Raw genomic sequence first — 144,179 nt, 5'->3', positions numbered from 1 at the left:
CCTTAAATTTGTCTCTACCGCAACACAAGGTCTTTACCGCAACACCTAAATTTGCTGCGGTAAAGACATGTTGCGGAAATGACATTTTTGCTAATATTTTAGCTAATTGGCAGCTAGCAAGGCCTACCACATTAGTTTTGACTCTTAGCATCTTAATATACATGAATTCAACAGTGATATACATTTATTTTTAAAATGTACTTCAAAATACACAATTATTAAGCTGAATGGTAAGGATGCACAATAAATACTAGAGCAGAAAATATGATGTTTACCTTATTTTTTTGGTATCTTGTGAGTGAGGTTGTGTGGTGGCCCAGTCTGTCAGCAATGTGCTCAAGTGATAATTTCTGTTTCCATAGAAACTAGACTTGTTTGGGTTCGATAAAACTTCATAATAAAAGCTTTTTTTCATTGTTGCGGTAAGGACTCAAAAGTGTGGGACAGGCACATTTAGTTAAAAAAATCATAAAAATTATCAGTAAATAATACAAAGAATTTTAAGGTGCTGTAAATGAATCTGTATATTAAACAATTCCATTTGAAATAATGTCAAATTTTAATTAAATTAGCTTATTTTATGTATCTCAACATTGAGACCACAGGCGTGGGACATTAACAAAAATGGTGTTTTGAGCTATAAATGCTTCATAATACTATATTTAATCACATTAATCAGTAATTATATATTTTGTCAAGGTGTGTAATGGCACTGTGGATATATTTATGAAACATCAAATTACAAATTTGAACATAAATCAAAAATTTCACTGCTGGGACTTAAAAGTGCCCGTAGTTGCAGAAACACCCATATATATATATATATATATATACACACACATAAACAAAAACTTTCATGTTAGATGCAATTAAACGCGATTAATCAATTTGACAGCACTAACTAATATATATTTAATTTATACATTATAGTATTTCGTACCTGAAAACTGCCTGAAATCTGTTTATTTGATTTGTATCTTTGTTCTATTGTTTTTATTAGTGCTATTGCTTGTAATTTGTTCATTAGTTGTAATGAACAAAAGTGAAACGTTTGGCTGGGCAAGTAACCAGTAAACTCTGTTTATATATAGAGTCCCTTTTAAGACCTGCCCCTTTTGTCATAAAATAAAGTTACAAAATATGCTTCGGAGAAAACATTTAAATAATGTTAAAGCTCCGGCCCACCAGGAATGTCACTTGGCCCACCTTACATCTCAAAGCCGGAGCCGGGCCTGAATAACTGTAAGTTATGGATCTCAGACAGAGAAAAATATGGCTTTAGATCAAAACAAGACCTGTGTAGCAAATACCAACAAGGACGACCTAAATAATGTTTAGAGGAATGCGATGTGGGGATTTTTCAGTGACGCTTTCTGTAGATTACGTCATTACACCAGTTGGTGGCGACAAGGGACTATCTTTATGAGTGAGTCAGAATCTGAATAAAATGAGTAATGATTCATTCATTCATTAAAATAATAACAATGACTGACTGAATTCGGAACAGCATACCAGTTTTTATATTTCTGCCATAGATCATGGCAACAAGTGACTATGGCTGTGTCCGAAATCTTGTCTGACTTGTTTCCACGCTGGCCTATCAGGCAATGACTTTGTAGGCAGCGTTTGTGGACGAAGGTTCCTCACGAAACTTATTTCAGACAGACTTTTGAGGCAACATTATGGTTCAATGATCTACAGCAAAATAGAGCAAGCTTTGGTGATAACTTTTGGAAATATTTAATTACGACAATAGTAATTTCTCGCCAGAAATGTCAGCAGAAGTGGAGAACATTGGTCAAAAATGCAACTTTCAGATCTTTATTTTTTAGCTCAACTGTCACAGAACGGAAAGCACGGGATTGTGGGATATCAAAATCAGATGAAGCAAGGTGTCTCAGGAGACAGGAAGTGAAGCGTTTTTTAGTTTTCGGATGAAGCCCACGAGTGAGTCATTGAATCATTCACTCAAAACACTTCAAAACGCTTAAGTGTACTTATTCATTCAGGAACGAAACACTTGCTCCGAGATGAACTGGAAAATATTTTCATTATTCACGGGGGAATAGACAGATGTACTGACAATATTGTGTCCAAAAATCAAGTTACTCAATATTAACTAAACTAAAGGGTATCAATATCACACTTTAAATGGTGAAGTTTATCTTCTTGCGGCCTCATCGCAGTCGTGCTGATATTCGGAAACTTTCTTTCCGAATACAAAGTATTTAAATGGCTTAAATAAGTAAATATATTAGGCTACTGTGGGTAGATGTCATAACTGAACCAAATGCATCAACGCCCTGGGTGGAGGCTTACGTGAACGTTTTTCTCTCTTTTTCTTTTCCACCTCCTTTGAGGAGTTGCCTTGCCCCTCCTACCTGCCCATAAAAGTGGAAACCACGCTGCCCGAAGCCTTTAACTACATTTCTCCTTCTGACTTCTGGATCTCCTTCGTCCTTCACTTCTCACTCAGAGAGAGATAAACAGAAGGCAGAGACAGAGAGAGGCCAGGAGAGAGTGAGGGAGAGAGAGAGAGAGAGAGAGAGAGAGGTGAGTGCAGCTGTACATATGTAATGTATGTTGTCAGGGAAAAAAAATCAAATAAAATGAGTGACTTGAAATATTACTTTAAGTATTGATATTGATCTGAATGGGATTGTACATGCAAAGGAAAGTAGAATCAGTTAGAGATGTTCCTTGATGATGCAGCTTGTTTATTTTTGGGGGGGTTATCCATATTTTTGTATTTGTGTAGATTGTGGAGAAGGGGTTTCCATTGTCTGGGAAACCCTGTAAATATTAATGGGGAAAAAAAGGCATGAAAGAAATTATGGTATTTAATAAAATATGAAAAATTATTGAAATATTATTATTTTTAGTCATCCCGGGTGTGAAATATTTCATTGGCAAGTGTTCTTTGTGAGTACACAAAAATGATTTTACAGTCACAAACGAGTAGAAAAGTCTTGGAAAAGTCATTGGTCACAAGGGTTGGGAACCCATATAATTGTTTATAGTTATTTTATTCAAGAAACTCTTTTTGTATTTTATATATAGCATTATAAACGGTCTTCAGATGTTGTTGTTCATTTTGTTGTACAAATATTTTTTTTTTATCTTGGCTAATCAGAAACCCAAGTGGCTGACCGATCCTTTTAAAATGTTTGATTTGTATTTTGGATTGAATATAATTGTGGATTCCTACACCCGATTCAATCTAACTCATATCCTTCTGCATACCACACCTGCTGTTGTGCAAGAGACTTTATCCAGCTCTGCTCAAGGGTTTGTATATTTATAGAGCCACATTCACTTTAGTTTCACTTTGATTTTCCTGGCACTGGGCATGGCTGTGAGCTGTGTGTGATTTTCCCAGCTTCCTACAGCGATCAGTGCTGGATGTTATGTCTCCAGGGTTCAGAAGATCCATTCCTGTGGGCACACGAACCGCTCTGGACACTGAGGCAAAGCTCTGGTGCTTGGCAATCTCTCTTCCTTCCCTTTCCCTCTTGATCCTTTTCTCTAGTCCAACAGGATTGCAAAAATGCAGTTTTTTCCACTCCGGGCTTGACATTGATCACTAAATAGATAGATCATAACTGTCAATGCAATTCGACCAGGGACGTTGTATGTCTTAATCCAGAATATGTTTCGGTAACTGCGGAGTTTGTGTTTGTAATAATGATTGTCTTATTTGTTTAGTTTGACGATCCTTAGTGATTAAGGTTTTTTTTTTTTTCACAGTACTTTCAAGGAAGCCATTTATTGATATGTCTCTATTTTGAAGATAATTTCTATATTAGATTCTATTTACTGTTTTTTTATTGCAAACTATATACTTAAAGAGATAGTTCACAATTTTTTTTTTTTTTATCATTTACTCCCCCTGAATTTGTTCTGTTGAACACAAAAGAAGAATGTCAACGGTAACCAAACAGTTTCTGGTCTCCTACGACTTCCATAGTATTTTTTCTTCTTCATATTATGGAATTCAATGGTGACCAGCAACTGTTTGATTACTCGCATTGTTCAAAATATCTTCTTTTGTGTTCAGCAGGAGAAAGAAACTCATACAGGTTTGAAACAACTTGAGGGTGAGTACGTGGTGACAGAATTTTCATTTTTGGGTGAACTATGTCTTTAATAATATCAAGAAATTTAATGATATATTGCAAATCCAGTTCCTGTTCCTTAATGATTCCAATACTAATTTTGTTAAACTTGAACAATAATTTGTCCAAACTATATACTTATAAATAAATAGTGCTGACAAATCTAACATAAAAGTTTGTATATATATACATGTGTATATATATATATATATATATATATATATATATATACACACACACACATATATTTACAAACTTTTATGTTAGATGCGATTAATCGCAATTAATCGTTTGACAGCACTATTAACAAATATACTAAACAAAAACAATACCATTTTTGTTAAATATTAGTAGCCTATATTTATTCAGAATTAAAGTACCATTTATTACAATAAAACTGTTCTGAATCTGTAGCTATATTTAACATATTGTCATGTAAACAACCAGTTTGTATAAGTCTAACAAGCCTTAACTCTTTCCCCGTCAGAGCTTTTTTTTGCCGTTGTCGGCCAGCACCAGCATTTTTAAAATATTTTGACAATTTATTTATTTTTTATATATTATGTATGAATATCTGAACATGTAATATATCAAAAGAAAGAACAAAGCCACTGCTTTTTAACAACAACAACAACAACAACTGCTTCATGCATTCTTTTGTAATCAACGGTTGAATGTGGGAACATTTAATAAAAAAAGCAACATTTTGAACAAAAAGCTAAGAAAATCGCATTTTTATCAAAGACGTGCATAAGCAATCCTTTAATCGCTTGTTTCTTCTCCATTTTTGCTTGTGTTTTGATCAGAAGATTCAGGACTCTTTCAGAAGATGTGTAAACGCATACCGTATAACAGTGAAAACACGGAAAATTCCATTAATGGCGGGGAAAGAGTTAAATACACATAGCACAGTACGTTTTTTTGATACATTTTGAGTTCAGTGATGAACCCTTCGAAACGATTCGGATTCAGTCAGTGAGCGAATCATTAGATCCAATCATTCGGTTCTGGTGTTTTTGGTTTGTTTTTGTTTTTTGGGAACCAAACGGAATCAGTTTGGAATAAGAACTAGTTGTCTGTCCTCAGAGTTGTTTAGCTGCGGCCCTGCGGTCTCTCTTTCTTGAGCTGGCCTGATTCATTAAACAGTCACAGACGCAGCCTGACCTGTGAATGTTCCTCCCTCACTTCCCTCCGGCTATTAACAGACTTTGTTTTTCATCTGAATGAAAGCCATGCAACTCTTACACAAATAGGAAACAAAGGAAATAGAAGGGAAGGCGAGTCTTGCTTGAGATTTTGTAGGGTTGTGGGTGGATTGGGCTCCATAGAATTATTTTGTGACGCGTATTATTTGGAAAAAATCAAACAACTGTTTTTACCACCACGTACTGTACTGTAGTTTGGATCATGAATGCTGCTATTGTGCTGACCTCTATCTGAAGGCCAAAAGCTGTGTACCGTACAAATCTTCTCCATCGTAGACTATAGAATTACAGGTCTTCCCTGGCAAAAGTTCCTCATGTCAAATCAGCTTTGTGCTGAAACTCGAACACCAAAGTGTGGCGGACCAACAGTTCTCTGTTTAAAGAGAGGTTTGGCTCTGTGCTTCGATTTGGTTTCTAAGACGCCAGATATTTGCAAGGCTGACAAGGCTTGGGTCAAATCAAACATTTATGCGTTTAATATGACTACTTTTCTTGGAATAATTGGAAAAGCCCAGAAATCTGTGTCACAAATATACAGGTATAATAGGAAGCAGTTTGATCTTGGTATAGAGATTTCTTAACAGTTACTGGCATCATGTCCACACCATAATACAAACATTACCATTAGGCTAATGAGAGGAATTAAACTGGTCAATACATTTTATATTTATACTTAATGAGCTACTGAAATAGTTTTTTTGTACAGAAACTAACTGATATTCATAAGCTTAGCATTTTTAAATGTTTTATGACATCACAACCAACGCACAATTTGCAGTAACACCTTATACGAGTGAGATTTTTGTGGGTTTTAGACTTTTAATTTCAGCCGGGTCTCTTTTTTTGTCGCTTCAGAGCGTGTGCAGGACTAGGGAACTCTTGGCCTGTGTTTGCACTGATATAAATCACCAGCATCAGTGTCTGTGTGAACAATGAGAGTCATCTGAGGCCATCTAACATTGCTGATAAAGTGTTCAGACAATAATTATAGAGATTAGGAAATTGATTGGACCTGAAGGTGGACCACCACAGGTGTCATTGGTGGATATTTAGCTTTTACTCTGCAGAAAGTGCAAACAAATATTTTATTTCAATTTTGGTAAAATGTTTAGTTTAGTTAGTTAATGTGTTTACCAAAAAAAAAAAAAAGCCACAAAATAGCAACTAATTACCATTATATTAAAATACTAATTTACGTAAAATCAAATTATATCTTATTTTTGCCTTTATATGCTTTCACTTACTTACATTTTTTCCCTAAACTCCTACATTACTTTTCATTAACTAAAACTAAAACCATACATTTTGTTACTTGAAATAAAAGAAATATTAAATGAGTTAAAAAAAGTTAAATATATTTGATTTCAGTAAGTTGCGGGGCAGCATTTGTAATTGTCGTTTAGTTTAAGTTGAAGTACTAAAATGAATTAATACAATTTAATGAAAACCTATAAAGGTGTGTTAAAAAATTATAAAAACGACAAAAACAGCACAATCATTGAAACTTTAACTGAATTTAAAATGAAAATTGAAAATATAAAAATAAAAGCTAATCCAAAATAGTAATAAAAACTAATATTAAAATAATTCCAATATAAAATATGTCTGTGTGTTTTACCCCCTTAAATCCATTGGCCTCATATTTGGATTGTTGATATATAATCAACTCCAAAACATTTTGAATGTAGCAGATCTGAATGCTCAGTCAACAAAACATGCTTTGAAAGAGAAATGGATTTTATATTATTTTACTACAGCGTTTAACTTGTCACAAGGCACACAAGAATCTAAGCGATACTACCAGAGTCTTGTCTGGTATGAAAATAAGTTTTGGTACCAAGTGTCTGAGATGAATTTAAAAAAAATAATAATTCTTGACAATTTCAGGCGCAAATTGCACTAATAATTCCATTTAGGAAACAGAGTGGCTTTCTGCTACCTTATAAGGGGTTATATACTGCCCAAAAGCTCCTATTCCCCATAGAATAAAACATATGGTTACATGAAAATCTTCCCTTCTACCTGAGAGAGAAGTGTGAGTTACTGAGTGAGCGAGAGAATGTGTTTTACAGCAGGCAGCAGTTCTGGCGGCCGGTGCGATCTGTCAGCTGATTCTGCATTCCGCCGTCCTGAGGAATAACTGCAACTCAACATCAGTGTGTCTGTGCAACATCACACGATGCCCAGTTAATACTGTCTAACTTATGAGCTACTTCATTAGAAAAATGCAAGGTTTCTTTTTGGTGTACATGAGTAGGGTTATATTTTGTGCCATTAAGAACCTTTCAGTGAACAGTTCTTAAAGAAACATTTCTTTCTTAATGTAAAGAACATTTTAATAATCTAAAGAACCCTTTTCTACTATAAAGAACATTGTGTGCATTTGAAAGGTTCCATGGATTCTATGGAAATGTTCTTCATGGAGCCACAAATGCCAGTAAATAACTTTTATTTTTAAGAGTAGGTAAATGTGTGTGTGTGAGAATTTTATGCGTGTTTCATGGGAGAAATGTCTTGAAACGCTCTCTCTCTCTCTCTCTCTCTCTCTCTCTCTCTCTCTCTCTCTCTCTCTCTCTCTCTCTCTCTCTCTCTCTCTCTCTCTCTCTCTCTCTCTCTCTCTCTCTCTCTCTCTCTCTCTTCCCCTTTCCAGAAAAAGCAAGACCTGTAGTAATTGGTAGGGTGGGAACACGGAGCGATGTGTGGGTGGGTGAGTGTGTCTTTTGGCATCTTCTGCTGTTTACTGTCGGCACCTCATTATCACGGTCATGCTGACTGTAAAGCATCATAAGGTTGTTCAAATTCAGTAGCCAGATCCGAAAGAAAATCTACAAAACACTGCATCATTAATTCATTTGACAGCGTGGAGAACAACACCCTACTAAACTGAACCTCTGTTAAAAAAAGAAAAGAAAAAAAAAGTATACATTTATGCATTTTGCGGACACTTTTATCTTACATTGCAATCAATGATTTGAACAGTTCATGCATTCCCTGGGAATTGAACTTATGACTTTTGTTTTGCTTTTGTTTTAAACTACAGGAATGCAACTGTACACAATTATAATCACTATTAAAAAACAGAGATCATTTGCATCTGTTCCATCTCATTTGGTTTAGTTGGCATGCTACGGATGCTTTTTATCCAAAGTGTCTTTTTGGTCATTTTATTACATTGACTATCACTCCTGAGCAATGGGGAAAAAGTGCAGGGTTCCCTTTTTTGGCTCATGAATTTCTATTACTTTTCCATTGCCTTTCCATTAATTTGTAATTAACTGAGCAGAGCATAAGTAGAAAAATGTATACTCGGTATGAAAATATACACGACATATAAGGTTTTATTAACTCCTTCCCCAACAGTGTTTTTTTTTTTTTAAAAGAAGTTACCAGCCATCACCATAATTTTTTCAAAGATTATAACGTGCATAAGCAATGCTTTTATCACTTCTTTTTTGCAGGTTTTGATCCAGAGATTCAGTACTCTTTCAGAAGTTGCGTAATAGCGCATAACTGTGAAAACATGGGAAATTACGTCAGTGGTGGGGAAAGAGTTAATTTCCATGAGTTTACCAGGCACTGACATGTTTTAATAGTCTGAAATTTACAGGTTTTACTTAAACATGGGAACCACGAAAGAGTCTCAATGCAAAAAGTACTGGGTTCAGATCCCGGACGAGCCCCCAGTTTATGTCCGTAGTAAGGGCACGTACAGAGGCCCGCAAAACACGTCGACTAACTTTTGGACACAAACTTTAAGTAGCACTTAAAAATTTCAGAATTTCACTGTTTATAAATGAATCAAACCATCATTTTAAAAATTTCAAACATGTTTTGCTGTAAATTGGACACTGTAGCCAGAAATCAAAAGCAAAGGCTTCAGAGCTGAATAGGCCAAAATAATGTAAGGCTGAGCATATAATCATATTATTATGTCAGCATCAACTATATGGTTGACACCCAGCATGCTCTTCTTTATTTGTTTATTGTGAATTGACGGCACATCTGGAAGCAGTCAGAAAAGGAGGAATGGAAATTTGACTATATTAGAATCGGGGCAGGGCGATAACAGAGCTGTGGCATGAAACCAAGCAGACAAATGCTGCGGTTATACATTCTGGCCAAAAAGAACATGGATTCCTGCTCTCTGCAGCGGATGTGTAGGGTTGCTGTTGTTCCGTCATGCTAGTCCTTGTGGTTTTGATCCTCGCTTGTCAACATTTTTCTCGTTTGACCTTTTGCTCCATCGCTGAAATCTGTACTACAGATTTTTTTCTGGAATCATTGAACATCGGATGTAGGCCAGAGGGAACAACGTGAGATGCTTGTTTTAGGCTTGCGAGTTTGATAAATAATCACGGATATTCGACTGGGCCTGGCTGTGAACAGAGTTGTTGAGTTCAGAATGAACAGAAGCTTTTATGAGCCAAGTTTTTCTCTGTCCATGACCTCTCCTGAAATGCTTCTCTCGAGATTGTTTCGGCATCTCATTTGTGATTAATGCTGGTGGGTGTCATGGATGCAAATGAGAGCTATTGATTATGATACTCTGTGTCACTTTTCAGACATGGCCAGCAGCAATTGAGAAATGTTCCGATGGAATGTGCTTTTATGTCCACAAATTTTTTTGGGGGGGATATAGAGAACATTGACCAGTTGTTCACTTTGACATGCCAGTCTTGTCGAATACAGAGAAAGAGTTGTTTTTCCAAAGTTACAGTTCTAGGCTGAACTTAGTCAGCCCTAAGAATGACACAAAATACTCTGAAAACATATCTCTGGAAAATCATTTCTGAGGAATGAAGTGTCTGGGTTGGGTGCCTAATGATTGAATGAGCGAACTAATGAATGACTGTCAAAGGTTGTAATAAATAGTAATGTCACTTAAAAATAAGATTAAGGGATCAATTATCTTTTGAATAAATAATTAGATAAATTATTTATTAATTTAAATCAACTGTGAAGTTAAACTGTCAAAGTCAAACTGTCAATTTGAAAAGTGATTGCTCTTGACTACTGTATATTCATAATTGATTCCTTCCGTTTATTTTTAAGTGTCACTCGACCACATTTTTTTTTTCAGCATTTGTAAAATATTTTAAATACTTTTGCATCTGGCTGTTCAGAATAGTGTATTTTCTATTCATTATTGTTGTTAATGCATATATTAATGAGTTTTTAACATGGTTAAATAAAGGTTACAAATCACGTGCCTCAAAAAGGTGTGCTCTCTCCCTGAGAGAAACTGAATATAGAGTAAGGTTTGAACAGATCAGACTGTAGATGGTTTATATATGTGGAAGAGGTGGAAAGTATCTTTGGAGTCGCAATCAACCTGGCTGGCAGCATCCCAAGAAAAATGGTTTATGTGTTACTTAGTCTTTTCATTCTATTCATGCTAGATCAATCAAGATCTCTGATTACAGTAGCTCACAAAAGAGAATCAAAGCTCTGGCATCCCACCCACACACGGATCCCAATACGTCTGTATGTATTAGAATCAAAAACTGATTCCGTAAAAAGCATTCCAGGTTTTTTTTTTTTCACTCTCAATCAAAGCAAGATGCCCCCTCCACTCTGGGGTCGGCTTCGGTTTAGGCTGCCGGCTGGGTGGCTGGGTTTCCCATTCAACAGAGTTTCAGGACAGACCTGAAAGGACATAGCTCTCAAGCAACAGACAGAATAAACAAAAAAGTAAGAAATAAATCAAGTTGTCTGTGCCATAGTGTTTTGAAAATGAGGCTTGACAATAGGTGGGCCTTTTTGTGCATTTGTGTAACTTGGCATCACATTGTGGCAGTCTACATCTTTTATGCTTTATTGGTATTTGTGTGATCGTTTTGAATTTTTGTAAGATTTATGGTGTTTCTAAACAACACTGAATAAAAAGCAGTGATTAGTGACAAGAAACAGGGTTTATATCTGTTTTGTGGGCAGTTACTGACCTCTAGTGGTCATGTTTAAGTATAGCAAATGTATTACCTCTGTTGTAGGTCTGTTACAGCACTTAAAATCACTTTTTAATGAATAATTCGTTTAAGAAACTTCTATATGTTTTTCGCATTGATTAATAATAAAGCCTATAGTTTGGCATAGATTATATAAGATATAATGTACAATCAGTTTTAATGTGGCTCACGTGAGGCTGATTTGAATTTGGAGGGTCATTCCTTCCATCAATATAAATAAACATTTGACAAGCCCTTTTAATTTAGGAAAACATGGTAATGGTGGTTATTGATATTGTTGATTTTACTTTTAAATATTATTTATGTATTGATATATTTTTTAAAAAAATTGTCTTTTCCTTGTTCTGCATGTGAATTAAATTGACTAAATACAGTTTTTGTATAGGCAAGTTTGTATAAAGGGCAGAAGGCATTGAATTAACTTGAAAAATATGTAATAAAAATAGGCTACTTAATAGTTGAAAGAGCTTTATAAATGAGATCATGTCATGAAGAATCACATTTTCTTTATTTTTGTTTAAAAAAAAGGATTATGAAACTTTATTAGCTATAAAAACAAATGGAATCTTTTAGATGTTATAAGGCAACCTCCCTAGATCATTTATTGAAACACAGCTGTGAAATAGCTTCCATAACTTGACATGAGAAAGATGAATACATCACTATCCAATTTTGCATGTTAAGAAAATCTAATAAATGTTTGGGAACTTCTGCTGCCCGTCAGTAGTGGCTAGAAGTAGGATAGATGCATGCGATTAATACTAAACAAAAGTATACGCAAGTTCACTAAACGTTGCACTGTTCCTTGCTGTGTGTAGCACCTGCCACTCTATATGATTTTGAAGATATAGCAACTGACAATATAAAAAAATTATCTGACATTCATAATTTGTGGTTGATTTTGTTTCAAACAATGAGCACGTTTACATGAACACCAATATGCTGATAACTACCAAAAATCAGTTTATTGAAATAACCCGATTTAAGTTTGCATGCAAATCAATAATCTGCCAATGCAAGTAGCCTACCGGTAAACTGCGTTTACAAGACCGTAAAAAAAGGAAGAAAAAAAAAAGGTTAGGCTATTCCCCGGTGGTGACATCAAACGTAAGCATCCATGTATTTCACTCAGAGTAGGCCTATTTTATTAATTATGCGAAATGTGATGTTAAATAAAGCATTAAAACCCCAGAATGTCATTTTGAATGCATTTCAAAATGTCGCTTTGCACAGACTCATTTCCCTCTCATATTTGAAGTTAACTACAACTGTGCCACTTGGCTGCACGAGATGAGAACACATTTTCTATATTTCTTGGGTCAAGGAAAAGTCGGAGGTTGCAACATATTTCTCCTGCCCTACAGTGAAACACTCGCTATACGCTGATTTCACGCAGCCACCATTTTGAATTAGAAAGCGAGGCTCCGGTGGGAAGAACCCCGGAAGTACAGATAGACAACAATGCCTTGCTTGGACTACCAACCTGAAGCTGCTGCAGCGATTTACACTATTGGATGTTAATATCCAATATAGGATATGTATATAGTTCGTTCCTGCTTCTTTTTTTACGTTCTGAATTATATATATAAAAATATTTTATTTATAAATGAATTTCACTGTATATAGTCTAAAGTATGAAAGAAATGTATGTACATTTTTAGAATAACTAATTTCTACATTAAACACAACAATACGCCATCGCATTTGCGACTCTCCTATGATTAAAGGCGACACTTCCGGTTATCTTCCCACTGGAGCCATTTCAAAATGGCGGCTGTGTGAAATCAGCGTATGGCTGGATGCACTTAAATCTGTCGAATAAAGGGCCGTTGACACAGAACATGATTCTCCACTCTACTGCCTTCGTTTCTATTGTTTTTCAATGTAAACACGTGCTCGGCAGACGTCTTTAACCGTTGCGCTCGCGTCTTGTACATGACACAGCATTCTGAAAATGCGGGGCTCAAGTTAAAATAAGTTCAACTTTAAAAAAAAAAGCGTATAGACCCCGCGCTTTTCCCGGTTCACTGACCTGCTATTTTAACAGCAAAATCGCATTCTGTGTGAACCAGCCCTAAGTAGGCTTTCCTGTCATGTCACACATGCGCACTTCCATATGCTGACAGAATGCAGGTTAACATGCTGGGCGAAATCAGGGTAATGGGCAAAAATTTTGCTCTACTTATTCTCAAGCTGTTTCTGACCTTTTGCTGATAAAGGAAAATAGTTTAACACGTTTATATGACCACACACGTGCTCGTCTTAAGAAGCATAATCAGCTTCAGAACGTGCATGTAAACGCATATGCATGGGCGACATTTAACTCTTGAGCTGGGAGGGCAAGAAAAAAAAAAAAGTGTTTTTGTACCTGCACTGGCAAACTATTTATTATTTATTTAATTTTGATGGTGCCTTTTGAACATTTTACTAACTAGAAGTAACATTTCAACTACCTGTCAACTAACTCTCATTAGAATATTATTAGACTGTCTGCTTAATACATTCTACTGTTAAAGTGACCATCAAAATAAAGTGAAACCGTTATGTTAATTTACCTACTTGTTTATTTACTGACTTATTTAATGATTTACTTAATTTTATCTCGGGAAATGACGCGCATGAAATTTGAATCATTGTCCATCATTTTTGCAAGCAACTGGTGATAAAGAAAAATGTCACATCACAATATTGAAAATATTGACATTTTAAACTATTAAGACGAGCCAGTGGTTCTCACACAGTAATTATCCAGCGTATTGGGACGCTTAGCCATTTTGTCCTATCATTTAGTTTTCCCTAATCATACCAACGATGATAAACTAATAAGTAACCTGTTGCTCTTATTTTGCTCTGCTGCCCCCTCTTCTTCTTCTTCGGCGGTCACTTGAGACGAGTATGACTTTTACTCTCCGTCGGGTCACCTTTATTTGTGGATCCTCAGGTGGCTGTAAAGGCCGATCTGTGATCCACAGATTCTGCTGCAATGTTGGCATTGGAAGGTTGAGGTGTTGTGTAGTGGTGGAGCCTTTCTCTGTTTGTCCTTGCGGTATTTCCGCTTTGCATCTGCGGCACGGCGGAGTTCTGTTTCGTGGTGTGCTGCACCTTCGAGCACTGCCTTTCTCCAGTAGCCCCTGTTTAACGCAAAATTTTCCCAGTCGCCGGACGTGATGTTAAACTTTTTCAGGCTGGTCTTAATATTGTCCTTAAAGCGTTTCTTTGGCCCACCAGGGGCTCGCTGTCCTTCCTTTAGCTGGGAGTACAGGATCTGCTTTGGGAGACGGTTGTTGTGCATGCGGATGAAATGTCCTGTCCATCGGAGTTGGTGCTGCATTATGGTAGTAGTGATGCTGGGCATATTCGTTTCTTCCAGAATACTGGAGTTTGTACGTTTGTCTTCCCAGTTGATCCTCAAGATTTTTATTAAGGCTCTTTGATGGAATATTTCTAGTGCTCTCAGATGTCTGCTGTAGGTTGTCCAGGATTCCGCTCCATACAGCAAAGTTGGGAGAATCACAGCTCTGTAAACCAGGACCTTGGTTTGAGCCCTCAGGTCTTGGTCATCAAAGACTCTTGTCCTAAGTTTGGCATAGGCTCCGCTGGCACAGCTCAGGCGATGTTTAACTTCACAGTCTATATCAGCTTTGGAGGAGAGAATGCTGCCAAGGTAGGTAAAGTGGTCCACGTTTTCCAGAGTGGTGTTATCCACTTTGATAATGTAGTGATGGTTGGTTAGGTGGTGGTTGATACAGAACATGAGTTTTATTGATGTTCAAGGCCAAACCCAGGGCTCTGTATGCCTTGGCAAAGGCATTTAGAATGCCCTGGAGGTCTTCAGGGGAGTGTGCTGCAATGGTGTTATCATCGGCGTATTGCAGCTCCATGATGGTGGTATTCCTGACTTTACTTTTGGCTTTAAACCTGTTGAGGTTGAAGAGCTTGCCGTCAGTCCTATAAAGGATTGGAATCCCCTGTGGCAACTCATGTCCAGAAAGGTGAAGGATGACTGTAATGAAGATGGCAAATAGGGTGGGTGCAATGATACATCCCTGTTTTACCCCAGTTTCTACAGTAAATGGCTCAGATTCAGAGCCACCATTGAGCACTGTGGCTGACATGCCGTCATGCAATAGCCTTAGCACACGGATGTATTTGGCATGACATCCATACTTTGATAGTATGCTCCACAGTGCCTGCCTATCGACGGAGTCAAAGGCCTTTGTCAAGTCTATAAAGGCCATGTACAGAGGCAGTCCTTGTTCCCGACACTTTTCTTGTAGTTGGCGAGCAGAAAAGATCATGTCAGTTGTTCCCCAAGATGAACGGAAACCGCACTGTGATTCAGGGAGTATCCCCTCAGATAGTGGTAGCAGGCGGTTGGCGAGGACACGAGCAAGAACTTTGCCTGTTGTTGACAAGAGCGAGATGCCCCTGTAGTTTCCACATTCAGCCTTGTCCCCTTTCTTGAATATGGTAACAATTTGGGCATCCCGGAGCTCTGAGGGGAGCTCTTCCCTTTCCCAGACCTTGATGAGTAGATGGTGGATACCAGAGCCTTGGTCCTCCTTCCTTTAGAATCTCTGCGGGAATTCCATCAGGACCAGTGGCCTTGTTATTCCTGAGACTTCTGATGGCATTGTGAACCTCAGTCAGGGTAGGAGGTTCCCCCATGTCTTCTCTGATGAGGCTCTGTGGGATATGGTCGGCGATGTCTGGTTCGGCTGAGCTGTCACTGTTCAAAAGTTCTTGAAAGTGCTCCTTCCAACGTGCGTTGATGGAGTCATTGTCTTTCAAAAGAGTCTGTCCATCCTTTGTGCGCAGGGGATTTAAACCACGATGGGTAGGGCCATAGACAGCCTTAGTGGCACTAAAAAAGTCTCTGGTGTTACCTGATTCTGCCAGTCTCTGGAGTTCTAGAGACTTTTCTGTCCACCAGTTGTTCTTGAGCTCCCTCACCAATCTCTGAACGTCAGCCTTAGCTCTGGAGTGTGCTGCCCTTTTGGCCTCAAATGTTATGTCATTTTGCCACGCTCGGAAGGCTTTTCGTTTTCTGGAGATAAGTTGTTCTATCTCTGTGTCATTTCCATCAAACCAGTCCTGATGTTTCCTGGACTGATACCCAAGGGTGGATTTACATGAGTCATGGATGGTGGATTTGAGAAGTCCCCAGTGATCTTCGATGTTATCAGGAAATTCTTGCTGAAGAGAGAGTCCTGAAGTAGTTGCTGGGTGGTAGTTTCATTCAGGCTGTCAAGGTTCAGTCTTCGCCGGGTCTGCTTCTTCTGAATCCTCCTCCTTTTTTTAAGTTTGATGGACATTGTGGATCGAATGAGGCGGTGGTCTGTCCAGCAGTTGTCAGAAACTATCATGGCCCTTGTGATGTTTAAATTACCGCGGTCCCTGGCCCTTACGATTACATAATCAATAAAGTGCCATTGCTTGGAGCGAGGGTGTCTCCAAGATGCCTTAAATTAGTTTTTCTGTCGATAGAGAGTATTGGTAATGACCAGGTTGTGCTGAGCGCACTTACTCAGAAGCAGCACTCCATTGGAGTTGATGTTACCGATGCTCTCCTTGCCAATAGTGCCCTTCCAGAGGTGTTGGTCCCGGCCTACCCTAGCATTAAAGTCTCCAAGAAGGATAATCTTGTCCTCCCTGGGGATTTTTGACAGGGTTTCTTCCAGGCAGGCGTAGAGTGCTTCTTTTTCTTCCACATTGGAGTCTAGGGTAGGGGCATAGGCGCTCACTACTGTCGCTGTCTGGTTGTTGGCCAACACCAGACGGATTGTCATGAGGCGCTCGCTGATCCCCACAGGAAGTTCGGAGAGGTGGTTGACAAGCTGGTTTTTGATGGCAAGTCCAACTCCATGGTTTCTAGCCTCATCGGCTGGCTTTCCTTTCCAGAAGAAAGTGTAGCCACCTTTCTCCTCCTTTAGCTGCCCTTCACCTGCCAGTCGGGTTTTGGAGAGAGCAGCTATATCAATCCGGCATCTCTGGAGTTCTCTGGCTATGATAGCGGTCCGTCTCTCAGGTCTGTCACTGGAGGTGCTGTCCATCAGAGTGCGCACATTCCATCCTCCAAAATTAAATTTCTTTTGTTTCTGACCGCAAATGAGGTGTTCCCTCTGGACGCGGTAATCCAGTCGGGAGATATGAGGCAGGCTATTTTTAGGGCACCTTTTCTAGCCCCTTCCCCATGTGGGGTAAGCAGAGCGGATCCTAAATAGGACTGCTTAGTCATGAGTGTAGCTGCCGAAGAGGTCTTCTGCCTCGTTCCAAGAGCCCAGCAACTGATTCTTACACCCATCGCCTAATGTGCCAGCTCATGACTAGGGGCTTTCAGACTACACAAACCTGCCCCCGTTGCCACTTGCTGGTCGCCATAGGACTTTATCCAGGTTGGTAAGGTGGATTCCCTTTGTGGAAGACGCCTGTGCGTGGCGTTGTTTAACGTGTGGAGGCTGGTGCACAGACAACCACCACACGGTCCTTGGCAGGTCTGGGTCAGAATCCAGTGGCATGAAGTCCAAGACGACTGGGGACCCATCACTGCTGCAGCCTTCATCCGCCTTCCCAGCCGTTGTGATGCTCCACTTAAGTCAGCCATCATCCTCCGCCTGTTCCGACGTTGAGGTCTTTTGATGCCTTTGCCTCTATAGGCTGCCCCACAAGGCAGTGGGACTATGTACCCATAGCTGGGGCTGTGGTTGGCGAGTGCCAGGGCATGTCCACTGCTTGGTGGGCCTGCACACTACGCCTCTGGGGCCCACTGCTGCTCCGAGATCCCCTACAGTTGCTGCCTCTGCCTCTTGCTATCCCTCTGCTGCCCCCTAACACAGAGATGTACATATAAATACATATCAAACACTCCATGACTACAACATGACTAACTTCATGACTACAATAAATTGATGATGATATTACAGAGTATATTGACACACTGTAACCACTGTAGAATCAATAACATCATTTAGCAATGAGCAATACAGTTAGTACCAATGGTTGTGTTAGAAAGGGTTAGTTGCTACTCAATCTGGTGGTAATATGTTGCATTCGCTACAGGATGTCAGTCACGACTCAGGAAGACAGAATCAGGTTGACATAGGTTTACTTCAATAGTTGGAATATAGAAACAGCAGACAGCACGGTATGGCATAAAGGTTTTCTTCCTTTGGTTGCAATATAAACAATATGCAATTCTGTAGTTCTCTGTGTATGTGTGTGTGTGGTTCTAAATAAACAGAGAAAAGGAATAATTACTAACTGCAATAGTATCATCACAAATTAACACAACAGTATGCTCATAAGCTAGGACATTAGAACAATATTAGCAGAATATATACAAACAATATTACCGAAAGAGAACAACAATTCTCATAATAAAGTAATCAATTGTAGCAATTACATTATTACAGTGATAATAATCAAATGGAATAGTCACTAACGCTAGTCAAAAATTATACTATTGACGTCTTTCACAAACAATCATAGTTAGCTTAGCATTAGGATGAATCAGCAATGAATCAGCACATATTACAATGTTAACTAGCTACTAGAAACTACTAGAAACTTCTTTAGAAACTAACATTAATAATAAACAGCGCACTTACATATTGTCATTGACGCACACCAACTAAAACCACTCGGGAATAATTAGAACAGGGTAAATTCTCAGTACTCCAGCACTAACAGTCCACACCTGACCGGAGTTTCTATCCATTTCCTCATAACGCAGTCTGAGTTACGGCTGATGCAATACTTGCAATGAACTTGAGTAAGGGCAGGCCGCCACCTACTGGACGTAGGTGTAATGTTCCCACATTAACTATATACATGTTTGACCCATAGCGGGCCTTTTGTACAGGTTGACTAAGGCAGAGAAGTGCTTTACTACACGTTGGTGTGGGCCCTTGCTGCTAGATTTTTTTGTGTTTTCCCAAGACTACTAACCTTCTCTCCTATTCTCCATTCCACAGGACATGGCTGGGCCTCTCCTCTCTGCCCGCTTGTTTGTACTGGTGGAGCACTTGTGTCTGCTACATCATATCCATGCAGGTGCATTTTATGGACACAAGCCACTGCCTCAACAGCACCAGCCTCTGCCTCAGTTACCTCTCCTGTCACATGGCAATGAAGGGATACCCCAACACCATTACCATGGAAAGGAAATGCCACACATGCCATATGGAAATGAGATGCCTTTGCTTCCTCAGTATGGAAAAGAGCGTCCACAGATACCCATGCACATGGGTAAACCCATTGTAGGAAAAGGTTGGTATTTTGGCAAATTCTTTAAAGACCCACTCCGATTAAAATAATGTTTTTCTAGGTGTTAACATGTTCTTGTGGCATTTTTCTGATGTTAGAGGACATATCTTGAGAAAAATCAGCTCAAAGTTGTATTTCTGAGTATTTCTACATTCAAATGGCTGTGAATCAGTAGCAGACGCTAAAATGCTGGCTAAAATCGACTGGAGTTGTGACGTAGTAACTCCACTGGGCGTCTCCACACGCGACGTCTTGGAGTGAAAAATCGGTGATCGGTGATAACTTTGATTAACTTCAGATAATAATAATTAACGTGTATATAATACTGTTGCCCCACCGGTATTGGGGGTGTAAGCTAGCGGGAGAGACAGAGCTCTCAGCAACGGGCAGGGGGAGGGTCGTCTCCGTGCCAACGGCTCCGCCCACAACGCAGAGGCGAATTGCTAATGAGCTACTGCCGCTCTGCTGAAGCGAAGTCCCAGAAAACGGCACAGGTTTTGTGATTTTGGCTAAAAATGGCATAATCATAATTTAAAGACCACTGGGAATGTTTAAAAATAGCTCAAAATATGATCGGAGTGGGACTTTAATAATAATTTTGTGTGCAGCTTTAATGATATATTAATTTATAGATTAGATGGAATATTGTTACTTTTAAAAATTAATTTTAATTAACTGTGAAGGTAATGTTGACAAATGTTAACTGACAGAAAGCAATTTTTCAATCTTTTTGATGGGTATACCTCTTGAAAACACCTTTCATCAGATTATTTTTCTGGGAAGATGGGGGTGTCTCTTTTGTGCAATTTATTCATAGTAAATTTCTGTTTAATCTCATTTTAGCTCTACTGTATTCATTCATTAGGTTGAATACACACAATTGATACTGAATATAATTTGATCCAAGAACACATAAATACATTCATTTACTTATTTACCCATTCCTTTTAACATCCAGAAATGCAAATAATCTGTGCGAGTGTTTCTGAAGTGCTGACTGGTTACTCTTTTCAGGTGAAACTATTCCAAGAGGAGAGAAAGGTCCACCTGGTGAGACTGGTCTAAAGGGGCCTCCAGGGCCCCAGGGACCTCCCGGACTTCCTGGTCATGTCATCCCAGGACCTTCAGGCAAACCTGGTCCACAAGGTCCACCAGGACTCCCTGGAATTGGAAAGCCAGGAATGCCAGGTTTGCCAGGAAAACCTGGAGGTATTGGTTTACCAGGACCAAAGGGTGAGTTGGGGCCATTTGGCGGTAAAGGGCCGATAGGAATGCCAGGACCTCCAGGTCTTCCAGGGCCACATGGTCTACCAGGTGTGGCGAAACCAGGTGGACAAGGACTTCCAGGACAACCTGGTCCTCGTGGAGAACCTGGACAAAAGGGATTCCCTGGGATCCCTGGTCTCCTAGGGCCAAAGGGTGAGAATGGGATTGGTCTCCCAGGACTGCCAGGTATAAAGGGACCTTTTGGACTTCCAGGACCACCAGGACAAGTAGGACTACCGGGAGTTGGCAAGCCAGGACTGAATGGACTACCTGGGGCTCCTGGAGGCCAAGGTAAACCTGGTGCACCTGGAGAACCAGGATTGGCTGGAGTCCCAGGGGAGAGAGGACAAATAGGACCACCGGGACTACCAGGCTTTGGCAAACCTGGTTTGGATGGCTTACCAGGGAAACCAGGTCTCCCAGGTGGAAGGGGCGAACCAGGTCTTTCTGGTTTACCTGGGGGCCCAGGCTTGCCTGGGTTTGGCAAGCCTGGATATCCTGGCCCTAAAGGTGATAAGGGGCATGGTGGTTTGCCTGGCCCTCAAGGCCCTAAAGGTGAAAAGGGTCATGGTGGCCTTAATGGAATGATTGGACCGCCAGGGCCAAGTGGCCTCCAAGGTCCTCCAGGTCTCATGGGACCCCCTGGAGGCATTGGTTTCCCTGGTCTAAAAGGAGAGGGCGGTGCAGTAGGACCTAAGGGACAACTGGGTCCAAAAGGTGAACCAGGGCCCCTAGGACATCCAGGCAAGCCAGGATTCCCAGGAGAATTAGGGCAACTAGGACCGAGAGGCTTACCTGGTTCCCTAGGACCTAAAGGTGAAAATGGACACAAAGGCCTACCTGGCCTACCTGGAGCCCCTGGAAAGCCTGGTGTAAAAGGAGAAGGTGGATTTCCAGGAGAGAAAGGTCATCCAGGGCCTATGGGAATCCCAGGATTAATGGGTCCAACAGGACCAATAGGCCCACCTGGTCTACCAGGCCCAAAAGGGCAATATGGACCACCAGGAAAACCTGGAATGCCAGGTGAGGGAAAACCAGGGCTTCCAGGCCCAATAGGTCCTGCTGGTATACCTGGAATGGGTGGGCCCCCAGGTCAACCTGGAAGACCTGGTCCTCCTGGTCCACCTGGCCTACCTGGACCTCCTGCTCAAGCTCCGTTTATCGGGCAAATCCTTCCTGAGAGTGGTCCTGGGCTAGATGGGGCAAAAGGTGGTTACAAGAAAGAAAAGCCTGGAGGAGCCATTATTGGTAGGAATGGCCTAGAGATGCCAGCATTTACAGCTCTGCTGACAACCCCATTTCCTCCAGTTGGGCAACCTGTTGTTTTCAACAAGATTCTGCATAATGGCAACCAGAATTACAACTCTCAAACTGGCATCTTCACTTGCAAAATACCTGGAATTTACTACTTTGTCTACCATGTTAATTGCAAAGGAAACAATGTATGGGTGGCCTTATACAGGAACAATGAGCCAGTAATGTATACATATGATGAATACAAAAAAAGTTACATGGATCAGGCATCAGGGAGTGCAGTGCTGCCCTTACAATTTGGAGACACTGTTCATGTTAAGTTACCATCAGACCAAGCTGCAGGACTTTATGCTGGTCCATATGTCCACTCATCATTCTCTGGGTATTTGTTATATCCCATGTGAATATGTGAGAAAAAAAAATCACCCATATAAAATCAATGCTACATTTTTCTTAAGTAAATTGTGCATGTGCCACCAGTACAAAGCCACTTTTTATATCTGAAAAAATGTAAGAAATTGATAATTAAGTCATAGAGATTCAGTCAGGTATGTTTTATAGCATATTGTGCTACAGTGGCAATGGAACTTCATTTATAATATACAAGAAAATGTTAAATACATGTTTTAAGCATACACATAATTACATAATATAAACAGTCTTTCAACATCTTAAGGTATTCATTCATCCATACGGTTAGCACTTTGTTAGAACTTTTGTCACATTATTTATTTGCATATTTCCTATTGTTTGACAGTATATTGATTGTATATAGATGGGGTCACATTGACTACACATCAGTGTAAAATGATATTGGGACTGTCATAATGAAGAATTTTCAGATTGTTGGATATGCACTATTTTTCTGCTGTCTTAGTAGTTTCTCATTGTGCCATCTCAATTAACTTCAAGAGAGTATGTGAGCACATAAGGGTTTAAGTTGTTAAGATTTTGCTTTTCAATGATCTCATTAACTAACACCATCAGTAAAATACATGAAATGTCATGAACCCTTACATTTAGGTTATTTTACACCCTATTGATTTGAGTATATCAGATCATTGTTTATCAAAATAAAACTCAAGGGTATTGCTTGTTAATGAGCACAGTATATCAATATTTAAAAGTCGATAAGGCCAGAGTTGGGTTAGTTACTCTAACAAAGTAATTAATTAGCCTGTTAATTATATCTTCAACAGTGTAATTAGATTACTATGCTAATTACTCTCTCTAAAAAATATTGCATTACTTGTTACTAAATACTTTCTAAATCCCATACAGTAACAACATTGACCAGTTGAACAATGCAAGGATAGACGAAGCTGCTCTTTTAATTCTTTAAAATAAATAACATAACATTGCATAAACGATTCTTGAACTGAACATAGTATTTAAAAGGAGAAGGTTACATAAAAAAACATACATTTTAACGTTAGATGTTAAATTTTGATGTTAAATCCACTATTGTTTTATAAAGAATTGTTCTATACTCTATACAGTATTACATCAGAAGTAACTCTAATTAAATTTTTTTTAAAGAGTAAATTAAAAAGTAATCCCTTACTGTACTTTTTCAAGGGAAAAGTAATTAAATTGCAGTAATGAATTACTTCGTAATGAATTACACCCAACACTGGATACGGCCACATAAACAGAAACAGTCTTAGGAACCTCTCTGTAATTTATTTTTAGTTTTACTACTGAATGACTCAATTTGTATATGTGCAAAGAGATGGTGTGCGGCACAAAAAAGAATTTATTATTTGTTTTTAATTTTTGACAACGGTGCTGAACGGTTAAACAAACATGGAGTAAAGATTTAATGTCATTGTCGTTGTTTTTTTTACAAAATGAATTAATGGAAATTTTGTGAATTTGTAATTAGGGAATTCCACAAAAAATAAAGAATCCCTGTTTCCAATCTTGATGCTGACCATCTTTTATGCAATTTTGTGTCAGAGGACACACTTAGCCAGACACTATGGTAATGTAGGCTACATACTGCACAAACAACCGCATTTATGTCCAAGAGTAAATCTCCTACTCCATTTCATGCTTGTTTGGAATGAAATTCAAACAAATTCATGTTAGTATACTTTTTATATATCAAAATTATACATAAAAAGTTAGAAAGTTAATTTATATATAAAAACGTTTGGCTGTATTGAACTTAGTTTAGAGAAATAGGTTTAATCAGTTACAAAAATCTATTCTACATATCAGGGAACATATAGTCATGATTAGTAAAAACGAATCATGTCAACAAACTATGGGGAGTGACCTCTTCAAATGAGACCTGAATTCCGAATTTCTGAATTTTGCCTATAGCTCTAATTCTCATTGAGCTACTGTGTTTGTTAGTTTCCGGGAACCTCAGAAATGTCAAATGATACAAAAAAATTTATAATAAAAAAATGATATATATTATAAATTATACTTTTTTTATCTACACAACAAATGTGCTTACTGGTCTCTTACACTCATCCTTCCCTTGGGTCATTTTAAACAATTGAGTGTTCATTGGAGGGGTCCAAGACCCTAGGACTGCTGTCGCACTTGAACCACGAATACACACAAAACAAATATAATGGATTCGAAGAGTTTTGAGGTTGAAATTAAAAAAAGTAACAAATCCTTCCCTCGCGAGTCAATTTGACCCCTTAGGAATGAATGGAATGCGAGGAATGCTTCAGTACACATAGCAAAACCTAGAAATGCTCAAAATTCTAACTAAAAATGCTAAAACTTTACCAAAAAATTATTTTATAATGTCTACATGTGTATCTGAATGAATACATACTAAAGGAAAATGACTTCAGGACTCAGCGGAACAGCTCATTTGCTCCAAATTAGAGGTCTGCTACCCGACCCGAGCCCGACGGGTCCCGAAAAATGTGCGGGTTTCGGGTCGGGTTCGGGTTAATGTTAATGAACAGCCTCGGGTTCGGGTCGGGTTCGGGTTTAACTAAGAAAAACGAAATAGGCTATATATAGTTTGCGTGCCGTGTGCTTTGCCTGCTTGCTGTGTTGTGGTGACCGGCACGCGCGAGAGAGAAAGTATAGGCTACGTCCGCAGATGTGCAATATGTGCATACAGGCTCTCTCTCTCAAATATAATGATATATGAATATAATATTTTTAATTATTTGTTTTATTTTATCATATCATTTATATCACAAAACTGTTTTGCGCATGTGCTACCGCTCTCGCGCGCTATTTCAGTCACAATACAAACAGCGGACGACAACAAGCAAACCATGAGTCTGATAAAGCAAAAAATTACTTGGTAAGTTTTTTCTCTTACTGCTGTGCTGCCTGCTGATAGGGCCGCTGCGCCTACATGTATTTGTTTAATATGTCAAGCAATCATTAAATACAACATAGCATATTGCAAAAATGGTATTGCTGTGAGAAACAGAATGGACCTCGGGTTCGGGTCGGGTTCGGGCTTAATATGTAAATGTAATTGTCGGGTCGGGTCGGGTCGGGTTAAATGATCGCGGGTACGGGCCGGGTTCGGGCTTCAGTTTAAAGCCCGTGCAGACCTCTACTCCAAATAGAGTTATAAGGCCATCTAGTGGCTAGAGTAATGAAATCTCATGTTTTATATTTTTCTTTCCACAAGAGGTCGGTAAAGACACCCAATGTAAGATATTTTGAGCTGAATTAAAAGGTTTAGCCTATATGGGGAGGCTGCAGACCTGGAGCCGGCAGATATACGCCCCTGACAGTTTTACGCCCCGGCAGTTTTAGGACCCTGTTGTTCCTGATGCGTCCAGTAGAGGGATATACTGCGAAATAACATAATTAAATCGACGCTTAATAACCCGTCCATAGACTTGACAATTTTGTGTTTTTTGTTAATTTAAATATAAACGTTATAGTGTAGATCTGCACGGATTAAATTTTCTGTTTAACAAAAAAACAAGGGGGGTAAACGGACATCAAAAGAGATTGAATTAGGGTACACAAATCAATGCAATATTACATTTTGTCAATATAAAAACATGTAAGGTTCTTTACAACAGACTCAATGATATTATTTGTTTTATAAACCTTTGAGTTTAAAGGTTCTGACATTTTCTTAAAGGAAGAAAAAAATGAACTTTATATCAGAGGAGAATATTCTAGAATCAGGATTACTTTGAATGGTTCTGTCTTTATGAAGATGAAACTTGCCCAGAAGACAAAGTAATAATACCGTATAATCAAGTTTAACATCGTTAGAATTAAAATCTGACAAAAATAGATTCTGTCATTTGTATGTTAAATAATCTGCTAAAGTTATTGTTTTTTTAGCAATGATGCAACATTTATTATTTATAAACGATTAGCTCGATAGAGCTAGGGTAGGTAGATATCAATTCATTTATATATCAATGGATGGGTCTATAATGTATTTTGACAGGTTTCTGTTCTATCTGGCTTAAACTTAGCTAACCACGTGTAGGTTTAGCTTCCCCTATCTTCTCTACTCAATTTAAAATTAATTTTAATTTTAATTTTCTTTTGTTGCCTGTCTTTAGCTTGGCCTCTTCTGGTAAGACTCTGTTTACTCCTTGCATTAAAACATACTCCACATGGTTTATAGAGCAATATTACAGTAGATAATGGAAATATGTGAATTTTTTTTACAGTCTATGGTGTGAACACACAAAAGACACATTTATAATAGGTATGTAAATCTCTCTCTCTCTCTCTCTAAGTAAAGAGTTAAACTGCACACTCACTCAAATACGTTAAAACACATTAAAACCTTTCCCCATATGGTTTGAATTCTGGTTTGAGTTGTTTCTTATAAATGAGATGATCTAATTATCTCATTTATATCTTAATATACATTTTTTTTCTTAAAATAGCTTACTGATCTGGACTCAAATGTAGGGTATGTGCACTTAATGTGGGTTTTATCATACTCTGTCTTTACCAAGTTCTCTTTAACTTGGATCTCATAAAGGTGTGTTTGCTTTAGCTACTTAAGGAAATACACACACACACACACACACACACACACACACACACACACACACACACACACACACACACACACACACACACACACACACACACACACACACACACACACACACACACACACACACACACACACACACACACAGGGACAAGGTCAAATTCACCATGGATGTCCTTTTTAACTTTTTTAATGTTTCATTTTTTAATGTTTCATCAGTGAGCGGGAGCAGTTAAAGAAAAAAAACAGTTAAAGAAGAGTGGCAAACCATAGGGGAGTCATCATAATTCATAAATGGTGTTAATAAATATTTTTTTGTGAACAACAATATTGTCTATATCTTCTATATGGCCCATGGAATTTTAGAAAAGGGATAAATTGTGTTTGTCTTCATAAAATGCTGTGTAGGACACTGTTTTGTAGCTGTATGATGACCAATAGAATAGTACAGCAGATATTTCATCGAGGATCCATATTATTACACGGTACTGTCTGCATGTCTAATGGGCTAAATATGGTTAATATCTAAATGTGACTTTATATAAATTCACAAAAACATATTTCACTCAGTCTCCTGTATATAAAAACCTACGGTGAATTGGCCTATAACTGCAGTAGGTCATAGCATCACCTGTCATAACAAATAGTTAATCCAAATATGTGTATTTTTAATTTTTCATTTCACAAAAACAAATAGTCTTCTGTAGGTTGAGTGAAGAGAGTGAAGCCCAACTGAATATCTACAGAAAATTTAATCCGTGGAGATCTACACTGTTACGTTTATATTTAAATTAACAAAAAACACAAAATTGTCAAGTCTATGGACGGGTTATTAATGTGTAAGCGTCGATTTAATTATGTTATTTCGCAGTATATCCCTCTACTGGACGCATCAGGAACAACAGGGTCCTAAAACTGCCGGGCGTAAAACTGCCAAGGGCGTATATCTGCCGGCTCCAGGTCTGCAGCCTCCCCCTACTCGGTTTAGCCACGAAATTGTGAGTTATTTTGAATGTAAGTTGAAAGAATGTGAGGAATGTGCTTAAATTACTAAATTACTATTTAATTATTATTTGTTGATTAAATCTAGTAATTTTAAAAATAAATAAAAATCTCCAAAAAAATATTGCATTAAAAAATAGAAAAAATATTATCAAAATGAAATAAAATAAGCTTTCTGGACAAAAAAAACACCCCCGCATGAGGGAAGGATTTGCTCCAGGACGTGAGGGAAGGATGAGGGTTAAATAGACCTCAAACAGACCAACAAAGAGCTTAGAATGACACAAAAGTTTAAATATTTTCCCAATTGATTTAACCAATGTAATGCATAATTTAATAACCAAGTGTGTGTATCCTTTGTATCAATCCTCTAGATGCAAATTTCGAAACTATTTTCATAATCATTAGTGGTTCCCACTCCGCACCAGTGAGGGCGATATTGAAGTATGTCCAAACGAAAGCACATGTAGAAGAAGAGCTACTTTGATCACGTTTCTACTGTGTCTGGGTATATGAAGTTGTTTTCTGGTTCAAAATAAGGTAGGCATTTTATACTATGTGTGTTCATAAATGTGATATATATTAGTGCGCGTCTTGGTTGTTTGTAAAGCCGATTATGACTGTGAATAAACGGTTTCTGTATGAAATCAAGTAACTTACTGTATCTGTAGGAAGCGTCATCAAAAGCAGTAGTAGAAGTTGGCTTGAGTGACAGAGAGTTGTGATCTTTGTTTTAGAATCAGAAATACCTTGACAATCAGTAATATATTCAATAATAAATCATACTATGCGGATCAACTTAAACTGTTTTACAGATCAGTACAAGGTCGTGAAGTCATGAATAAACTGTTACAGAGAAGTTTAAACTTTTAAAAGGCAATTAGTACTTCACTAAAGCAGGATTCTCAGTAACTTAGGATATCGCTTTCGGAAATAGAAAGAGCATTTGTAGCTTTTGCATTACAAGCTATAGCTTGGTTAAAGTCAATATATGAGACAAAAAGGTAAAGTGAAGTATTTACGGAAGCGTATATAGGCTACGTTACATTACTTGCATTGCATTCATAGTGCCATTCTTTGTGAAATAATTATTTAGTCAAAAGCGACAAAGTATACAGTTATCGCGGTACAGAATTTTAAGTTTATTCCATGGTGAAATTCTATTTTTATCATGTAAGTTACTTATTTTTCTTCTATAAATGTATACGTGAAACGCAAAATATATTTGGCAGAATGAGTCACGGTCACCATTTACGTTACTTGCATATTATAGAAAATATGGAAAAGTGTCACGAGTCTGTGAACCTCCAGCCTCTGTTCGTGTTTCTCGGGTAACTTTTCTGCCTTTTCGTGGTTTATAATGTAGCTGCTACACGTTAATTGTGTATACATGCAACGTGTGCGCTTGACAAACTGCAACGCGAGTGAGCTATTTGTGTTTGCCTCATGTAGACTTTCACACAGAAGAAGTGAGTGAGGTAAATTCCGAGTTTACCTTTACCTCAGGTTGTCGTCGACGGTGTTGGGTTGCCATGGCATCACGAGCAGGGCCTCGCGCCTCAGGAACAGACGGCAGCGACTTTCAGCACCGCGAGCGCGTGGCGGCACATTATCAGATGAGGTACGTACATTGTGTGAATTGGTGTTAAGTGTAAACAATATGATTCGTAGTAATATTTTAATCTTCCGCGTATGGTAATTCCTGTTGTACAGTACTTTTTTGAACTCTTAAAAACAAAAAGAGTCGAAGAAAATCCATTTGTAATATTTACAAAATCCATTTGTAGTGCTTATAGTACACCTTGGAACATTAGTTTTGCATTTTGAAATAAGTGTTTATTTTTCAGTTTTGCTATAAATTTCAGTTTAGTTTTAGTTAGTTTCATTAATAGTTTCATTAGTTTTAATTTAGTTTTTATTTTGTGAACGCCATTTCTATTTAGTTTCAGACATCTTAGTAATAAAAATAAAAAAATGGTTTGAGATTGAACAAAGAACCAAATAAAAACTTAAAAGTAAAAATTATGAAACATTCAGACAAACTCATTAATATTAAAGATGACATCTTTGTGAAACATACCTACTAGTTTACTTGTTTACAGCTGTAAATATAGCAGTGTGAACAGCAAAAACAACCTGCTGTGAAGCTAGTATGATTAAATAATGAAGTGTGTGTGTATATAATAATACAGTGTGTGTGTGTTGTTTTATCTTTGTAAAAAGATAATAACAGCACCTTTCAGCCTGTAACCATCATGCAAACATGAAATCTCAAACTTACAGTAGTAGTACTGTACAGTATTTTTTGCACGTCTCGCACATGAAACTGCATTCTAAAAACACTGCGCTCAAGTTAAAAGAAGTTGTGTCTCATAACCTCGTGTTATTTCCCATTCCACTGTCACCAACACATTCTTTGTGATCATCCGCTTAGGACTTGCGATGTTCTACGTTACGGTCCTTCATTGAGCGCGTTTCACAGAACCTTGCTTGGAACTTGGGATAATCCACTTGTAGTCGTAGACCAAGTACTTAAATTATTTAAAATGCATCCCTATGTTCACATACTGTGCTATGATAACAAAAAGGTAATACACATGTACGATTATTAACACGTTATCCAATAAATTAAGACATGATGAGGCATATATGGGGAAAGACCCCTTAAAACTACTTAAAAAAATACTAATCTATTACAGGATTAATCTCTGAAGTTGCTAAGTTCCCCTGATCCTGTTGAACTGACCCCCTTCTCAATCCCCCCAGTGTGGCCCTGAAGTCTGAGATCAAGAAGCTGAACATCGCTCATGCAGTGGTCTGGTTTCTTATAGCAGCACAGGTGGTGGTCAGCCAGCTGAACCTGGTGTCCCATAAAGTGGTGGCCTCTCCGTACCAATGGGAGTACACATATCTTTTGAGCATCATACCTACAGTCTTCAGCTTCATGGCTTTGCCGAAAAACAACATCAGTTACCTGGTCATCTCAATGATCAGCGCCGGCCTTTTTTGTGTGGCTCCTATTCTTTATGGAGGGATGGAGATGTTTCCTGTGGCTCAGCAGCTTTATCGCCACGGCAAAGCTTATAGGTACATCTTTGGCTTCTCTGCCGTGTCTATAATGTACTTAGTCTTGATTATTTCAGTTCAAGTACATGGCTGGCAGATCTACTACAGCAAAAAGCTGCTGGACGCCTGGTTCACCAACACACAAGAGAAAAAGAAGAAATAAGAAACTGCTGGAGAGTAGATGTCTGTCAGCTTCTTGTTTGTGTCTTTGTTTCCTCCTCCTGAGGGCTTTTTGGTCACATACGTTTTTATGATTACCTGACTAACTAATTTGAGCCTAAGAAGAGATCAGATTTGTTAAACCAGGATCTTCTGTTCTTCTCACCCACTGGCTCTCGGCCCAGATTCTGATTAGGTCTGAACTGCTGCCTTTGTAATCTCTGTCTGTCTCCACCATGTTTTCCTCATGCTGTTTAACAGATCCTGTACCTCCACAAGGGAGGATCCAGACGTCCCTGGGAAATATATCTTCAGTTATGAAACCCACTGCAAAGTAATCCATTTACTACAGTAATGTATGTAAGATAGTCTGCTCTTTTCCACGAATCCTCTTACAATTAAAATATTACAAAATGTATAAATTGTTGTCCGTTTTTCAATATTTACACTTGATCTTACAGAATTTTATATTGGCTAATTATTTCCTTTTTTTCTCTTTATATATGATTAAAATAAAATCCCACTTTTTCGACTGAACAACCTAAGGGAAATGTTTTCTAGAAATGGCCAGCAAATAATTAACTAAGGTTTGTGAGGTAGTAAGGGTTGACATTGGGTTTATGTTAGGGGTGTGCAAAAAAATCGATTCACATTTGAATCGCGATTCAATCTTTACCGATTCAGAATCGATTCAGAGAATTTCAAAAATCGATTCATATTTTTTAAAAAATTTTATGGCGTGCACTTTGGGCGGAGTGGCAATCGGCTGAGTCGGGACTTTTACCGGTGGTCCGGTAGTGTTTCGAGGCCGCGAGGGCCGGTCTGATAAATAGTTACATTGCAAGTTCTTGCCGCCCGCTGGTCAAACTGTGCAGCCTCTCTGCTCAACCCGTGAATAAATGCATCGATCCGCAGATTGTTTGAGTTCTGTAGATCTTTTGCCAAGCGTGTCAGAGGTTACGGGTTCTAAACCGCACTCGTATAGTTTTTTCTCTCTCTCATCAAAACCCAATATGTTCATCACGTTTGTGTGCATTTTATTTTGAGATTTCACCGGAACCACACCGGCGATATGAAGCGCGCGTCCGAGTGAAGAATGCGCGAGCCACAGAGAACACTCACTCGTTCACTCATTCACTAATCCCTATATAGTGTATGGCATTTAAATGCGCTATATCTGCAAGGAGTAAACGAAATGAAGTGAGTGAATTCGGACACTGACGTTTCACCGCCGCCGACTTGAGCTTCCAAAGCGGCCGGAAGTCATTCATTTTCAATGGAAGCTGGCTTCTCTCAGCTGCAAGGAGCGTCAAATCCATCGGCGTCACGTCACGTTTTGAGCGTCTTGAGCGTCAATCAGAAAGTTGAAGAAGCTCAACTTTATGGTAATGAGCTGTGACGCGGTTCAGCGGCAAGCAGCGGCAAAACGCCAGCAACCAATCGGAATATATGATATCTGATTCCGGAGAAACACACGATGTAAACTTTCGTTCCTACCAAAACATTAGTTCCGAGAAAAATGGAAGAGAAGCCAATAATCGCCGTTGCTGGGTTTCCTATCATTTATGACATGACGTTGTTTGCTTATAGGGACCGTGAGAGCGCAACTTTTATTTGAAATATTTACGATCGCTCGTTTTAAAGCGGGAATGCAATTCATTTGCTCACGGTGACACCGATTTGACCGCAAATAATAATAATAATAGTTCTATTCTTTTTCCCCCGACCAAATGTGACCAAACCGGTTATAAAAATGCTGTCATTATAAAAGGTTTCTTTAATGTATTGCTAGTTTTTTTCCTGTTTATTACATTTTATGTTGTGACACTTCTATTCTCCCTGACACGTCAGAGCGTTCAAAGCGTCCAAAGCGTCAACAAGCTTCCCCGTACTTTTTGACAAGCGTCCTTGACAGGGCGGCCAGAGCTTCTTTGACGCTCAAGTCGGCGGCGGTGTGAACGTACAGTTTACACTGTGCGTCGGAGAGTTGGAGCTGTCGCAGAAAAGGCTTCGTCACACGTACTGATAAAACTCCTTTTATCTTATGTTACTTACTTTATAAAATAATATTAACAACAATCACAATCATAATGACTTTATTTTGTAATTGTATATACCTCCGTGCCAGCTTTGTAGTTTCATCGACTGAAATTGTAACTCTCACGCTCACAGATGACGTGGTCGTCGAGCGCCCTCAGGCGACCGTTATTATATTCGAATGAATACGCTTCCTACAGATGATAATGGATATTTTTCAAATCATCCACCAATAATCATCTCTCCCTTTACAGTTTAACGAGTTAACAACAATGCCATAAATTATCAAAACACATTAGTAAAACACATTAAATTGTGTTAATGCCTAAATAATATATTTTAATAAAAAAAACTATATACATATAATTTAATTTAATTTTACAATTCATCTATATAATATTGTCTCAATTGTCTCGAATGTACACTTGAATTCAGAGAGGATTGTGGGTAAAAGTAGTGAATGAATGTAGGGAATGATGTCGTTCACTCAGAATTCGGACACCACTACAAAATGACCGACACCCGATGTAGTGCACTATATAGTGGATAGGGAGCGATTTCAGACACAGCTACTGTATCCATGACACTGATAGCAGCGGCAACGAGCGCTCAGCTTGATTTCAAAAACAACAGATCTCTTATTTAATAGCGAACTAAATGAATGCTCTGCTAGTTAACTGGAGATACCCGCAAATTACGCCCATGAACGACTTCACTAGATCTAAACAAATCAATCTAACCATAGATGTTACCAGTAGCGGTGGCTTTTTAAAATCTATTTAAAATAATTTCGCAAGGGTATGACATTAGTTTATATTTTTAGGAAGTTCAATGTGCCCAGTCGAGTTCACATTTCAACAGTCAGCCTGGTAGCTGAAGTAGTCCTTAAACCACATTTAGCATAATTGTTTGTTTGATCTGACTAGCACTTTAAAGCTAAATGTAAAAGCTTTTTATTTAAGTTTTATTTTAAACTTGAATTAAATGTATTTGAAAGCTGGCCAAAGCTTGGCACTTTGCACTTTTTAGTTGCAAAAGTTTTTATTTTTGTATGAAGACATAAAGTAATATCAAACTACATTTAATTTGTTGTGTTTTATTTTATTTTAAATTGTGTCTACTGCAATCAATCACATAGGAAAAAGTAAACTACATTTATATACTGCGAATCGTTTTTTGAATCGAGAATCGTTTTTGAATCGAAAATCGATTTTGAATCGAATCTTGAGACAAAAAATCGGTATCGAATCGAATCGTGACATTTTCTGAATCGTGCACCCCTAGTTTATGTATTTGCTTGAGATTTGTTACTTTTTTTTATAAGCCATAATTTGTGACTGCAGTGGTGGTCAGTAATGTAATCCAAAAAGTTAATTTGAATCAAACTAGCCTATAATAAATGAGTCCATCAGACGTACCAATTCCCACAAACTCTTTAAACTGATAACGAAAATAACATACCTCAGATGACTTTGGGATATTCAAGCTTTATTATAGTTTCAAGTTGATGCATGAGACTGGCTTTTGCAGTACACGACAGACTATTTCTTTAGGTCTCATCCTTTTAAAAACCCTTTTGTAGCCAGGATGTGAGTGGATAACAGCTGAGTTGATGTGAAGGTTTCTAGGTAAGTACATATCCTCCATCACTCTCATGGATGCACAGGTTCTGAGCTTTATAAGCTTACACAGATTAACTGTTTAACCTTTGCACCTCAGTCTTCTTCATTTCCTATGGAAGTTCTTGTGCAACACGTTTCTGTCATCATTCCAAATACACTGTGATAATCTCAAAGAACGTTTTCAGCATTAAACCATCAAATTGATACATCTGCATTTAAAAAGAAATGCTGGGTTCAGACAATTGGGTTATTTAAAAAAATATATATATTTTTACCAAAGTGCAGTTTTCTTTCCACACATTCCCATTGGCTTCTCCTGTTGCATCCTACAACTTTTACTAAATGTTTTTTTGGAATAGGCCTATTTTATGATTGTAAAAGACTACTTTGCAATTGAATAAAAAATAATGTGTTCAAACTGCTCCTATTCTATTTTATTTATATTATTTAAAATGAAAAACGTTCAATATCAGGTTGACTGGTCACTGGCCCAGCAGTTTGTGAGGTGGAGTTGTTCGTGATGTCGAGGAAAACCACTGACAGGAAAATACTCGTCTCGTCTGACTGTTCACGTCATCATACAGGTGTCCAGCACGTGCATAGCTGCATTTAGGCTACTAATTATTTCTGTACTATAAAGGCAGAAACGTTTCTACATCATAATAGTTTTCTGCTTTTGGGGTTTTTGCAGTATAGAGAGATTCGCCGTTAATTTGCCTGTTGTTCAATGGCGTATCTGAAGTGCGTGAACGCTGACAATAATTTGCATCGAAAATGAGGCTCAGTTTGAATAACAAAAATGAAGTTGAGAAAAAAGTAATTCATCTTTAAAAGAGTAACACACGTCAATCTTTTACACAATGCAGTGTTTATTTCGACGTGAATTCCGTTTGTTTGTTCGCGTCGTATATCGTGACTGTGATTGTAACCGCGTGCGCCTGCTTTGAATCTCTTCATGTTCTTCACAGATTCATTTTTATATAATGACGTGTATACAAATATTAAGTTATTTACATAATATGTGGCCCATCAAGGCACATTTGACATGTTGATTTAAAATCCAAGTCCACCTAAAAATACAAATAATTTACTGACTGACCCTCATCCAGAGGATCTTACTTTTTCTTCAGATGAGGCTGCGTCATCTGAAGAAAAAAGTTGGGAAAGCATGAGGATGAGTAAATAAGAGAATTTTCATTTTGGTTAATAGTTAGGCCTACTTGACACTTTTAGCCAAACTTACTAATGCCCGTGCAGGCCTTGTAGGTTCTCTAATTATTTTAGTTCAGCAGTAAAATGCAGTAAGGCTATGTCAAATGTTATCACTGTCATGTTTATTGGCACGTAATGATTTAAATAATTGTCATCCTGTATACTTAAAGCCAAGTAATGATGCCACCTGTCTGACCAATGTTTCTTTTCATTTTTGGATTTTGCAAAACATTGCCCATTACCTTGTCCATATCCTTTTCCCCCTTAGAAATGCAAATATATCATGTCAAACTCAACATCTGAGATCCTCCTACATAAGTCATAACCAGGCATGCTGGAGAACCAGATCATTAATGGAGAGATGATGGATCGCTCCATTCTGCTGCTCATGTTTCTTTCAGGTAAGTTATTGTAACATTACAGATTAACTTTCAGAAAAATAGATGTAGTGCAGGGATTTTTTACCTATAGATAGAGGGACCTTTCTCTCTCTATATGGTCTCATCATATTTACATATTCTATGTTAACATAGCTCTCATTACTGACATTAACAAACAAAAAGGGAAAACAATCCTGTTTTTATAAATGTATGCACTGCAATTAGAAAAGTAGGGATTGGTAAGATTTTTTTCATGTTTTAAAAGAAGTCTCTTATGCCCAAAAGGGCTGTATTTGTTTTTTATTAAAAAACAGTGATATTGTGAAATATTTTTACAATTTAAAATAACTGTTTTCTATTTGAATATATATTAAAATGTTCATAAAAAAGAATTGGAAAAAATCCAGGCACTCAGTGGGATGCAAAAGTTAAAAAGCCTTTATTATTTTAAGGGTTAAAACATTAAAACACCAACGGCGCATATCGGCCCTATATTAAAATGTAATTTATTCCTGCGATCAAAGCTGATCTTCAGTGTCACACGATCCTTCAGAAATCATTCTAATATGATGATTTGATCAAGAAACATTTCTTATGTTGAAAACAGTTGTGTATATTTTTTCAGGATTCTTTGATCAAAGAAAGAATCAAAAGAACAGCATTTATCTGAAATAGAATATTTTGTAACATTATAAATGTCTTTACTGTCAATCAATTAAATGCATCCTTGCTGAATAAAAGTATTCATTTCTTTAAAAAAAAAATCTTCCCGACCTGACTTTTGAAGTGTAATGTTAGAAAAGCTTTCTATTTCAGATAAATGCTGTTTTTAAACTTTCTATTCATCAAAGAATCCTGAAAAACTAAATTCAACCTTGATAATATTAAGAAATGTTTTTTTGAGCATCAAATCCTCATATTAGAATGATTTCTGAAGGATCATGACACTGAAGACTGGAGTAATGATGTCGAAATTTCAGCTTTGATCACAGGAATAAATTACAGTTTAAAATACATTTAAACAGAAAAGTTATTTTAAATTATAATATTTCACAATAATACTGTTAAAAATATATATATATATATATATATATATATATATATATTAATCAAATAAATGCATCCTTGGTGAGCATAAGAGAAACATTTAAAAACCATTGAAAAATCTTACCCATCCCACACTTTTGAATGGCAGTATGTTATATTAGTGTGCTATTGATTCAAAATCATGGCAAATATTCCAGAATTGAAAATTATAAAACGATTATATTGAATCAATTAACAAAAACATGTTTGTGTAACAGCAGAACCATGCTTCTTGACTTGACTAAATTACCTTGTTTGTTATTATTTTATAATTATACTCATATTTATTTGATTAAGGGTTAGGTGAGACATGTACATACATTTAAAGTTTTTTTGAATGCCAATACTTTAATAGCCAATATAATTTTATGAAATATCCAATTGAACTTGTCAGTTTTTAATTTTATTGGCTGACATTCTAATATGGATGGTCCAGGTTAGGCTGATTTGCATATGTCACGGTCATTTAAAGAATTACGTGCAGGAATTTCACTTGCAAATGACCTCAAGCTGCAGAGCTGTCATGGGGTGGTCTATCTCTATAGTATACTGTACTTATTTGGCCAGGGAAAAAGCAGCCCAGCCATAAAACATATTGTCTTGACAGGTCCTGTCTGGGTGCATTACATAAACGACAAATAAACTGTCAATAGGATAGAGCTTTCATTATTTAAATGGGTTTATAAAACAATAGGCCTATATGAAATCATATTGTACCAAACATTTTGTGCTGATCCTGATCAAATTGTTTCTTCTTTTTGAACAGCATTTACAGAGGTGTCAATGACTGCTGAAAATGGAACAACTGCAAGTTCCTACACAAATACTACTACACCTCTTACTACCACTACCGTCACTTCTCCAATCACCACAACATCTGCTACTACAACCACCATTACCACTCCTACTACGTCTACTACCATTCCTACTACATCTACTACCACTCCTACTACCACCACTACCATTCCTACTACTACCACTCCTACTACCACCACTACCATTCCTACTACTACCACTCCTACTACCACCACTACCATTCCTACTACTACCACTCCTACTACCACCACTACCATTCCTACTACTACCACTCCTACTACCACCACTACCATTCCTACTACTACCACTCCTACTACCACCACTACCATTCCTACTACTACCACTCCTACTACCACCACTACCATTCCTACTACTACCACTCCTACTACCACCACTACCATTCCTACTACTACCACTCCTACTACCACCACTACCATTCCTACTACTACCAACCCTAACCTGCTTTTAACCACTCCTAAACCTACAGGTACGCATTGCAGAGTTCTCTGAAACCACATGTCAAACTCCGCTCCTGGATGGTCCTAAACTGGATAGGAAGGAACCCTCCAGGAACAGAGTTTGACATCCCTGTCTCAAAACCAGGCCTGTAAGACCATGGGTGCATCTCAATCAGCTCCCGAGTTATGAATCAGTATATCGTGTACACAAATCCGGGCACTGGTAAGGACCCTAGTCACTACACGATGGGACAATGATTACTCAACGTCCGGCAACGTGACTATGTGCAACGTCAACGTACAATGTTTTAGGATGTTACCGCTGGTATTAATCAACAACAGGCAGGAACGATATCTTTATAATATTATTTGTTATGCTTTGTGAACACATTGTTCTGTTGCATATCCACCTTACAACATTTCAGCCGAATATTAATTATAAATGTTAACTAGATGTGTTCACTACCTGTCTAGCAATGTGTGTTTATGGTGACGTATAATAAAAAACGGTTTGTCTTTTCAAATCTTATAAATCAGTATATTGAGTTGGCTCTTGCGTTTTATGTTTCGCGCTTCAGAAATGTGACGTAATTTCTGGTAAGGGAGCACAGTGAGCAATGGTCCCCTAATCTCAATGCTCCCTGGTTTTTGCGGTACATTGTGGGATTTGTTAGGGAGCGAACGTTCCAGTGCACTGTAAGGATTTTGCGAGTCACGACTGAGACGGCCCTGATCAGTGTCCGACTCCTGAACTAGGGAGCTGATTGAGATGGACACCATTTTAAGTCTTGATCCAAGATGACGTTGACTTGTTGAGTACCCAAAATGATTTTGTTGCAGGTATTACCTGTCCAGAGGAAACACTCAACGGTTTGACCTTTCCACTCACTGTGATCGGCCAGTTTAATTATTCAACACAGCTGTGCCCTCCAGGAACAACCAGTCGTATGTATAACGTACATAGATAAGCATGATGGATATAGCTAAATGCTAAATAAATAGCAAAAAGCTAAATAAAATATTTTTTAAAAGAAATTAATACTTTTATTCAGCTAGGATGTATTGCAAATACTCAAAAGTAGTACTAAATACATTTATTATGTTACAAAAGATTACACTTTAAAGTAAAGGCTGTTCTTCTAACATTCTATCCATTAAAGAATCCTAAACAAAAGTATCATGATGTCCACAAGAAAATATTAACTGTTTTCAAAATTGTTTCTTGAGCATCAACTCATCATTTTAGATTGATTTCTGAAGGATCATGTGACACTGAAGACTGGAGTAACTGCATCACAGGAATAAATGACATTTTAAAATAGAAAACGCTTAGTTTAAATTAATATAATATTTCACAATATTACTGTTTTTACTGTATTTTCGGTCAAATAAATCCAGCTTTTGTGAACATTAGACTTCTTTATGAAAAACAATAAAAATCTTTCCCCAAACTAATACATGGTTGAATATGCAAAGGATATGTGTGTGTGTGTGTGTGTGTGTGTGTGTGTGTGTGTGTGTGTGTGTGTGTGTGTGTGTGTGTGTGTGTGTGTGTTTGTCTGTCCTAAATCGGTAATTATAATGTTGACAAACTACACATTATTAGAAATGTATAAAACTCAAGCTTCATCTTACTGTACCTCTTTTTTTTCTTTCTTTTTTTTTACAGTAGAAATCGTATAACATCTGTACAGTGATTTAACTTAATTTGTGAAGAAGTACATACCAAAATATGCTAAACTGCAACTATTTTAGTTTAGGCATGTCATTTTTGTGTTTGTGTTCTTAAGTTAACCTGTTTAACCTGTCTTGTATGTGTCCTTTAGCTGGTATTCCTATGGCTTCGGCTCAGTGTTTGAACTTCACACTCTTCCACGCATTTGGTGGACTTATTCTGAACTGTGACTTGACCCTGGAGCTGATCGAAAGCAAAGTCAACGTCTGTATTTACATCTTTGAAAAGTTTGAACAAATACACATTCATTTTGAATGACAAAAGCCATTTTGTTTTATTTTAGATATGTTGGGACAGATTGTTGCACTTTGTTAAATATTATATAATATATTTTTTTCATGTCAAAATTGCCCTCTGTTCTATATATTTTTTTTAGCATAAAATACTATTATTATTATATAATTAATATATTAATATTTAATGACAGTTTAATGGTTTAACTAAGAGTTTCATTACTGCTGGCACACATACATTTCGTAGACCAAAACATGGTGAGTATAATTGCAGTATAGTCCATGAAATGAAATGTAAAAAAAAAATATTCGGTTACACTTTATTTTAAGGTAATTATACATAAAGTACTAAGTAATAATAATTGGCTACATGTACTTACTATAGGGTTAGTTGTGTGTGTAATTATGAATAATTTATAGTTATTACTACAGTAACTACATGCAACGTGTAACATGGACTCTGTAAATGAACTGCCTCTGCTTTACTGTAGTCATGACATAGTCAATAGGTTGAACTCTGCCATTTTAATGTGCTTTTGATAGACAACAGATTGACACAGTGGTTTTGATTGTTTTATGTAGTTAACTCTGGAAGAGAATATGCATGTTGCCGCCAGTGTCCAGATTCTCACATCCAAACCTGAGCAGCTGACGTCCCAGAACATCACCTCTGCTGCTACGATTGCCAATAGCCTGCTGTCCTCCACAGTGTTAATAAATGAGGCAAGAATCCTATGACACATGTAGTCACCTTTCAGCACATGTAGAAACATTAAAGTGCCCCAATTATGCTATTTTAAAGGGTCCTGATTGTGTTTTGGAGGTCTCCTATACAGTAGGTTTACAAGCATCAAAGTTAGAAAATCACCACTTTTCTCAAAAAGTCTGTAAACTGTCATTCAAAGATTCAGTCTCCTTAAACACCTTTTTTCCATGAGCCTACTCTGCTCTGATTGGTCAGATGGCCCAGCCTGTTGAGATTGGTCTACTCTGCTCTGATTGGTCAGATGGCCCAGCCTGTTGAGATTGGTCTACTCTGCTCTGATTGGTCAGATGGCCCAGTCTGTTGTGATTGGTCTACTTTGCTCTGATTGGTCAGATGGCCCAGTCTGTTGTGATTGGTCTACTCTGCTCTGATTGGTCAGATGGCCCAGTCTGTTGAGATTGGTCTACTCTGCTCTGATTGGTCAGATGGCCCAGTCTGTTAAGATTGGTCTACTCTGCTCTGATTGGTCAGATGGCCCAGTCTGTTGAGATTGGTCTACTCTGCTCTGATTGGTCAGATGGCCCAGTCTGTTAAGATTGGTCTACTCTGCTCTGATGGGTCAGATGGCCCAGTCTGTTGAGATTAGTCTACTCTGCTCTGATTGGTCAGATGGCCCAGTCTGTTGAGATTGGTCTACTCTGCTCTGATTAGTCAGATGGCCCAGTCTGTTGAGATTGGTCTACTCTGCTCTGATTGGTCAGATGGCCCAGTCTGTTGAGATTAGTCTACTCTGCTCTGATTGGTCAGATGGCCCAGTCTGTTGTGATTGGTCTACTCTGCTCTGATTGGTCAGATGGCCCAGTCTGTTGTGATTGGTCTACTCTGCTCTGATTGGTCAGATGGCCCAGTCTGTTGAGATTGGTCTACTCTGCCCTGATTGGTCAGATGGCTCAGTCTGTTGTGATTGGTCTACTCTGCTCTGATTGGTCAGATGGCCCAGTCTGTTGTGATTGGTCTACTTTGCTCTGATTGGTCAGATGGCCCAGTCTGTTGTGATTGGTCTACTCTGCTCTGATTGGTCAGATGGCCCAGTCTGTTATGATTGGTCTACTCTGCTCTGTCAGATGGCCTAGTCTGTTGAGATTGGTCTACTCTGCTCTGATTGGTCAGATGGCTCAGTCTGTTGAGATTGGTCAGATGGCCCAGTCTGTTGAGATTGGTCTACTCTGCTCTGATTGGTCAGATGGCCCAGTCTGTTGAGATTGGTCTACTCTGCTCTGTCAGATGGCCTAGTCTGTTGAGATTGGTCTACTCTGCTCTGATTGGTCAAATGGCTCAGTCTGTTGTGATTGGTCTACTCTGCTCTGTCAGATGGCCTAGTCTGTTGAGATTGGTCTACTCTGCTCTGATTGGTCAGATGGCCCAGTCTGTTATGATTGGTCTACTCTGCTCTGTCAGATGGCCTAGTCTGTTGAGATTGGTCTACTCTGCTCTGATTGGTCATATGGCGCAGTCTGTTGTGATTGGTCTACTCTGCTCTGTCAGATGGCCCAGTCTGTTATGATTGGTCTACTCTGCTCTGATTGGTCAGATGGCCCAGTCTGTTATGATTGGTCTACTCTGCTCTGTCAGATGCCCTAGTCTGTTGAGATTGGTCTACTCTGCTCTGATTGGTCAGATGGCTCAGTCTGTTGTGATTGGTCTACTCTGCTCTGATTGGTCAGATGGCTCAGTCTGTTGAGATTGGTCAGATGGCCCAGTCTGTTGTGATTGGTCTACTCTGCTCTGATTGGTCAGATGGCTCAGTCTGTTGAGATTGGTCTACTCTGCTCTGATTGGTCAGATGGCCCAGTCTGTTGTGATTGGTCTACTCTGCTCTGAATGGTCAGATGGCTCAGTCTGTTGTGATTGGTCTACTCTGCTCTGATTGGTCAGATGGCCCAGTCTGTTGTGATTGGTCTACTCTGCTCTGATTGGTCAGATGGCCCAGTCTGTTGTGATTGGTCTACTCTGCTCTGATTGGTCAGATGGCTCAGTCTGTTGAGATTGGTCAGATGGCCCAGTCTGTTGTGATTGGTCTACTCTGCTCTGATTGGTCAGATGGCTCAGTCTGTTGTGATTGGTCTACTCTGCTCTGATTGGTCAGATGGCCCAGTCTGTTGTGATTGGTCTACTCTGCTCTGATTGGTCAGATGGCCCAGTCTGTTGTGATTGGTCTACTCTGCTCTGATTGGTCAGATGGCCCAGTCTGTTGTGATTGGTCTACTCTGCTCTGATTGGTCAGATGGCCCAGTCTGTTGTGATTGGTCTCCTTTACTCTGCTCTGATTGGTCAGATGGCCCATTCTGTTGTGATTGGTCTACTCTGCTCTGATTGGTCAGATGGCCCAGTCTGTTAAGATTAGTCTACTCTGCTCTGATTGGTCAGATGGCTCAGTCTGTTGTGATTGGTCTACTCTGCTCTGATTGGTCAGATGGCCCAGTCTGTTGAGATTGGTCTACTCTGCTCTGATTGGTCAGATGGCTCAGTCTGTTGTGATTGGTCTACTCTGCTCTGATTGGTCAGATGGCCCAGTCTGTTGTGATTGGTCTACTCTGCTCTGATTGGTCAGATGGCCCAGTCTGTTGAGATTGGTCTACTCTGCTCTGATTGGTCAGATGGCCCAGTCTGTTAAGATTGGTCTACTCTGCTCTGATTGGTCAGATGGCCCAGTCTGTTGAGATTGGTCTACTCTGCTCTGATTGGTCAGATGGCCCAGTCTGTTAAGATTGGTCTACTCTGCTCTGATTGGTCAGATGGCCCAGTCTGTTGAGATTAGTCTACTCTGCTCTGATTGGTCAGATGGCCCAGTCTGTTGAGATTGGTCTACTCTGCTCTGATTAGTCAGATGGCCCAGTCTGTTGAGATTGGTCTACTCTGCTCTGATTGGTCAGATGGCCCAGTCTGTTGAGATTAGTCTACTCTGCTCTGATTGGTCAGATGGCCCAGTCTGTTGTGATTGGTCTACTCTGCTCTGATTGGTCAGATGGCCCAGTCTGTTGTGATTGGTCTACTCTGCTCTGATTGGTCAGATGGCCCAGTCTGTTGAGATTGGTCTACTCTGCCCTGATTGGTCAGATGGCTCAGTCTGTTGTGATTGGTCTACTCTGCTCTGATTGGTCAGATGGCCCAGTCTGTTGTGATTGGTCTACTTTGCTCTGATTGGTCAGATGGCCCAGTCTGTTGTGATTGGTCTACTCTGCTCTGATTGGTCAGATGGCCCAGTCTGTTATGATTGGTCTACTCTGCTCTGTCAGATGGCCTAGTCTGTTGAGATTGGTCTACTCTGCTCTGATTGGTCAGATGGCTCAGTCTGTTGTGATTGGTCTACTCTGCTCTGTCAGATGGCCTAGTCTGTTGAGATTGGTCTACTCTGCTCTGATTGGTCAGATGGCCCAGTCTGTTATGATTGGTCTACTCTGCTCTGTCAGATGCCCTAGTCTGTTGAGATTGGTCTACTCTGCTCTGATTGGTCAGATGGCTCAGTCTGTTGTGATTGGTCTACTCTGCTCTGATTGGTCAGATGGCTCAGTCTGTTGAGATTGGTCAGATGGCCCAGTCTGTTGTGATTGGTCTACTCTGCTCTGATTGGTCAGATGGCTCAGTCTGTTGAGATTGGTCTACTCTGCTCTGATTGGTCAGATGGCCCAGTCTGTTGAGATTGGTCTACTCTGCTCTGTCAGATGGCCTAGTCTGTTGAGATTGGTCTACTCTGCTCTGATTGGTCAGATGGCTCAGTCTGTTGTGATTGGTCTACTCTGCTCTGTCAGATGGCCTAGTCTGTTGAGATTGGTCTACTCTGCTCTGATTGGTCAGATGGCCCAGTCTGTTATGATTGGTCTACTCTGCTCTGTCAGATGGCCTAGTCTGTTGAGATTGGTCTACTCTGCTCTGATTGGTCATATGGCGCAGTCTGTTGTGATTGGTCTACTCTGCTCTGTCAGATGGCCCAGTCTGTTATGATTGGTCTACTCTGCTCTGATTGGTCAGATGGCCCAGTCTGTTATGATTGGTCTACTCTGCTCTGTCATATGCCCTAGTCTGTTGAGATTGGTCTACTCTGCTCTGATTGGTCAGATGGCTCAGTCTGTTGTGATTGGTCTACTCTGCTCTGATTGGTCAGATGGCTCAGTCTGTTGAGATTGGTCAGATGGCCCAGTCTGTTGTGATTGGTCTACTCTGCTCTGATTGGTCAGATGGCCCAGTCTGTTGTGATTGGTCTACTCTGCTCTGAATGGTCAGATGGCTCAGTCTGTTGTGATTGGTCTACTCTGCTCTGATTGGTCAGATGGCCCAGTCTGTTGTGATTGGTCTACTCTGCTCTGATTGGTCAGATGGCCCAGTCTGTTGTGATTGGTCTACTCTGCTCTGATTGGTCAGATGGCTCAGTCTGTTGAGATTGGTCAGATGGCCCAGTCTGTTGTGATTGGTCTACTCTGCTCTGATTGGTCAGATGGCTCAGTCTGTTGTGATTGGTCTACTCTGCTCTGATTGGTCAGATGGCCCAGTCTGTTGTGATTGGTCTACTCTGCTCTGATTGGTCAGATGGCCCAGTCTGTTGTGATTGGTCTACTCTGCTCTGATTGGTCAGATGGCCCAGTCTGTTGTGATTGGTCTACTCTGCTCTGATTGGTCAGATGGCCCATTCTGTTGTGATTGGTCTACTCTGCTCTGATTGGTCAGATGGCCCAGTCTGTTAAGATTAGTCTACTCTGCTCTGATTGGTCAGATGGCTCAGTCTGTTGTGATTGGTCTACTCTGCTCTGATTGGTCAGATGGCCCAGTCTGTTGAGATTGGTCTACTCTGCTCTGATTGGTCAGATGGCTCAGTCTGTTGTGATTGGTCTACTCTGCTCTGATTGCTCAGATGGCCCAGTCTGTTGTGATTGGTCTACTCTGCTCTGATTGGTCAGATGGCTCAGTCTGTTGTGATTGGTCTACTCTGCTCTGATTGGGCAGATGGCCCAGTCTGTTGAGATTGGTCTACTCTGCTCTGGTTGGTCAGATGGCCCAGTCTGTTGTGATTGGTCTACTCTGCTCTGATTGGTCAGATGGCCCAGTCTGTTGTGATTGGTCTACTCTGCTCTGATTGGTCAGATGGCCCAGTCTGTTGTGATTGGTCTACTCTGCTCTAGTTGGTCAGATGGCCCAGTCTATTGTGATTGGTCTACTCTGCTCTGATTGGTCAGACAGTCTAGTCTGTTGTGATTGGTCTACAGGAAGTGAGACTGGAGTTACTGATGATTTCAGCAGTTCAGAATCGATTCTTTCTTTTAGGTGATGAAAACTTTATTCATTATGCACTTTGATCTTTAACATTTTGCAGACCTATTACAAGCACAAACAGCTTTTATATTACACACTGCATGAAAGGTTATATTTGAAAAAGCATAATAGGGGCTCTTTAAAATATGTTGCTATGTTTGTCTGACAATGTTTGACTACAGCAAAATCGTAATGTATAAATGTAATATAAAATGTTTTTTATTGTTCAGACAGTTGCAGTGTCAGCAATGGCCACCATCAGTCAGCTCATGCAAACTGATAAAAGCCAACACTCTGAAGACACTTATGATGCCCTTGAGAGGTATTTACACACTACACTCTATTTCAAATATATTTTGATATTACAAAAAAAAGAGAAATGTTTTACCTGGTCAACCAAATGTTATTTTCTTGATCAGGTTAACCTCACATTTTTAAATTCATTTAAAAAATTTACTTGATAACAGGTCATTGGAGATAAAATATAGAGGAGATATAAGTCAAGTCACATTTATTTATATAACGCTTTTTACAATACATATTGTTTCAAAGCAGCTTTACAGAGATGACAGGAAAATAATGCAACAAAGTTTGTTTCCAAAAGAAAATAGCGTCACAGTCCAGCTTAAGTAAGTTCAGTGATGTTTCATTTTCGTTGGAAAAAAGTTATTAATTTAGTTAATTTATATATATATAGCCGCTCTAGAGAAAACCGTGATGTCATCGTCCAGCTCAGTTCAGTTCTCATATAATGGTGTCAATGCAGGCAGATCAACATTATTGTTGAATATTAAATTAAATATTAAATTTCATGTCCCCAACTAAGCAAGCCAAAAGCCAAATGGCAACAAAGGTGAAAAAAGGCGATAAGAGGATATTTACCACAATGTGTTCAAAATATCTGCCACAGAAGAAAATGATGCTGCTCACATGGTTTGGGGTCAAACCATTTTTTAATTTTCAGGGGGGTGTTTAGTTAGTAACATAGTTGACACAATTTTTGCGGACATAAATAACATTAAATATTCTTATTTGAAAGAAAACTAAATTTAATCTCAATCTATTTTCCAAGGTACTTTTTTTGAACTAAAGACAATTCAAAAAGTGGACTTTGAAAAAACTAACTGAAACTGTTTATTTATTTATTTTCTCATTAGGATGGATGTGCGTTGAACTTTTTCATGTGTATTATATCTTTAGACTCACTAAGACTTTGGAGGATTTTGCTTTGAACGTAAGTAGCATGAACTCTAGTACACTGGTGCAGCCAAACCTAGTGGTGCAACACATCAAGTTGTCAAAGTGGAGCCCGGAAGTGCAATTCTTCGCTCAAACAGGTCAGAGCAGAAACATAAAGAGCAAATTTAGCTTCACATGTAATTGTTATATCTTTGTGATATTAGAAAAACATTTCTACTTCATAACCTAAGCTGCATTTCACTAGGACTGTCAGAGAAATTTAGTCCTGAAGGAATAGGTCTGGTTGGAGACGCTGCAAACAAGACTTCCCCTTCAGGACGTCCCGTTGATCTCATGTTAACTATCAAACTGCAAAACAATTCCCAGAAAGATTGGGGTACCGTTTATGTCCCTGTTGTTGTTGCTCTTGGTTTGAGGAACATAATTAAACTCAACGTTTTGAATAAATTTCTCTCCTTCTCCTTTCCTGTAGGGAAGAAAAATCTAAGTATTGGAGTGGTGCTTTATGAAAACGACCGTTTTTTCAACTCAAAACAGTTTAATAGCCAACTAGATACGAAGAGAAGGGTCATCTCTGCTAGCCTCACAGACAAAAGCTTGCTTGATAACGTGAAGTTCGCCATTAGGCCCAAGGTAAGTGAGCGTAAACTTATAATGATTACATTACATATAGCAGCTTCTCTGAATCACTGTTACCAGTCAATAAAACGCCTACACATGGAATAACTGTAAAGTTAGCCTTTCGTTATCACAAAATAAACCCTGTCAGGGTTATGAGGATCAGGAATGACCGGTTTGCATACTATCCTGCAAATTTTGCTTAGACTTGCCCTGAAAATAAATCAATTAACATGAACTATGGATTATTCCATTGGAATTAGTAAAAGTATTAATACACTACCAGTCATCGTTTGGGAAGAAGTCTCTTTTACTCACCTGAATTTATTTGATGAAAAATACAGAAAAAAAAGTAATATTGTGAAATATTATTACATTTTAAAATGGCAGTTTTCTAGTTAAATACTATATATTTTTAAATTTAATTTATTCCTGTGATCAAAGCTGAATTTTCAGCATCATTACTCCAGTCTTCAGTGTCACATGATCCTTCAGAAATAATTCTAATATGCTGATTTGCTGCTCAAGAAACATTTCTGATTATTATCAATGTTGAAAACACTTGTGCTGCTTAATATTTTTGTGGAAACTGCAATAAACTGCCATTCAAAAGTTTGGGGTAAGAAAGAATATAAGAGTAACACTTTTCTTTATTTTACGGTGTCCCTGTTACACATATTACATGTGCTTACTATAGTAATAACATTAAATTGTGCATAAATTACGCAACACAATTTATTGATGGATTGCATTATAAAATATAATAAAATAGAAAACATTTATTTTAAATTGTAATAATACTTTACAATATTACTGTATTTTTCATCAAATAAAGAGAAGAGACTTCTTCCAAAAATATTGAAAACTCTTAATTATTCCAAGCTTCTGATGGTAGGGCACACAATTTTTTTTTTACATATGTTTATGTTTTCAGAATATATCCAGCATGACATTTGGCGACTTTGCATGTGTGTTTTGGGACTACGCTCATAGAGACTGGAGAACAGAGGGCTGCGTCAAAATACAAGATCCCAGTGGTGTCCAGTGTAAATGCAACCACACCACCAACTTTGCAGTTCTAATGGTTAGTTTAACATACATGTGTTAAATAAACTATTTAAACTTTGCTCTAAAACCTATAGTGATCTCCCTAGATAGTCTGAGTTACTAAAGTGCAACATCGCTTCCTGTGGAAACTTTCTATATACGTAGTAAATAATGCTCCTCAAGAAAATGACACAGACAAGTCTCATATTTAATGTCAGGAGAATCTGTTGTTAGCATGATGCTAAGCTAACACATTTTGTTATGTTAACTTACCTGTAATGTGGTAGTAAAAATACACAGTACACATGAAAAATTGGTGAATCTATATGAAGGTAAATCAGTAGCTAAACTCGAGAGCACATAGATGTGAATTTGAGAACTTGTACAATAAATATTCGTACTTGTATGTGAACATTTACACTCACAGCTCCGATGTGAAAACCTGTAAAATAAAAATCTGAACTTGAACGCTGAGATTTGCACTCGCAGACAATAGTCACAAACCTGTATTCTGAATCTGAAGCTGCAGACAAGCAGTCACAAATGTGTAAAATGCCATTCACAAAGATACAACGACAGACACAAACTTGTTATACAAATTTGCACTTCTTCTAACATTCAAATGCGCAGTACAACCTCAAATTGGCACTTGCAACTTCTCAAATCTGTCACTGCAAGTTCAAATTTCGTGCGATATATGAGGTGCAAAACTGATTTGTGCACTTGTAACTCAGTGGCGGCGAGAGCGGAAGGGGGGCGGGAGCGGGGGTGTTCGAAGGAGCCGTTTTATTGGTTGGCGCCTAGCCAATGAAATGGGACTTCTATTGTACGCGATGATGTCACGAAACCCGCCTCCTCGTGGATGTTCTGAAACGCTAACATGGCTTAATGCATTAGACTAATTTAAAAGACATAAATTATATTATCAAACTTAGTAAACACAATAATGCATACTAGAGAAAAGCAGATGAGCACAGAATATGAACGCAACACGTTAACTTAAGACAGTGGTATTAAAAGACCAAACTCAGGAAACACCATAAATAAAGCATACAGAAAAGCAATTGAGCAGAAAATGAACGCAACTCGTTTAATTGTACGTTAAGCATTTTCCTCTCATAGAAAACCAAGAAAACGCTTAATGAGGCTTAATGGACCAACAGTTATATATATATATATATATATATATATAAATTCGTTATACATTATTAATTAAACACAGGCAGCTGGTTTATTTGCACTGAACACAAATTAGCTTTCTTTCGTCATGTTCTGTGCTCATCTGCTTTTCTGTAGTATGCATTATTAGTATGGTGTTAATATCACTAAGTTTGATAATATCATTTATGTCTTTTAAATCAGTCTAATGCATTAAGCCATGTTAGCGTTTCAGAACATCCACGAGGAGGCGGGTTTCGTGACATCATCGCATTCAATAGAAGTCCCATTTCATTGGCTAGGCGCCAACCAATAAAACGGCTCCTTCGAACACCCCCGCTCCCGCCCCCCTTCCGCTCTCGCCGCCACTGAGTTACAAGTGCACAAATCAGTTTTGCACCTCATATATCGCGAAAAGAGTAGCAAAAGTCAAGGCGCGAAATTTGAACTTGCAGTGACAGATTTGAGAAGTTGCAAGTGCCAATTTGAGGTTGTACTGCGAATTTGAATGTTAGAAGAAGTGCAAATTTGTATTACAAGTTTGTGTCTGTCGTTGTATCTTTGTGAATGGCATTTTACACATTTGTGACTGCTTGTCTGCAGCTTCAGATTCAGAATACAGGTTTGTGACTATTGTCTGCGAGTGCAAATCTCAGCGTTCAAGTTCAGATTTTTATTTTACAGGTTTTCACATCGGAGCTGTGAGTGTAAATGTTCACATACAAGTACGAATATTTATTGTACAAGTTCTCAAATTCACATCTACGTGCTCTCGAGTTTAGCTACTGATTTACCTTCATAAATCTAGGTGAACTATATTAACTATCAAGATTTCTCTCTCCTTTTTGTAGAGCTTTAGAGCAGACTATAATTATTCCGAGGCTTTAAACTGGATCAGTATTGTGGGATGCAGTCTGTCTATTGTGGGTTTGATCCTCACTACAGTTTATCAAATTAAGACCAGGTTTGTACTAAAGCACTGGATACATTTAAAGAATATTAGTAATAGAGTAATAAAGTAATACTATTGTCCTTTGATACCAAGCTACTATATAATCACCATATTCATACACTGTAATATTCACATGGTAATCAAATGTACTTACATGTCCAAAAGACCTTGGTATTTTGTCTTGGTTTTTCAGTAAAAGAAATATCTAAACATACTTAAAACAAGGTAGATTTATTTTGAAACAAATTGCTATCTTGGTTTTGAGAGAGTATATCTTGAATCAAATATTTGGCTTATTTGGCAATTATGCATTTATTTTTGTAAAGCACAAATCTAGCTCATTTTAGTGAAAATAACATTTTAACAATAAGATAAATAAATTAAAATTAAAGTAAAATACATTCTAGTTATATTATATTGCATAGTTTTGCTTCATGTTATTATTATTATTTGTTTTTATTGTTGTAGATGAACAATATACTATATCCACATTATAAAGTAACCATATTAGATTACAGCACCTTGGCATTTACCACTCACTTAAAGGTGCATTGTGTAATATTTAGGAGGATCTGTTGACAGAAATGCAATATCATATACATAACTATGTTTTCAGTCGTGTATAAAGACCTTACTTAATGAACCGTTATGTTTTAATTACCTTAGAATGAGCCATTTCTATCAACATACACAGCGGGTCCTCTTACATCGACATGTTTCTACAGGAGCCCTAAACGGACAAACGCGTTTCGTCACTATGTTGTTCTTCGTGCAAGGAAGCTAGCTAAAGTCAGCGAATAAAACACAGACACAATGATGACCAAGTAACAATAATATTTGCAATAACATTGTTTTACTGTATAATAAAGTAAACATAATTTCTTAATTTATCTCTGTAAAGAAACCTCATTGCTGTACTGGCTACTCTGCAGTCTCAGACGACAACATCTTTCTTATCGGCCACCGTAACTTTTGCTGGTTACAATTCGTAACCTTACCACTAGATGCCGCTAAAAATCACACACTGCACCTTTAAAGTAAATTTTTAAAAACACAAATTTGATAACACTGCTAAATGTATTATCTCACAGTGAATTCACTTGTAGCATTTAAAATGATTCATTTTAGATTTTTAGGTATTGAATTTTTTAATTATCTGGACAAAATAGTATAGATTTTAAAATCAGGCATGTATTAGTTATCAACCCTAATCAATCGTAACCATAACTATCAGCTCACCAGTATCAGCCAGAATTTAATATCGGTGCATCGACAATATTTTTTTACTGGAAAACAAGACAGATAGGAAAAACTTTCTCTTTTTTCCTCAGTGTATTTCCATTCTATCATGTCTAGCCAACTAATGGTATTTCCATGGTTCTGGTTTGTGAAACAGGCAAAATATAAAGAGTGTCCTCTTAATTTTTCCCCCCATATCAAATAAACTTAATTCTTTACAACACTACAGGAAACTGAGAGGAGCCAACTCCACTATGCTCTTAGTGAACATCTGTTTGTGCATGACCACCTATTACCTGCTGTTCATTTTTGGAATCAACAACCCCGTCCCGAGCTCAAAGGCCTCTGTTTCAGAGCAGAACGTTGTTCCTTCTTCAGATATGCAACCGAATGTTGATCAGGGTCCTTGTACGGCAATCACAGCTCTGCTGCAGTACTTCCTGCTGGCCACGTTTGCCTGGAACATCATGTATGCGGCTCACGTGTTTTTCCTCATCAGAAACGCCCTCAGCGGTCCACCACGAGGTTTCCGCATCATCGCCATGACAGCCGGCTGGGGTACATTTCATAAAACACACTGATATTAAAAAACATGACACTTTGAGTCTGTCTGCATAACTGTAAACACAGATATGGTATTACGTTATATATTTAGCCTATTTTAAAATTCTGGCTGATGATTTCATGATATTGCCGATAACCAATAAATGGGCATATTAAAACTATTGGTAGTGCACTACTACTATAACAGTTTAGGCATCAAATCTTTTTTAATTTACAGGATGAAAAGTGGATATTTATTTTGAGGTTTACTAAAGAACTGTTATTAAATTTTTACTTTTAACCCAACTTAAATGTAGAAATGAGCATGAGGATAATCATATAGGCTAACATTTAATCATTTTGATCAATTATAATGTCTTAGGTCTGCCTGCTGTTATTGTCGGCATTTCGCTGGCTACCACCTACAGCTTTAAGGACCCTTCAGGTTATCGACAAGAAGAGTTGTAAGTTAAAAATCATTTCACTTTCTTGTGACTGTGCAAGATTTCTGATTCATTGATCACTATAGTTTAGCCTAACTAAAAGAATAACAAAGAAGTGCAGAAAAAAACTAAACAGTAAAACGTACTCGGTTACTAACGTAACCTCGGTTCTCTCTAGAAGAGGTTCTCTCGTACTGCGTAATATATTACGCTAGGGGAAAACCTCTTTTCCACGAGATATTGAAGCCAAAAATTATCCTTAATTTTGAATTAATGTAAAACGCATTGCGTATAGGCAAGACGGCACGCGTGCCTATTGGCTGTCCTGCGGCAACTGCAGCAGCCTATCGAGAGAGGCCCTTGGTGATGTCAGATCCAATGGGGGCGCTTCGCGCCCACTACATCACCTCCCGCCAAAGCGGGTGTGGCCTGGGCCCATAAATATAGCTCGATGGGCTGATATAATCTGGTTTTTCATCGCCGAAGTGAACCAGAGTGTGTTGCAGGCACGGCAAAGATATGCAGTACTCGTTCCCTCTTCTAGAGAGAACCAAGGTTATGTTAGTAACCGAGTACGTTCTCTTACGAGAGGTTCTCTCGTACTGCGTAATATCTTACGCTAGGGGAACACAGTGTAAAACGCAGTGCGTGCTGGGATCCAACACCAAAGTCCCAAGGGCAGGTGCCCAGGGCTCATATAGTGCATAATCACCAGGGACTCACAAAGAGTCTGAGAAGAGAGGCTAGAACCATCATTCCCAATAAGTTAGCATCCTAAGGGAGCTAATCACATCAACAGTGTTCCACACAGTCAGGGTGAAAATGTTCAGCCTGAACTGGGTAATGGTATGGGTCTTACTTTTGTCCATAGAGTTATTTTATCGATCAGCGAGCGGTGCTCAAGCGGTTGTAGTATTCTGAGCCGAAGCAACGGGGCAGACAATACTGATTTTTAGACCGAAAGTAGTTTAGCCTGTAAGGCGGGAACCTCTAGGTTATAAAACCTTATAAATGTAGACGGGGAGGCCCAGCCTGCCGCCATACAGATATCCTGCAAGGTAATCCCGCTAGACCAAGCCCACGACGAGGCCATGCCTCTTGTGGAGTGCGCTCTAACACCTAAAGGACACTTCAAGCCTTTAGACGTGTATGCCAGCGCTATGGCATCATCTATCCATCTGGATCCATCGTGTCTTGGTTTGAGATACCCACGCTTACTTAGAGCGCTTGTAAATCCCCTATGCGCTTCACTGAAGCAAGAGCCATAAGAAACACTGTCTTGAACGACAGATGTTTCATGTCTGACAAATGGATTGGCTCGAACGGGGCACCTTTCATGGCTTCCAAAACCGTGGAAATGTCCCACATGGGGACTAGGGCTGCAACAAACGATTATTTTGATAATCGATTAATCTAACGATTATTAGAACGATTAATCGACTAATCGTCGATTATTTCGCAGACTAATCAGTAAGTTTGGAACGATTATTCAGCTTTTCCAATTAGTTAAAACATTGAGTTATACATATTCTAACTATAATATAAAAAAAGAAAATCACTTCAGCTTTTGAAATAGTTGTTTTAATGAACTTTGAGCCAACTAAACAGGTCATTCTCTTTTAAGTTTTCAGATTTCGGTCCAACTCAAATCACACACAAATGCTCTCTAAGCATTGTTTAATAGGCCCACTGCTTTTCTTAGAACTGAAACAGAAAAAGGGACATTTACTTCAGGACACAAAGAATGGTAAAATATTAATCTGCAAACAATTATTATAATTATAAAATTACAATCTTTTTTTACATGACAATTGAGCTGACAGAGACGTTCTCATTCCCTTTTAATTTATAGTATGATAAAGTGACTGCCGTGATATTCTTCCTATATCATAGGAAGGATATAACATCTCTTTTGTAAGTCTTCATGATTATTGAACAAAATACAGGCAAGTGATAAGACTATAATAATACCTAATATACTAATAGTGTTACAATAATAAAAACAGCCCTGACTCCTAAGCTCGATCAAGCTTTATTCTATACAAAATAAGTCATCACATTACTGTAATTATATTACTATTGATAATATTATTACTATTATTAGTAGTATTGCATTCTCTAATAAAGAGAGATTTGCCGCTGGTGGTTAGTTAGCTCCAGCTGGAGAACACTCACTTCTCACCGGCTCCTCTTTTGCCGGGATGTTTCCTCTTGCACCCCAACATTGCACACGACAGCATTCTTGATTTGAAGTTTTGTGAAACTTTCCCAAACCTAAACCTTGCTAGTTCGGATTCGTTTGCACTGTCATAATTCGCGCTGTTTTCTCTTCTACCGCAATAGCATTTGTAAGGGCTGCACTACACTCTAGCGCTACAGCGCCGTAGCGGTCAAATCGCGGGATTGCAGGCCCTTACATTAGGTCACGTGAGATCAAACGACTACTCGACAACAAAGATATTTGTCGACAAATTTTTATTGTCGACGTTGTCGACAACGTCGACTAATCGTTGCAGCCCTAATGGGGACTGAGGGGGGTCTGGGAGGATTCAGCCTCTTAGCCCCCTAAGGAAGCGGATGACCAGATCGTTCTTCCCCAGTGACTGGCCAGTCGTGGGTTTTGTAAACGCAGCTATGGCCGCCACATAAACTTTGAGCGTGGATGGGGTTCTGCCCTTATCCAGTAGCTCTTGAAGGAAGGAGAGAACTTCCGTAACCCTGCAGTCTAGGGGTGAAAAGCATCGAGCGTTGCACCAGCCAGAAAACACAGACCATTTTGAGGAATAGTGTCGTCTAGACTCTAGTAGACGGCACTCCAGCCTGCGTGATCGTGTTGGCGACTGTCATGATCTCAATTCAAGGCCATACTACTTGTTACACACATGCCTGTGTTTACTGCTCGCGCGCATGTTCTCACAGAATGAGAGGAGGAGAGTGTACATATTTGACAGGGCTTCTTTGAATCTAGTTTTCCACTTCCAGACAGTGGTACGTCCTTGTATTAATAGGTAGGTCAGAGGACGTTGCCTACACATGTTCATAAAGTGCTGGAAATACGGTTTGTAATATTGTATGCTTCATGTACTATGCAGGGCGCGGGATGTAGGGAGGAAGCAGCACCCCCTGTTTTCACAGGATTGTAAATGCAGCGCAATTTTTTATTTATTTACATTTATTTATATTTATTTAGTAATTTCTTTATTGTAAACACTTTCAGTTGGTCATTAAAACGTGTTATTTAAATGTTGAATTATGTTTTTTTTAACATACGCGCAGAGTGTGACGTGATATTTGTGACCGTTGTAGTTCAAAGAATTTACGTGCTCTAACTCTACCATACTCCTAAACTCAAGTCCACCTTCGGTGTTGTGTATAAGGTAGGCAGGTTTTTTTGTATTCATTTTAATGTCCCTTTTATTGTATATTACAGTGTAAACAGCTCAATAACCCTTTTATTTAAAGGCTTATTTTTTTAACCGTAGACCTTGACCTTTTATTCTGGGACAAAAACGCCTCAGCTCGTTGTCGACTGCCATCATTTCTAGACAGTTTATGTGTAGGAGCTTCTCCCGTTCTGACCACTGGCCAAAGAACGGTCTGCCCTCGAGCAGCGCTCCCCATTCCGAGGTGGAGGCATCCGTGGACACCACCTTCACACTCGAGGAAGTCCCCAGGTTTACACCTGACTGGTACCAGTCGATTGCTCTCCAAGGTTTCAGAGCTGTGAAGCATTTCTGATCGACCTTGAGGCGAAACATGCCCGAGGTGGTACTCGCGCTTTTAGCCATAACTGCAGCTGGCGCATGTGAAGCAGACCCAACTGGAGTACTGATGATGCTGAGGCCATGAGACCCAGCATTTTCTGAAACCTTTTGAGCGGGACTATAGTGCTGCAGCGGAAGGATTTCGTGATGCGCTGAATGTTCAGTCTGCGCTTTGGCGACAGTCGCGCTGTCATAGACAGCGAGTCCAGTTCTGTGCCCAGAAAATATATTCTCTGACTGGGAGACAGCAAACTTTTCGCCCAATTGACTTTGAGACCTAGATTCTCGAGATGTTCGAGTAATATGGTCCTGTGTTCTATGAGCTCTGAGTGTGATCGAGCTAGAATCAGCCAATCGTCCAAGTAGTATCAAACTCGCATGCCCCGAAGTTTCAGGGGTGCGAGAGCCGCGTCCATGCACATTGTAAATGTACGGGGTGCTAGGGACAGGCCGAACGGTAGGACTGTGTATTGATATGCCTGGCCCTCGAAGGCGAATCTCAAGAATCGCCTGTGACGTGATGCTATTTGTATTTGGAAATACGCGTCCTTCAGATCTATTGACATAAACCAGTCCTCTTGGCAAACCTGCGCAAGGATTTTCCTGGTTGTGAGCAATCTGAACTGGCGTTTCACAAGCACTTTGTTCAGCTGTCTTAGATCTAGAATGGGTCTGTTCTAGATTTCGTCAGTAGCACTCCTCAAATCCGGCACGCTGATAGCTTCCGGTCCTTCCTCATCCAAGGTCGGCTTGGAAGATCTGCAGTACGGCCATCGAGTGTAATGCCGATACAGCCTGCCCAGCGGCGGTATAAGCGTGGCTGTGCATAGCGGAAGTAGTGCGGCAAGCTTTAGAAGGTAGCGCCGTCTTAGCTCGCCGTCCAGCAGAGGGTGGGTAAAGATGGGCCGCTACAGCTTCTTAGAGTGGTATCCTCTGTCTTTAGCACCGTCCACCACGGAGAATGCTGCTGGGACAGAGAAACGCACTCTGGCTGAGAAGGGGGCGTTCCAAGACTTCGCGACTTCTTCATGAAGTTCAGGAAGAAAAGGTGCGGGCCTAGAAGACTGTGGAGCGCGGTCCCTTTGCAGGAAACATCCATCCAGTCGGCTGTGCGCGGGCGCCGTCCACTCAAGGCCGAGGCTCGCCACGGCCTGTGAGAGCAGACGCATCAGCTCGGATTCGATGCTGGCCTGTTTCCCTGACGACTCGCGGGCAGAGGGGGGGAGGTCCACAGAGCTCGCCCAATCCTCAGTGTCCGACGCCAGGATAGCTGCATCTGTAGAGGAGAACAGCTGCTCTATCTCGTCGTCATTAATGGTGGAAGCGGCGGCGGACGGCAGCCGTTGTCCGTCGGTGAGCGACTCGAGTGAAGCTGGTGAAGGTGGCGGGCGAACCAGTGAGCTTTCGCGGGCTGGAGAAGGCTCGGGGACCCGCTGAGTATGGCGTTTTTTACGGCGCGGCACTATAGCGGGCGGAAGTGCAGACTCTGAGAAAAATGCCAGGCGAGTCCTCAGAGTCACCACGGGCAATAGCTCGCAATGATGGCTGCCGCCGTCAGCGAGCGCGAGAGCTGCATGATCCTTACCCAGGCAGGAAACGCAGATAAAATGGCGGTCCCCGTCGCTGAGTGTGGCTCGGCACGAGCCACAGGAATGAGGCATCTTTAAAAAGACGCTGCTCTTTTAGATAGAGAGAGTGTGAGTCGCAGCGGCGAACACACACACTCGGCAGAGTAAAAGGATATAAACGCCGGAAAGCGTAGCAGGTACGGCGACTGAAGGCGGCGAGATGAAGGCCAGCGGCTTCAGATGCAAAGGCTCGTCCCGCAGAAGGCTTTTCTCAGACGGCGCGGCTTCTTCACTCCGGATCCAGCGATGCGTGAGCTTCGCTGAAGAGATGAAAAATCAGATTATATCAGCCCATCGAGCTTTATTTATAGGCCCAGGCCACGCCCGCTTTGGCAGGAGGTGACGTAGTGGGCGCGAAGCGCCCTCATTGGATCTGACGTCACCAAGGGCCTCTCTCGATAGGCTGTTGCAGTTGCCGCAGTACAGCCAATAGGCACGCGAGCCGTCTTGCCTATGTCTGCATGCTGCCGCAACGCGTTATACACTAATTCAAAATTAAGGATCATTTTTGGCTTCAATATCTCGTAGAAAAGAGGTTTTCCCCAGCGTAAGATTTTACGCAATACAAGAGAACCTCTCGTAAGAGAACTAGTTTTGCTACAAAGTGTGTTTATGATTACAATAAGTAAGGTATAATTGATGACAGGCCGTTGAATTATTAGAAAAATAATGCACACCCGAGGTGGTAATGCGGTCACGACGCGAAGCGGAGTGGCCGTTACACCTCGGGTGTGCATTATTTTTCTAATAATTTAACGGCCTGAAGTCAATTATTCCGCTTATACTACAGTTACCACACCTCGAAACATTGTTCAAATGATGTATTTCAAGACGTTTGTAAAGTTTTTGTCATTAAAACGCTCTTGTATGTAGGACTAATTTCTTGCGCATCTAATCCCATGCCTCCGTTGCTAATTCCAAAACGTCATTTTAGAGTTAGTAACGGAGGATTGAGCCACTGATAGCAGACTAAATGCTGGACACACTTAACGACTGGCTGAAACACTCTCTGACTGTTTCCATCGGCTGCAGCAGATTTTACACACCGACTGTGAACAGACTGAACGTGCTGAACACGCGTTTGGGCATGATCAATCATAACAAAGTTTCAAATTACATTCATAACCGCCCTTACAATAAGTGTGTCCTCGGCTTTATGCAGTTATTAATGCAGTTATTAGAGAGAGAGAGAGAGAGAGAGAGAGAGAGAAGCATGTGCGTCAATATTATTATTTATTAATTAACTCAATTCGTTTTAATTAGTTCGTTCATGTTTTTTTTTCTTCTAATATTGACAGTAGACTAGCCTATAAATGAAACACAAAGTCCTATTAACAAGTATAGGCCTATCAATAATTATTTATTTGTTATAGCCTATTATCTGCATTAATTACGAAAACCCGTGCAGCAGGACTATCAATGTATTTGGCCTATATTCAGTTTTATTTGATTGATTATAGATAGGACTATATACTTTATTTATTAAAATTAAACTGCATGTTTCCATTGATTGTGAAGTTAGACATCGAAAATGGCAGATCAAGCGCATGGGCTGCATGTTTTTTCTTGTTATGAATTGTATTATATTTTCCGTTATGATGTCTGTCGATGTCTGTGAAGTCTTTCGATGTCTTTCGATGTCTGTGAAGTTAGACATCGAAAATGGCAGATCAAGCGCATGGGCTGCATGTTTTTTCTTGTTATGATATTTTCCGTTATGACAGTTGACTACGCGAAGTGATATGGAACGGTAATGTGGTCAAGACCTGCCTGGAACTACTTTAGCCGTGCGTTTCCCTGAAAATAATTGCACACCTTAGAACGTTCCTCAACCAATCAGATTCAAGCATTCAACGGCCCTGTAGTATAATACATTTTAAATTATATGATAAAGAACAGTTTGCAACATCAAGCAGTATAACAGACTGTTTCTTATTCCAAAATAAGTGTAAGCGGAGACACCGGAGCGCCTCGCACATTCAAGTTACAAAAGCGCCATTTTTAATTTTTTAACAGGAATGAAAGCGAGGCTGTAAGGGATAGATAGATATACATCTCTTCAGTGGGTTGTACTGTTATTGAATGTGTTTTGTTCTGTTCTGCTGATGAAACGCTGCTAAAAGTATCTTTCCAGAAAATTTCAGTATACAAAAAAATCCACACAACATGAGCTGTGGAAAATTACAAGTTAGAGGAGCTTTACAGCTTTCTGGTCCTCTTCCTCTTACTTACCTATTACTTACACATCCAAGTATTTCTCGTTCTCTCTTTGTCCTGTTTTAGCTGTTGGTTGGCGTCTCTGGACAAGGCGGGAACGTTTGATCCGAAGCGGCCGATGTTATGGGGTTTCTTGCTCCCTCTAGCGGTCATGTTGTGTTTTAACACAGCTCTGCTTGTTTACTTCTCTCAAACCATCTGCCGTGCAAATCCCAACCTGAAGAGGTACGTAACTGAACCGTAAACAAATGTTCCGGGTTTAAAACAAGTCAAAGGTTATGAAGACATTCCTTGAAGTTTGATTCGGATTGAAAATAGTTTATTGAAGATAATGTAGGCCTAAGTACAGTAGTAGCTGCCTAAGGTGTAATTCTCAAAGCTTTAATAATGGCAACATAATATTTGCAATTTAATAAAAGTTCATATTTGCTATATTTTTTGGTTCTTTAGCTCACGAACCACTCCTTTAAAGAAGAAGATTTTGAGTAGTTTCTCTCTGGCTGTGGTGCTCGGTTTGTCCTGGATCATTGGTTACTTTGTGCTCATCACCCATGACAAAACACTCTACATCATTCTCAGTGTGGTCTTCTGTCTCTGCAATACAACACAGGTGTGTTATTGCACTGTTAATAATATTTTTGACACAATATTAATATACATTTTTATTGGATTTATTGAAGCTGTCTTGCTTTGTTTGGTGACTGACGACCTCATTTTCTGTCCTTCAAAGGGTGTTCAGATTTTCTTTTTATTCACACTGAAGTCTTTTCTAAAGACGAGAGCTCGATATAATCTGGATTCTAAGACTGAATCAGGGGGAGAGCCTTAACATGGAAAATGGACAGAAAAAGCCAAGGACAAGACAAGATTGCAAGATTCCCTTTGTTTGCTGAAATTTATTTTAGTTCAGTTTAATATTATTTAATACATTATTAAATTATCTCATATACTCTCATTAGGTACTGTACAGGTTGATTGTACTTAAAAATGTAGATCATTTCAACCTAAATTACATTAAATTAATTAGTTGAACCTTGTATAACAAAGTTGAAAATTGCATGACTTATTTTGATGAGTTAAGCAATGTAAAAGCATATGTTGTCATTACTTTTTGATCACATAATTTGTTACAGTGTTTAGTAAACTTTAGATATTATAATATAACATAATATGCAAACAGTCTTTTCAAAAATTGTACTTTAGTCTTTGATCAGACTTGCTTTAGGACAAATTATGGATTTCAATTTTCTTACTGTTTATTAAAAGAAAGTTTATTTGAAAATATGTGGTTTGTTTGATTTATTCTTTTCTGCTCTCAAGGCTCAGCGATGGTGAAACAAAATATAACTACAGTTTATAGTGATATTTGTCAAATGTTGATGCTTAACATAATGATTCGGTACAGTAAATATTATACATGGAGATAAGGACAAAGGAAGCTTTTCATAGGATTAGGAAATTTTTACAAATATTGTCCCACTTTTATTAAATGTCCACATGTCTTTAACTACTTACATAAGAAAATGTTTTGGTGCAATATCCTCATTGTGTTCATGTTTTATCTTGTTATTGAGGTGGGATACAGGTATGGTAATGTATAATCATTAACATACTTTTTTTTTTTTTTGGTACAATGTCCTTATTGTGTTCATGTTTTATCTTGCTTTTAATGTGGGATACAGGTAAGGTTAGGTACGCTAATCATTGCCTAAAAATGTATTCACACTTGTAGAAAATAGAAACTGTTTAATTGTTTTATTCCTCTACATCATTAAACATGTTGACAAAGGGTATATAGGATGAATTAATGGATTCTTGAGCTTTCAGTTTTAACATCCCAATATCCCTCCATAATTTAGCATGTGTGTTTTGGAGAAAGATTGGTATATGTGCTGTGCCTATGTGAATAACACGGAATAATATGTAATATACTTTTATTGTTTAGCTCGGTCTGTAATGTAAGTATAATTGGATATGGGTGGTTATTTCCTTGACTGATGGACTTCCCACTCCAGTAAAGATCCAGCCCTTTATAAAGCAGACAGTAACAAGACTTCATATTAGTAGTTAGTTTTATATTTGTTGTGTGTAATGGACCACTTTCTGCTCTTAATCTTTACCGCAGGTAAGGTTCACTTTTGAAATTGTTACAATTGTTATACAAGTTAATTATATATAGTTAACTATACTATGTTATTATTTTTAACAATTAATAGCAATAATAAAACAATATATCTCCACTATTTTCCTTAGGAATAATTAATAATGGGTATGTTTTAGACAATAATGGATTATTATTTCATTTTGATGCTTTATTTGATTGTTCAGCAAGACACTTACTTCTCATCTTTTGTTTCTTTCTTAACCCTTTTTGCACAACTTGCATTCCTGATTGTGTGCTAGTTTTCTGGGTTCATTTCCATATTGGTGTTTTGCATATCACAGTTCTGTGTAACCACTACATGTCACATCCTAATTTTCCAAATACTTGTGAAATAGAAGTGGCCTACTAATTTGACTAATGCACGATACATATCACTACAAATCACATTAAGGGGGTCTGTGTGATGTGTTTGTGTATACGGTGCAAAAAGTAAGTTGTTACATTGAGCTATTTCTGATCTGACCTATATAAATTACTTTTATTGCTATAGCCAATTTACCCAAGTCATATCAAATAGTTTTTGACTTAATTTTGATGTTTTAACTAAAGTTTTGTTTGAGACTACACATTTCTGCTAATATTTGATGTTATTTAAAAGAGGTTTTTCAACCTACCTAAAGTGGCTAAATGGCACTTAGAAATCAAAACAAACTGAGATTGGTTTCAGGTTAGTTGAATGAATGAATGAATTAGGCATTTATATAGCGCTTTCATATGTACTACTGTACACCCAAAGCGCTTTACAATCATATCAAGGGTTCTCTCCTCAACCAGCACCAGTGTGCAGCATCCACTTGGATGATGCGACGGCAGCTACAGTACAACGGCGCCAGTGCGCTCACCACACACCAGCTATAGGTGGAGAGGAGAGAGAGTGATAGAGCCAATTCAGTGGATGTGGATTATTAGGAGGCCATGATTGGCAGCAGGGGCCAATGGGTGGAATGTGGCCAGGACACCGGGGTTACACCCCTACTCTTTACGAGAAGTGCCATGGGATTTTTAATGTTAGTTTATTGATTTTTAGTTAGACTGATTAATGGCTGGTTAATTTATTTATTGATCAAAATTTAATCATAACTCAAAATTTATTTTAAGAGTTATGTCAATCAATGGCCCAGCAAAAGATCAAAGTCCATACAGACGGCTAGATAACAGAAAAAGAGGTCACGAGGCAAATAGATGAGCAGTTGAGCTCACAAAAGCAGGAACAGGGAAAATCCATATTCGATCTGGCAGCCAGTTTATAAGAAGGCAGAGGTTCAGACCCAGGCAGACGATCACTTGACGCATGTTAAAACGCAGACAGGAACAGATAGAAATAATCCATCAAAGCAAGTTACTAGCTAGAGGTAACGAGATTCAATGGCATAGGAAAGCCGGTCTGAAAAAAAACAAAAGAACTAAAAAACCAAGACAAACATGTATAAACGTGTAGTCAAATAGACAAAACAGGCAATGAAAGAGAAAAACTGAGGGTTATAAAAAGGAACACATCAGAAAAGAATGAGAAACAGCTGTAAGAGCATGCACGGCTGCATTTATTACAAAGCCGTGTGTGGCCGACACATAAAAAACAAAAAAAACACTTGAAGGAGATCAAACCTGCAACCTGACTGATACCTTTTGTATAATGTTTTGTCTCTGTAAACAGCTGTTTTTGAACAGACTGAATCTTTTCAAATATATAAGATCATCTCTATAAGAACCAATGCATCACTCGGCTGCTCAACACTCAGCTCCTCAACACTCAGCTCCTCAACAGTCGACTCTTCAACACTCGGCTCCTCAAGACTCAGCTCCTCAAGACTCAGCTCCTCAACAGTCGACTCTTCAACACTCGGCTCCTCAAGACTCGGCTCCTCAACAGTCGACTCTTCAACACTCGGCTCCTCAAGACTCGGCTCCTCAACAGTCGACTCTTCAACACTCGGCTCCTCAACACTCGGCTCCTCAACACTCGGCTCCTCAACACTCAACTCCTCATCACTCGGCTCCTCAACACTCGGCTCCTCAACACTCGACTCTTCAACACTCGACTCCTCAACACTCAGCTCCTCAACACTCGACTCCTCAACACTCAGCTCCTCAACACTCAGCTCCTCAACACTCGACTCCTCAAGACTCAGCTCCTCAACACTCAGCTCCTCAACACTCAGCTCCTCAACACTCAGCTCCTCAACACTCGGCTCCTCAACACTCAGCTCCTCAACACTCGACTCCTCAACACTCAGCTCCTCAACACTCGATTCCTCAACACTCAGCTCCTCAACACTCAGCTCCTCAACACTCGACTCCTCAAGACTCAGCTCCTCAACACTCAGCTCCTCAACACTCAGCTCCTCAACACTCAGCTCCTCAACACTCAGCTCCTCAACACTCGGCTCCTCAACACTCAGCTCCTCAACACTCGACTCCTCAACACTCGACTCCTCAACACTCGACTCCTCAACACTCAGCTCCTCAACACTCAGCTCCTCAACACTCAGCTCCTCAACACTCGACCCTTCAACACTCAGCTCCTCAACACTCGACTCCTCAACACTCAGCTCCTCAACACTCAGCTCCTCAACACTCGACCCCTCAACACTCAGCTCCTCAACACTCGACTTCTCAACACTCAGCTCCTCAACACTCAGCTCCTCAACACTCAGCTCCTCAACACTCAGCTCCTCAACACTCAGCTCCTCAACACTCGACCCCTCAACACTCAGCTCCTCAACACTCAGTTCCTCAACACTCAGTTCCTCAACACTCAGCTCCTCAACACTCAGCTCCTCAACACTCAGCTCCTCAACACTCGACCCCTCAACACTCAGCTCCTCAACACTCAGTTCCTCAACACTCAGCTCCTCAACACTCAGCTCCTCAACACTCGACCCCTCAACACTCAGCTCCTCAACACTCAGCTCCTCAACACTCAGCTCCTCAACACTCAGCTCCTCAACACTCGACCCCTCAACACTCAGCTCCTCAACACTCGACCCCTCAACACTCAGCTCCTCAACACTCAGCTCCTCAACACTCAGCTCCTCAACACTCAGCTCCTCAACACTCAGCTCCTCAACACTCGACCCCTCAACACTCAGCTCCTCAACACTCAGCTCCTCAACACTCAGCTCCTCAACACTCGACCCCTCAACACTCAGCTCCTCAACACTCAGTTCCTCAACACTCGACTCCTCAACACTCAGTTCCTCAACACTCAGCTCCTCAACACTCAGCTCCTCAACACTCAGCTCCTCAACACTCGACCCCTCAACACTCAGCTCCTCAACACTCAGCTCCTCAACACTCAGTTCCTCAACACTCGACTCCTCAACACTCGACCCCTCAACACTCAGCTCCTCAACACTCAGCTCCTCAACACTCAGCTCCTCAACACTCAGCTCCTCAACACTCAGCTCCTCAACACTCGACCCCTCAACACTCAGCTCCTCAACACTCGACTCCTCAACACTCAGTTCCTCAACACTCGACCCCTCAACACTCAGCTCCTCAACACTCAGCTCCTCAACACTCAGCTCCTCAACACTCAGCTCCTCAACACTCAGCTCCTCAACACTCAGCTCCTCAACACTCAGCTCCTCAACACTCGACCCCTCAACACTCAGCTCCTCAACACTCGACTCCTCAACACTCAGTTCCTCAACACTCGACCCCTCAACACTCAGCTCCTCAACACTCAGCTCCTCAACACTCAGCTCCTCAACACTCGACTCCTCAACACTCAGCTCCTCAACACTCAGCTCCTCAACACTCGACTCCTCAACACTCAGCTCCTCAACACTCAGCTCCTCAACACTCGACCCCTCAACACTCAGCTCCTCAACACTCAGTTCCTCAACACTCGACTCCTCAACACTCAGCTCCTCAACACTCAGCTCCTCAACACTCGACTCCTCAACACTCAGCTCCTCAACATTACGCTCCTCAACACTCAGCTCCTCAACACTCCAGACTGGAACCCAGAGATCCACCACTACAGCTGCCCCGAACACAACAATGATCGAACCCAATCTGGTGTGTGAAAACAAGGGTACCTTACAAAACGGGATCTGCCTCTGCCCAGACGATTGGACTGGAACTACCTGCAACATCTGTAAAACCCATTGAAAATATTGCATGATATGTACACTGCATAATCTTGATTAAGTTGTCAAGGTTACTGACAGTCTTCTCTTTTTTTACAGCAAATTTCTGCCCTGAACAAAACCCCACACAAACTAGTAAATTCACCTTTCCAAAAACGGTCTTAGGCCAGTTTGCTTCCTCAGTTGAGCGATGTCCATCACATACACCAAATGGTATTTCAGTCTATCTTTCTGTATTTACAATATACTTTCTACTTTAAATATCTCTTCATTTAACATGAATGTTTTTCAGCCGGAATCCCCAAAGCTTCAGCTCTCTGTAGTATATCTACTCACTTATTTGATCCTCCAAACACTCTACATTGTGGTTTGACCCTGGATACCATTAACAATGATGTAAGTAATCAATGTCTAATAATTACATAGTCATATAAAACTTACATGAATTTCCTCAGATAAAAACAGAAAAGATTGCATATATTTTTTTTGTATTAATTAAGCTTTCTGGAGCTACTCAAGCCGATGTCCTCTTATTAGCCTCCAGTACCCAGATCCTCACATCCATACCGGAACGGCTAACAGCCCACAACATCACAAATGCTGTTAATATAACCAACATTCTACTCTCCCGTTATGAAAGTGAACAAAGCACGGTACTTATCAATCCTTAAACAGATTTACAAATGTAAAGTCTCCTGTCATGAGGGACATTTCCAGATTTTCTCCATTTAAACTGTGTATGTGTGTGTGTGTGTGTACAGTACCTGTTTGGAAACATTAACATTTTTGTAAGAAGTCTCTTACGCTCACCAAGACTTATTTCATGTATAATATTCCAAAATATTATTTCAAATTAAAATAACTGATTATTTATTCCTGTGATCAAAGCAGAATTTTCAGCATCATTACTCTAGTCTTTAGTGTCACATGATCCTTCAGAAATCATTCTGATCTGCTGATTTGATGCTCAAGAAACATTTCTTGTTACTACTTATTCATATATTTATGTTTTATTATCATTATTATTAATAATACAAATTAAACAAATAATTATATATAAATTGTATTATTATTATTTTAAGAGTACATTTTTAAATATTCATTTTTAAGGTAACAATATAGCAAGACAATTTGTACTTGCTCATGTTCATGTCTTTTTTATTTCTCTCTTTACTCTGCACAACTTGTTTCTCATAATGTGCATGTTGTTATTTCCATATGCAGTGTAAAAATTGCATGTCAGTGCCTTGTTTTCCAAACTTCACATGAAATACTCCAGGTACACCACAGAACTCTATACATAATTAACCATGCAAGCAAATTTTTTTGCACTCCTTTGCTAATGTTTTTCTACTCAGCACTTATAGTGAGATAAATCACACCCATGTCTCTCATACAACCAGAAGTATGTCTGCAACATTTTTATAATACTACTGTATACAGATGAGCAAAAACATTATGACCACCTCCCTAATCTGCTGTCAGTCCTCTGCATGCTGCGGAGGCATGAACTCCCTGAAGGTGAGTCCTTTGGTATCTGGCACCGAGACATTAGCAGCAGATCATTCAAGTCCTGTAGGATGCTAGGTGGAGCTGCCATGGATCGGACTTGTTGGTCCAGAACATCCCACTCATGCTCAATTGGATTAAGATCTGAGGAATTTGGAGGCCAGGGCAACACCTTGTGCTTTTCATCATGTTCCTCAAACTATTCCTGAACAATGTGTGTTGTGTGGCAGAGAGCATTATTCTGCCAAAAGAGGCCACTTCCACCAGGGAACTCCACTGTCATGAAGGAGTGGACCTAGTCTGCAACAGTGTTAAGGTAGGTGGCACATATCAAATTAATGTCCACATGAGTGGCCAAACCCAGGGTTTCCCAGCAGAACATTGCCCAGAGAATCACACTCCCTCCACCGGCTTGTCGTCGTCCCACAGTGCATCCTGGTGCCATCCCTTCCCCAGGTAAATGGCGCACACGTGCACAGCCTCCAGGTGATGTAAAAGAAATCGGGACTCAGTGGACCACCCGACCTTCTTCAACTGCTCCAAAATCCAGTTTCGACGCTCGAGTGCCCCATTGTAGACACTTTCGACGGTGGACAGGAGTCAAGTCAAGTCATCTTCATTTATATATAGCGCTTTTAACAATGTAGATTGTTCCAAAGCGTCTTTACAGTGATAATAGGAAATTAAAGTAACAGATTGTTTTGGCTTCATGGCAGCTCTAGAATAAAGTTATTTTCCAGTTAAAGTTAGTTTTGATTGATTCACTTCCGTCGCAACGATCATTAGTTATTAGCTTAGCGGCCGCTAACACGACACCATTTTAACAGAAAACTCTTAAGTTCTTTCTATGCAAACTTTAAAAACGCGAACCTGTGAGAACGCTGATGGCGTGCACATGCGCATTAAGAGTTCATTCTATAGGTATGCGCGTTTGAATATATGTGCGCAGGCATGTAGTCCTTCCCTAAAAAAACAACTCTCAACAAACTATATTGTCTGGCCTTAAAAAATTTTATACAGAATTTTATCGCTTCAACGTAGCCACGTGAACCGGAATTATCCCGACAATGATTATCTGTACAGAGGTAAAGGGAAGGGAAGGAGGGCTTCACAGGGAGGGACTAGTGACACTTAAGGACTGTGTTGTGATAGAGAATGGAGATAGAGAAACGTGCAGAGCTCTAGACATGAAGTAAAAAAAAAGAAGCCCAATATGAGGCCAGTTTTGGGCAGCTAAAAAATGTATGGGTGTGATCGGCGGGAGAAAAGGAGCATCTGTTACAGTAGTCCCCTTTCTGGAAACAATTTATGAAGTTTAGCTTTGGTAAGATGAATTCGATGAAAGACTTTTAGCTGAATAAGACTCAGCCGAGCACATACAGAAGTAGAATTAACTCTAGCAAGGGCCTCAGACCATAGCTCTTCCGATAACTTGATTCACAGCTCATTTTCCCAAGTCATCTTTAGGCAGTAACATGGTGTAGACAGAGTATATACGACTACCACCTGTAGGGGCTGACAATAAGTTCTCAACCAGAGATTTTTCTGGTAATTGAGGGAAACTAGGGAAGTTCGTCTTAACAAAACTGCGGAGTTGAAAATACCTGAATAAGCCTGTAGTATGCAGGTTAAATTTGGACATAAGATTGGTGAATGAAGCAAAATAATTATCAATAAAAAGATCTGAAAATCAGGCCATCCCCCTATCTTTCCATCTTTTAAAAGATCTTTGGACAAAAATAAAACATTTCCATTTCGTACCCCTGGTGATGACAGCATGTGATTTCAAAAGTTAAAAATTTTGAGATTCATTATTCTTATTGAATCTAGAGAATTACCTTTAAATGAAATGGAGTGACCAATATTGTTGCTTTTCCAGCCATGTCTTTTTAGACACCTTATGCTCTATATTTCCTTTTCCAGAGAATTCTGCATAGTCAATAATCTATTCATACTTTTACCACTAGTTGGTTAGTGTAATAACCCTCACTATGCCAAATCCAGCCCCAGTGTTTTAACTGATTGGTGAGTCAATCTCCAACTTCTGCTATTGAACTTCCTGTAGTAGGGCTGCTGGACTAGTCCTATTGAAAGCAGATTCAAAGTGTTAGTTGAAGAAATATGAAGAATTGCTGAAACCAGTGGATAAACAAAAACAATAATCAAGTTAATATGATAATTAACTAAATTTGAAACGTTCTCTGTAGTGATCATTGAAAATTCAGCACCTGGCCCACAAGTGAGGGGATGGAGGTCTTTCTTTTCTGTGCGGATTGTCGTTCAGTTGACTTGTTGGGCTGATACGTTTGATCATCAGGCTGTGATGGCACTCTCGGTCTGGCTTTTGATCCACCCTGGCACAAAATTCCATAATGTATGGCAAAATTGTCTTTAGGAAAAGTCTTCAGTGAATTGTCACCTCAAGTGAACTGTCTTGAGTTGACCCCTCAGAAGGGTCCACTTCCTCTTTCAGGAGCTGGGGAGCTGAAGGCACCACAAGTGAACTGTCTTGAGTTGACCCCTCAGAAGGGTCCACTTCCTCTTTCAGGAGCTGGGGAGCTGAAGGCACCACAAGTGAACTGTCTTGAGTTGACCCCTCAGAAGGGTCCACTTCCTCTTTCAGGAGCTGGGGAGCTGAAGGCACCACAAGTGAACTGTCTTGAGTTGGACCCCTCAGAAGGGTCCACTTCCTCTTTCAGGAGCTGGGAAGCTGAAGGCACCACAAGTGAACTGTCTTGAGTTGACCCCTCAGAAGGGTCCACTTCCTCTTTCAGGAGCTGGGGAGCTGAAGGCACCACAAGTGAACTGTCTTGAGTTGACCGCTCAGAAGGGTCCACTTCCTCTTTCAGGAGCTGGGGAGCTGAAGGCACCACAAGTGAACTGTCTTGAGTTGACCCCTCAGAAGGGTCCACTTCCTCTTTCAGGAGCTGGGGAGCTGAAGGCACCACAAGTGAACTGTCTTGAGTTGACCGCTCAGAAGGGTCCACTTCCTCTTTCAGGAGCTGGGGAGCTGAAGGCACCACAAGTGAACTGTCTTGAGTTGACCGCTCAGAAGGGTCCACTTCCTCTTTCAGGAGCTGGGGAGCTGAAGGCACCACAAGTGAACTGTCTTGAGTTGACCCCTCAGAAGGGTCCACTTCCTCTTTCAGGAGCTGGGGAGCTGAAGGCATCGCTTCCTCTTTCTCTCTCCACAGTCATCCATTTTTCAAGGCTGGTGTCTGAAATTTTGAACACTCAAGAGAACCGCAAAACTCAAATTAAACCTACAGAATTATAACTAAAAATCTAATCTGGTTATCAACACAGCAGTTCCTCATTTTATTAAAAGTGTACTTAATTGCGGGAAAAAGCAAGCCTTTCTTCGTTGCAAAGACGCAGGAAAAAAGCAAGAAAACTACTCTTCAGAATTTCTTTAGTCTTTTCTTCTTTCTTTTTCTTCAAGAAACCAAAATAAAATGACTATATGATGTCTGCTATGTGCTTTTTCAAATCACAAGTTATATTTAAATTGGTCACCCAACCTCATTCTCATACTATGCATAATGCACAAAAAATATCTTAGTTAAACATAAACCATTGACTCTTAGAATCTCTGCAATGGATACATTTTTTTTCAAGTTCTTTCACACTGTCTCCCAGGGACAACGGGATACAAATTTTAGACACCTTCAGATAGAAAGTAGTATAATATTTAAACACTTGTAGTTAGGGCCCAAGCCTTGAAAAGGCGAAGGCCCTATTGTTTTCCTTAGGATTATTATTATTATTATTATTTTTACGACTATTTTTGGGGGCCTTAACGTGCTCAAAAACTCTTGAAACTTTGCACACATGTCAGAACCCGCGGCCATCAGAGCCGGGCTGAAGCTGGTACCCGGGCGTGGCAGGGGGGCTCGACAGCGCCCCCTGGAACGGGCTCCGAAAACTTGGTCCATAAATCAAACACGTTTTCATGTAATAATATGAAACTCGGTACACATATAGATCTCATCGGTTCATATATCCTTCATGCTCTTACTTTTTACCCCAGCCCAACAGGAAGTCGGCTATTTAGGGTTGTTTGGAAACGCATGCTCAGGAATTTAAAACACTTCTCCTAGGGGATTCCGCCGTTCGTCTCCAAACTCGGTGTGCATGAAGTCAAGACATTGAGGATGAAAAATTTGCCAGGGGATTTTTGATATCTCAAACGGTTTGGCCTTGGCGAGGAAACGAATTTATGGCGAATAATGGAAACAGGAAGTATGTTATAACTTCTGCATACATTAACGGATCTTGATCAAACTTCAGCAGTGTGTTCGTTGTAAGAGGCCGATCACATGGATGTGACGATAGTGAGTCAAAGTTATAGCGCCACCAACTGGCAGCAGGAAGTGTGTCACTTTCAAAATGCTTTTAAATCACCCTCTTATTTTAACCCGATTTGCTTCAAACTTGATGTGTATAATGTAGACACTCGCCAGATGTAGACCTGTGAAAGGATTATTGATATCTTAGATACTGTTGCTATGGCAATGCATCAAACTTTAATATTCTTTTTGGATGCTTTTGAGACTCTCCGCATGCCTGAAATTGCTTAAAATTGCATGAAACTCGACAGACAGATCACATTTATTAGCCAGTAGACATGTGCAAAGTTTCAGAAACGGGCGTGGTGCAGGGACTCAGTAGCGCCACCTTTTGACAAAAGTGGGGGTGTTAGTTTTATAGTTTTACCTACAATCATAAAACTCGGTACGCATATTGTTCAGATCAAGCCGGACAACTTTCTAATTAACTGTCATTAGCTCAGACCAAGAGGAAGTCAAATATTTTAGTTTGAATGTGGATGTTTCTGAGAATTTTCTCTCCCTCTCTCTTCGTCTCTGTGTGTGAGGGATTTGTCTATTGCTTTTAATGGAGTTCAAGGTTTCAGGGGCTTTTGGGGCTCTTAACGTGCTCAAAAACTCTTGAAACTTTGCACACAGGTCAGAACCCACGGCCATCAGGGCCGGGCTGAAGCTGGTACCCGGGCGTGGCAGGGGGGCTCAACAGCGCCCCCTTGAACGGGGTCCAACAATTTGGTCCATATATCCAACACGCTTGCATGAATTAATATGAAACTCAGTACACATATAGATCTCATCGGGCCGAACATCTTTCCCCCGGTCAAGTTTTACGCCAGCCCAACAGGAAATCGGCTATAATGGGTTGTTTGGAAAACGCTTGCTGTGGAATTTGAAGTACTACTCCTGGGCAATTCATTCAATCATTGCCAAACTCAGTGTGCATGAAGTCAAGACATCGAGGATGCTAAATTGCGGAAAGATTTTTGATATCTCGAACGGTTTGGCCGCGGAGAGGAAATTCATTTTCATGACTAAAAAAGGACATATAAAGTGTGTTATAACTTAGTTAGTTTTTGCCTACAGTTACAAAACTCAGCGTGTATATTCTTCTCCTCAAGCCAAACAACTTTCTAATTTAAAGTAAATAGCTCCGACCCTCAGAAAGTCAGATATTGTGGTTTGAATAGGGTCATTTTCTCTCTCTCTCTCTCTCTGAGCCAATATGGCAAGCCGCTTTAACATTTAATCATTTTAACCTACTAGTCTCTATTTTCATGCTACTAGTACTTATTTTTTAGATACTAGTATCTATTCCATTAAGTACTGGTACTTATTCATTTGTGACTAGTGCTTATTCTTTAGTATTAATGCCTATTCTTTAGATACTAGTGCTTATTCTTTAGATATTCTTTTGAATACGTATTAGTAGCTAATGAATAAGTACTGGTATCTATTTAATAGGTACTAGTATCTAATGACTTAGTACTAGTATTTATTGAATAAATACTAGTATCTATTAATAGGTACTAGTATCTAAAAGGTCATTTTCTCTCTCTCTCTCTCTGAGCCAATATGGCAAGCCGTTTTAACATTTAATCATTTTAACCTACTAGTCTCTATTTTCATGCTACTAGTACTTATTTTTTAGATACTAGTATCTATTCCATTAAGTACTAGTACTTATTCATTAGCAGTGTTGTGCTAGTTACTAAGAAATAGTAACTAGTTACAGTTACTAGTTACTTCGTTCAAAAAGTAACTCAATTACTTTGTTGATTACTTACACCAAAAAGTAATGCGTTACTGTTAAAAGTAACTTTTTTAAAGAAAGTTCTTAAATGTTCCCATTAATGCCCTTTAATGCGTTATGGTCTATACAAACACAAAACTGACTTAAACAGAAAGTAATTTTTAAACACTATTTTATTTAAGTCAGACCAGCACAAACTGAATATATCAAGGATTTCTGAAATAAATAACAAAACAAGCATTTTTAAAGCTAGTGACTTGTTTGCTTTCTCAACATTGATATGTTCATGCAGCTGACAGTATACGTTTTTACCACTGTGGTTTTTACTGCATGAATTAATATTTGAGCAATACAATTGTACCTTGATCATTCTTGTTAGTTCATAGTAGGCCTACGTTAACTAAGGAGATACAAATACATCTAACAATGAATGATACTTCTACAACATTTATTAACCATATTTAATGCTAAAATTGTTATCTTATTGTAAAGTGTTGCCATTTATATGATTCAAGCTTAAAGAAGATGGCCATATTTAAATATCTGCAAAGGCCAGAGCATTAAAATTACATAAATGTAGACCTATATTACATGTACAGTCTTTCACTTTATTTGCTTAAATTTTAGAACACTTGATTAGACTTGATGTCGGCTGCATGAACACATCAATGTAAGCAATCAATCACGTCACTAGTTTTAAAAATACAACTTCACCGGCTAATGAATGCATAAAAGTGACCAGCTGGACATAAACTAATGCAAATAGATGGTAACAATTGCGACATAAAACATGTGGATCTGCGTGTGTTTTTGTCACATTGCTTTAATCGCTTGAGGTAAGTTAGCCGTTACTAATGTTATTCCTCTCAGACTCGACGGCAAGCTTCTGTTCTTTCTCTGCTGATGCAGCATCTAGTCAAAAAATGTATTATTTTATAATGATATGGCAATGTGTACTTAAGTGTTCTGTATTCATACCGTTTCGCTGTCTGTGTTTTAAATGCGCATCAAGTGCTCAGCGCTCTCTGTGCAGCTTGTAATCTCCGTGCTCGCGCTGCCTCACGTGTACGTAAACAACTCAGCCAGTGAGTTTGTTATGTGTCCTCAGGTGTCCTCTCGCTCTGTATAATGCTAGCAGTCTCTTCAGTGCTCTCGTACTGTGTAATGACAGTGCACACTTCTCAGCCGCTCCAGCAACTAATTAATTTAAAAAAGTAACGGACAACGCGCCATATGGTAACGGTAACGGAGTTAATTTATTTAAAAAGTAATGCGTTACAGTATTAGTTACTGTCAAAAGTAACTGCGTTACAGTAACGCGTTACTAGTAACGCGTTACTGCCCAACACTGTTCATTAGCGACTAGTGCTTATTCTGTTTAGAATATTCAAAGTAAAATATTCAAATTAAATTTTTATGCTTATTTATATTTTCAGAGCAGAAAATCCGATTTTTCTGCTTATTCAATATTGCATCTAAAATGTAAGTGACTTGACGTGTGTGTGTGTGTGAGAGAGAAGAGAGAGAGAGAGAGAGAGAGAGAGAGAGAGAGAGAGAGAGAGAGAGAGAGAGAGAGAGAGAGAGAGAGAGAGAGATTGTGTCTGTTACAGTGACAAGAGTTTAACCCTTTAAGGCCTTGTTTTTTGGATATATATCTAAAAAAAAAAAAAAAAAAGTGCATACAACCAATATATTTTAAATGTATTGTTTGCTTTAAATTAAATTAAGATTGTATGTTTGGTAATTGAACCTAAATAAATTAAAAATTAATGTGCTATATTTCAGATCAATATATTTGTTTTCCTTCATTTTAATCAACACTAACTTTATTCTCATCTGAATTATAAATAACTTATTTCTGTATAAAATACAAAATTCCGAATAATCCAGACCAACCAGAGCGCACTATTTCTACAACATCATCAGTGCTGAAGCGGAACTACCCGAGCCGTTCGGCAGATAGCGAGCAGATATTTTGTGTCACGTCGTGCACAATAACCCTAAAGGCACCAGGGTGGCGGTGCCACCGGCTTTTTATATATATATATATATAAATATAGCTGCGAGCAGCGATGAAGGGCCAAAGCCGGCGGCACCGCCACCCCGGTGCCTTTAGGTAACTAAAGGCACCGGGGTTGCGGTGCCACCGGCTTGGGCCCGTAATCGCTGCTCGCAGCTATATTTATATATATATTTAATATCTTATTATTTATTTATTACTTTAAGAGCACCTAATTGCTCAGTCTCATCTACATAAATAAATACATAAATAAATCAAAGCTTAACTCATATACGTTTCTTTATGATTCAAAATCTCCTAATTCTTACAGAGCGCTCCACGGGTGCATATTCCTGTTATTATGATTTATAACTTTAACAATTTCTGCAATTTTTTAATTGATTTCAAAATGTAAAAATTCCTAAATCTCATGTTAACAAGTATCTTTATATTCTCTCAGAATTAAACCTTTTGTTCAAACAAAACTTCAAACAAAAAGCAAATTGCAGCACCTTAGCATCTCGGGGCATTTTTTCCTCCCGGATCTGGTTTCCAGCATGACAAGTTACTCTCTTTGCAGGAAGTTTTATTTACACAACAAATATTATACTCAACAAATACCAATTTGGTTGAATTTAACCATAATCATTGCTCATTGCCCTTGATAGACAAGGTAAAAAAATTTTTTTTTCTTAATTCAAAATCCTTAAATCTTTTAAATGTGATCACCAATTTTCTTCTAATATTTGTTCTGGCCACTTAATCTCAATCCTATACGTCGTCGTACATATCTGGTTAAATAGAAATTATATCGCTGTGGTAAATTTAGTTGACTTTCGTCTTCTCCATAGGATAATGGGATACACCGTTTAAACCTGGGCTCAGCCATTGTGTTTTCTCTTCTCTTCCCTTTTTTTTTTTTTAATTAAATTTTAATTTCAACCATCAAAACATAACAAATTAGAAACACGTATCTTATTCTAAATTTTGTTAAGACACAACATAAAATTTCACTTTTGCACACAACAAAAAAACAAAACAAAAACTCAAGTCTGTGGGTCCTACCTCAAGTTCTTTTTTTTCTCCGCCCGTCCGGGATGGTCCCTTCATCGGTGGGGTCTGCGGCAAGTTGGCGGATCTAGTCTCGTCCATTTGTCCGGAAAAAAACCCCACCGACGGAGGGAGGATCCTTGGGCTCCTGTGGCTCGCCAAATTGTTGTGGATTTTCTATCCTCAAACCTAACTATTTTAGATGTGTCTCCCTAAGACTAACTATAGAGGGTATGCGCATGACGTCACCGTCGGCCGGAGTGAATGCGGTCACGCCCACAAGTGGCAAAAAGACTGAGCGGCAGCATTTGTTTTCAGCGTGAATGCCGTGAAAATCACACAAAACACATCTAAAACGGGAAAGAGCTTTGCGATTGACTGTACAACTAGATTTGACCAGAAATATGAGGTACTGTATATTTTTACAGACTGCAAAAAGCTACAGAACAGACTATATTCTGCATAATTGGATGTTTTTAAATAAACACTGACAAAAAACTATACAAGTTTTAGGGCTGGACGATATGATGATATACAGTATAACATTAATGTAAGTGATCACTCGGATTTAGACCTATCTATATTCTATTTATATAAAACGTTTACAGGCAAATTGTCTTCATTTATTTCCCCGGCGTCGAAATCAGGCACATATAAATGTCAGGAAACACGATTCCTGGCTGCATGTCAATATCCATGGATCACTGGATCTTTGATAAGTTGTAAGGAACACTATATCGAGTCCAACTTTTAGTTTAAACTGATAATAGTTTGTTTTACTCGTGTTAATGCAGTTTCCCCTATTAACTCCAGTCACGCAGCAGCTCTTCTGCCACTCAGTCCCGCTGAGGGGGGCGTGTTCCGGCGGGGAAGTGACGTTAATGCATTCCCTCTATTCTAGTATAACTTATATGCTAGTGCGTCTAAATATAATTTACGTTAGCTACGTTCACACATTAGCGAGTCTCCAGTCGACTACAGCATCCGCTCCCTAACTATACATCAGCGAGTCTCCAGTCGACTACAGCATCCGCTCCCTAACTATACTTCAGCGAGTCTCCAGTCAACTACAGCATCCGCTCCCTAACTATACTTCAGCGAGTCTCCAGTCGACTAGAGCATCCGCTCCCTAACTATACTCCAGCGAGTCTCCAGCCGACTACAGCATCCGCTCCCTAACTATACTTCAGCGAGTCTCCAGTCGACTACAGCATCCGCTCCCTAACTATACTTCAGCGAGTCTCCAGTCGACTACAGCATCCGCTCCCTAACGATACTTCAGCGAGTCTCCAGTCGACTACAGCATCCGCTCCCTAACTATACGGTGAACGTGATTTCACCAAGTACCACATGTTCCTGGATCAACATCGTTGTTGATCCTGGATCAACTTTCCTATCAACCAATCAGATTTGAGGGACAAGTTTACAGTTTATGTCAAGTTTAGGCTTAGAACCAGGGTGAAGTACTTACACATCAGTGTCATCACCTTTCATTACCCTATGATTTTAGGGAAAAGTTATGGGTAGGGTTAGGTTTAGGGGTAGGGATTGGGTAAGGACTACATTTTGGGACAGGAATGTTGATCCAGGATCAACAAAATATGTTGATCCAGGACCATGTCTTACTTGGCAAAATCACGGTGACCCTAACGATACATCGGCGAGTCTCCAGTCGACTACAGCATCCGCTCCCTAACTATACATCAGCGAGTCTCCAGTCGACTACAGCATCCGCTCCCTAACTATACATCAGCGAGTCTCCAGTCGACTACAGCATCCGCTCCCTAACTATACATCAGCGAGTCTCCAGTCGACTACAGCATCTGCTCCCTAACTATACATCAGCGAGTCTCCAGTCGACTACAGCATCCGCTCCCTAACTATACATCAGCGAGTCTCCAGTCGACTACAGCATCCGCTCCCTAACTATACATCAGCGAGTCTCCAGTCGACTACTGCATCCGCTCCCTAACTATACATCAGCGAGTCTCCAGTCGACTACAGCATCCGCAACCCTAAATATACATCAGCGAGTCTCCAGTCGACTACAGCATCCGCTCCCTAACTATACTTCAGCGAGTCTCCAGTCGACTACAGCATCCGCTCCCTAACTATACATCAGCGAGTCTCCAGTCGACTACTGCATCCGCTCCCTAACTATACATCAGCGAGTCTCCAGTCGACTACAGCATCCGCTCCCTAACTATACATCAGCGAGTCTCCAGTCGACTACAGCATCCGCTCCCTAACTATACATCAGCGAGTCTCCAGTCGACTACAGCATCCGCTCCCTAACTATACATCAGCGAGTCTCCAGTCGACTACAGCATCCGCTCCCTAACTATACATCAGCGAGTCTCCAGTTGACTACAGCATCCGCTCCCTAACTATACATCAGCGAGTCTCCAGTCGACTACAGCATCCGCTCCCTAACTATACATCAGCGAGTCTCCAGTCGACTACAGCATCTGCTCCCTAACTATACATCAGCGAGTCTCCAGTCGACTACAGCATCCGCTCCCTAACTATACTTCAGCGAGTCTCCAGTCGACTACAGCATCTGCTCCCTAACTATACTTCAGCGAGTGTCCAGTCGACTACAGCATCCGCACCCTAACTATACATCAGCGAGTCTCCAGTCGACTACAGCATCCGCTCCCTAACTATACTTCAGCGAGTCTCCAGTCGACTACAGCATCTGCTCCCTAACTATACTTCAGCGAGTGTCCAGTCGACTACAGCATCCGCACCCTAACTATACATCAGCGAGTCTCCAGTCGACTACTACAGCATCCGCTCCCTAACTATACATCAGCGAGTCTCCAGTCGACTACTACAGCATCCGCTCCCTAACTATACATCAGCGAGTCTCCAGTCGACTACAGCATCCGCTCCCTAACTATACATCAGCGAGTCTCCAGTCGACTACAGCATCCGCTCCCTGACTATACATCAGCGAGTCTCCAGTCGACTACAGCATCTGCTCCCTAACTATACATCAGTGAGTTTACAGTCGACTACAGCATCCGCTCCCTAACTATACATCAGCGAGTCTCCAGTCGACTACAGCATCTGCTCCCTAACTATACTTCAGCGAGTCTCCAGTCGACTACAGCATCCGCTCCCTAACTATACATCAGCAAGTCTCCAGTCGACTACAGCATCCGTCTAAATCTCCAGCGAGTCTCCAGTCGACTACAGCATCCGCTCCCTAACTATACATCAGCGAGTCTCCAGTCGCCTACAGCATCCGTCTAAATCTCCAGCGAGTCTCCAGTCGACTACAGCATCCGCTCCCTAACTATACATCAGCGAGTCTCCAGTCGACTACAGCATCCGCTCCCTAACTATACATCAGCGAGTCTCCAGTCGACTACAGCATCCGCTCCCTAACTATACATCAGCAAGTCTCCAGTCGACTACAGCATCCGTCTAAATCTCCAGCGAGTCTCCAGTCGACTACAGCATCCGCTCCCTAACTATACATCAGCGAGTCTCCAGTCGCCTACAGCATCCGTCTAAATCTTCAGCGAGTCTCCAGTCGACTACAGCATCCGTCTAAATCTTCAGCGAGTCTTCAGTCGACTACAGCATCCGTCTAAATCTTCAGCGAGTCTTCAGTCGACTACAGCATCCGTCTAAATCTCCAGCGAGTCTCCAGTCGACTACAGCGTCCAGAGCCAATAATTGTAACTTACTTGTTCTCTTGCTGCGCAGCTTTATTGACAGACAGACTTGAGTAATTGTCCTTTAAATGTTCTTTATTACGGCCGGGAGTCTCGAGCAGTTCTCAGAGAATCTCCCAAAAAGAAGCAATAAGCATGGCCGGTGGATCTCAGACAAATCCCATTGAGAATCCCCCGAGTAAACACAAATACAACAGTTTTATAGAATAAGGAGGTATGACTAAATTATATGAAACGTTATAGGTAACCAATCTCTGTTTTTAGTTTCGAATTTAGACACCTGTCTAGTTTCATTTCCCAAATTATGTTATTTATACACATACACGCACACACTCAAAGTCACAAGTTTTCCATTGGTTTCGTACAGTACATTCTGTTCAAATGTTAGATGTTAAATTAGGTTAGATGTTACTCTAACCTGGTTAGTTTAATATATACACTCACCTAAAGGATTATTAGGAACACCATACTAATACTGTGTTTGACCCCCTTTCGCCTTCAGAACTGCCTTAATTCTACGTGGCATTGATTCAACAAGGTGCTGAAAGCATTCTTTAGAAATGTTGGCCCATATTGATAGGATAGCATCTTGCAGTTGATGGAGATTTGTGGGATGCATATCCTGGGCACAAAGCTCCCGTTCCACCACATCCCAAAGATGCTCTATTGGGTTGAGATCTGGTGACTGTGGGGGCCATTTTAGTACAGTGAACTCATTGTCATGTTCAAGCAACCAATTTGAAATGATTCGAGCTTTGTGACATGGTGCATTATCCTGCTGGAAGTAGCCATCAGAGGATGGGTACATGGTGGCCATAAAGGGATGGACATGGTCAGAAACAATGCTCAGGTAGGCTGTGGCATTTAAACGATGCCCAATTGGCACTAAGGGGCCTAAAGTGTGCCAAGAAAACATCCCCCACACCATTACACCACCACCACCAGCCTGCACAGTGGTAACAAGGCATGATGGATCCATGTTCTCATTCTGTTTACGCCAAATTCTGACTCTACAATCTGAATGTCTCAACAGAAATCGAGATTCATCAGACCAGGCAACATTTTTCCAGTCTTCAACTGTCCAATTTTGGTGAGCTCTTGCCAATTGTAGCCTCTTTTTCCTATTTGTAGTGGAGATGAGTGGTACCCGGTGGGGTCTTCTGCTGTTGTAGCCCATCCGCCTCAAGGTTGTGCATGTTGTGGCTTCACAAATGCTTTTCTGCATACCTCGGTTGTAACGAGTGGTTATTTCAGTCAAAGTTGCTCTTCTATCAGCTTGAATCAGTCGGCCCATTCTCCTCTGACCTCTAGCATCAACAAGGCATTTTCGCCCACAGGACTGCCGCATACTGGATGTTTTTCCCTTTTCACACCATTCTTTGTAAACCCTAGAAATGGTTGTGCGTGAAAATCCCAGTAACTGAGCAGATTGTGAAATACTCAGACCGGCCCGTCTGGCACCAACAACCATGCCACGCTCAAAATTGCTTAAATCACCTTTCTTTCCCATTCTGCCATTCAGTTTGGAGTTCAGGAGATTGTCTTGACCAGGACCACACCCCTAAATGCATTGAAGCAACTGCCATGTGATTGGTTGATTAGATAATTGCATTAATGAGAAATTGAACAGGTGTTCCTAATAATCCTTTAGGTGAGTGTATATAGTTTAAAATTTCCACCACAAACCCCAGAAGGAGAAAAATTAAAAGGTAGTGTGCTTTTAGAATTTTTTTTAGCCACGTCATTTATAGGGAAACATTCACTTTTGGTAAAGTTTCATTTGTAACCTGAAAAAGAGCCAAAGGTGTCGAGCAAGTGCATAATCTCGTTGGCGCAGCCAACTGGATCTTGTACAACAACAAGTCGTCAGCATAGAAAGAAACGCAGTGTTCTGTGCCTCCCCTATGGATCCCGCGTATAGACGAAGATGCTTTTAAGGGGATAGAAAGTGTCTCAATAGCTAAAGCAAAGAGCAAAGGAGACAGAGGGCAACCCTGCGACGTCCCACGGGAGAGGGAAAAGACTGATGAACTATCAGCACTATCAACTATTTTAACACTAGCAGAGGGAGCCGAATATAGAAGGCGAATCCATGAGATAATATTGTGCCCAAAGGCAAACTATTTTAATAAAGTAAATAAATAATTCCATTCCACACGGTCAAATACTTTTTCAACATCAAGAGAAATTATAATTTCAGAGGTCTTAGACAGAGAAGGACTAAAGAGTATATTTAGCAATCGCCGGATATTAGATGACATCTGATGTCCCCTAATAAACCCAGTCTGATCCTCAGAAATAAAACTGCGATGAGAATTTCTTATAAAAGTCTAAGGGAAAGCCATTAGGCCCTAGAGCCTTGTTACACCGCATGAGACCAATGCATGTGGTAATTTCATCTAGCCTGAGATCTAATGTCTCCTCTGTTAATGTATTAATAGTGGGTATACTTAAATTATGTAGAAAATACTCCATTAAGGAAGCATCAGAAGGAGGTTGAGAAGCATAAAGACTGGAGTAAAAGGAGGAAAAGACAGAGTAAATTTTTTGAGGGTCAGTAACGAGCTCATTAGAATGGTTATCATAAATCTGCGTGATATAGCGTGATGCTGACTGCTGTTTAAGCTGGGAAGCAAGAAGATGGCCTGCTCTTTCCCCATGTTCATAATAAGTGGCTCTAGTTCTTTTAATCAAATATTCAGCTTTATTTGTTGAAAGCAAATCAAATTCAGTTTGTAACCTTGAACGTTTTAACTTAAGATCAGGTTTGGGATCGCTTGAATATTGTCCATCAACCTCTAAAATTGAACGGATAAGCTCTTGTTGCCGAGATTTTCTTGTCTTGGCTAAGTGAGACTAAAGGAAATGATTCGACCACGAATAAACCCTTTAAATGTATCCCATAGAAGAGAAGCAGATACGGTTTCCGTTTTGTTAGTCTCAATGAAAGGGTTTGTATTTTTGGATAGAAATTAGCAGAAGTCAGTTCTGGCAAGAAGCCCTAGATCGAAGTTCCATTGAGGTCAGCTCTTAAAAGCGGGCATAAAGGAAATATCTAACACATGGGGGGCATGATCAGAAATAACATTGGCAGAGTAATCTGAAGAAATAACTGAAGAAAGAAGGGCTTTATCAAGGAAGAAATAATCAATATGAGAGTAAACATGGTGCATACCAGAGAAGAAAGAAAATACTTTGTCAGAAGGATGAAAAAAGTGCCAGGGATCTATGCAGCCTATTTGATTTGTTAGCGAAATTAGAGAACTGGACATAGCGGAAAGAGAAGAAGATTTAGTCGCAGATTTATCAAGATTATTATCGATAACATATTAAAGTCCCCTGCAAAAATAAGGTGATGAGTGTCAAGATTTGGGATTTTTGAGAAAAGCATAGACATAAAAGTAGGGTTATCCCAATTTGGGGCATATACGTGTCGTTTACTAAGACTACTGCAGTTTGAAAAAGAATACCACTGACGATTACAAAGCGGCCTTCAGGATCTGAAAGTACTTGCTCTGCTAGAAACATGACTCTTTTATGTATCAGAATTGCAGTACCTCTGGATTTGCTATTAAAACTAGAATGAAATACTTGACCAACCCATTGTTTACGCAGTCTGGTGTGATCACCTGTACGCAAATGTGTCTCCTGAAGAAACATAATATCAGAGGACAGTGATTTTAGATGAGAAAAAACTCTGGAGCGTTTTAATTTAGCCACCCATCCCACGTACGTTCCATATAACAATTATAATATTGTGTCCAACCCCTCCCCCCTTAGAATTCACAGGTGGCTTATTCAAAGAACTGCAAAGTAGAGCATAATAATCTAAAATGGGTACAAAAGAAAAAAAAACAATGCTTTTTTAAACTCACCGGGACTGGCGGATTAATGTGAGAATAAAACACGGGCTTAACTTTAGACACATGAAAGGCGGGATGAATTCTCCTGTACGCTGGAGGGAGTTTGAGTCGAACCGTCAGCGGACTAATAATCTTGGTGACGGCAAACGGGCCAATAAATTTAGGAGCAAGTTTTTTAGAGATTGGGCACAAAGGAATATTCTTGGTAGAAAGCCACACTCTTTGACCGACGACGTATACGGGAGGTTTCGACTGGTGGCGAATCTCCTTATCAACGCCGCTAGTAAAGTTTCTCAGCAAAGTTTTGGTGGTAGAATTTTTCTGCAGCCTCAGGGGAGTCGAAATAATGCTCCGTATTGTTGTATGACACCGGGTAGATCATGGCGGGTAGATCATGCAAAAACGAACACCGTGTTTATATAACAGGCCCTTGATCTTGTTGAACGAAGCTTTCCTATTAGCCACCGAAATGCAGAAGTCCTCATAGAATTTGATTCAATGTCCCTTGAAAGTAATTTCTTTTGACGATTTCGCGAATTTGAGCACAGCCTCCTCTATGTAGCGATGAAATCTCACTATAATTGGACAGGGATTTTGACCTTGACAGGGTTTGGGCCTTAAGCTCTGATGGGCGTGATCAAGCTCCGGTGGGGAGGGAAGAGCAAGACCAACGACACGAATATTCTGCTGTTTGGACTGCGAAACGAGGTCTTCCACGTTAGCTCTTAAATCGAAATTCTCGAAATTCCCGAAAGTCGCCGTCACCAACTTCGACTGAAGAGTAGAGACCTCCTGTTCGAGATGTGTGATCCTGTCGCTGTGGTCGGATAAGCTAGTTTAAGCTAGTCTACTTAGTTTATCAAGTTCGCTCACCAGTGTGTCAGTCGTTAGCGGGTTTGAGGCGTCGTCCGACATCTTGCCGCTTTCATGCCCAGAATTAGGCATCTTGGTTTGCGGATTGATTTTACCACCAGCTCGCGTGGTGACCAGCTCAACTCATCTGGAACATATAACTTTAACAAATACCAACAGTAGCACAAAAATAGCTAAAAAGCCCCAAATGTAGTTTTATGAGGAACAAAATATTAAATTTATGCCGGAGCACTAACACCACGCGTCTCTTCACTACATGGCAAAACTGGAAGTCCCACCAATGCAGTGTTGAGAGAACCGGGCTAATATGGTCATACTTCCTGGTTCTGGTAAGAACTTGAGCTGCTGCGTTTTGGACCAGCTGTAGTTTGTTTATTAAGCGTGCAGGGCAACCACCCAGTAGAGCATTACAATAATCTAGCCTTGGTGTCATGAACACATGAACTAACTGTTCCGCAAATGCGGTTTTACAGATACTTTAATAGACACGTGACTTTCAAATGAAAGATTGCTATCAAGAAAGCACACCCAGGTTCCAAACCGACGATGAAGACTTGACAGAGCATCAATCAAGTGTTAGACAGTATTCTAGGTTATTACGTGAGGACGTTTTTTGTCCAATAATTAGAATCTCTGTTTTTTCAGAATTAAGTAGTAGGAAGTTACTAGTCATCCAATTTTTTATATCAGCTATGCATTCCGTTAATTTTGTGAATTGGTAAGTTTCATCAGGACGTAAAGAAATATAGAGCTGCATATAATTAGCATAACAGTGAAAACTAATGCCATGCTTCCTAATGATATCTCCCAAGGGTAGCATGTACAAAGTGAACAGTAACGGTCCTAGTACTGAGCCTTGTGGTACACCATACTGAACTTGTGATCGATAAGACATGTCTTTAATTACTGATACAAACTGATAACGGTCAGATAAGTATGATTTAAACCATGCTAATGCAATTCCACTAATGCCAACATAATTTTAAAGTCTATTTAACCCCCTGGGGTCGGCTATCGCGCCGGCGCGATTGTCTCGCTTTTTTTCTTATCAGTGTAAAAGAGACTCAAAATACTCGGTTAATTTTGATCTTACATATAAGTGTTGTACATCATTAGATCCTGTTAAGTTTCAATTTTTTTTGTGGATACTCACAATAAAAACAAAGTGTTGTGCTTTTCACCAAATAAAGAAAAACAAACATGATGCGAGTTCTGCGTTCTCTCTGTCAGTGAAGTCCATTCTGAAACGCGTCCTAAGATTAACTGTAACTCCGCGATTACTTGTCACACAGGCACGAGAGGTTTTTCTTTATGAAGCTTAAATTCTCTTCTTTTAAATGAAGTAATTTATATAAAAAACAAATATTCTCAGTTTATGCAATCTGTATGAAAAGAGAGTGCTGTCAGTATTTTTTCCCCCAGCTCATTACACTTCATTACGCGTTAATCTGACACGCCCACGGAGGACGCGCGCTATTCAAACGCAAATGTCGAGGCAAGCCATGACAAAGCCCACATCAGCCGTTCCACCGCGGCGGTAAAATGTGTGGTGTATTTGCTGCCTTTTACCGCTAAGAGGCGCTACAATCATAGACTCTGAAAAGTGTTCGTTTATTCCGGTTTAAGGCCAATTTATACTTCTGCGTCGGGTGCACGCAGTAGGTACGGCGTAGCATACGCACAGACGCGTACCATACGCCGTACCCTTCGCCGTAACCTGACGCGCACCTCCTCAAAAATGTAACTACACGTCGCGACGACGCGGACCGCAAGATCTGTGATTGGTCGGCTTGTAGCATCGCGTTTCCTCCTATGCATTTCCGGCGTGTTCTTCTGCACCGCCCGCCATTTTTAAATTCTAAGTACAGCGAAACTGTTAAAAAAAACAAAAAATTTACCTTTTCCACCTCGATAAGCTCCAACTCCAACATGATCTGCTCTCTTTCAGTCGCCATTGCTTGTAGTAACCTAAACTCAAAACAGCCGCGAGGAATCTTCTTCTTCTTGCCGCGAGGAATCTAAACACAGTGGAACATTAAAACCCTCCGCCGCCAACTAGCGTTTCGGCGCTGTACTGCAGAGCAACGCAGACCTAAACGCAGAAGTATAAATGCTCATGACGGCGTCGCCTACGTGCGTAGCCTACGCCGTACACTACGGCGTACACTCGACGCAGAAGTATAAATTGGCCTTTATTCTCTCTAATGCGTAATCTGCTGCCGCACCGCGCTGATTCAGAGCGATTGAAAGCTGGTAGCAGAAGAATTCAACAAGTGAAACGTAGTTAAAATAATTCATAATCACAATACTGAAATTAGGCTACTGAAATGTAATTGAATAAATAATGAAAACATTTCAACATAAAACATTGCAATAAAAACATTTAGGCTACATGAATGAGGCTTTACAACTTTAACAGCATACAGAAGACAGCTCAGTGATCAACGCAACGACACGAGCTTCGAGGAGCTTCATTCGACCCGAGATCGAATCTCAATGTAGCATACATGTTGTTAACCGATGTTGTCCTACGTTTATATTTTCCCACCTTGATGCTTAAATAGGTAACTGTTTATATCTGTTTACTTATTTAAAGTCAAGAGTTTTGTTTGATTATCATTACAACATAAATTTGCTACATTCCTGTAGAACCGCAGCCGCTGCACAAACGACAAAAACTGATGAAGGAAGATTGTCAGCCGATTGCATCAGAAAATGAAAATGAAGAAGCTCGTCTTTAGTCTGCTAAATTATTGTGTAATGTAAAAGAACACTAAAATTACTTAAGTTTGAAACCAAGTTCGAACATTTCAAGGTTTAAATTGTTTAATGTAAAACAGGGTTGCATCTTGTTTAGAGTTTATTTCTTTTGCGATGCAAAATAAGAAACACTAGGCTAATCTTATTCTTGCGACATTTTAAATTTGTATTGCCAAAGAAATTACAGCTAAATTAAACAATTAAAACAGTAGGCCTACAAAACGAAAATTGTCCAAAGAAACATAATTAAATTAAAAACATGCGTTTCTCTTTGCCTCTCTCGCGCTGGATCTCTTTTTAACAAGTTTATTTAGTCTCCCTCGCTGCGCGCGCGGGTCTCTCTCTCGAAATTAAACATTTCAGGGTAAAAACACATAATAGAGCTGATAATACTGTATATGTCGCTGCGTGTCAGCCATACAAATCACGAAAAAATTATTTAACCTTTAATTGTTGCTTCAAAGACACAGCATGCCTTGTTGAATTCACCTTACAATAACTTCAATTGAAATTTTGTGTGAAAAAAACTTTAAATAGGCTACAATAAATAAACTACAATATTTATAATTTAATAAGATATGGGGTCTACATTTGGACACAGATTTATCCTTACAATAATTTTGCCTGCTCATCAGGCTGGCTATCCGACACTCTCCATATGAAAGAGGAACATTAACACCTTTGTCCAGCAATGTCCCTCCAACCCCCCACAGGCTATCGGAGTCTGAGGCTGACTTAACACAAAGAGAAGTCGCAATTCACACTTAAATCGCTATTCTAGACAGTGTTGATAATGAAGGAATTAAATGATTTAAGTTACATGTAGCCTAGTGATATTTCTGTCACAAAAGTTTATTACTAAATATTTCATTATTTCAATAATTGATGAAATAAAACTGGTTTGGGCCAGCTTTTTCCAAGCAAAACTAAATATAATCTGAAAAAACGCATGTTAATTTGTTGTCATGAACAAAATGTTCAACTCAATATTAAATTCTACAGGGATCTTTGGATCCTTACAAGGCATGCAATTTGTGAATTAAGTTTTTATTTTATTTTGTATTATTCAAATAAATATCGAAACACGGTGCTTCGTGGTAATGCTGCTAAATTAAATAACATTTATAGAATAATTATGAACTTAAATGAAACAATATCGCAACATTTCGACAAATACATTATTTGATTTGTTTTTACATTTTAATTCAGGGCGATTTAGCCTACATAGAGCGAGATTTTAACCCTTGTCTTGTCATTTTCTCATTGGGAAGCGCTTAGGCTACATTGCATGTTTGAGTAGATCCTCTGTAGGCCTATACTGTTTTTGTCGTTAGCCTATATGAATACAAGTTTACAGTTTTGAACGATGTAAGCCTACTCTTATCTGTATGACCAAAAAATTACGGGGGGGATTAAAATAATTCAGCAGAAGCAGGGATGTTTAGACCAGAAGGAAATCCTAGTCCCCCCTGGCAAATCACACTTTACTTAAAACCATGTTTTTAAAAACTCTAGGTTGTGGGGAACAGACCTCTCTGCCATGCGCGCGCATGGTTTGGAGCACAATATCTGTCTCGCATGCACGCTCGCTCTAGATAGATTACGGGATATTTTAACTAATTTGCGGTATAACTAGTCGATCACGAGTGGCTCAACAGGTAGATCTATAGATAAACTATATCTTTTAGGAATTTGACCGACCGGGTTGACACTTCAGCGTGAGAAATCGGGGGTGTGGCGTGAGAGCGTGAGATTTGGGTCAATTGCGTGAGAGTTGGCAGCCCTGAAAAAAAAAAAAATATATATATATATATATATATAGTATATATATATATATATATATATATATATATATAGGCTATATATAATTAATTTTTTTACATAACTGCTTTTGAAATTACGATTGGTAGCCTATTATTATACAGATGCAAAGTCGTTCTGTTGGATACTATTTTTTTTCCTTAGTGTAAAATGGAAATGCATGATAATTGTATTTTATAAATATAAGCAAAAAAAACTGTATGGTGTAACAGAGTTTTAGAGCTAGACAAATCTAAATAAATATAAAATATACAGCAGACCTTGTTTGTGCGGGATTTGAACCCGTGTCATCTTGATGATGAACCCTAAGTTCTACCGCTCGGCTATGAATTTACTCACTGAGAAATATCCAAACGTCTGTTTCTCACATGAGCGATTTTTTCATTTAGCCTGTGAGTGTAGGCCTATACTTTAGCCTTTTACAGTTTTAAAAGATTATATCTTATCTGTATGACCAACAATTACGGAGTAGGCTATAAATGTTTGTTGTAGGCTTATTTGGAAATTACCATAACTTGTAGCATTTCATCCTTAGGCTACAGACATTAGCCCCACTTACGTTTTGCTAAATGTCCCTTTGCGCCACCTGGCGGTCGTTTCGCGAACGACTTTGAAATGCGACTGGTTTATTTTGACCGCGGTGGATGGCTAAAAATGGTATGTGGATGGCTAAAAGGTGTGACTAAAAATGTGCTTTTGGCTTTCATTTATATTTTGATTGTTTGTATATATATACACACTACCGTTCAAAAGTTTGGGGTCGGTACGATTTTAAATACTTTTAAAAGAATTCTCTTCTGCTAACCATGGCTGCGCTTATTTGATTAAAAATACAACAAAAATCAGTTATAGTATTAAATATTATTCCAGTGTAAATCAGCTGTTTTCTGTGTGAATATATAGTAAAGTGTAATTTATTCCTGTGATCAAAGCTGAATTTTCAGCATCACCAGTGTCAGTGTCTTCAGTGTCAAATGATCCTTCACAAATCAGTATAATATGAGGATTTGATGCTCAAGAAACATTTATTATTATTATCAATGTTGAAACAGTTGTTGGTCTGTCAGTTGTACAGTTTTTTTTTTTTTTTTTTGGATTCTTTGATTAATAGGGTTAGGGTTAGAATCTTTTGTAACATTATAAATGTCTTTACTGTCACTTTCGATCAAATTAATTATTCCTTGATAAATAAAAGTATTGATTTCTTTCCTCCAAAAAATAAAAATTAAATTCTCACTGACCCCAAACTTTTGAACGGTAGTGTATATATATATATATATATATATATATATATATATATATATATATATATATATATATATAGTGTGTGTGTGTGTGTGTGTGTGTGTGTATACATATTTATTTATTTATTTATATATATATATTTTTTCCTTGCATTCTTTCTTGTGTGACACCACTGAATGAAAGGCTCATTAGTATGCAGTCTGCTCAGGTGAGAACTGCCTAATTATTCATGAGGGGGTTGGGCCGTTCCGCCCATCCGCATATTGCCTTTGCAAACAAAAAAATGTTTTTCACAATTTAAAACAATCTATTGTTTTATGTGAATGATTAGGCAGAATGATTTTCAGATCAATTCGAAGCAAAAACTCTAGGCGACAACATCCACTAGTCAAAAGTCTTGTGGACAGATATTTAGTATGTTATTTGTGGCCTTATATTAGAAACTTTATTTTTTAGTTTTTTCAATAACCACGCATAAACAATATTCTCTCAACAATACAAACATGTATTAACATGTTGTTCACATATTATGGTAGCCCTGTGTGTGCTATATAGAGTGTAATTTAACCTGTGCCATTAATATGTTTATAAGCAACTGAAAAAAGCAGAAATGTCAGAGCATGCCAAAACATCTCAAGGACCCTGAAAACACCTCAGACCCCAGAGGGTTAAAAGAATGTTGTGGTCAATGGTATCAAATACAGCACTAAGATCAAGTAACACTAATAGAGAGATACAACCACGATCGGATGATAAGAGCAAATCATTTTTGACTCTAATGAGAGCTGTCTCGGTACTATGGTACGGTCTAAATCCTGACTGAAAATCCTTGCAGATATCATTTGTGAAGATACACAGTTGTGAAGATACTGCCTTTTCTAATATCTTTGACAGAAAAGGTAGATTCGAGATCAGCCTGTAATTGACTAATTCTATAGGATCAAGTTGTGATTTTTTAACAAGTGGTTTAATCATAGTCAGCTTAAAACTTTTTGGTACATATCCTAATGACAAAGATGAATTAATGATATTCAGAAGAGGATCTTTGACCTCTGGAAGCATCTCTTTCATTAGCTTAGTTGGTATAGGGTCTAATATACATGTTGTCGATTTAGATGATTTAACGAGTTAAAAAAATTCTTCCTCTCCTACAGTAATGATTAAATACATTTTTTCCTTAGGGAGACTAAAATACACTCCCTGATGCGATGCTGTAGTAGACGGTTGCATGGTTATAATTTTTTCCCTGATATTATCAATCTTATAAGCGAAGAAGTTCATAAAGTCATTACTGCTGTGCTGCTTGGAAACTTCTGGGCTTGAGGCTTTATTTTTCATTAGTTTAGCCACTGTTTCAAATAAATACCTCAGCTTTTGTTTATTTTCTTCTAATAGGGTTGAATAATAAGCAGATCTAGCAGCTTTTAAGGCATCTATTTATGCAATTGAGCTCTCCTTCCATGAAACGTGAAATACTTCTAGTTTTGTTTTCTTCTAGTTGCGCTCCATTTGTCTGCCTGCTCTCTTAAAGGGGTGATGAACTGAGAAATCAAATTTTCCTTGAGCTTTTGGCATCTAAGAGGTCATCATATTATAAGAATATCCTGTAAGTTTCAGAACTGAAAACATCCTTGTTAGTCCAATAAAAGCTTTTATTGACACCAGGCTCAGCAAACGACTCGTTTTTCAAAGTGGGGAACTATGACGACAAAGAGGATAAAACACCACCCCCGCAAAGGAAGATCAACGTCTACTTCAACACAGCCGGTTTAGCCCCGCCCACCAATTCGCGCATTACACGCATAGATAAATAACAATTTCCCCCACGTGCACTGACGAGTGAGTTGAAACTCATTATAATATGCAAAACTGTTATCCACTCACAGCAGTGGGCATTTACTTCCAAGTCTTCAATGCGAGACTCCCATAAAAACCGAGCGTTTTTGAGCTAGGCTCAAAACTAGGGTATTACTTATTAATTTTGATGTTTTAGATTGTAAAAACCAAGCGAACGTCATAAGTTGACCTCAGACAACAATAAAAAAAAATTAAAAAGCCAGTTCATGACCCCTTTAAGGGCCTGAGTGTGCTCGTTGTACCACGACGTTGGACTATTTTCTTAAATTTTTAAGCACAACGGAGCAACTGTGTCTAAAGTACTGGAAAAGAGAGAGTTAAAACTTTCTGTCGCACTATCGAGTTCTTCTTAGCTATCTGGGATGCTTAGATGATGAAACTGATCAGGAAGATTATTAAAAGCAATCTTTAGTGGCAAAATTGATAGGTCTAACATATTTGTAACACGGAGTCAGCTTTGCAGCCTTGGCTAAATGAAGTTTACACGAGACTAGATAATGATCTGAGATGTCATCGCTCTGCTGCAGAATTTCAATGGCATTAACATTGATTTTGTGTGATAATATTAGATCTAGAGTGTGATTATGACAATGAGTAGGTCCTGACACGTGTTGTCTTACTCCAATAGAGTTAAGAATATCTTTAAGGCCAATCCCAATGCATCTTTTTCGTTATCTATAAGTATATTAAAATCACCAACAATTAGGACTTTATCTGCAGCGAGTACTAATTCTGATTGTTGATTTCTTGATAAAGTCTGTATGGTGCCCTGATGGCCTGGATACAGTAGGCAGCACAAATCTCAAACGTGATTTATCATTTGCACTATATTTCCGATTGTTACATTAAGCACCAACACTTCAAAATAATTATATTTGAAACTTGATTTCTTAGTAATTCTGAAAATATTACTATAAATTACAGCAACACCTCCCCTTTGCCTTTTAGATGAGGTTGTTTATAACAGTAATCCTGGGGGGTGGACTCATTTAAAGTAATGTAATTGTTTGGTTTTAGCTAGGTTTCTGTCGAACAGGAAGGGTTCATCGTAGACACTGGTCTGAGCTAAGCAGCCACATACGCAGCAGAGTGTGATACACTGTGTATTGTAGCCAGCCTTAGGTGCCCAACACCCTGTCGCCGGTTTGTGGTTTATCACTTCTCGGATCACTGTTGGTAAATTCTCACCACTGCTGACTGTGAGCAACCCACAACCTTTGCCATTTCAGAGATACTCTGACCCAAATGCCTTGCCATAACAATTTGGACCGTATCAAATTCGATCAGATCTTTATTCCTGCCCATTTCTCCTGCATTCAACATGTTGATTATAAGGATTGTTATTGTTTTCTTACCATCTAATCTACCCAGACCTTAATATGTGGTCTTGTTAGAAGATGATCAACGGTATTTGCTTCACCTGTGACCGGTAATAATGTTTTGGCTCATCAGTGCTTATACAAACCAGAATTGTTTTGAGAAACTCTTTTTCTTCATTGTTTCAGGATATTGCAGTGTCAGCAGTCGCTACAGTCAGTCAGCTCCTGAGCGCAAGTCATGGGATGTACTCCTCTGTCGACCAAGCTGCAATAAATGAGTAACAAAACAATTCACACTTACTGCACTGACACTTACATACAGAACCATCTCAACCAAATTCGAAAGCACTTTCTTTTTGACCTGCTGTCTGACTTTTTAATTGTGTTTGTTTAGACTAACACAGACTCTACAGAAACTCTCTCTGCGTGAGAAGTCAAATCCATTGCTGGTGCAACCGAACATGGCAGTGCAGTCACTGAAGGGGCAAACTCCAATCCGACAAGTGCAATTAACCTCTTTTAAAGGCAAGTTTGAAGCTTAAATATACAACAGAACTCTCTAGAAAAAAAGGTGAATTTACGGCATGTCAAAATGACAAGATTCCGACTTGTAAAAAGTGTTCATGACCTTGTAGAACTCGACCCTGTAGAATTACAGTACCACCGGGCCACTGCAGATTCATTTTGGCATTAATAGTGTTACCATAGAGATGCATAATTACAAGTCTGTGGACATGAACAGCTTAGAGTACAACGCCACATGTTGTCATTTTGTAATTAAGAGATGGTGTGAATGCAGCAAAAGAGGAAAAGTCATGATGCAGTGTTTTTATTTATGTACACTGCTGGCCAAAAATGTGGAATATTTTAGAAATTTTAATGTTTTCATATGAAGTCTCTTATATCCGCTGCCAAGACTGCCATTTGCCCAAGGAGCCTCTGAAAATATTTCAGTTGTACCACTGTTTTGTGATTGAACAGTTTCAAGCAGTTCAAAGTTTGTGAAAGACGTCCTGTCATGGGGATCGAGTCCAACTTCACACAGAGAAAAGTGTAAGGGCTGTAAAAACCTTCTTGGCTGGAGGGACAAGCTCTATCATGTCCTTTGCTAAGAGGACAGCGATCTCCACCCGAATGACAGCAGAGTTCTCGCCTCGTACTGAAGTAGAAAGAACGCCACTGTATCTGTGCGCCTGGAGAATAGTACAGCCGAACTGGACTGTTCTGATGAGCCAGCATGACGGGCTGGAAAGCGCTAGCCAATGCGTCCAGACTCTGTACTAGCGGCACCAATGGAACGAGCGAGGGGGAGTAGGAGTTGCCATGTTGTGAGGTTTTGCATCCCTTGGCACTTGTGGTGAATGGAGTGTCAAACACCTACTTTGCTCACCGGACCCACTGTCGAGGGGACTGCGCCTCATTGATAATCTCACACTTACCTTTCTCTCTGCTTAGACCCATTGCAACAAATTGTGGGGAGCCCAAGTATTCATTTCCACCAAGGTTCTGGGGCGAGTATTTAATGTCTGGCCATCGTAAAAATAAAATAAAAAACAAGGTCCATTAACACCATGTGTGTGTGACCCAGGGAAAGAGACAATTCCTATATTTCTGACCATGTAAAGGTCCCTCCACCCTCCCATGGGGCTCACCCAAAGTCCTGTGGCCCCAAAATGTGCATTCCACGACTTTGAAATCTCGGGGTAGAACGGGACCTCAGTTGTGCATTGAGCTCCGACCTCAGGAACCAATCATCCAACCATAAGTGTTTGGAACAGAGTGGAGAAGTCCACTCAAGCCCAATGCTTGTAGGGGCCCGGGAAGTCATGGCTGCCAACTCTGCGTTAGCCACAGACTGAACTATGACACCCGAAGATGGAAGATCAGATGAGTCATTCAACTCAGAAGGCATAAGCCCACCCTCCGATGCTGTGCTTGTTAACTCATCTTCCTCATAGAGAAGAGAAAGAAATCATCTGCACCCAGAAGGAAACGGACGGAACTGCATCTTTAAAAAGAGGAAATCTGCTGTGCAGCTCTTGGAATTCACTCTATATTAAGGAAATTGCCTCTTTCAGAACACCGCTGATACACCCAGGTGAACTCCCTGCACTTATCTCTGCAAACGCTGAGAGAGACCGCTGATGTTTGCTCTGGTTCCACACGCCAATTTCATAGGTGTAAGGGGCTCCCAAGAATGACCCCTAGTATCTTTATTTCAACACAACATCAGAAAGGGTACTATCAGTGTACCTACAAGTTCACTTATGCATTAAAAAAGTGGGCCAATTTTGTCTACTCGTATATTGATATTATTATAATTATACATAAAGTAAAAATATACTTGAACTTTACTTATGTATACTGAATAAAATGTAATTATACTTTTCTTTTTTTGTAAGGGTTTGGACAGTTAGCGTGCTTCTAACAGTCATGTTTATCTTCATTTCTTCAGGGCAGAGTGATACCTTTTTACCTGACAGAATAAAACTGGATACGACACAGGCTGAGATTTCCAAAGATAACATTGACTTTCAAATGAATGTCATGTTCAGTGAAGGTCTACTTTCCCCCTTGTTGTATTTTATTATTATTTCACATGAAATTGTTGGTTGAAAGTGGTATTTTAACTATATTAACTTTGTCCCTTATTTTTGTAGATTTTGATAAAGATGTTGGGTTTGTCCTCTATGATAGTGATCAGTTCTTTCAGTCAAAAAGCTTTCAACCTTCTTTGGATACCAAAAGAAGAGTAATATCTGCTAACCTTCAAGAACATCTTGGATTGGACCACATTGAGTTTGCATTCACACCATCGGTGAGCAGCTAGTCCAACAACACAACATGCCTTGCTGTAGCTTATTAATAATGAAACTCTTGAAAAATAAAGGTTCCAAAAGGGGGTTTTGGTTCCCTTAAAGAACCTTTCAGTATATAGTCCTAAACCATTTTTTTTCTTAGTGTGACATTGACAGAGGTCGGCACAGGTATGGTGTTCATGAATTAATACATTGTTGAACTTTCAGGTTGATTCCACACTATCCCTCAACAACTTTGCATGTGTGTTTTGGAGTTACACTGAAAATTACTGGAGCCCAGAAGGCTGCTCCAAAATATTGAACTCCTCAGGTCATGTAGTATGCAGCTGTCAACCGAAAAATTTTAAAAATGCAAACTTTGCCATTCTGATGGTGAGATATATTTGTAAAAGGATGTAAATATCATTGATATTTGACTTACACTCTAAAAATTAAAGGTGGTTTTCAGAGCAATGCAAATAGAAGATACATATTTGCTTCACCAAATAACCTTTTACTGAACAATTCTTAATTCTTAAAAGAACCATTTTTTTCTTATTGTAAAGAACATTTTTAATAATCAGAAGAACCATTCTCCGCTATATACAACCTTTTGTACAATGGAAATGTTCCATGGAATGCCAATGAACCAAAGATGCCAATAAATAACTTTTATTTTTAAGAGTGTAAAGTCTATGATGCTGTGAATTAAAGTCCATTGCAACTAGAATTTTAGTGTCATTTTCTGCAGGCATTTGATATCAACTATCAGTATTCTGAAGCCTTGCATTGGATCAGCATCACCGGCTGCGCTCTGTCTGTACTGGGTCTGTCTGTCACAGCTGTGTACCAAATCATAACCAGGTAAAGGCTTATAGTTTACACTGTTAAGCATAGCCACAGCTATTTGAGAGGTGAAACTTTTTATAGCTTATATTCATACATTTTGCCGCAGGAAGTCAAGAGGAGGCAGTCCTACTCTGCTAGTTGTGAACATCTGCATCAGCATGACGGTTTTCTACCTTCTCTTCATCTTCGGCATAAACAACCCTGTCCAACATCTGAGTGTGGCAAAGTTGTCTGGTCAGAACATAGTTCCCGAGTCAGACCATCACAAGTACCCAGATGAGGGTCCCTGTACAGCATTTACAGCTCTGCTTCAGTACTTCCTGTTGGCCACGTTCACTTGGAACACTCTGTACGGCCTTAATGTGTTCCTCCTCTTCCAAAATGGAGCGTCTGGAACACCTCCATGGTTTCCAAAGGTCTCCCTGGCTATTGGATGGGGTAGGGGATATTGAACAAAACACTAATGTATTATGATTAACGTCTTGGTTTTCAGTATGGGTTAAAACTATATATGCGTAAATGTATCAACTGGTATAAATATTAACATTTTTATTGCTGAATTATTGCCAATTATGGCCTTGGCCAAATTATTTTCTGCTGCTGAATCATTAGAGCCACAGCAAAATAAATCCTTTTTTTTATGTCAAGAAAGCATTGCTTTCTGTTGAGTTTTCCTCACAAACTTTAATGAATAATTTCTCATTTAATCACCCTGGTGTTGTTCCAATGCCGTATGTCCTAAAAACAAAATGTCCTGCTCGTGCTTGTCCATACAATGGCAGTGAATAGCAACCAGCATCAAGATTTTTTTAAAATATGCAAAAGCATCAAAGAATGATCCCATGCGACTCATGCCATATGTTCCAAGTGTTCTGGGAGTATACTATAGGGTTTAAAAAAAAAAAAAAAACCAGAAACTTCCTGACCTTAGCCGTTGGTCTTCTGTGCACTACTGGGCAATGTGCGACTTTGAGCCTTCCCAGAGATATTTAACTCAGTTAAAAAAGCACACAGATACTTTTTTGGGGGGAATTTCTAGGCATTTCATGGTGCGTTTTTGTTAATCTTGATTTCTCACAACTTCTGTGCAAGATGGAGTGAACTGCGGCTCTAATAGAATGCACACATTGCGCAGCCGTGCAGAGAAGACTAACTGCCAAGGTCAGGATTTTCATTAAAAAAAAAACCCCATAAAACTTTTGTTTGGTTTGTTTTATATACCCCCAGTAAACATGGAATATAAGTGTCACGGTGTGGTGTGGAATGAAGACAGGCTGAGGCAAAGGCTCCAATTCAAACTTTTACTATAATCAACTAACACAAACTGGTAAAGGCAGGTAGACAGGCAGAAGTGTAACACTCACAATACAAGGTAACATTTACAAGAACCAACAAAGACAGACTGAACAGAGAGAATTTAATACAGATACAAACGACCACTAACGAGGTGAGGACAGGTGACAGATGATAAAGACGATGAACAGGTGGATGATTGAGGGAGTGAATTCAGGTATGGAGACAAGGAGGATTTTGGGTAGTGTAGTGCAGACTAAGACAGACTGGTGCAGACGGAGACTGTGACATAACTCTCCCCTCCCGGTAGGCGTGACCTCATGCCGTGGAACAACAGGGGTGGGGGGGGTGGGCGCCCTGAAGCCTGATCACAGGAGCGGGAAGCCTTCAGGGCGGAGCCGAACGTGGCCGTGGCCAGGGCGGAGCAGGACGAGGGCGTGGCCAGGGCGGAGCAGGACGTGGGCATGGCCAGGGCGGAGTAGACGAACCCTCGGGTATCCAGGGCGGAGCTGTCGGACTCTCGGGCATCCAGGGCGGAGTGGCCGGACCCTCGGGCGTCCAGGGCGGTGGTGATGGCCTTCGGGTGGCCATGGTGGTGAGGACCCCTCGGGTGACCATGGTGGTGAGGACCCTTCGGGCGGCCATGGCGGTGAGGACCCTTCGGGCGGCCATGGCGGTGACCTATGGCACCCCCCCAAAAAAATTATTGGGGAGAGTGACTGGATGAGGGACAGGCTGGGCAGACGTGCCGTAAACCACCTCAGGCTGGGCAGACGGGATGTGAGCAGACCCAGACTGGGCAGACGGGACGTGAACAGTCTCTGGCTGGGCAGACGGGACGTTAACAGTCTCTGGCTGGGCAAGCGGTGAGGGCTCTTTGCTGGACGGGACCAGTGGCGAAGGTTTTGAGCTGGGCGGAACCAGCGGTGCAGTGGGCTTTGAGCTGGGCGGAACCAGCGGCGAAGAGGGCTTTGAGCTGGGCGGAACCAGCGGCGAAGAGGGCTTTGAGCTGGGCGGAACCAGCGGCGAAGAGGGCTTTGAGCTGGGCGGAACCAGCGGCGAAGAGGGCTTTGAGCTGGGCGGAACCAGCGGCGAAGAGGGCTTTGAGCTGGGCGGAACCAGCGGCGAAGAGGGCTTTGAGCTGGGCGGAACCAGCGGCGAAGAGGGCTTTGAGCTGGGCGGAACCAGCGGCGAAGAGGGCTTTGAGCTGGGCGGAACCAGCGGCGAAGAGGGCTTTGAGCTGGGCGGAACCAGCGGCGAAGAGGGCTTTGAGCTGGGCGGAACCAGCGGCGAAGAGGGCTTTGAGCTGGGCGGAACCAGCGGCGAAGAGGGCTTTGAGCTGGGCGGAACCAGCAGCGAAGAGGGCTTTGAGCTGGGCGGAACCAACGGCGAAGGAAGCTCAGGGCTGGACGGGACCAGCGGCGAAGGAAGCTCAGGGCTGGACGGGACCAGCGGCGAAGGAAGCTCAGGGCTGGGTTCATGGGCTGTAACGAATGTGTGTGCTACCCACACACACAAAACAGCCATGGATCCCACAAGGAGCACTGCGTCCTCCAGAGCTGGCTGGATGGTCTCTGGCTGGACGGTCTCTGGCTGGACGGTCTCTGGCGCAGGATCAGCGGGCTCTGAATTCCAGATGATGATGGGTGTCATGGTGAAGATGGCTGGTGTGTGTGGTTGAGTGGTGATGTCCTCTTCAGCCTCACCTACGGTGAAGGTTGAGCCACTCAACCACAGCACATAATCCAGGTACTGGACAAAAGTACCTGGGATTGCTTCCGCTGGAGCTGGTTGGTACAGAGGATCATCTAGTCCGCACCAGAATACGGTCTTCAGGACGTCCTCTGTCCAATCTACGAGGTGAGAAATCTGTAGGAAATTTTCCACATACTTTTCGATCGTGCGGCCCTCCTGGAAACAATGAGTCAGACGGTCAACAGGGTTCGAAAGGAAGCGGCCAACTTCCATGTTTTTTCTTGGTCGGTTCCTCTGTCACGGTGTGGTGTGGAATGAAGACAGGCTGAGGCAAAGGCTCCAATTCAAACTTTTACTATAATCAACTAACACAAACTGGTACAGGCAGGTAGACAGGCAGAAGTGTAACACTCACAATACAAGGTAACATTTACAAAGACAGACTGAACAGAGAGAACTAAATACAGATACAAACGACCACTAACGAGGTGAGGACAGGTGACACAGATGATAAAGACGATGAACAGGTGGATGATTGAGGGAGTGAATTCAGGTATGGAGACAAGGAGGATTTTGGGTAGTGTAGTGCAGACTAAGACAGACTGGTGCAGACGGAGACTGTGACAATAAGACTATGTGTTGCATGGGATCATTCTGTGATAATTTTGGATATTTTTTAAAAGCTAGATGCTGGACCCTTTTCACTGCCATTATATAGATGAGTGCAAGCTGGATTTAACATTTTTTTTTAAAAATCTCCCTTTATGGTCCGAAGAAGAAAGAAGGGCATGTGGCATTAGCACAACACCAGGGTGAAAAAATGAAGACTTTTTTTGGGGTCATTTTAGGGTGAACTTTTCCTTTAAGGTTTGTTAAACGTTAATCATCTAAAATACTATGGCAGTGGATTGCAACCATCAGTTTGAAGCTCAAACAAAGCTTCCAGCCAAATTAACATACGGATTCGACTTAAGTCTAAAGTGCAACTTATGGGAGTAATGCGACATATTGCTGATATTTATGCTACGCCATGCTACTTCTGTCAGATGGTTGCAATCCACTGCCATTAAGCTCGGAAGCGTCAGGGTGTTTATTAACTCCGATTGTATTCGTCTGAAAGGAAAAAGTCATATACACCTACGATGGCTTGAGGGTAAGTAAATCATGGGATCATTTTAATTTTAAAGTTAACTACTCCTTTAAGCATTATCTAGAGCAACCATGCGTTTCGAGCATGTCGAGTATAAACATAGGCCTATATATAATCGCCAAAAGGTTTTCAGTATGTTTTTGAAGATTACAAAGTTGAAGAGGATTCAGAAATCACTCATCTTGTTTAAACTAAATACGAATAATTGCGTGTATTGAAAAAAAACCCCCACTAATGACTTGGCGAGAAGATATTCTAAAACTGTATTTCAAATAATTGTTTAGTTATATTGATCAAGTAGCTTTACTGCAGTGTACATGACTGTATTTTAATTAAAACGTTTTTCAGTATTTTTAATCACTTTTCCAAAAACGAAAGAAAGAAAGAAAGAAAGAAAGAAAGAAAGAAAGAAAGAAAGAAAGAAAGAAAGAAAGAAAGAAAGAAAGAAAGAAAGAAAGAAAAGGTGTATATTGTCAACCAACTCTTTTATAATTGGTAAATCGTTTTTTCTTATTTCATCCACCTTGCATCCTGGGTATTAACTGCAAAATCAAACAAAAGACTAAACCCTAAATATGAAATAATATATCCAATATATAATGTCAATAAATCTTTTTCTGTTTAGTTCTACCCGCTGTTATTGTTGGCATCTCATTGGGTTCCACCTACAGTGTGAAAGAGCCTTTAGGTTATCGACAAGAAGAGTTGTAAGTATCAAATATTTCAATTTTTTAATACTCATTTTTATTACCTTTATGCCTAGACTAAAATGCATGTTTGAGCAGTTTTATGTCAGTGCCATTGTTTTGCCTAAAGATGCACACTAATGTTTTTAAAGGGACCTTTAACAAAAGCTACTTATCTCATTGGTTCTTGCTGAAGATCAAAATTAAAAAAGCTACTTTAATGCCCTTATTTAAGACCTAACCATGGCTTAATCTAAGCCCAGCCTTTGAAACCAGCCCTTAGGATAGTTCATCCAAAAAGAAAAATTCTGTCATCCTCACCCTCACATCGTACCAAACTTTCGACTTTCGACTTTTCGTAAGACTTTTGTTCATTTTCAAAGCACAAATTGACAGTCTATGCAACAACCACTTTGACACTTTGAGCAGTTTAGTCTAAATTTGATTACTATATATGATGAACAGATTGAATTTAGGCTTTTATTCTGAACATTGTTCAGCGAACATAAACAGAAGCTCAAGGATCCTTGCTTGCGTTGCTGAGAGCGTCAGGCTCGAGTGAAATCCTCGACCGTTTCCCAAAAGCTCAAGACTGGATGATTGGTATCTTGGGGATGGGGCATGCTGAATAGCAGCATCCCACTCCAGTGCCTTTCTTCCCCTGAGGTTAATGAGGAGGTCACAAAGTCGTGGAGGCACCTTTTTTTGCCCGAAACCACTCTGGTGCCCCCTCCACTACATCGATGGTTGGGTGGCCAAAGGGTACATGGGTATCTACCCCAGTGGAGTGTGCCGTTGCGATGCAACTATGCCTTCAAAATGCTGCCATCTGGCAGGGTACTCCTCATCTCCTATTCAAGGCCTGTAAGTTTTCGTCCATAATTACAGCCAAGGCTTACAGCAATGGCATCTCCATGCTGCATAATACACGTGAATGAACCTCATTGGTTCTTGCTGAAGCTCAAACGTGCTGCGTAACACGTGAGAATGTGAATTTCATTGGTTCTTGCTGAAGCTCAAACATGGTGCATAACACGTGAATGAATCTCATTGGTTCTTGCTGAAGCTCAAACGTGCTGCGTAATACACGAGAATGAAGCTCATTGGTTCTTGTGGAAGCTCAAACATGGTGCATAACACGTGAATGAATCTCATTGGTTCTTGCTGAAGCTCAAACGTGCTGCGTAATACACGAGTATGAACCTCATTGGTTCTTGAAGCTCAAACATGCTGCCTGCAAGCAAGCTTGAGCTTCCAAATACCATAACTGAAACGTGCTTAATATGTGAATAAAAGCTTAAAGGGGACATATTATGCCCCTTTTCACAAGATGTAAAACAAATATTTGATGTTCCAAGAGTGTGTATGTGAAGTCTTAGCTCAAAATACCCCACAGATAATTTTTTATAGCATTTTAAAATTGGCAAATTTGGGCTTGTGCAAAAACGCACCATTTTAGTGTTTCCCTTTAAATGCTAATGAGCTGCTGCTCCTGCCCCACTTTTCCGACATGAGAGGTCCTCTGTATAAGCAGTATCATGTAATACATAAACATACCTGAACTCCTGTAGCGAACATGAAACTCTTCATTGATAACTGAGTACCAACAGACTTGGTCAGCGGTTTTGCGTCTGTCTGACAAGCAATATCTCTTGTTTGGTTGCTCTATTCTGATGTGCTGTCCTTTACAAATAAAGATTCCACTATCAGCGCGATAAAAAAAATAACAACATTGCTGGACGGACTCACGGTGCTATCACAAACTTTATAAGTCTAAAGGCCTGTTCACACCGGGACGAATTTCGCGTGCGATATTCGCCGACGTTTAACGCCTCGTGACTAAACAAAGGGCGCCAATGTGAGTGTGCACACCGACACGAAAAACGCCACGCGTAAAAGCGTCATTTTTTTTAAAAACGCCTCGGGTTCGTTTTTTTTGTGTGACGCGCCGCGTCAAAAACTATCCAACCAATGAGATTGGCGCTTTTGCTCACGTGTCTGGAGCTTCTGAAGTTACAGTAAAACACAACTTGGGGGCGCTCAAACACAAAACGGTCTTGCCGAGCACACATACGTAACGGCGAAGAAGATATACGGCAAGTAGCGTCTACACTGCCGAGTGCCGGGAAGAAATAAGACGAGGAAGATGCAAGGCAAGATGAATGTAGAGCTGCTGGTCTCGTTGGTGTCGGAACAGAAAGAACTATATGACAAATGCGACAGCGACTACAAAAATCTTGATAAAAGAGAATATTATGGAGTGGTATTGCAGAGCAAATGGGCGCCAACTAATGTCAGGGAATGAATTTGCATGTTCACTCGGCTCATCGTCAGGGAAAATCGCTTGGGTGTGAACACAAAAAACGCGCTGAAAAACGCTGCCGAATAACGCGCGTCGATATTCGTCCCGGTGTGTACGAGCCTTAACATGTTATTATGAGCTTGACAAATTCAAAGGCAATTTGGAAAACAAATGCGTAATACTTGCTTCTAGATGTGTAGCTGGATCATGAATAGTTGGCACTGCTACATCCTTCAGGAGCAACTTTTTAGTAAATAGAGCTATGTGGATTAATACATCCAGCTACACAACACCGACAACGCTTGGGAGACATTCTCGTCAGTGCAGGAAGTGTACAACTCTCAACTCGCTGTGAACTCGATGCGGGCGGTTCTATGTTAAAACGGCAGTGTCTGTCAACACTCATGGGCGGGGCCTGTGGCTGTAGTGACGTCACTAAAGCCACATTCTGAGGACAGGTCGTTGGGAGACACTGCTTATAATTTATGGGGATTTAAAAAAAAAGAGGATTGGGTGGATTTTTATCACTGTAGGGTGGTTGTGTACACATAGTGCCAACACACATTTATGTCCAAACACCATGTAAAAATGAATTTTGCATAATAGGTTCCCTTTAAATTCAATATGTAAATCATATAAAGCGATCGAGACTCTTCAATAAATTTTGACTAAGCTGCTTAATTAATGTGGCTTAGTTTCATGAACCCTTTATGGAGTTTTTGAAGCGCAAAAGTGGCAGTTGCGTAGCTGTCAACGGAGGGACAGACAGCTCACAGATTTCAGTAAAATATCATTTGTGTTTCGAAGATGAACTAAAGTCTTATGGGTTTGGAACGATATGAGGTTGAGTAAATGAAAGAATTTTCATTTTTGGGTTTAACTAACCCTTTAAATGTAAAATAAAATATTTACTTTATTTATGTGTTTTTACATTGTTCTCTCTGGATTGTAATAGTTCAGTTGTCACTCTTCTTTGATGCAGTTGCTGGCTGGCTTCACTGGACGACAAACAGAAGTTCAATATGGGAAAACCTATGTTTTGGGGATTCTTGCTCCCATTAATGCTCATGCTGCTCTCAAACATGGCAATACTGATGTACTTCTCTCACAACATATGCAGGACCAACCCTAAATTAAACAGGTATGTTTACTTTGGGACCAGAAAAGCACTATCAGTTATCAACCAAAAGGCATTTATGAGAATATATTTAACCAATAACACTGTTGCTGTTTAGTTCACGGAAAACTCCTCTAAAGAAGAAGGTTTTGAGTAGTTTCTCTCTGGCAGTGATGCTCGGCCTGTCCTGGGTCACCGGCTACATTTTGATCATCACCCGTGAAACAAATCTCAAACTTATTCTGAGTGTGGTTTTCTGTCTCTTAAACACAACACAGGTGTGTTAATGCACATTGCACAAAAATGCACAAAATCTTATAATGGATTATAAATGAAATCAGCAATGCTTCTGTTTTTCTTTCTATTTCCAAAGGGGGTTCAAATATTAATTTTATTCACTCTGAGGCCATTTTTAAACTCACACCCAGCATTTCTGACCAGTCTGTGTGTGTCAAACATAGGCTTTCGCAGGAAGACTTTCTCTTTATGGAAAAATAAGATACCAGAAAGCAACGAAAGCTACAAATCCACTGAATATGAATTGGCCTGATGGGCCATCAAAGGTAATAACCTAAAGATAATTATTTTGAGACTTTTTTTAAAAAGGAATGATGACAAGGAGGAATATCAGCTTAAGTCAGATATTTTGTCTTGGTGTTCGTACAAGTGAAAAGTTCGTACTTTTTGTGTATGTATGAATTTTGTGAGTATTTGTGTGTTTATACACACACTTTTTTTCTGACTTTAATGTGTATGTGTGATATATTTAATGTATTTACAATGTTTTATTGTATGTGCCATTAGGATCTTTTGGGGCTTTGTTCACACTGAACACAAAACTGATTTGGCTTTAAATTTCAATCTTTAGGACTTACTGTTGAAACATATTTCAGGTTATGAAATCTGACCTGCTAATTACAAAAGTATTATAGGCTTCTATTCACCACGTAATGACTGTCATATGATTCACAGGAAAATGTGCCACATTCTAACTGATGATTAAAACTGCTCGAAATCTGATCTGAGAGTGAAAACAATTGAAAATAACAACAACAACAACAATAGATAGATATAGCTTTAACACCTGATTTCATTGGCTTTATTTTCTGTTCAGACTAAAGAAACGATTTTTTTTTTTCCAGATCTGTCTGAACAAAGGTTTGGAATTGCAAGTTTATTTTCAGCCGCCAGTTCTGTTTTTTTTTTTTTTGCTATGTTTGATTTATGTGCTCTAATGTAAAATAATATAAATGTACTGTAAACACACCAATCTTCACACCAAGTTTGGCTGATTGCTTCTTTTTTACTAATCACTGTTGACAGATATTAAACATTGATGATGAAATGACACAGACTGTTGGGTCTGAATTCATGTTTTCACGATCTTAATGAGATCATATGTATGATGAGAGTTTAGGAATTTCTTTACTTTAGTAACCATGGCAATTTTAGTTGAGATCATATTAGCGTCGGACGGTTGGGAAGTTTCTGAAATACGGCCCCAGACCCCTAAAGCTAAGTCAGGACAGTGTTTTCACCAGGGGGAGCCATTTACAAGAACATACTTTTGTGATGCATAGAAGATACATAAACTGTGGTTGATCCTAGTTTGCATTGTTTAAGCACATACAGTGGCTATTTATTTCCATTTTTATTTTTATTTCCAGTTTTTGTTCCTCTTTCAATCAAATCTTTTTCAATAATTTTTTTTTTTTTGCATTGAGACAAGACAAGCTAAACAAATGGTAAGTTGCTGTCATGCAATTTATCAGAAAATAACATCTTCAACTTTTTAAATGCTATATTTTCAAATCTTAACTGAATATGTGAAGTGGTTGTTCACACACAGACAGACAGATAGATAGATAGATAGATAGATAGATAGATAGATAGATAGATAGATAGATAGATAGATAGATAGATAGATAGATAGATAGATAGATAGATAGATAGATATAGATAGATAGATAGATAGATAGATAGATAGATAGATGTTAAGTTTTTTTTTTACTGTTCTGCTGACGAATCTATGAGCTTTATGCACACACACACACACACACATATATATATATATATATATATATATATATATATATATAATTTATTTATATAGCCTATATACACAGCGGATGCCACTGAATACACGGTAAGTCTTTGCCTCACAACCTCGCTTTCATAATTCATACCTGGCATGGCGCTGCTCTGAATAAGGTCTATTACATTAAAAACAACGTGGATAGTAGCCTACCCCACATTAAAATATGCATTTTATTTGTAGTATTAGGTTACAAAATAAAAATGTTTAAATGTATAACATCCCAGTATTTTCGCATGATGCTTCAGCGGCTTATGAGCTTATGACACTACAGTGTCACAGCTGCAAACATCGCACCCCAATTCCCTTCTCATTTCAGGTGATTTTTAATCATGTCTCATTGTCCTCAACTCTTTCCACAATTACACAGTATGTTACATGCAACAGGGATAATAAGACCCTGGATTTACTGCAAATGTGAAGGAAGGGTGGACGATGCTGTCATCTCCTTGCTGCACGGATCGCTCTTGCACCTTGAGGAGCCCAGAGGTACTGTGAGGTGCATTTGTCATGCATTTGAGAGAGAGAGAGAGAGAGAGAGAGAGAAATGAACTGGTAAGAAATTTTTTGAATATGCAAAATAAAATCTCTAAACTCAAAATAAAAAAACTCTCGCTCAAATGCACACACACACACACACACACACACACACACACACACACACACACACACACACACACACACACACACACACACACACACACACACACACACACACACACACACACACACACACACACACACACACAAATGTACAAATCTATCTTTATGAGGACATTCATTGACACAATGCAATCTCTAGCTGCTTACCCTAACCTTACTCATCACAACTAAGTGCTTAACCCGAACCCTTACCCTAAACCTACCCTTAACCTAATTATAACCGTATCCCTAAAACCAAATCTTGACCCTCAAACAGGCCTTTAAAGGGGTCTCAGAAAGTGAGGACCGGCCAAAATGTCCTCACTTTACTCTCTTTGTCCTCACTCCAATGGTCTGCAACTCAAACTGGTCCTCACAAAGATAGTCGTACAAGTACACACACACACACACACACACACACACACACACACACACACACACACACACACACACACACACACACACACACACACACACACACACACACAGATAGAGAGAGAGAGAGAGAGAGAGAGAGAGAGAGAGAGAGGGAGAATTTTGAATTTTAACACACCTTTTATTACAAACAACCTAATATATTCAGTTCCTACCTAAAAGAGTACAAAAACCATACACATTCAATATATCAAATATCCAAATAAATAGCCATAAAAAAATTTAACTAAATAAAAAAATAAAAAAACTCATTCCAAAATATGTGCAAACTGTAAACTCTCATTAATTATTTCACACAGAGCCCCCTTATAACACCAAATTAATTCAAAAGACATAAGATCCCCCATAGCCTTATAAAACCGAAAGTCAATTAAAATTCTGGATTTTACTAGGTTAAAAAACACACTCTGCAAATTAACACTTGAATTCCGTTCTATTCTTATTTTTCTAGTGTCATATATCGCCGCCTTCGCTTGACCCAGTAAAAAATTCAATAATTGACAACAAAATCGACATCTCCGAATATACTTAAAACCACAAATAAATATTTCCAAAGAAAAAGTCTCATCAAAACGAACAAATAAACTCTTTAAAACCTGAAACAATGGTAAAAGCCTGTTACAATTCGCAAAAGCATGAAATATGTTCTCCTTCTGAAAACAAAAAGGGCATTCATCGCTAGTATCATGGTTTATAACTGAAACAAGTGCATTCACGGCTATTGCTCCATGAAGGCAAGGCAAGGCAAGGCAAGGCAAGTTTATTTATATAGCACATTTCATACACAATGGCAATTCAAAGTGCTTTACATAGAAGAAATTAAAATAATCAAAACAAATAAGAATAATTAAAACAGTTTAGAATAAAAAATCAAATAAAGTAGTACTGGTCCACCCCTATCTGAGATGGAAGAGATTGAGCCGGTTTACGGTGCCACTGGACCTCTAGCCCAGGGACGTACTCTGCTGGGGTGGTGCTACACCAGTAATGCCCAGCGGGGCCCCCACAGAGCACGCTTCGTGTGCGCTGTCTGCTGCCGTTACCCTTAACGACGCTCTCAGCGACTTCTTATACAGCAGTATAACTTACTCCTTCACTCGCCTCATCGGAGTGAAGACTCTCCCGCTCTCCTTCAAAATCTCTTCCAGAGATTATAAAAATAAGTAAATAAATAAATTAGAAATTAGAAAACAAACAAACAGTACAGTAAAAACAGTCGGACGGACAGTGGCACAGTGCTCATTCAGTAAATGCATAGCTAAACAGATGTGTTTTGAGTCTGGATTTGAAAGTGACTACTGTAGGAGCACATCTGATCTCCTCTGGAAGCTGGTTCCAGCTGCGGCTGGCATAATAGCTAAAAGCAGACTCTCCATGCTTAGAGCGAACCCTTGGTATTTCTAGCTGATGTGATCCTAATGATCTGAGTGATCTGTTAGGTTTATATTCAGTGAGCATATCTGCAATATATTGAGGTCCTAGCCCATTGAATGATTTATATACCAGTAATAATACTTTAAAATCGATCCTAAATGTAACTGGGAGCCAGTGTAAAGACCTGAGGACTGGTGTGATATGGTCATATTTTCTGGTTCTGCTCAGAATCCTGGCAGCAGCGTTCTGTATGAGCTGCAACTGTCTTATGGTCTTTTTAGGAAGGCCAGTGAGGAGTCCATTACAATAATCCACCCTGCTGGTGATGAAAGCATGCACAAGTTTCTCTAAGTCTTGATTGGAAACAAAGCATCTAATTCTTGCAATATTTTTCAGATGATAGTATGCTGATTTAGTTATTGCTTTGACATGACTACTGAAACTAAGGTCTGACTCTAGAGACACACCAAGATTCCTGACTTGATTTTTAGTTGTTAGACCCCTAGCGTCAAGGTATGCATTCACCTTGAGAACTTCATCTTTGTTTCCAAACGCAATGACTTCAGTTTTGTCTTTGTTTAACTGAAGAAAGTTTTGGCACATCCAACTGTTGACTTCATCAATGCATTGGCACAGGGAGTCAATGGGGCTGTAGTCGTTAGGCGATAGGGCTAAGTAGAGCTGTGTGTCGTCTGCATAGCTGTGGTAAGCAATTTTGTTCTTTCTCATTATTTGGCTTATTGGGAGCATATACAGGTTGAACAGGAGTGGTGCAAGAATTGAGCCTTGAGGGACTCCGCAAGTCATGGATGTCCACTCAGACTTATGGTCTCCTATACTCACATAATAACCTCTCCCTTCTAAGTATGACCTGAACCATTTTAGGACTATCCCAGAAAGCCCCACCCAGTTTTCCAGCCTGTCAAGAAGTATGTCGTGATCAACAGTGTCAAATGCAGCACTGAGGTCGAGTAGTACCAGCACTGATAATTTGCCTGAATCAGTATTTAAGCGAATATCATTTATTATCTTTATGAGAGCTGTCTCTGTGCTGTGATGCGATCGGAAACCAGATTAAAAATTGTCAAAGTATCCATTCGAGATTAAGAATTTGTTCAGCTGATTGAAGACAACTGTTTCAATGATCTTGCCTATGAAATGAAGATTTGAGATCGGTCTATAATTGCTCAAGATGGTCTTATCCAGATTGCTCTTTTTCAGGAGGGGCTTGACAACTGCAGTTTTCAGGGAGTTTGGAAAACTCCCAGAGAGAAGTGAGGCATTTACCACTTCTAGGAGATCTGCTTCTAAGCTGTTTAACACACTTTTGAAAAAAGATGTGGGAAGTGCGTCAAGGGCGCAGGTTGATGTTTTAAGGTGCTGTACGGTTTCTTCCAAAATTGTGCCTTCAATTTCTTCGAAAACAGACAAAGTAACTACTTTCTCAGGTTGTGGTCTGATCTGTCTGACCCCAGCGCAACTCAAGGATGAGCTGATCACCTTTCTGATATTATTGATTTTCTCAGAGAAGAAAGAAGCAAACTCTCTGCACTTGCCGTCTGAGAGCATTTCACTGGGAATCTGGCTTGGGGGGTTTGTCAGTCTCTCTATAGTAGCAAAAAGTGTGCGTGTGTTGTTTAAGTTTCTGTTTATAATATTCGAGAAGAAGGTCTGTCTAGCTTTGCCTAGTTCAATATTAAAAGCATGGATGCTGTCTTTGTAGATGTTATAATGGACTACAAGTTTTGTCTTCCGCCACATGCGCTCTGCTCTTCTGCATTGTCTTTTCATATTTTGCACAGCTGTTGAGTTTCTCCAAGGTGCTTTTTGTCTACCACTATTCTTCCTGACTTTCACAGGAGCAATATCATCAATTGCACTTTTAACTTTTGAGTTAAAAGAATCAAGGAGAAAATCAACAGAGTCAGCAGATATGCTTGGTTTTAAAGATATGGCCTTCATAAATAGCACACTAGTGTTCTCATTTAAGCATCTCTTCTTGACAGACACAGATCTAGCTTCAATGGCAGGAGAGATCAATATATCAAAGAAAACACAGAAATGATCAGACAGTGCTACATCCTTAATAACAATCGATGAGATGTTTAAACCCTTACTGATAAGTAAATCTAGAGTGTGTCCATGATTGTGTGTGGGACCATGTACATGCTGAGTCAGATCAAACGTTTTTAAAACAGTTTTGATTTCTTTTGCCATATTGTTTTCTGCATTATCTATGTGAATGTTAAAATCTCCAGCAATGGCAAAACAGTCAAACTGTGAGGAAATTGTTGATAGCAGTTCTGTAAAGTCCTCAGCAAAGGCTGGAGAGTATTTTGGAGGCCTGTAAATAATGATAAGTAAAATACGTGGAGCACCTTTTAACACAATACCCAGATATTCGAAAGACGGGTAATTCCCAAATGATATTTGCTTACATTGATAGACATCTTTAAAAAGAGCAGCTAAGCCCCCGCCTCTCTTACCCCGCTCTGCAGACACTCATAAAAGTAAAGGATCCTTCACTCATGAAGGATCCTCCACTGTAAGTCACCCACTTTTTTTGGCAAAGGTGACTTGTATAACGCTCGCCATTCTGGCTTGACATCCTCCTCTAAATGGAGGACAGAACGGCAAGGCGTATCAACTCTTTTATGCAAACACTTCTTATTCAGAGTTTTGACACAGTTTTTGTACAAAAAATGTCCTTCTCTTTGGGCCTCGAGTCAGTTAACGTAGTGTGATTCTGTAGAGCTACGTCACACGTAGGCTCACTATTGGCCGGCGCTGGTCATGTGCGTGATGCGTGTGACGTACAACAACAGAAGCGTACGCTGTTACACTAGTGAACTGACTCGAGGCCCACAGAGAAGGAAATGAATAGTTGAAATAAAGTCGTTATTTTTGTTTGTTTTTGCGCACAAAAAGTATTCTCGTCGCTTGATAAACTTAAGATTGAGCCACTGTAGTCACTTGGACTATTTTAACGATGTCTTTAATAACTTTTCGAGGCCGGCAAGTTCAATCCCTGAAGAAGCCTATGGACTAGTATGGAGGAGTGATCCAGCTCTCAGATTTCATCAAAAATATCTTAATTCGTGTTCCGAAGATGAACGAAGGTCTTACGGGGTTGGAACAACATGAGGGTGAGTAATTACTGACAGAATTTTCATTTTTGGGTGAACTAACCCTTTAATATATAAATCTATATAGAAGTAATGCATTGAATAATACGTTTTTTTAAGTGTATTGAGTTTAAACGTGAATACGTGAAAGAGTGTAGATACAAATAGGATCGCAATGTTGAAACTTTTTTATATTATTTTATAATAAAAAAAGTGATTTGAGATAAAAAAAATAGAGAATAAATGTTGGTAGCCTACAGCCGTAGATCAGTTGCACACTGCAAACGCAGCATATGAAAGCACAAGCGCATTCTGCTCCTGCACCGCAACACGCATCGCATACACACTACACGGAGTATCAGAAGAAGGAGGACGAAGAGACCAAAGGCTTTATAGACAGGTCCGAAAGGAACGTCCAGAACTTATGACAGTTCAAGACTTCGGATTGGATAAAGACTAATGAATTATGAGGAGATTTCCAAAGATGACGACCTCAAGAATTCTGATGGTCTATAAAAGGCTTAAAGGAGAAGATGAAGGCAGACACTGATTCTTAGGTGTCCGCTGTTAGATGCCATGTCATTGAAGCACCTGACAGACAATGCTTGTAAACTATTTACTTTTGATGTTGTTTTGTCTTGTTTTTTTTTATATATATTAGTACTTTATATGTAAATTAGTTAACATGTAAATAACAAAACTATATTTAATTGAAACTAAGAAAGCTTGCCTGCAAAACGTCTTTGATTTCTACAAAAGTGAGCTGAACAGACCACGGAGAAGTCTTCTGACCTATGGATTGTGAGTATGAAAACTCAAATGCTTACGATTTAGGACAGATTTGACTCACTTTACCTAACCTGAGCATAATCAAAATAAGGTTAAAGGTGTCTAGAAATACGCACCATAAAACAATTTAAACAATACAATGGACGGGTTAGACAACAGTGCTCTGTATAGGAAGGGCCAAAATCGCCTACATTTGCTGAGGAGACTGAAGTCCTTTGGGGTATGTAGGACACTACTTAAAAACTTTTTTATGATACGACAGTTGTATTAGTAATTCTTTATGCTGTGGTCTGCTGAAATCAGATAGGGATGAGAAAAGCCTCGAAAAAAAAAATGATTAGGAGGGCCAGCTCTATCGTGGACTGTCCTCTGGACTCAGTGGAGCAGGTGGGTGAGAGGAGGATGTTGGCTAAGCTACTGAACATCATGGACAACCCCTACTTTGTTCCAACAGCAGCAAGACTTTTTTAATATGAGCATATCTTAGTATTGACACTACCATGGGACCATGGCCGATGTTATGGGGGGTAGTTATCAGTCAAATTAATTTTTACTTTGTTTATATAGTTTCTTTTTTACCCAACAAACATAAGGGTACAAACAAAAAAATCAAGTGCAAATACAAAAATAAGATGGTTCTTAATAATCACCCTTTATTAAATGTATGAATACAGAAACCCCCTGTTAATGTTATGACGATGAGAAGGATGAACCCAATAGCAGACAGTAGTCAAGGCAACACGATTTATTAGACAAATAACCGGGAAAACAAAGCCCACGAGGGGGCAAAACAAGACAGGACTTATGAAGACTAACTAGACTGAGACAGATAACTATAGGGACACAAATAACCCTTACAGGCAATAGCGCAACAGGACTAAAACTCTTGACAAGATACTCACAGACTCTGACAAAGGTTTGACAAGGATTAACACTCAGGTAACAATCACAATGAACCGACCAAAGACAGCAGATACAAGAGGATTAAATAGGGAACACTAATGACGAGGACAGGTGAAACTGACTAGACAATAATCACAAGACGAGGATAACAAGGGGGCGGGGTAACGAGACGAGACAACACAAGCACATGGTCCAAATAACAGACCATGCGCTTGTACATAAAACATGATTCTGTCATGATCCTGCCTCACGACTAGGAAAATCAAGAATACTAAGGCAGAATCATGACAGAACCCCCACCTTAAGGAGCGGCTACCAGACGCTCCTCAAGGGGACATTAAACATGGGACATGACAGACTGTGACAAAGACACGAACCAACAAAACATGGAAAACACTAACAATGGCAAACAGGAATAAACAATAACAGGGTTCGGGTGAAAAATCAAAAACAACATACAAGGCAAAGGAGGTGGAGGAAACACAGAGTTCATGGGGGGAGGTCCAGGGTGGATGGGAGGACTGGGGGTCTTGGGTCCACGGGAGGAGGGCTGAGGACGAGAACTCCGGGCAGGCTTGGACGGGGACACATGAGTAGAGGTCTTGGGAGAAACAGTCCGGGGTTTAATGGTGACGGGAAACAGTCCGGGGACAAGTGGAGACAGGAACGAACGGTGAAACAGTCCGGGGACTAGTGGAGACAGGGACAAACAGGGAAACAGTCCGGGGGCTAGTGGAAACAGGGACAGATGGGGAAACAGTCCGGGGGCTGGTGGAGACAGGGACGAACAGGGAAACAGACCGGGAATTAGCAGCAACAGATTCAGACGAGGACACAGAGGATGCGGAACCGGGACTCCTGACGTGAGACATAGCAGGCAAAGGGGCAGGACAGGGTGCAGCAATAACAGCGGCAGGCTCGGGTGCAGCGCTCACCGGGATAGGATCAGGTGCAGCGCTCACAGAGACAGGCTTGGGAGCTGAGGACAAGGGAGGACAGACAGGGGGTTCAAGAATAGCGACGAGACGAGACAGGTTATCGGAAAGGGTCTTGGCCGCAATGATGACGGCATCTCCTGACGAGCTGAAACTGCTCGCAGAACCTCCTTAGCGGCTAGATCGGCCGCAACTCTCTCAGCGGGCTCTGGGACAGCGCTTGCTGAGGCGGGCTCTGGGACAGCGCTTGCTGGAGCGGCCTCTAGGGCGGCGCTTGCTGGAGCGGGCTCATGGACGGCGCTTGCTGGAGCGGGCTCATGGACGGCGCTTGCTGGAGCGGGCTCATGGACGGCGCTTGCTGGAGCGGGCTCATGGACGGCGCTTGCTGGAGCGGGCTCATGGACGGCGCTTGCTGGAGCGGGCTCATGGACGGCGCTTGCTGGAGCGGGCTCATGGACGGCGCTTGCTGGAGCGGGCTCATGGACGGCGCTTGCTGGAGCGGGCTCATGGGAAGACAGAGACGGAGGACAAGAGGGCCCCTTCCTCCTCCTCTTCCTTCTGGGACGCGGAGCTGATGTCACAGCTGGACTGGAGGCCGGTTGGGAAAGCTCCACAGGGACCGTAACTGGTCCAGGAAGGGCAGTCTCAAATCGCGCTGACTCTGTGGCGGAGGACTCCGAGGCGGACTCCCACGAGGCGTGTCTGCCCCGTTTGCCGCAGAGACTTGTGGGTGGAGATGATGTCTCAGGGACTGAAGCGGCGTGGGCCTGGTCCCCAAGTGTGACCACCGCTAGTACACGACCCTCCGGGATCACAGGTAGTGTGGCAGGAGGAGATCCCATAGAAGAAGCCTGCAGCTCCTCCCGATAGTGATGCTCCACCAACTCCTGGAATGGGCGAAGAAACAGTTCCTCCCGTTCAGACAGAGGAGGGGGAAAGGAAAACCCACCACTCTTCGGGTAGGAGACAGACGGCGACCACCATTGTTCCCGGAGCATAGATTGTTGCTTGATAAGGGAGGACATACTGTCTGCTGGGTTCTTTGCTGGTCGGTTCATTCTGTTATGACGATGAGGAAGGATGAACCCAATAGCAGACAGTAGTCAAGGCAACACGATTTATTAGACAAATAACCGGGAAAACAAAGCCCACGAGGGGGCAAAACAAGACAGGACTTATGAAGACTAACTAGACTGAGACAGATAACTATAGGGACACAAATAACCCTTACAGGCAATAGCACAACAGGACTAAAACTCTTGACAAGATACTCACAGACTCTGACAAAGGTTTGACAAGGATTAACACTCAGGTAACAATCACAATGAACCGACCAAAGACAGCAGATACAAGAGGATTAAATAGGGAACACTAATGACGAGGACAGGTGAAACTGACTAGACAATAATCACAAGACGAGGATAACAAGGGGGCGGGGTAACGAGACGAGACAACACAAGCACATGGTCCAAATAACAGACCATGCGCTTGTACATAAAACATGATTCTGTCATGATCCTGCCTCACGACTAGGAAAATCAAGAATACTAAGGCAGAATCATGACAGTTAACAGGTTAATGTCACGTTTCCCATTCCATGACTAGTAAAATAATCGCAATGTATTCTCTGTAAAATTGCGTAATCCGCAGGGTGATGGACACGGAGATGGGTAAAAAGGTTGGTGGCTACACATTCTGCAGCGCCGCGACGGCGTGTAGGACAACTCGAGGTATCGCACACCGGACGCACTTTCTCAGTTTATGGCCAGCAGTATTCTTATGTTTAAGGACATTATGAAATTAAGATAATGTCCTGTACTATGTTATGATTGTTGTACTGTACAATTAAATACAATAGTTGCTGAGTCTGAACACTTTACCTCAGAGCATCCATTAACTGAATGAATTGAGAATATGGTAAATGGACTGGATTTCTATAGCGCTTTCACAGACCCAATGGCCACCAAAGCGCTTTACATATTGCTTTCACAGACCCAATGGCCACCAAAGCGCTTTACATATTGCCTCACATTCACCCATTCACTCACTCATTCATACACCGACGGCGGTGTCAGCCATGCAAGGCGCCATCCACCTTGTCAGGAGCAGCTGGGGTTAGGTGTCTTGCTCATGGACACCTCGACACTTGATCAGGTGGAAGCGGGGATTGAACCACCAACCTTCCAGTTTGTAGACAACCTACATGAACCACTGAGCCACTGCCGCCCATATCACCTGAAAATCCGATAACATCAGCAATTTTCATTCAAGCAGCTGATTTCTGTAAATTAATGTAAAACTAAATGTACATTGCAGCACAGGGTGAAGTCATTTACGATGATTTGAGACAAATATAATGTAAATTTAATATAAAACTATGTAAATGGCGCTCTGTGTCGCGGCAGGATTTTGAACAAGAGCCGTTGCTGGGCGCCGCGGACAGACGCCGAATGGCACAACCGGTGTGTGTACACTCGAAGAGAAAAGGTGTTCGAATTTTAAAGACGTGGCGCTGCGCTTCTTGTCCGGTGTGCGACCCCCTTTAAAGTGCTGTTTTCTTTTGAGCCGAAGAACTCCCATACAGGCGAGCTTACTTTTTTCGGGTGTGGACAGAGTGTTTCACTCTCTCGCTCAGACGACATTCTTCTCAGAGTAGCTGCGCGGCCCGGGCTGCGTCTTCTTGTTTGATAGGTGTCAGCGGGTGCAATACAGCACCTGAGAGGTCAACCAGGTACTCGCCCTGGAGTATTTACGTGTCATGTTATCATAACAGTCCTATTCATTTTAAACATCGTGGTTATCGCCAATACCGGTATATTGCCACACTCTAAATTAACACGATGTCTATATTTCATGCTTTGAGTATCACGATTATCGTCAACACCGGTATATTGCGACACTCCTAAGTGAGTCTATATACGCACCGCTGATCAGATGCAGCTGGCGCCGTGGATGAATGCAGCTGGCGCCGCTGATCAGCAGTAGTGATCAGTGACCACGGCCACACACACACACACACACAATAACACGAGACAAAAAGGACATTCACGTAGATTCACGAACCGTGACAGTACCCTCCCTCCTAGAAACGCCTCCTGGCGTTACCAGACGTCCTTACCTGTCAATTGTAATCATCGATAAGGGAGTGGTCCAGGATGTCCCTAGGAGGTACCCAACTTCTCTCCTCCGGACCGTAACCTTCCCAGTCTACCAGATACTGGAATCCGCGTCCCCTTCGCCTAGAGTTCAGAATGCGATTAACCGAATATGTAGGTTCCCCATCTACGAGTCGCGGCGGAGGGTTAGGGTTCTTTCCAGATCCTGGTTGGCTCTCTCGGTTTGGCCATTGCTCTGGGGATGAAACCCAGAGGACAGACTGACAGTCGCTCCCAGTAATTTACAAAATTCTCGCCAAAATTTGGACACAAATTGGGGACCCCTGTCGGAAACCACATCAATCGGGAGGCCATGTAAGCAAAAAACGTGGTCAACCACAGTCTCCGCTGTCTCATTGGCAGAGGGTAATTTGGGCAAGGGAATGAAATGACCCGCCTTCGAGAACCGATCCACTACGGTCACAATGACCGTCTTGCCCTGGGAGGGTGAGAGGTCGGTGATAAAATCTAGCTCAATGTGGGACCAGGGTCTCGAAGGGACAGACAGCGGTTGGAGTACCCCATTCGGGGGGTCGATTGGAAGTCTTATCAGTGGCACAAACTGAGCAAGCCAAGATGAAACTGCGAATGTCGCGAGCCATTAGTGGCCACCAGAATTGTTGCTTAACCAAAAAACTGGTGCGATTAACCCCTGGATGACAAGCCACGTTAGAACAATGCCCCCATCGAATAACGTCAGACCCTACTTCCTCCGGCACAAATAATCGATTCGGTGGGCTACCGGGCGGAGGCGTTACCCCTTCTAAGGCCGTCTTGACCTTCGACTCGATCTCCCATGTGAGTGTGGAAATGAATAGGGTCTCTGGTAAAATGCACTCGGGAGTGGACGGGCGTTCGGAATGGTCAAAAATAGTCGGGTTTGATGTTTTTGGAACCCTGGCGGTACGATAGAGAAAAATCAAAACGTCCGAAAAAAAAAGCCCACCGAGCCTGCCTGGAGTTGAGTCTTTTGGCAGTGCTGATATATTCTAAGTTCTTGTGATCGGTCCAGACGAAAAAAGGTACCCCCGACCCTTCTAACCAATGACGCCACTCCTCTAACGCTAGCTTGACAGCCAACAACTCTCTGTTACCAATGTCATAGTTTCGTTCAGCGGGAGACAACCGATGGGAAAAAAACTTGTCGTCTGTGGAAGAGCGTTGGGAAAGAACTGCGCCTACCCCCACCTCTGACGCGTCGACCTCCACCACGAACTGACGTGAGGGATCAGGGGCTATCAAGGGCTATGGGAGCCGAAACGAAGCGACCTTTCAGTTTGGCGAATACAGCCTCAGCTGTATCGGACCACCTGAACGTAGTTCTCGGGGAGGTCAAGGCAGTCAGAGGAGCGGCTAGTTTGCTGAAATTGCGAATGAAACGCCTGTATAAGTTAGCAAACCCCAGAAACCTCTGCAGGGCCTTACGGGAATCTGGACTTGGCCACTCTACCACAGCCTTAATGACTTACATACATCAAGAGTCTTTCCCCCTGAAATTTACAAATCTAAATGGGTGAATTTAGAAGAAATCTACAGATGCAAACAGATAGAGGATAGTAGGTTTAAAACAAACTCCATCTAAATGTGGATTTTGAAGGTTTTATTTGATGATGATGATACAGTCCTGAGTCCTCCCTCAAATGTGAAACTAAGTCCATGTCACCATCAGGTGTATCAAATATATACTTGATTGAAACTAGTAGCATAGAAAACATGCACATTGTGGCATGGTTTCCTTTGCTGCTCTATAAACCTAGTGAATACTAAGGAGACCATGGTTTCTGTGTGAACTGATTATTTTGTAGACATCTTTTGAAAATGAAACAATTTCGTGAGTTTAAGGAAGATAAAATGAATTTACTTTTTTAATTAATTTTTTAAAAAGGAAGTCAGAGTTGTGTTAATATATAGCCTATATACTTTTTTGTTTAATTATGAGAAGTGCCGTTTTTTTCACTTGAGCCCCTGCCCCTCAAAATGTCTGTGCACGTCCCTGCTGATCTGTGACAATATATATATTTTATTTTTATTTTTATATGTTCTTTTATAAATATGGTCCCTTTTATTACATGTCTACATGTCTTTAACCACATGCATTTTTTTTTTGGTACAATGTCCTTATTGTGTTCATGTTTTATCTTGCTTTTGAGGTGGGATATAGGTAAGGTTAGGTATGCTAATCATTACTAAAAGATTCATTCATACTTGTAGAAAGTAGAAAATGTTTAATTGTTTTATTCCTCTACATCATTCATGAGTTTCAGCATTAAACATGTTGACAAAGAGTATATAGGATGAATTAATGGATTCTTGAGCTTTCAGTTTCAATATCCCAATTTCCCTCCATAATTTTGCATGCGTGTTTTGGAGATACCCTGAAAAAGATTGGTAAGATATATGTGCTGTGCTTGTGTGAATAACACAGCATAATATGTAATATACTTTTATTGTTTAGCTCGGTCTGTAATGTAAGTATTATTGGGATATGGGTGGTTATTTCCTTGACTGATGGACTTCCCACTCCAGCAAGGATCCAGCCCTTTATAAAGCAGACAGTAACAAGACTTCATATTAGTAGTTAGTTTTATATTTGTTGTGTGTAATGGACTACTTTCTGCTCTTAATCTTTACCGCAGGTAAGGTTCACTTTTGAAATTTTTAGAATTGTTATACAAGTTAATTAGTTTATTTATCATAATAATTATATTTTTGCATGTCAATATTATATATATGCATGTATGTATATAAATATATATATATATATATATATATATATATATATATATATATATATATATATATATAGTAATGCATAGATTGTATTGACCGTATTATTATTAACAATTAATAGCAATAATAAAACAATATTTCTCCATTATTTTCATTATAATTAATTAATAATGGGTATATTTTAAACAATAATGCATCATTATTTAAGTTTGATGCTTTATTTGATTGTTCAGCAAGACACTTCTCATCTTTTGTTTCTTTCTTTACCCTGTTTGCACAATTCCTGATTGTGTGCTAGTTTTCTGGGTTTATTTCCATATTGGTGTTTTGCATATCACAGTTCTGTGTAACCACTACATGTCACATCCTAATTTTCCAAATACTTGTGAAATAGAAGTAGCCTTCTAATTTGACTAATGCACTATACATATCACTACAAATCACATGTATATGGTGCAAAAAGTGAATATTCGCAGTTGTTACCATTGAGCTATTTCTGATCTGACCCATAGAAATTACTTTTATTGCTATAGCCCAATGTATCCAAGTCATATCAAATAGTTTTTGACTTAATTTTGATGTTTTAACTAAAGTTTTGTTTGAGACTACAAAGTTCTGCTAATATTTGGTGTCATTTAAATGAGGTTTTTCAACTTTCAGATAAACCCGCCACTAAAATGGCACTTAAAATCAAAACAAACTGAGATTGGTTGCTTTTCAAGTTAGTTGAACTTTTCAAGTTATTTTTCCTGTCTTAATGGCTGGTACTTGGAATAAGTTGTCAAGCTGGGCCAGATTTATACAGGGACTTTGGCTCTGTGACTAAAGGCAAGTGATCACAGGTTGATACAGTCAGGGATCTTAAAGGGTTAGTACCCATAAATGAAAATTCTGTCAGTAATTACTCACTTACTTAATAACTTACTGAAACCTTAGAGCTGGCTCACTCCTTCATAGGCTGCTAGGTAATTTAGCATCTGCCGGCCCAGAAAAGTTATTAAAGACATCGTTAAAATAGTCCATTTTTCATTTTTGGGTGAACTAACCCTTTAAGGAATAGGACTCAAATGCAGTAATGTGACTAAAAATGTATAACAGTCAATCAATGTAGCAAAAGATCAAAGTCCATACAGACGGCTAGATAACAGAGGAAGAGGTCAGGAAGCAAATAGATGAGCAGTTGAGCTCACAAAAGCAGGAACAGGGAAAAATCCAAATCCGAACTGGCAGCCAGTTTACACAGTCCATAAGAACAGGCAGAGGTTCAGACCCAGGCAGACTGTAAGACTGGAAAAACTGGAAGAACTGGAAGAAAGAGCTACTCTCTGAGAGAACAAAGGAAATTAACAATTGAACATTCGAGACGCAAGTCTCACCTCAGAATCATTCTAATCTACATCTCTTTCCCTCTCTCTCTCTCTCTCTCTCTCTCTCTCTCTCTCTCTCTCTCTCTCTCTCTCTCTCTCTCTCTCTCTCTCTCTCTCTCTCTCTCATGCTGAGATCACCTGAAATTCATTCAAAATCTGCATGGTTTTAATGTGAATAATTATCATACATGTGATTGATATCACATGTTTGATATCATTCGAAATGTCTCAGTGCGACTGGTACAAAGGTCTCATTCCCAAAGAAGTAAAACTAAATGTAATAAGGTTTTTAGGAGTTTAGAGATAACCTGTACATAAAGGGGGTGGGTCTTCCAGATGGTCTCCTGCTCTCAAAAGGTGTAACCTCTGAATGCAAATTTCCATTGTTAACACATGTTTCCATGTGAAAGAAGTTTCTGTTTACATAAAGAAATGCAACAAGAGAATCGGCGCATTTTGTAACTCAAAATTAGCCTGTGATGCAGAGTGGATGACGGCACTCCGCATCATTTATTTCTTAATGTCGGGTTTAACCTACATCTTTTACTCATTTGATGTTATTGTATTGATTATCTTTGAATTTATTATGAAATTGACATGATACATTTACCTGACATAATACATTGTAAACATTTGATCTTATTCTAACTGGCTTTGACATTATTTTCAGAAAAGAGTTCAAAAGAATAGTGAAACATTCGCTCACATTTAATGATGCCCAGATATCATTAAAACCTTTTCATTTATGGAGTCAGATGAAATAATGAGATAATACATGAGAAAATGTAGTTCATTTCATCAAATTAGTTTGCCACGCGGACTTGACACATGTTAAAACGCAGACAGGAACAGATAGAAAATAATCCATCAGAGCAAGTCACTAGCCAGAGGAAGCAGGAATCACTGGAATGGAAAGCCGGGCTGAATAAACAAAAGAACAAAAAACAAAAACGAGACAACTAGAATAAACGTGTAGTCAAATTGACAAAACACACTGGCAATGAAAGAGAAAAACTGAGGGGTAGAAATAGGATAATTACAAAGCCCGATCAGCTGTGTGCAGCCGACAAAAAAAAAAAAAAAGCTTGCAGGAGGAGCAACCTGACTGATACCTTTTGTTTAATGTTTTGTCTCCGTAAACAGCTGTTTTTGAACAGACTTGGTGTCACAACAACTCTACAAACCCCAATGCAACAATCAGCACCTTAACACTCCAGACTATAACCCAGAGATCCACCACTACTGCACCCCCGAGCACAACAGTGACCAAACCCAGTCTGGTGTGTGAAAACAAGGGTACCTTACAAAATGGGATCTGCCTCTGCCTAGACGATTGGACTGGAACTACCTGCAACATCTGTAAAACCCATTGAAAATATCACGTATGTAGTCTGAATAATCTTGCTTGTTGTCAAGGTTACTGACAGACTTGTCTTTTATTTACAGCTAATTTCTGCCCTGAACAAAATCCCACACAAACTAGTAAATTCACCTTTCCAAAAACGTTCTTAGGCCAGTTTGCTTTCTCAGTTGAGCGATGTCCATCAAATACACCAAATGGTATTTCAGTCATTTACTATCTTTCAGTATTTACAATATACTCTCTACTTTAAATATCTCTTCATTTAACATGAATGTTTTTCAGCTGGAATCCCCGAAGCTTCAGCTCTCTGTAGTAGGCCTATATCTACTCACTTATTTGATCCTCCAAACACTCTAGATTGTGGTTTGACCCTGGATACCATTAACAATAATGTAAGTAATCAATGTCTAATGATTGTAATATATAGTACATTTTCCTCAGATGAAAACAGAAAAGATTGCATGATTGTATAATTTTTATTTTTATTTTTAATGAAGCTTACTGGAGCTACTCAAGCCGATGTCCTCTTATTAGCCTCCAGTACCCAGATCCTCACATCCATACCGGAACGGCTAACAGCCCACAACATCACAAATGCTGTTAAAATATCCAACATTCTACTCTCCCGTTATGAAAGTGAACAAAGCACGGTACTTATTAAGCCTTAAACAGATTTAAAAATGTAAAGTCTCCTTTCATGAGGAACATTTCCATATTTTCTCCATGTGTACAGTACCTGTTTGGAAGTTTGGGAACATTAACTTTTTTATGTTTTTGTAAGAAGTTTCTTACGCTCACCAAGACTGCATTTATTTCATGTAAAATATTGCAAAATATAATTACAAATTAAAAGAACTGATTATTTATTCCTGTGATCAAAGCTGAATTTTCAGCATCATTACCTTCGGTCTTCAGTGTCACATGATCCTTCAGAAATCATTCTGATCTGCTGATTTGACGCTGAAGAAACATTTCTTGTTATAATATATTAATTGTATTATTATTAAAAGGGTCCATTTTTAGATGTTATTTTTTAGGGAAACAATAGCAAGACAATTTGTACTTGCTCATGTTCACGTCTTTTTTATGTTTCTCTTTACTCGGCACAACTTGTTTTTTCATAATTTGCATGTTGTTATTTCCATACGCAGTGTAAACATTGCATGTCAGTGCCTAATTTTCCAAACTGTACATGACACTGTAACTGAAACTGTACATGAAATAGACAGATATACTAATTTGACTACTCCAGGTACACCACAGAACTCTATACATAATCAACCATTCAAGCACAATTTTTTGCACTCTTTTGCTAAGGTTTTTCTACTCAGCACTTATAGTGAGATAAATCACACCCATGTCTCTCATAAAACCAGAAGTATGTCTGCAACATTTTTAAAATACTACTGTACACAGATGAGCAAAAACATTATGACCACCTCCCTAATCTGCTGTCGGTCCTCTGCATGCTGCCAAAACAGAGATGCACTTCCCACTGTGCATCCTAGTGCCATCCCTTCCCCAAGTAAATGGCGCACACGTGCACAGCCGTCCATGTGATGTAAAAGAAAACGGGACTCATTGGACCAGTCGACCTTCTTCCACTGCTCCAAGATCCAGTTTCGATGCTCGAGTGCCCATTGTAGATGCTTTCGACTATGGACAGGAGTCATCGTAGACACTGTGGTTTGAGCTAAGCAGCCCCATACGCAGCAGAGTGTGATGCACTGTGTATTGTAGCCAGCCTTGGGTGCCCAACACCCTGTCGCCAGTTTGTGTTTTATCACTTCTCGGACCACTGTTGGTAAATTCTCACCACTGCTGACCCGGAGCAACCCACAAGCTTTGCCATTTCAGAGATACTCTGACCCAAATGCCTTGCCATAACAATTTGGAGCTTATCAAATGCGATCAGATCTTTATTCCTGCCCATTTCTCCTGCATTCAACATGTTGATTACAAGGATTGTTATTGTTTGCTTACCATCTAATCTACCCAGACCTTAATATGTGGTCTTGTTAGAAGATGATCAATGATATTTGCTTCACCTGTGACCGGTCATAATGTTTTGGCTCATCAGTGCTTATACAAACCAGAGTTGTTTTGAGAAACTCTTTTTCTTCATTGTTCAGGATATTGCAGTGTCAGCAGTCGCCACAGTCAGTCAGCTCCTGAGCGCAAGTCATGGGATATACTTTTCTGTCGACCAAGCTGCAATAAATGAGTAACAAAACAATTCACACTTACTGCACTGACACTTACATACAGAACTATCTCAACCAAATTCGTAAGCACTTTCTTTTTGACCTGCTGTCTGACTTTTTAATTGTGTTTGTTTAGACTAACAAAGACTTTACAAAATCTCTCTCTGCGTGAGAAGTCAAATCCATTGCTGGTGCAACCGAACATGGCGGTGCAGTCACTGAAGGGGCAAACTCCAATCCGACAAGTGCAATTAACCTCTTTTAAAGGCGAGTTTGTGCTCATTTTGAAGCTTAAATATACAACAGAACTCTCAAGAAAAAAGTGGATTCAAAGCATGTCAAAATGTCAAGATTCCAAATTGTAAAAAGTGTACATGACCTTGTAGAACTCGCAATTACAGTTCTACAAGGCTCCAACTTGTACCACCAGTCCACTGCAGATTAATTTAGGCGTTGATAGTGTTACCATAGAGATGCATAATTACGAGTACAAGGACAGCTCTGAGTAGAACGCCACATGTTGCGACATGGTGTGAATGCAGCAAAAGAGGAAGAGTCAAATCTAAAATAAAATGAGGCAATATGATGGTCATGAAGCAGTCTTTTTTTATGTATGTCCACTGCTGGTCAAAAATGTGGAATATTTCATACGGAGAAATGAGATGCTCTGCATCAGCTTGCTCTTTTCTCTCACGGCCATTCTCTCATGGCAGAGGGGCTCCCAGGAACCAATCAACCATCCACGAGTGTTTGGAACAGAGCAGAGGAATCCACTCCATAAGACCGTCTTCTGTGATTGATAACTCATCTTCCTCATGAGCCCAGATTAAGAAATTAAACTCACCCGGGGATGAGCATCCTAACCGGGGGACGCGAGTGTGCTGAGGAACAGGAGGCCTGGATTATCCCGGCAGAAGCTCTCCCATTGTAACTTCCAGATCGTCCTGAGCACCTGCCGCCAAAGCCTCGTACCTGGAGGTAGAAGGATCAAGACAGAGAGCAGCTCAGGAGACTCTTGGCCTCTTGAAGAAGTACGAGAGTTGCGGCCGCAACGTTCCCATGGGCATGCTCTCGTAGTGAGCGCATGACCCATCCATGAATGCCATTTCATCATGAGCGCGGCCCATACAGTGAAAACAGCACTCGTGGCCGTCCGAGAGAGAGAGAAATCATCTGCACCCAGAAGGACACAGACGTAACGGCATCTTTAAAAAGAGGCGATCTGGCATGCAGCTCTTTTAGAGGAATTCACTCTTTTATTAGGGAAATTGCCTCTTTCAGAACGCTGCTGATGCACCCAGGGGAACTCCCTACACCTATCTGAGCAAACGCTGAGAGAGACCACTCATGTTTGCTCTGGTTCCACACACCAATTTCATTGGCCTTTTCTGAATACATCAGAGGTATTCGGGGCTCCCAAGAGTGACCCCTAGTATCTGTATTTCAACACAACTTCAGAGAGGGAACCATCAGTATACTTGTAGTATAGTTGCAGTACAAATGAAAAATGTAGTTGTAAACTAAGTTTAGTAATGTTACACTTAAAAATATACTTTTATCCACTGAAAAGTGGGCCAATTCAGTCCCAAGTGGTTTTGAAATAGTACACTTACAATTATACTACTAGTATATTGATATTAGTATACTTATGCGTAAAGTAAAAATATACTTTAAGAATTTACTTAAGTATACTGAGTAAAATGAACTTGAATTAAATTAATATTTTTGTAAGGGTTTGGACAGTTAGCGTGCTTCTAACAGTCATGTTTATCTTCATTTCTTCAGGGCAGAGTGATACCTTTTTACCTGACAGAATAAAACTGGATACAACACAGGCTGAGATTTCCAAAGATAACATTGACTTTCAAATGAATGTCATGTTCAGTAAAGGTCTACTTTCCCCCTAATTTGTATTTTGTGATTATTCCACATGAAATTATCTGTTGAAAGTATTATTTTAACTATAGTAACTTTGTCCCTTATTTTTGTAGATTTTGATAAAGATGTTGGGTTTGTCCTCTATGATAGTGATCAGTTCTTTCAGTCAAAAAGCTTTCAACCTTCTCTGGATACCAAGAGAAGAGTAATATCTGCTAACCTTCAAGAAAATATTGGATTTGATCACATTGAGTTTGCAGTCATACCATCGGTATGTTCCATATGTAGCATGTTCCTCGTTATCAAACACATTGACAAAGGTCGGCACAGGTATGGTGTTCATGAATTAATACATTGTTGAACTTTCAGGTCGATTCCACACTATCCCTCAACAACTTTGCATGTGTGTTTTGGAGTTACCCTAAAAATGACTGGAGCCCAGAAGGCTGCTCCAAAATATTGAAACCCTCAGGACATGTAGTATGCAGCTGTCAACCGAAAGATTTTAAAAATGCAAACTTTGCCATTCTGATGGTAAGATATATTTGTAAAAGGATGTAAATATCATTGATATTTGACTTAAATGGGTCAGTCACTCTAAAAAATAAAGGTGGTTTTTAGAGCAATGCCGTAGAAGATACATTTTTGCTTCACCAAATAACCTTTAACTGAACAATTCTTAAAATAACCATTTTTTTTCTAAGTGTAAAGAACATTTTTTAATAATCAGAAGAACCATTATCAACTATATATAACCTTTTGTAACCATGGAAACGTTCCATGGAATGCCAATGAACCAAAGATGCCAATAAAGAACCTTTATTTTTAAGAGTGTAAAGTTTATGATGCTGTGAATTAAAGTCCATTGCAACTAGAATTTTAGTGTCATTTTCTGCAGGCATTTGATACCAACTATCAGTATTCTGAAGCCTTGCATTGGATCAGCATCACCGGCTGCGCTCTGTCTGTACTGGGTCTGTCTGTCACAGCTGTGTACCAAATCATAACCAGGTAAAGGCTTATAGTTTACACTGTTAAGCATAGCCACAGCTATTTGAGAGGTGAAACTTTTTATAGCTTATATTCATACATTTTGCCGCAGGAAGTCAAGAGGAGGCAGTCCTACTCTGCTAGTTGTGAACATCTGCATGAGCATGGCGGTTTTCTACCTTCTCTTCATCTTCGGCATAAACAACCCTGTCCAACATCTGAGTGTGGCAAAGTTGTCTGGTCAGAACATAGTTCCCGAGTCAGACCATCACAAGTACCCAGATAAGGGTCCCTGTACAGCATTTACAGCTCTGCTTCAGTACTTCCTGTTGGCCACGTTCACTTGGAACACTCTGTACGGCCTTAATGTGTTCCTCCTCTTCAAAAACGGAGTGTCTGGAACACCTCCATGGTTTCCAAAGGTCTCCCTGGCTATTGGATGGGGTAGGGGACTTGAACAAAACACTAATGTATTGTATAGTTTATGACTAACGTCTTGGTTTACAGTATGGGTTAAAACGATATATGCGTAAATGTATCAACTGTTGTTCCAATGCTGATGCCCTTCATTCTTTTTGGGATCACAAAAGGAGAATTAAAAACAAAATGTCCTGCTCGTGCTCGTCCATACAATGGCAGTGAATAGCAACCAGCATCAAGCTTTTAAAAAAAATATGCAAAAGTATCACAGAATGATCCCATGCGACTTATGCCCTATATCCCAAGTATTCTGAGAGTATACTATAGGGTTTAAAAAAAAAAAAAAAAAAAAAGAAACTTAATGTATTATTTATAGAAAATCCTGACCTTGGCCATTGCTCTTCTGCGCACTACTGGGCGACGTGCGAGTTTGTGAGTCTTCCTGGAGATATTTAACTCGGTTAAAAAAAGCACACAGATACTTTTTTGGGGGGAATTTTTAGACATTTCATGTTGTGTTTTTGTTAATCTTGATTTCTCACAACATTTGTGATTTTTCTGGGCAAGATGGAGTGAACTGCGGCACTAATAGAATGCACACATTGTGCAGCCATGCAGGGAAGACTAACTGCCAGGTCAGGATTTTCATTAAAAAATACATAAAACTTTTGTTTGTTTTACCAAACACTATCATATACCCCCAGTACGTATATGGAATATAAGACACGTATTGCGTGGGATCATTCTGTGATAGTTTTGGATATTTTTAAAAGCTAGATGCTGGTCGCTATTCACTGCCATTATATAGATGAGTGCAAGCAGGATTTTTTTTTTAATTCTCCCCTTATGGTCCGAAGAAGAAAGAAGGGCATGTGGCATTAGAACAACACCAGGGTGAGTAAATTAAGACTTTTTTGTTCATTTTAGGGTGAACTATCCTTTTAAGGTTTTTAAACGTTAATCATCTAAAGCACTGTATGATTGTGTGGAATTGACCCTCTCACTGTGACGTTTTCTTACCAGCATGAAGAAGCGTTAACGGTGAGGAAAGTACCTCAGTTATTATTAAAGGAGTAGTTCACTTTAAAATGAAAATTACCCCATGATTTTCTCACCCTCAAGCCATTCTAAGTGTATATGACTTTCTTCTTACAGAATACAATCAGAGTTATATTAATAAGCACCCTGACGCTTCCAAGCTTTTATTATGGCAGTGGAATGCAACCATCAGTTTGAAGCTCAAAAAAAGCTACCAACCAAACGAACATATGGATTCGATTTAAGTCTAAAGCGGAACTTATGGAAGTAATGAGACATACTGCAGATATCTACGCTACGCCATGACGCACTACGCTACTTCCATCGTCATAAGTTGCGTAAGTTGTGCTTCAGACGCAAGTAGACTGCGTTTGGCTGGAAGCTAGAATTTTACTTTGTAACGTGTTAAATATGAATATTTTTCTTACACAAAGTAATCGCTTTGCTTCAGAGGCCTTTAAGAAACTTAGGATGCACTTTTTTGAGCTTCAAACTGATGGTTGCAATCCACTGCCATTATAAAGCTCGGAAGCGTCAGGGTATTTATTAATTCCGATTGCATTCGAATGAAAGATATACACCTAAGATGACTTGAGGTTGAGTAAATCATGGGGTAATTTTCATTTTAAAGTGAACTACTCCTTTAAGCATTATCTAGAGTAACCTTGGAAAAAAAACACTAATGACTTGGCGAGAAGATATTATAAAACTGTATTTCAAATAATTGTTTAGTTTGATCAAGTAGCTTTACTGCAGTGTACATGACTGTATTTTAATTAAAACGTTTTTCAGTATTTTTAATCACTTTTCCAAAAAAGAAAGAAAGAAAGAAAGGTGTATACTTGTGTATGTTATCAACCAACATTTTTAAGAATATTGGTAAATAGTATTTTCTTATTTCACCCACCCCTGCATCCTGGGTATTAACAGCAAAATCAAACAAAAGACTAAACCCTAAATATGAAATAATATATCCAATATATAATATCATTAAATGTCAATAAATCTTTTTCTGTTTAGTTCTACCTGCTGTTATTGTTGGCATCTCATTGGGTTCCACCTACAGTGTGAAAGAGCCTTTAGGTTATCGACAAGAAGAGTTGTAAGTAACAAATATTTCCATTTTTTTAAAACTCAACTTTATCACTTTTATACCCAGACTCACAGACAAGGCTTAAGACTGTTTGAGCTGTTTTATGTTAGTGCCACTGTTTTATCTAAAGATGCACACTAATGTTTTTTTAAGGCACCTTTAAAAGAGCTACTTAAATGGACTGGTTTAAGATCTAACCCTTGCTTAATCTAAGCCCTGCCTGTGAAACCAGCCCTTAGGATAGTGTACCCAAAAAGGAAAATTCTGTCATCATTTACTCACCCTCACATCGTACCAAACCCGCAAGACTTTCGTTCATCTTCAAAACACAAATAAAGATAATTTGAACCGATGAACCGATTGAATTTAGGGTTTTATTCACATATGAACATTGTTCAGCGAACATAAACATAAGCTCAAGCATCCTTGCTTGCGTTGCTGAGAGCGTCAGGCTCGAGTGAAATCCTCCACCGTGTCCCAAACGCTCAAGACTGGATGATTGGTATCTTGGGGTGGGGCATGCTGAACAGCAGCGTCCCACTCCAGTGCCTTTCTTCCCCGGAGGTGCATGGTTTTGATCTGTTGCACACAGTTTATGCAGAAACTACGCACAGCGACGGACCTCACCCTACGTGCGAAAAATGTCACTGCGAGGTTGGCTCACTTGATTGTGGATGCCTAGCCTTGACATATCAGGCTCATGACCGGCCGTGCCCCCTTGGGGTGAGAGCTCACTCCACTCGGAGTGTTGCCTCCTCCTGGGTGTTGGCACACAGTGCCTTGCTGTCAGACATTTGTAGAGCTGCGGGCTGAGTGACACGGCAGAGGTGTCTGGCGCTAGGTCTAGTACTTGTGTGTATGCCCAGAAGGGCAGCCCCTGTGCTAGACTAGGTGCCCATGTGTTGTGATTCCACTACAGGTGATCCCACATGTGTAATATTCCACGGCATGGCTTCCCTGTCGACGAAACCCGCGTCTTTCCAGTGGTTGCAGCAGTGGTTGACTCTCTCTGTGTTAAGCCCTGTGCTTTCACCGCCCCATGCAATGCAAATCTCACTCGCCAATGTCCATTGGCTTGTTTTGTTTACACTCAAAGGTGATTGGGTTCTCAGGCGACATCCAAATTTGTCAGTCACCTGCCGTAACGTCTCCGTCCCTCCTTCAGGGAATGGGGGTTACATTAGTAACCTAGACGCTCTTGCTAAAGCTCAAACATGCTGCATAATACACGAGAATGAACCTCATTGGTTCTTGCTCAAGCTCAAACGTGCTGCATAACACCCCAGATAGCACAAGTCTATTTGATGTTATATTTACATCTGGAAGACGTATTTTTAAGAGTGTTTGCTCATCTGCAAGACGTCTATAGGACGTTTCCTGTCAGATGTCAAATAGACGTTTATAAGATGTCTTTAAGATGTAATGATTTAGAATGCATGTTAAACTGACATCTTCTAAATGTCTATTTGACATCTGATAGGAAACGTCCTATAGACGTCTTGCAGATGAGCAAACACTCTTAAAAATACGTCTTCCAGATGTAAATATAACATCAAATAGACTAGTGCTATCTGGGACGGGAATGAACCTCATCGGTTCTTGCTCAAGCTCAAACGTGCTGCATAACACGGGAATGAACCTCGTTAGTTCTTGCGGAAGCTTAAATGTGCTGTGTAACATGAGAATTAACCTTATTGGTTCTTGCTGAAGCTCAAACGTGCTGCGTAACACGAGAATGAATCTCATTGGTTCTTGCTAAAGGTCAAACATGCTGCCTGCAAGCAAGCTTGAGCTTGCATACATAACTGATACGTGCTTTGATGAATGTTTGTGAATGTTTGTTAATGTGAATAAAAGCTTAAATTCTATTTGTTCATCATATAAAGCGATCGAGTCTCTTCAGGAAATTTGGACTAAACCGCTCAATTCATGTGGATTAGTTTCATGATCTCTTTATGAACTTTTTGAAGCGTAAAAGTGGTAGTTGCGTAACTGTCAACAGAGGGACAGAAAGCTCACAGATTTCAGTAAAATATCATCATTTGTGTTTCGAAGATTAACCTAAGACTAACCCCTTATTTACACTGCACGTGTATGCGGCGCGTTATGGGCCTTTCACACAGGACGCGGAATGCGCGCCGCTGGGTTCAGCGTTGCTCTTCAGATACAACGTGATATGCGCTGCGCTATGCCAGAGCAAAGTAGGCGGAGTTTTCAAAAATTTTAAGCGGGAGATTAATACATCAGTATAATAACGTTAGTTATTTGTCCCTATTCGACCTCAACTTGTATCGTACAGCTCAGGTAATTCCGACACTCACCGTACTAGCCGTTCATCCATTTTGATTTCCGTGCTTGTTTGGATGTCCCGTTTCTATTGGCCGTGCTGGTAATCATCACAGAGCGCAGCGGAAAAGTTGAACTATTTTGAACTTTGAACGCGGCGATCCAAGCCTGCTGTTCGCACTCACCTTATCACAACTTATAGCTCGTTCACATCTCACCAGCGCACTTGGATTGGCGTGCGTAGATCAACTGGTAGAGACTCTTTTTCAAAGATGGCTTCTGCCTGTATACGCGAAGTTGACTGTATGTAAAAAATATCTTCTTATTAAACTGTCTGGACACTGACAAAGTTCTCAATGCTTCGGTTTGAAGGTAGGGACCCTCATTATGCTACCGTGTTAGTGTGGGGCTATTTTGAGCCTTGTTAGTGGTATTAACAAGCGATTTTTATTTGTCATTACACTATGCCCAATATACTAGCGTTATACTAGCTTTATAGGCTAAACTGTTTTTAGAGATAAAACTATTTACATTCGATAATCATGAAAACAAATCTCAGATAACGGTTGACTAGGTAACAATGTGTAATTAGACCAAAGGTTCATTTTGCGCCGGAGTTCTCCTTTAAAGACCTGACATTTTGCCTTCACTTTAGGGACAGTATTTTTTATGTCCATTTTGGGGACATTAAACACAAACTCTGGTCAAGTCATACTTTGAGGACCATGGTGATACACAAACTCTGGTCAAGTCATACTTTGAGGACCATGGTGATACACAGACTCTGGTTAAGGTATACTTTCAGGACTTTGTTGAGATGTTATATTATTTATCCTAAGAAGACAGAAGTAGAATATTACAATTCAAAGTTCCAATACTGGACACTGAAATCAAGCTAGTGCAGAGATACAGGTGTGAGAGAGTAAACTGGGTTTTTCATTTCTTCATGATCACTGTAAATGGGTAGCCTACATTTTTGTCTGATTTGTAGCTTGAGATCAAGTGCCTTTGTCTCAGTCGGGGAATGACAATTAACATTCAGAAATATTATTGATTTGACTGTATTGACTATCAGAGAACAAAAGATGAACATAATTGTTGAAATTTGCAAGTTATTTTATGTATGTGAAGCATGCTTTGAAACGATCTGTATTGTATAATGCGCTATAGAAATAAAACTGACTTCACTTCATGGCAGAGAACACTTCACTGGCCACGGCCTGCATCCCTCTAGTTAATTTAGCATCGACTGCAAACTAATCATCATCACAAAAACATCTTAAGGGGTTTTCCTCACCAGAGTCATCTTTGGCTACTCACTGGGGCTTTATGACATTAGGCATTTCTTCTGTAAAGTGTAGTAACTGTCAAAAAAACTTTATACAAATAAAAATAGTTATACACACACTCCGATTAAATGACTCTTTGAGGACTCTAATGACACACACACTCCGATTAAATGACTCTTTGAGGACTCTAATGACACACACACTCCGATTAAATGACTCTTTGAGGACTCTAATGACACACACACTCCGATTAAATGACTCTTTCGGGACTCTAATGACACACACACTCCGATTAAATGACTCTTTGAGGACTCTAATGACACACACACTCCGATTAAATGACTCTTTGGGGACTCTAATGACACACACACACCGATTAAATGACTCTTTGGGGACTCTAATGACACACACATTCCGATTAAATGACTCTTTGGGGACTCTAGTGACACACACACTCCGATTAAATGACTCTTTGGAGACTCCAGTGATACACACTCCGATTAAATGACTCTTTGGGGACTCTAGTGATACACACTCCGATTGAATGACTCTTTGAGGACTCTAATGACACACACACTCCGATTTAATGACTCTTTGGGGACTCTAATGACACACACACTCCGATTAAATGACTCTTTGGGGACTCTAATGACACACACACTCCGATTTAATGACTCTTTGGGGACTCTAATGACACACACACTCCGATTTAATGACTCTTTGGGGACTCTAATGACACACACACTCCGATTAAATGACTCTTTGAGGACTCTAATGACACACACACTCCGATTAAATGACTCTTTGAGGACTCTAATGACACACACACTCCGATTAAATGACTCTTTGGGGACTCTAATGACACACACACTCTGATTAAATGACTCTTTGGGGACTCTAGTGACACACACACTCCGATTAAATGACTCTTTGGGGACTCTAGTGATACACACTCCGATTTAATGACTCTTTGGGGACTCTAGTGATACACACTCCGATTGAATGACTCTTTGAGGACTCTAATGACACACACACTCCGATTTAATGACTCTTTGGGGACTCTAATGACACACACACTCCGATTAAATTACTCTTTGGGGACTCTTATGACACACACACTCCGATTTAATGACTCTTTGGGGACTCTAATGACACACACACTCCGATTAAATGACTCTTTGGGGACCCAAAAGACACACACACTCCGATTAAATTACTCTTTGGGGACTCTAATGACACACACACTCCGATTAAATGACTCTTTGGGGACTCTAGTGATACACACACTCCGATTAAATGACTCTATGGGGACTCTAGTGACACACACTCCGATTAAATTACTCTTTGGGGACTCTAGTGATACACACTCCGATTTAATGACTCGTTAATATTAACAGTATTAAACATTGTGTTGAAAGTACACATTGCAGTTAATGACAGAAATTCAAAAAGATATAAAAATTAAAAAATTAAAAAAGAACAATGACAAATCTAATAACTTGGCGGTGGGAATGATTCTCAGTGTCCAACTATCCTCTGTGCTTCCTCCATCCACCCTTCTTCAAAATCTCTCTACTATCTCCTTTACATTTACTCATCCTTTTCATCCTCTTTCCATTCACTCCCTCTTTTCATCGTTTACATCAGCTGTGTTGGACATTGCCGTGTGCAGCCGGGAGAAGCTGAAAACTGAGACATGAGTCTGACACTTTCTGCTTCCCGTAGTGACGCTCACGCTGTGTTTGCATACTTTACCACAGCTGAAGTGGAATAAAAGCATTATTTGCCAAATACACACGTTTCAGGGACGTTTTCATGCACTACATGAACCGCTTAATACAGCATCAGTTTGAACAAGAATAAAGTTCTTTGGAAAAGCCTCTTTCCAAAGTTCTTTAAACCTCCTTAGAAAAAGGGGCAACTTTGCCCACAACACAGATGTGGTGAGACAAGGACATGGGGAGATGATTGCCTGCTACCGTCCAAAAAATAGACACAGAGCCAAAGAATTTATTCACTGCATTTACTGCCAAGGGCTTTATAACAAGCGTAGCCTTTGGAAACATATAAAAAACTGTCCCCTGAAACCTAAAGAGGATGATGCCTAGGGCCGGAAAAGAGTTCGATCTCTGTGTGCTTTAAACACACCAGTCGGCTTAGAAGTGAGCAAAAGTTTCAAGAAAATACTGTCCTTTATGAACTATGAAGTTTCGCGTGTAGTTCATTCTGACAGATGCATCATGCAGCTGGGGGAGCACATGTTCAACAGGATGGGGTCTGATGTGACCAAACAGAGTTATCTGGCTACGATGAAGAGAAAAACTCCTACCGCATTACTTCTTTAGCTCTCAAACTTGGGCATTCTTTAATCAAGATCTGTAGCATTGTTAAGAGCAATGCCATGATGTATGGAGATCATGATCGTGCTGAGTGTGCCCGAGACTTCAGGAGAATACACCAGGCAAGGTGGAACTACATACGAACTACTACTACAACATTGCGACTACATACGAAAACAGATCTGTGAGCATTAGTGGAACTGAAGGTGTGAGAATAAACACATGATCGTTGTCATGCAGAGAATCCAGCCAATCGTGGATCAGTTGTGTTGTCATCAGAGCTTGTGAGTCGCTCTGGAGAAACTGCTCTGGCTGAGTCTTTCTGCTCTCCAATCGCTCTCACCGGACTCTGATGTCATACGGCAGTCACACGGCTTCGCTGTCTAAAGTCGGACACAAGTTCTAACCGTCATGCACTGCTTCAAGTCAGCCGCCGATCAGTCTGTGCAACGCTGCATGAAGTCCAAGAAGCCTTTTCTCTCCTCCCCTCCCTCTTTACATTCTCTCCCTCTTTCCATCCCTCTTTACATTCTCTCCCTCGAATGTAAAGGGGATGGAAAGAGGGAGTGAATGTAAAGAGGGATGGAAAGAGGGAGTGAATGTAAAGGGGATGAAAAGAGGGAGTGAATCTAAAGAGGGATGGAAAGAGGGAGTGAATGTAAAGGGGATGGAAAGAGGGAGTGAATGTAAAGGGGATGGAAAGAGGGAGTGAATGTAAAGGGGATGGAAAGAGGGAGTGAATGTAAAGGGGATGAAAAGAGGGAGTGAATGTAAAGAGGGATGGAAAGAGGGAGTGAATGTAAAGGGGATGGAAAGAGGGAGAGAATGTAAAGGGGATGGAAAGAGGGAGTGAATGTAAAGAGGGAGTGAATGTAAAGGGGATGGGAAGAGGGAGTGAATGTAAAGGGGATGGAAAGAGGGAGTGAATGTAAAGGGGATGGAAAGAGGGAGTGAATGTAAAGAGGGATGGAAAGAGGGAGAGAATGTAAAGGGGATGGAAAGAGGGAGAGAATGTAAAGGGGATGGGAAGAGGGAGTGAATGTAAAGGGGATGGAAAGAGGGAGTGAATGTAAAGGGGATTAGAGCCCTGCACGGGCCTCAAATCTAGGCCCTAGCCCGGCCCTGCCCCGAGACGCTCAGGCCCTAGCCCGGCCCGTGTCCGACAGCTCATCAGAATGATCAGCCCGAGTCCGACCCGAGCCCGTAAAAAAAAAAAAGAAAAAAAAAAAGATAAACAGCCTGACCTATGTTGCAGTCAGTAAACCAACCAGATATATTTTGTTTTCAATGGCAAAGTATTTACCGGTAGGTTTATTTTCATTTCTTTATAAAGTTAATTAAGAAAAAACAAAAAACAAAATTTATGACGACCAAGCAGCCGACAGCGAGTTAAACATGTTTGATCCATTGATTGATTTATAGCCTCTCAAATCAACACTTTACTTGGCTACAATAAAATCCATAGATATAAAACAACTTAAGCATATCACACAGACATTTAACGTTAGTTTAAACGTTTATTGTCATTTTTGAAAAGCTGAGGCAAACTGCTCTGCTGCTCAGTCGCAACAGCGCTCGCAAACTAAATAAATTTATAATATAGGCTACAATACAGAGAATGCAATCTAAACAAATCAAATAAATTACATTAAAAACAAACATGCAGGTTATCTTACCTCAAAAATCAAGTCTTCACTACAGAACATGGCCATTTCCAATAGTTTCCAACAGACTCATGAAAATAAAGTCCAATCAAACAAAAAACAACCTCCTCCTAACATGGCTAAGAACAGTCTCAGAGCATCGTGAAGAAAAAGCACAGCATCCACAGTGGAAGGTTTTAATCCAGTCGTACTTTTTCCAGCTGCGCTGAAGTCACGCTCGCTACCATAGCGGGACACTAGAACGAGCCGGTCGCGCGAATCTCAGATCGCGCCGCCGGGAAACCTGTGTGTGTGTGTGTGTGTGTGTGCGTGAGCGTGAGCATGAGCAGACTGTCATGTGTCAGTCTTATGTCAGTGTGATAGGTTATAAAACGTCTTTCTATGTTTGCTTTTCAATCGTCATCTTCTCATGTTTTATTTTAATTAATGTCTAAAATAGGCTATAAAAAAGATAAGCCTAAAACAGGCCCGAGGCCCGGCCCGCGTGTGAACTATGACGTGAAAATTGGCCCGAAGCCCGGCCCTAGGAGCATAAATAAGTCGGGGCCCGTCGGGCTCGGGCTGAAATGCAGGCCTCTAAAGGGGATGGAAAGAGGGAGTGAATGTAAAGGGGATGGAAAGAGGGAGTGAATGTAAAGGGGATGGAAAGAGGGAGAGAATGTAAAGGGGATGGAAAGAGGGAGTGAATGTAAAGGGGATGGAAAGAGGGAGTGAATGTAAAGAGGGATGGAAAGAGGGAGTGAATGTAAAGGGGATGAAAAGAGGGAGTGAATCTAAAGAGGGATGGAAAGAGGGAGTGAATGTAAAGGGGATGGAAAGAGGGAGTGAATGTAAAGGGGATGGAAAGAGGGAGTGAATGTAAAGGGGATGGAAAGAGGGAGTGAATGTAAAGGGGATGGAAAGAGGGAGTTAATGTAAAGGGGATGGAAAGAGGGAGTGAATGTAAAGGGGATGGAAAGAGGGAGTGAATGTAAAGGGGATGGAAAGAGGGAGAGAATGTAAAGGGGATGGAAAGAGGGAGTGATTGTAAAGAGGGATGGAAAGAGAGAGTGAATGTAAAGGGGATGGAAAGAGGGAGTTAATGTAAAGGGGATGGAAAGAGGGAGTGAATGTAAAGGGGATGGAAAGAGGGAGTGAATGTAAAGGGGATGGAAAGAGGGAGTGAATGTAAAGGGGATGGAAAGAGGGAGTGAATGTAAAGGGGATGGAAAGAGGGAGTGAATGTAAAGGGGATGGAAAGAGGGAGTGAATGTAAAGGGGATGGAAAGAGGGAGAGAATGTAAAGGGGATGGAAAGAGGGAGTGAATGTAAAGCGGATGGAAAGAGGGAGTGAATGTAAAGGGGATGGAAAGAGGGAGTGAATGTAAAGGGGATGGAAAGAGGGAGTGAATGTAAAGGGGATGGAAAGAGGGAGAGAATGTAAAGGGGATGGAAAGAGGGAGTGAATGTAAAGGGGATGGGAAGAGGGAGTGAATGTAAAGGGGATGGAAAGAGGGAGTGAATGTAAAGGGGATGGAAAGAGGGAGTGAATGTAAAGGGGATGGAAAGAGGGAGTGAATGTAAAGGGGATGGAAAGAGGGAGAGAATGTAAAGGGGATGGAAAGAGGGAGTGAATGTAAAGGGGATGGAAAGAGGGAGTGAATGTAAAGGGGATGGAAAGAGGGAGTGAATGTAAAGGGTATGGAATAGGGCTGGGCGATATGGCCAAAAAAAAAATTATCACGATATTTTTTTTATATCAGTTGATATCGATAATTATCACGATAATCGATAAATGTCAAATCTTTATTTCTTTCAAGTTTAAAGGCAGATTTTTGCTCCTAAGTGAAAGTTGTAGAAACCAGAGCATTAATTGTGGTTTTAAACTACTCTTTATTGTCAGAACATATCATGACAAACACTTGCCAAACAGGTGAACATTTCACAAATCTGAGGTAAAACATCATTTGTCATTTTTCTTTAACAAAATAAATATCTGAATGGAAAAATATATTTCTTAGTTTCTGCATGTGCTAATGGGGGATATTGTTAAGTCTTGAAACAGGTTTGTGTTGCCTGACTTTGATGGCACGTATCTTCAGCACAGTTTGCAGTGCAGGCTGCAATATTAATATTACGTTTTGTCTCGAAACGCATATTTGACAGTGAGTAGACAGTAAATCTGCATCCTAACTCAAGCTAATACTACT

The 144,179-nt window shown here is 40.1% G+C and overlaps 6 protein-coding genes across 6 annotated transcripts; all 6 read left to right on the top strand.

The window, feature by feature from the left end:
* Nucleotides 1–19,211: 19,211 nt before the first annotated feature.
* col8a1b (collagen, type VIII, alpha 1b) lies at nt 19,212–23,998 on the top strand. Its single transcript, XM_056269747.1, has 2 exons — nt 19,212–19,554; nt 20,566–23,998. The coding sequence occupies exons 1-2, from the start codon at nt 19,263–19,265 to the stop codon at nt 22,473–22,475; spliced, it is 2,202 nt and encodes a 733-aa protein (XP_056125722.1). The 5' UTR covers nt 19,212–19,262; the 3' UTR covers nt 22,476–23,998.
* Nucleotides 23,999–28,489: 4,491 nt separating this feature from the next.
* On the top strand, nt 28,490–31,552 carry jagn1b (jagunal homolog 1b). The gene is made up of 3 exons (XM_056269711.1): nt 28,490–28,585; nt 29,552–29,666; nt 30,812–31,552. The coding sequence occupies exons 2-3, from the start codon at nt 29,578–29,580 to the stop codon at nt 31,272–31,274; spliced, it is 552 nt and encodes a 183-aa protein (XP_056125686.1). The 5' UTR covers nt 28,490–28,585; nt 29,552–29,577; the 3' UTR covers nt 31,275–31,552.
* A 6,838-nt stretch (nt 31,553–38,390) lies between these two features.
* On the top strand, nt 38,391–62,862 carry LOC130103484 (adhesion G-protein coupled receptor G7-like). The gene is made up of 15 exons (XM_056269735.1): nt 38,391–38,910; nt 39,722–39,826; nt 40,708–40,820; nt 41,432–41,572; nt 47,090–47,181; nt 48,060–48,196; nt 48,304–48,435; nt 48,532–48,692; nt 49,612–49,761; nt 51,734–51,846; nt 53,303–53,631; nt 53,999–54,080; nt 61,735–61,893; nt 62,119–62,278; nt 62,399–62,862. Exons 1-15 carry the CDS (start codon nt 38,391–38,393, stop codon nt 62,495–62,497), a joined length of 2,493 nt encoding a protein of 830 aa, XP_056125710.1. The 3' UTR covers nt 62,498–62,862.
* A 4,606-nt stretch (nt 62,863–67,468) lies between these two features.
* Nucleotides 67,469–96,572, top strand: LOC130103483 (uncharacterized; the record flags this gene model as incomplete). Its single annotated transcript, XM_056269734.1, has 6 exons — nt 67,469–67,934; nt 68,026–68,139; nt 68,219–68,322; nt 68,427–68,579; nt 96,173–96,264; nt 96,381–96,572. Coding segments are annotated over 6 exons (1,077 nt in total), but the record flags the coding sequence as incomplete, so codon positions are not given.
* A 1,727-nt stretch (nt 96,573–98,299) lies between these two features.
* On the top strand, nt 98,300–108,472 carry LOC130103517 (adhesion G-protein coupled receptor G7-like). Its single transcript, XM_056269761.1, has 9 exons — nt 98,300–98,546; nt 98,647–98,804; nt 99,013–99,177; nt 99,536–99,648; nt 99,740–100,071; nt 104,397–104,478; nt 107,742–107,900; nt 107,995–108,154; nt 108,250–108,472. Exons 1-9 carry the CDS (start codon nt 98,420–98,422, stop codon nt 108,424–108,426), a joined length of 1,473 nt encoding a protein of 490 aa, XP_056125736.1. The 5' UTR covers nt 98,300–98,419; the 3' UTR covers nt 108,427–108,472.
* A 22,284-nt stretch (nt 108,473–130,756) lies between these two features.
* On the top strand, nt 130,757–135,335 carry LOC130103481 (adhesion G-protein coupled receptor G7-like). The gene is made up of 7 exons (XM_056269733.1): nt 130,757–130,883; nt 130,985–131,142; nt 131,241–131,405; nt 131,770–131,882; nt 131,974–132,305; nt 134,340–134,421; nt 135,332–135,335. The coding sequence occupies exons 1-7, from the start codon at nt 130,757–130,759 to the stop codon at nt 135,333–135,335; spliced, it is 981 nt and encodes a 326-aa protein (XP_056125708.1).
* Nucleotides 135,336–144,179: the final 8,844 nt, after the last annotated feature.

The sequence above is a fragment of the Rhinichthys klamathensis genome, unplaced genomic scaffold (assembly GCF_029890125.1).
Source record: "Rhinichthys klamathensis goyatoka isolate OS25496 unplaced genomic scaffold, OSU_Roscu_1.1 h1tg000289l_1, whole genome shotgun sequence".
Lineage (NCBI taxonomy): Eukaryota > Metazoa > Chordata > Actinopteri > Cypriniformes > Leuciscidae > Rhinichthys > Rhinichthys klamathensis.
This window is presented reverse-complemented; position numbering and strand designations above follow the sequence as displayed.

Coding starts and splice junctions, on each gene's coding strand:
- col8a1b (XM_056269747.1), top strand. CDS start 19,263: ATGGCTGGGCCTCTCCTCTCTGCCCGCTTGTTTGTACTGGTGGAGCAC. Junction 19,555..20,565: donor TAAACCCATTGTAGGAAAAG/GTTGGTATTTTG, acceptor TACTCTTTTCAG/GTGAAACTATTCCAAGAGGA.
- jagn1b (XM_056269711.1), top strand. CDS start 29,578: ATGGCATCACGAGCAGGGCCTCGCGCCTCAGGAACAGACGGCAGCGAC. Junction 29,667..30,811: donor GCGGCACATTATCAGATGAG/GTACGTACATTG, acceptor CAATCCCCCCAG/TGTGGCCCTGAAGTCTGAGA.
- LOC130103484 (XM_056269735.1), top strand. CDS start 38,391: ATGACTGCTGAAAATGGAACAACTGCAAGTTCCTACACAAATACTACT. Junction 38,911..39,721: donor AACCACTCCTAAACCTACAG/GTACGCATTGCA, acceptor ATTTTGTTGCAG/GTATTACCTGTCCAGAGGAA. Junction 54,081..61,734: donor GGTTATCGACAAGAAGAGTT/GTAAGTTAAAAA, acceptor GTCCTGTTTTAG/CTGTTGGTTGGCGTCTCTGG.
- LOC130103517 (XM_056269761.1), top strand. CDS start 98,420: ATGTTTATCTTCATTTCTTCAGGGCAGAGTGATACCTTTTTACCTGAC. Junction 99,649..99,739: donor GTGTACCAAATCATAACCAG/GTAAAGGCTTAT, acceptor ATTTTGCCGCAG/GAAGTCAAGAGGAGGCAGTC. Junction 107,901..107,994: donor ACCAACCCTAAATTAAACAG/GTATGTTTACTT, acceptor GTTGCTGTTTAG/TTCACGGAAAACTCCTCTAA.
- LOC130103481 (XM_056269733.1), top strand. CDS start 130,757: ATGTTTATCTTCATTTCTTCAGGGCAGAGTGATACCTTTTTACCTGAC. Junction 131,406..131,769: donor CAAACTTTGCCATTCTGATG/GTAAGATATATT, acceptor CATTTTCTGCAG/GCATTTGATACCAACTATCA. Junction 132,306..134,339: donor CTCCCTGGCTATTGGATGGG/GTAGGGGACTTG, acceptor TTTTCTGTTTAG/TTCTACCTGCTGTTATTGTT.